A 144,179-nucleotide genomic window follows, 5' to 3' on the forward strand; every position below is an offset into this window, starting at 1 on the left:
GGCTGCCTTGTCCACCTAGCGAAGGCTGAGGGTTCGTACGAGGCGGCCCCACAGTAATAGTTGGGGAAAGAGGTCGTTTTGTCGTACTCGCGTGCCTTCACTGGAATTGGGAGCGGTAAAGTACAATGAGCGAGAAAACCGGTCTGCGACGGAGAGTTTTTGGTTGGAAAACAACCTTGCAGTAAAGCCGCCTTGCAGATTTTTGCAAATGGTCCATTGAAAATGACCCCTTCAAATTTTTAATATGCTTCACCTCATTGCATTCTCGTATTGCGGTAAAGCTGCCTTTTAAGCGAACTTTGTCAAGAGACAGTCAACGTCCGATTAGAAGTGGTCCCTAGGTTTTCAGTATGCTTCACCTCAACACACCCCGGTGTTGCGGCAAAGCTGCCTTTCAAAATCTGCTACGGTCTAACTTTGTCAAGAGAGAGTCAACGTCCGATTGGAAGTGGTCCTTAGATTTTCAATATGCTTCACCTCATCACACCCCGGTACTGCGGCAAAGCTGTGTTCCAAGCTCCCTTACGGTCGAATTTTGCCGACACAATGTCCGATTGAAAGTGGTCCCTAGATTTTCAATATGCTTCACCTCATTACACCTCCGTATTGCGGCAAAGCTGCCTTTCAAGCTCCGCTACGGTCGCAAATGTATTAACTACAAGAAAACGCTGGTTCCAACATGAAGATGAAAGATGTGGCAGAGTTTAATGCTATTTTGGGCCTGAAATTTGGGCAGGAAGTCCAAAAAATCGGACGCCGAAGCTTTTTAGCACCCAAAATTTCAGATGTTCTTATATATCGACGTCTACGAGGCAGATCTGGAACTCCGGACTTGTCTGCCACATCAGTTGGGCTTCCACAGAAGTTGAAAGAGGAGGAGAGTCTGAGGAAATGGCATCTTTGCCTATCACGTGTAAAGTGTTGTCGGCAACACTTTGGTTGCACCAAATCATGTACATAAATCGAATTCGGCCTCTACATTGCCTCATTCTTGATAAGACAACTATGAAACACCACCTCATCAGTGCTTCATCAACCTAGCAAAAAGAAACACTTTCATGTTGCTCTCTTATAAGAATATGCTTAGGAATCCTCTCTAACATTTTTTTTCTGCAATTTCGCTTCGAAGTATTCGAAAAATATTCTAGAAATATTTGAGAAATATTCGAAAAATATTCGATTCGATTCGTACTCACACTTCAATATTCGAGTTCGCTTCGGACCCAAAATTTTGCTATTCGCACAGCTCTAATCTATTTCTTTCTCTCTCCATATATTTCTATTTCTTGCTCCTTCTATCTTTCTTTCTCTCCCACCCCCCTCCCTCTCTATCTCGCTTCCTCTTTCTGTCTATATATTTCTCTCTCTTTCTTTCTCTTTTTCTTCCCTTTTCTTCTAGCTCTCTATTTCTCTTTCTTTCTATGCTATGATTTACTCTCTCCCCTCCTCATTTCCCTATTCCTCACCCTTGGTATACTATACTATGCAAGGCTATGTCGTGCTCTGCCAGCATGCCTGGATAGCCGAGTGGTTACGATGCTCGCCTTCGGATTGTGGGTACGCGGGTTCGAATCCAACCCCGTCAAGCAATTTTATTTCATCAAGAATTTCTCTCTTTCTATCTTTTTCTTTCTCTCTCTCTATCTGTACTCGTTCTCTCACTCATCATATATACCACGCATACCACGTCGGACAAATCGGCGCACATGTTCTGGAAGCGAAACAGACGATCACGAAGTGGATGATCATGGCGCATGCCGGTTCATGATGATGTGATGATAATTTCTGTTCACCTGTCATGGACCAATGCTCAGCTTAAACAGCTCTGCTGTTAACAACTTCACTTTTCCATGGCCCCTCTGCCCCTTACTTACATGAACAATTTTGAACACATAAAAAGGTATGTTGGAGTTGGCCATCTAAACAATAGCCAACGGTAATAAGAAATCATTGAGCAAGGAATATCGCTGAAGCCAACGTTTCAACAAGAGGGACTCGGCTTCATTAGGGTAGCGACTCCCTCATTTAGCGCCATGTTTGTGTACTCCTTGCTAACTCTCCCCCAACGTTAACGGTGGATAAGGAGAAGAGCAAGCTTTGGCGCAAAGAAAGGAAAATGGGGGCCATTGAGGATAGACAGGTTGGCATATCACAAATGGCAGACTGGTGTTATAGTACAGCGCCAATCCATCATTTGTCATGCCAACCTCTTATGGTGCTTGACTGTGCAATCAAGCACCACAACTCCTACATCACTTGCACATACCATCAGGTTTAAAAGATCCCTTTGACTTGAGATATACACTGTAAAGATGGGAAGTGAGCACATTTATAACTTCACAGCTGAAGATTCGGCTTATCTTTGTTGTAGGGACGGTGGGTGGGCACCCGCCCTGACGGGAACAGAGGTTGTGTGAAAGGGACACAGAAAACAAACAAGAGAAATTCTTGAAGCAGTAGAAATTGAAAAATGAAAGCCAAATAATGCATCAGTTGCCCCTTAGTATCATTCTTTGAAAAAGTGCACTGGCACTTTGGACTTTTGATCACATTTCGAGTGGAACCTTAAGAGAAAATGTCATCTTTGCCTTTGTTTTGGGTCATTTGTTGATACGACACTTTTTTTAGCGCACATGCGTTTGTCAGGCACCACTACATAAGGTGGGTCTTTGAACAATAATGCTACAGTTTCAGCAGTCCAGTGCTTGTGTGCTTCTTTCTTCATGTTTGTGTAACCCATCTTCTGTTTACGTGTACTGCTTTATCAATATCATGGCTCACCGACAAGCCCATGAGTATGTATTGATAAAATGTTCATACTCTTAAAAAATTTGGACCAGACATAATGGTTAATGAAAAGGGACAACAGGCGGTAAAAATTGATTAGGAGCTTGGCCATAGTCTAGTCATTCCACAGCTTTGAGGCAATATTGTACCACAATTTTTTTTTCACCGCCATCCACAACATTATTTTCTGCATAAATCGTTTGATACAGCATGAATGTGCATCTCTGATAGCCAAAACTTTTTCAATTCACGTAAAGTTTGAATAAGAGAACATTACAGAACGGAGTGCAGGTTTCTCTGGTCAAGGAGTGGTGCTTCTTGGGCTAGTTGGAGTAGCTGTTGGACGCACTAAGATCTAGCTAATGGATGCACATTAGCTGGCTAAGAGCTAGCTAATGTTTACGGTGCTAATAAACTGTTAGCCGATGCTAGGTGCCACCACAACACACTTTCCAACAGTTTGCCATTCCGTATTAGTTGTATGCATGCAAATACAGTACATTCCATTGCATGTGCGTCATTTTGTCATTCACACTTTGTCATGCATATTGAGGAATCCCCCCTAAAGAAATCACTGCAATGATACCTTCTAATTTATGTCATACATGGCATGCAATTAATCCGACATCGTGTCATTTATTTCATAACATGACAATTATTTTGTTTGTCAAGCATGTATGCACATTCTGGTATACTTACACAGCACTAGCCAACATTTGGCCAACATCGATCATGTCATAAATAACGCCAATCGCATGCTTGGGTATCTTCGCGGGAACTTTTCTCATTCATCCAGTTCAATAAAATTACTCCTTTATAAAACACTGGTTCGCTCGAAATTAGAGTACTCTGCATCAGTCTGGAGCCCTGGCATTGATTCACTCATTTCAGACTTGGAAGCTGAAAGCTATCTCCGAACAAGTAGCGTAACCGCCATGAAATTAAGTTTGTCCCTCCCTCCTCTCTCTCATCGCAGGTCTGTAGCTTCATTATGTCTTTTTCATAAAATTTACTACAACAACTATCTGAAAAACAAATTACTCACAGGGCCCTCGTACATATCAGCTCACAATGATCACCGCAATAAAGTTGGGATTCCATCTTGTCACACTAAATGTTTTCATGACTCATTCGTACCCAGAACTTGGGTCAGTTGGAATGCCCTTCCCCATGACATTGCTGGCATAGCAGATATTAATATGTTTCGTCAAACAATTGCTATCTTGTGAATATATTTATGCTTGTTACTCTTTGTATAATTTTTTTTTCTCTCATTATCAAAATTGTTCTCGTGTATTCGCACTGCTATTTTTCCTTTCTTTTTTTTTTGTCTCGTGAGTTTTTGCCAGCCACTTAGTATTTTTACTTTTTTGTTCCTTTATGATTTGCTGTTTATTATATTCTTTATGTATCCCCACTCCCCTCTGTAATGCCTTTGGGCCCTGAGGGTACAATAAACAAATAAATAAGTAAATAAATAAATAAATAAACAAATAAATAAATAAATAGCGTTGGTTCTATGCGAGTAAATGCGGTACACGTCAGAACATGTACGTCATTTATGTTATGTTGTGCATATTGAGATATCCCAGCTAAAGAAATATGTGCAATGGCATGCAATTTATGCCATTCATGTCCCCCATGACATGAATGGCAAGCCATTAATGAATGTCATACTGTGCAGCACCCCCGAAATGAAACGTGACAATTTAGGGCTAAGTAAACTTTCATCTCCATCTTCAGTTCTTGTCATATTGGTGTAATTTAGACTCAAACACTTACATCAGAGCCAACACTCCTTAGCAGCCACATTCATAGCGACATGATCAGTGCTGGTCAGTATCGAAGATACATGTACCTTAGATACTCGTTGGGTATCTTGTATCTGTATCGTGATACATTTTGCAAGACGTGTATCAGTATCTGTATTTCCAATACATTCAATAATATATATTGTGTATCTTAAGATACAAGATACTGCATCGCAACACCCCCATGAGAAACAATAAAAGTTGGCTGAACTCGGCTTCTCATGCTGACACTGCTGCCAATAAGCTACCTAAATAAAACTAGATGCAGTAACATTCTCTGATCTTTCCGCCAGAGCCTTCTAGCGAGTGGGCCAGGCAACGATGTCTCCACGTCCCTATTGGTGGAGTACAGTCACATGGTGGCGTTCACGCTGCCTCGACAAAATCAAGCGCGCGAAAGTCTATGCCCTGCTGACCTTTTGTTTTCCAGATTTTTTTTTCCTTTTTTTAGTTTTGTCAGTGGTGTGACACTTGCTGTGCTGTGTACTCCAATGCATGCGGTGTCTTTCACTCAAATTTTGATGTCGCTGTAGAGTCGTTATAGAGTTTCTCTTGCGTGGTGCTTCGTTACAATGTCTGAAAAATCAAATAATGGGATTGCTCTGTGTCTCGTGGCTTTCACACATCGGCGATCTCGGGGATCTCGTGGATGTAATTTTGACTTACATATTCGATGAGATTGACTTATGCGAAAAAAAGAGTCTAACAACTATCGCACCCGATGCTAGATGTAATAAAAAAATCATTTACCTAGCAGAAAATATCTTTTTCTTCCCGCTATCTTTATTCGAATAGTTTTTAAAATCATTAGTGCTTCTTTAGCTGTCCTTGTTTTGAATGACACACCTTACTTAGAAGATGGCTTAGGTCTCTCAATTCTTTACAGCAATATGTCTTTTGTAACGCGCTGCCGAAATAAGCTCTTGGCTTCATTCTTACTTTTAACTCTGCGCCATTTCTGCTGCTGTTTGATTATTTACATTCTACTGGAGTTTACTTCTATGTCAAGGCGATCTTGAGGACAGATATATAACAACGCGGGGGTGCCTGGGGTACACAGTAACAAAAATTCTGCTTACTACTTCGTAGAATAGCGAAATTGAGTTTCAGTTATAAGAACCGAAATCATTCTAAACCATCTTGAAGATTTTAGGAAGAAGATTCAGGGAGCATTGTCATACCAAACGCACCGTTTTTCTCATGAGCTTCCCAGCGAGCTGTGTTATGATATTTTCCACAGTCATTGAGTTTTCTATTGTCTAGCCTTGGTAGGTAAGCTGATAACTTATGCCTTATTGTCATAGCTATTAGGTGTGCCACCTGTATCGTGCCTCTGTTCTTATTCAATGTGATTGTTTGGTAACTGCCTTTCTACTTTACTTAGATGTGTATTTGTTTTCTTTTTTTAGATCTCCCTTTTTTTTGCTGTTATAATCATGATGTGATGGGAGCTGTAAGTGGCAATAGTGTGAAAAGTGGTGGTGTCCTGTGATGCTTTGTGCAACTATATACAATGCGTCTGAAACGTTTCTAGGGAGCATATGTTACGTCGTAGAAGAATAAATGTTAAAAGATTGCACGTTAGTGAGCATGTCACTAACAGTCCATGCTGCTGTACACCTGTCCGGTGATCCAGTATAGCGGATACGGTAATGCGTTTACGGACAAGGTACAACACACCAGTATTTGCGCCATCATGTGGAGGCTTGTTATTGAAGAGCTTGTAATTAGATGGCAACCCCCTAGCTGGTCCGCAAGCAGAGCAGCGACTCCCATCAATTACGAAAGCGACAAGCAAAAACCAATGACTGCGCAGTGTATAAACAGCTGTCACCTTAAGCACCTAAAACAACCCCAGTAAGTTGTTTCGGAATGAAACTAATTTACTGTGAGCAAGAAATACAATGCTTTCGAGATACCAACAGACATTTCGTTCAAATGAAAGAAAGTTGGTCGCATTTAAGAAATTTTCAATGTAAACATTTTTGCGCATAGACATTTGATGCAACAATATAGAAGGTGATCTGAATTAAGCTTTATGGTTTTCTTAAAATTCACCCCGGGGAGGCACGTGAAGGCCACCTTTCCACATAAGTTACGTATCTGGGGGGACACAAAGTGGGATGATAATTATCGCTGACAGCCACCCCATTAACAAACATTGCTCAATGAACTTTTTAGTGACTGAAGTAAGTGGGCATGTTTGTAATGAAAAGTTAGAGCCAGTCGTGTTTTTACTCAGTTCCACTTGGCAGAATTCTTCTAGCCCATCCATGCTCCTAGATATCCGGCCGCGAAGTTTAATTTCAGTTTGCTTGATTGGCACAAAGCAATTCCCCAAAGTATCGTGGAAGTTTCGTGCAGCGTTTAGGCAAGATGACGGTTACCCTTTTATTACCAGCTGGCGATATCAAAGAATGACTGCGCGCCACATCACAGAGAAACTTTCCGCTGACACTCGTCTTGCATGCGTAATCATTCGAACCGCAATTAAACTTCTAGCTGGATATCTCGGAGCACGGACATGCTAGAAGAATTTTTTTCAAGTTCATCTGTGCAGAAGAGCAACTGCCTCTAAATTTTCCATACAAACATGCATGCTCATTGCAGCCAATAAAAATGCCATCATTGCATCTAAACTTGGCGGCTGACAGCGATAATTCCCATCTCACTTTGTGTCCCCCTAACCACACAACTTATTTGCAGAGGTGGCATTGTAAGAAAATCACCAAGGTTAAATTTGATTGCCCGGTATAAATCTATAATAGCAAATTTGCGAATGTATCAAAGTATCTTAAGATACAATTGCAAAGTATCGTATTGGATACAATTATTACTGCAGTATCTTGTATCGTACTGCAATACAATTTCAAAGTATCTGTGCCCAGCCCTGGACATGATGTGGTTTTCTCGAGCAGTTGCATGTACAAGTGATTGGCTTAAAAGTTTTGATGTCGTGTTTCAATCCATAAGCACTGTACATTACATCTCATGTCATACATGTCATGACAGAAGATTCATTGGCGCATATTTGTTGTGCGGGCATCACATTCTGGTACTATATGTTACTGAAAGGACTAAGACAGCTTTACAACTACGCATCATGTCATTTGTGTCATTCATGTTACGATATAGATTACATGCGTGCCATGAACATTTATGTTGTGACCTGTCCTTTATGTTTGTTGTTACATAAAAGCACCACATCATGCATATTGTGGTATAAAGCAAGGTAATGAAACGACCACCAGGGCATCATGTCATCTTGTCATGTATAACCATGTACATGACATGCGTGTCATGACCAATCATTCATGTCCTCCGTACGCTAGTCTCATGTCATCGCAATTTTGGCGCCTATATAACAAGTTAACAAAACGACCATGAGGGCATGAAGACCTTGCCATATACGTCATGACCTTCCAGTGGCGTAAATCATGTGGGGGTCAGGGGGGTCCTGACCCCCCTTGTGTTCAGGCTGGGGGCGACACACCTTGCAAGTGTCCCGCCTTGACATTTAGATTTCGAGCATCATATTTGACTTGTTTGACTATTGAATCTTGCACACTCTCCGAAAAAACCTATGAAATTTGAAGTCCTCCCAAGGAGCAGAAACGAAGCACAACAGTTATTTCCATTTCAAACTTCTTTCTGCTTCAAAAGGCACTGTAGAGCACAAGGTTTCTGAAGTGCTACAGGTTACTTCTGACGTGCTGCAAATGTTTATTACATTTGGCTTTAATAAGAATGCCTGACCATCTACCATTATTGATTCTGTAGACAGTTTCTTAGAAGGCATTGATGTACGAGTCCGATTGCTGGACTATGGTGATGTTGACAGTAAAAAATCCCCGGGAAACATAAATATGCTTTACAAGCAACCTGTCGTGGGAGGCTATCAGGTATACACGACAGGGAACAGATCTCGAGCTGAAGCTAAGGAAAAGCTGTACCTTTGCGCGTATCAACAAGTGTGCTAGCATCTTCACTTGATCATTTAACCAGAGTGGTACATTAACTAGAAATATGCTGGAGCCCACCTAACAGCCACACAGAAACTAACTTCACCAATGTAGCTTTCTACTATTGGCTGCTCACTGCTGTTAGTTTAAGCTACCTGACCTGGTGCTGAGGCCCATGCTCGCTTTTTATTTTTATTTTCATATAATTAAAATTAAACCTATATTTGTAAAAACAAGATGGCCCCTTTGGCAAGATGTGTGTCCCCCCTTGTGATAATGCTGCACTTATGCCACTGTGACCTGCCATTCATGTTATACATACACTCAAGTCATGCCATGCCAGTTTTGGTATATACCAAGCTAACGAGGTGACTGTGGGAGCACCAAGACATGGGCGGTTAGATAGATATAATGTACTGAATGCGAATGACAGATGCTCTGCAGTTACAAAAGAGGAGGACGACGATCGGTGGCTGTGGTTGTTGCTCCCGCTCGCCAGAAACCAGACCTGCCTGCCTTGTAAAGAGCCTTCCGTGAAGCGTCTAAACCCTGCTTGAAGCACAACACCCCCATTTTATTAAATAGATAAACACAGTCAAGTTGCCTTTGGTTTGCCAAGAAAAAAATGCCTAAAGAGCGCTCACAAACATAAGGCCATTATCCACTATATTTCTCAGTGTTCCGTGAGGCACAGACGTCACACTGAATATGCTATCAGCCAAAATGGTTTTTGTGCCAAGCGTAATGAGTAACTGAAATGCATATTACGCATCTAGCTCTAATACACGTCTTGAAAAAAAAAATTTATATTTTATGATGGGCAGCAGCAGTGCTGCGCTGCGCACTGCTACCACAGTGTCGCGTTCGAAAACATAGTTATCACTCGTGAATTTCAGACAGAAAGCTAGGGGCAGAGGGCTGAGGCAATAGAAGTTGAGATTGCACACTTGTGCACTTTGTGTAGACATTTGTGCAGATGTTTTGAATAGACAAACCGCAACGGAGGCCATCATCACTGGTCTTCATGGTGCATAGAAACCAATCTATTCAGCTTTTCTTTCACTCTGTTATGGCACGCATTAATTCCTCCAGTCCTTCACTTCTCCCAATGAAGCTGTCCGCTTTGGTCTAATAAAACTTTTGTTCTCTCTCTAAAAATAATACACTGCCACTCGCACAACTGGCCAGTGGTCGGTCAATCTTGTCTCACCCTACACAACCCTCCTTCCCCAGTTTTGGTCTAAGTCCTGGGCATTCCTTTTTATGGAAAGTGTGCTACGGGGAATAATTAATCTGGTACTTCGGAAAATGTTGGGAGAAAAGAAAACTTACGGAGATGTAAGGAATGACATACAACATATCCTAATAAAAAATCATCAACACTTAGTAAACACTGCAACATTAATTCTAAAAAAAACTTATAGCTAATGTAAAGCCTATTGTATTTACTAGCATAATACTACCTCTAGCTAATGCTGGCTGTGTGATCTTAGTTTTTTTTTTATCCGCAATTTTCACAAATTTCAATTTTTGCAAAAAGATGTAGTGAGCGCTATATGAAAGCGTTAACATCTCCTCAGCAACATCCAAGTTTAAAAAAATGTTATAAGATAATGTTTACTACGCCTCACTCCATCCACTACTTGCTTCGTATACTACAATTTTTCAAATGTCTTCACGGACTAGTGGGCACAGTCTGCTAAACATAAGCTTGTGCTCACACACACAGTGCAAATGTGCACTTCATGGTGCTTTGTGCATGTACGTGTGTTCATATTAGAAGTTCACCAAGGGCAAAATTCGTCATTATTGGTTTTTCCTTCCCTTCTGTGGGTGACAAGCCCAAGCATTGAGGCAAGTGCTCACCACCACTTTTCTTAATTTTCGCAGAAAGTTTAAATTCATTTAGTTTGCACTGTCCAATAACACAGCTGACATGTTCTCCTGCTCAGTTCATCCAGGAGAAAAGAGAAAAAGGTGTGTTTCAGCCATACCTCACCCTCACAGAAGCAAACTGCTGTATAAATTGGAATGGCAACAATGTCTGTCGGCAACTAAATGTACAGGCAAACCAAGCATGCAAGGATGCCAGGATGTCTTATGGAATGACATGCATGAAAAGACACATCATTGTTGAGAAATTTTAGCGATGACACAGCAGCACTGCCCTAAATCCTGCGTTAGGGTTGCTCAAGTGCAAACATGTGCAGTTACCAGCGAACTTTTTCATAAATCAAGCTGTCACAGGTTTTCTTTATTAAAGCGAGACTAAAGAAAAAAAGAATTGCCGTATTATGAAATCGCCTTACTTAAATATACACGAGAAAAAGAAAAAAATAGAAAAAAAGATCAAAGAGTAAGTTGTGGATAAACCACGAAAAAAAAAAAAAAACATGCAAGTGGAAACACGATAATGGAGTTCTCGCAACATCTCTCTGCAACATTGTGGATATGAAGGCCCTGGATCCATTTATTTTTAATGGGCGAAGATCAACCAGGGCTTAAAAAATCCTCAATGCAGACATATATAGGAACTATATAGAACTTAATTTAAAACAGCCATAGAGTAAAAGTGGCAAAACTGCAGAACTTTTTTTATCATGCCGTATGTCCAAATGTGAAAAAAAATTACACCCGTGTCATCACACTTATGAACTGACACAAAAGTTGTTGCATAAAAAAATTACGAAACTTTAACTTTCCTTATCTAACATTCAATCAAAGAGTACTGCAAAGTGAACATATGTTGTCAGGCTAAATTGATTTGAAGCTTCTATTTAGTCTTAAATTTTTCATGGTGTACCTTTCAAAACATAATATTAGTGTCACACAATCACTTTTGATCGCGGTAGCGCCTGATCCGAATCGAATATTATTCTCGCGATTGGCTCCTTTACTCAAGCTGCTGAAGGGAGCCAATCAGTGTTGAGAAATTTGTTCCTGATCAGGCTCAATCGCAATCAGCAGTGCACCATGCGACAGTGGTATAACTAAGGAACTATATAAAAATATATACACATACCTACTTGCATTTGATTAACTACATAAGTAGACTGAGTAACGAACGCATGTACAACCATCACTGCTAATGTATCAACAGTTTGGTGGCTCGTTTTCATACTGTTGATTACTAACACACAATTACTACTGAGTACAAAGTGTGGCATGTTTACAGTACGTATAAATTCGTGCATGTAAAATATCCCTGATGAGCCATTTTCACAGATTTCTTGCACAGGCCTAGTGATTTGAATAATTTGAGAAAGCACACTAAAAACATAGCGGTCGTTCGGTAATTTCTGCGTCTATTTGAATCAACTAGAATTTTTAATTCTATGGCTTCAAACTGGCACATATAGACTGAATTAGTGCTGGTAATGATGGAGCACCGATTTGCAAGTTGGTTTACAGTTGTCTAAAGCAAAGCACGACCGGGACAAGACACGACATGAACAGCACATGAACAAGGCAGCACTTGTGATGTGGATTTATGTTCGTGTCTAGTATTGTCTTAGTCGTGCTGCACTTCTAAAAAACTGATTGAGCACTAATGCTATGATAAAATGCTTGCATGTTTAGAGATGCACATGCCTAACAAGCAGTGCATTTTAAAATTAATAAAAATCCTGCAACATCATTTACGACATCTAAAAGGGGGAAGGGAAGGGCGAACGGCATGCAGCTTGGTGCCCTGAGCGCAACATTTTAAAAGAGACACAGCCGTGATGTGGAGGCTTAGCGGCTAGAGTTGTGCTGCTAAGTGGCAAGTGCAAAAGCTATGCAAAATGCAATTGTATTTAGGTACACGTTAAAGAAGCCCATTTTGTGAGAATTACTCTGGAGTCCCCACCACTACGGAACGTCTAACAATCTTATAGTGGTTTCGGCATGTAAATACTATCACATTTCTTTTTTACAATACGCATATGTGCACCTACAACGACTTTCTAAGCAGCACAATTTGAAGGGAATTCACTACTACAGTTTATATATTACAGCGACTTCTTCAGCAGTCCCACCAATGGCAACTTTCCAAACAAAAGACTTGCACAAACAGAATTAATCTTTTGTAAAACATTACGAAACATTTAAAATCACAGGAGCGAAAATTCTTAACTTTACAAAAACCTTGGAAGACTTGGCAGGTATGGTTGCATCTCGGCACTTGGCAGTCAGCGCTAAGAAGTGGCAGTGCATTATTAACTTATCAAGATCACTCTTCCATTGCTGATGAAGTTTCACTGCTGAAATGCAAGCAAAGGCACAATTGACTTGCACACAAACAGCCATGTTTTGTCGCTCAATTTGCAAAGGTTTGCGTAAGATCACCAGTGCTGGGAAGTATTTGTATCGGTCAGACAACGTCCTCATGAGAATGCCACGGCCTTGCAGTTCCCACGGCTCTTTTCCCACCAAGGAATGAAGAGGTCAGAATCTGTATACACGACTGCTTGCAGAATACATGCTACAATGTTATCAGATAGGTGTAAGACTGTTAACACTAGGAGCAACATTCTGTGACACCAGTATTAACCAGCGTTTAGGCGAGGGCCGAAATGCGAGAGCTAGTGTGCTTATAAATGCACACTGAAGAACTTAAGATGGTCAAAATTAATTCATAGAACCTTCAGCGATGTGCCTCATTATCATTATAGTACGCGGCTTTGACACACAAAAACCTCAGAATTTATGCTTTTCTTTTTCAGAAGCTTAATGAGCATGCTAAGCTAACACTGCAGCAACTTGTACTCGACTTTACTGGCATAAAGAGATGATTATCCCTTTACGATTTTCCTTCAATGAGAACACTCAAGCAAAACAAATATTATTCAACCATGTTGCAGTTGCACAAAGTATGATGACGTTGCTTCATTTGTGTAGAGTAGTCTCTCATGCAACAGTGTTTAGGTGCCTGCCACCAATGAGGGTGATGTGTGTGACAATGAACCAGTCGCTGCAGGGATGACCGATATCAGTTGCCCCTTATGCAAGACCTACTGTATACAACGAGTGCGATGGTGACAGTTTCTGTAACACGGCAGCTGCGTCGCAGAAACATACTAAGTTTGTTCAATTTACCCACTCTGGCTCGGGAAGTGCTGCACGTCATTAGGTCCAGTGACGTGACATGGCAACATGAACGTGTTGCCATTGGTTTTACACAGCGCAGGCTTCGTGCAAAAGAAGCTTGCAGCAGACCGTGCACTTGCAAGAGACGCAGTGCGTGTTTGTTTCGACGTGACTACAGAACTGTCACTGAGAGAGAATGAATGAGCTTATAAAGCACAGTGCAAGATCAATTGTACTTGTAAAGCAGTTCCAACTGCTTCCAATTCCAATTTTACCATGCAAGCGAGTAAGTCTACAGCAGTCACACAGCAGGTGCCTGCATACAGCAGTACAGGTTAAAAAGTTTTATTGTATAGTGAAAGTATTTTACAATTGAATTTTTGAAAAGAAAAAGGAAAGCTTGGTTCCAAGCAGGGATATTTACAGGTGCAGACTATTGTCCATGTGCAAAAACAAAAGGTAGGTCTTTATGTACAAAAGTTAAAATACAGTTGGATGCCTTCTGGCCGCACAATTCTGCACAAAAAATTATATAGACTACTCAGCTTTTATCAACGCACAGGGCAGAGCACAATTTTCAGTTTTCTCAGGATTGTTGAGTGCTACCCGCACGCAGACACGACTAGAACATGCCTGTTCACACAAGACAGCCGCATGACTTTTTTGTGTGTGTGTATTTGAAAGCCGTGCCCTCCTTCCACAGCCACACCGAAATGCCCCTAAAGAGCGCTAGCGCTGAATCTTTTGCTCTAACAACTGGCCATGAACGGGAAATGAACTGGTCGACAGCCAAATGCTACAGCAGGGCCCATTCTACCGACGTCGGGATTGGAGGTGTCGAGGAAGGCCAAATAAGTTACAAGCACAGCATCTCATAAATTAGCTTTAGAAAAATCTCAGTAAAATATATGTCGACGATGAAACATGACTGCACTCTCGCTCTCTCAGACACAAACACTATGTACACTTTGCAGCCAGCCCGCAGCAAAAATAACGAACTTTTCATTTCACAATTCTCTTACACGCGAAAGAATGATGTATAAGGCTACGATCAACCAAACAACAAATAAACATCTCAAAAACAACCCACAAAAACAACAATGCTTGATGAAGGGAGGGAAGGAAAAGAAAAAGAGGACACAATGAAGTTGGCATCTGTTCTGGTGCAATAAGCCCGCCTAACAGAAGAAAAAAAAGGAACAAAAGGATGGCTAGGGTTGATGACGTAATGAGTGCACTATCTGTTGCAATGCAGACAAGTCCAACAGAACATGCACACACACAGGCAGGCCTTGAATGGCACTGAAGTTTCGGCGCTGCATGTTCCCCAAATCCAATGCCCATTGCACACGAGTACAGTTATCACAGGCAGAGACGCAAAGCAACTCTTGAGCTTCTCAACGGGCCAGACCCCCCTCCAGTGGTATGGGGGCCACACACTTTCTTCCACCTCACACCAGAGATTCCGCCGCGGATCATCTCGTCCTGACCTTTTTCGTGGCCGATCGTGTTTTGCCACCACTCGACGATGAACTCCGCGTCAAGCGCTTCCTGGGTGACGAGTCCTCGCAGCATGGGCAGCTGCGCTTGACCGACGCCTCCCGCGAGCGCGTGCGACACTGGCTGGTGCACGGTTTCTCATCCCCTTCTTCCAAGCGGGGCTCCGCGAGCTTCTCGTTGGCCAGGACGGCGGCGGCGCCCGTCCCGTCCGACTCCTCGCTCATGTCGCCCGCCTCCTCCTCGTCTTCTATGTTAGGAGAACCGTCCGCAAAGCTGAGCAGGCCTTCCTGGTCCTGAATGGACATCACGTTACGGGGAGCAACGAAGAAGTCCAGACTGTCCGTCCCGTACTCGCCAAGAGACTCAACCGCTTTGATGTCCTCCAGCAACGCTGCCTGGTCAGCCGCGTTCCAGGGCTCTTGCGAACCCTGGCCCTCTTCGTCGTCCTTGATGTCGTCGGTCATCCCCATGTGCTGCACCGTAGGCTGTATGTCGTCAATGTCGTCCTGAGCGTCACCACCGTGGTTGGCTCCCGCCTCCTTTCCGAGCAGGCTCTCCAGGCCAGCTCCGGCTTCCAGCGCTTCGTTAACCTCGTCGTCGTCGCAGTCCATTGACCCCGCCACTGGGCCGCCGTCCCTGTTCACTAGCGGCCCCCTCGTCGACGTCCAGGCGGACATCTTCGCCACTTCCAGGGACTCCAGAATGTCCGCCGGATCGAGGTTCTTGGAGAGCTCTGGCGAATCATGGCTTTTGACCTGCTTGGAAACAAGACTTCTGGGAGCCTGTTGCTTCGCACTTCCCGTGACCACGTCCGAAAGAGACAGCTCGTGTGGATTGTCCTCTTTTCTCGAGAAGTAGTCTCGCGGAGTCTGAGGAATGACGTTAAAAGATGCATTGTCGCAAATGAGTGATGAGATGCCAGGATCCGACGGTTCGTCCTTGATGCCGTACAAAGCACTCTCCTCCGAATCTGAGGGAAGGCCAGGACTCTCGAAGGACAGCCTCTGGTCTTCGTCGATGGACTGAGCACAGAACACCTTCTCCGGACTTGAGTTTTCATCGTCCTCGGCTACATCAAACAGCGTGCGCTTTGGGGGCTGGGGCGAATGCTTTGGCGTTTTATAGGGCTGGGGCGTTGGCGTGTTTCTCGACGGCTGCTTTGTCACCGCGACTCGCTGCTGCGGAGAGGGGGTGTCCCTCGAGCCGTGTGACGGCACGTGCAGCGACTTAAACACCATCTTGTGCACGTTCTTTTGATGCCGGCGCAGGTTGTACGCGGAGAAGAACCCACGGTTGCACCGGTCGCACGTGAACTTCGAAGGCGACTGGAGTCCATTCTCCTGGCAAGGGCCACCAGAAGTGGCCATCTTGGCCTTCATGGCCAGCTTTTTGGAAAGGCTGGAGCCACCTTCAAAGATACTCTCGCCAACCGAGGACGGTGTCATGGTGTCCCTGGCGTCACCGTCCGAGTTCAACTGTTCGAGCAGCAGTGATGACTGACTAGACCACTGGTATGGATCACAATCTGGCTCGGAGGCGACAGAGTCTGAAACGTACAGGATGCTGTTTAACTCGTCTTCGTGCTGTAGACGGCGCAGCAGAGCTTTCTCTTCATACAGGTCTTGCACGTCACAATCTGATGAGTCATCACTAGAGTAGTCCAACTCATATTCTTGGCATTCTCTAATAGTTGCCTGTGGAAATAAAAAGGAAATGAAATGTAAGCATACCAAGAGGTCACAAATGTAGCACATGTAATGGAACACAGATGCACACGCATATTATATATATATATATATATATATATATATATATATATATATATATAAAATGTAGAACCTGCTTACAGGTCAAAAAGCACAACCACAGTTTATGTCAAGACAGGCATTTCTGAGCAGACTGTATATGCAGCGTGGATAGCTCTGCACAGTGTCCAGTTTATCCGAGCACCAGCGATTGTTTTAAAATGTGTAGCCCTGCACATATGAACACGTGACGACCACCAGCCATGCCGGCTGCCAGTTTGCACAGAAGAAAGCTTTTCAGGGACAAGATTGCATTATAAATCCCTAAATTATATTACTACAGTTCTGGCAGTGCTTTTACTTCATTACAGTGACCTACACAATACAAGTGGCATACATGACAGCCACCAGTTTCGTGATTTGTTGCATCTTCATGAATGACAAAAAATGAGCAAAGTGTTCAGACTGTTGACCAAGCATTCCAATGATCATATGATTGAGCGTTAATGCAGATAGCCAGCATGAAAATGAAGCACATTTGTATGAATCTCCAAAGAAACAAATATGGATAAAGAATTTTTTTCCTTCACACGAATATGCAGAAAAACGTGTACTGAAGAGGCTCAGCATTACAGCTCTCGAGTTCATTCACAATGCAAGGAGACAAATTCCAGCAAGACACACAATTCAAATTTTAGATGAGCACACAAACGTTATGCCCATAAGTTTCAGCAGTTCACATTTGAGAGAACACAAGAACAGGACAGAGATGCAGCATGCTGTTCTGCCTATGTTGCTAACTGCTTGTATGATTGCCCTGATGGGGAAGTTTGAAAATTTGTGTGCAATGTTCATGAAAAGAAGCTACCAAGAAATATAGAGAAAATCTTTCAAATGGTGCTTGTGAAACAACAGCTCATACCATCACCGAGTACTGCATTGTGCACGAGCGCAATTTTCAATTGAAGGTTTGAGCTGAGTACTAAGGAGACAACTTTATGAAACAATACACCAAAGCTTTGCAGCAAAAATTTTGGAGAATGGAATGCTGGGTGAGTCAGTACAAAGCACTCATGTCATCACCTCTCCTTTGGTGTTCTCCGTTTTTGCGCACACTTTTTCCCCGAATGGTTTCACAACATGCACATGTCCTGAACAGAAATTGAATTCAATCTATTTTAGAAAAAAAAAAAAAGAAGCTAACCACTGGGAAAGAGAAATGCCTGGCAAACAAATGGTTAACTCGGAGGAAGTTGCTTTTGCTTACCTCAGTGTCTACTTTAATCTTTTCTTCATCAGCAACCAAGAGGCTGCAGCGAAGAGCATCGCAGATGGCTGTGAGAGACTTTGACATAGACTGGGAAAGGGGCTGCTGCTTAGGCTGCGCTGCCAAGCGGGCCTTCTGGGCTATGGCAGCTTTCTTGCGACGATAATAAGCCTTGACGGACTCCTCGTCCTCTTTTGGCCTCTCATTCCGGCCCGTCGGCATCAGCTCGGCACTGTTCACGGGGACGTAGGTGGCACCACTGGGACTCGGATCCACCAGGTCTTCTGGAAACGGCAAGTGTATTCCAGTGCGCTGGTTCACGACACTCGTGGCCACAGCAGTTGCAGCTTTGGCCACGGGAACGACTGCCGACTGGCTCTTGCTCACAGCGACGGAAACTGCTGGATTCTGAATGTCTTCCTCAGCCAGGGCGACTGGCACGCTTGCTTGGGTCGTCGCAACGCAAGGAGTCGCCGATGCTGCGTTCTGAGTGGAGGCCAGGACCGTCTGAGCTGTTGATGCCACCTGCGGTGTCTGTGCAATGGAGATGACGACGCTTTGTTGTTGTTGGAGGGCCGAAGCTGCCGCCTCCGTGGGTTTGCAGGCGTTCGGCGCAGGCTTCTGAAGCAATCTCGCGAGAGGCACCGTCACTTGTCGAGTGACAACCTTCTGCGTCACAGGCACGGTGATTTGGCCAGCCACGGAACTAGGAGTGACGACGGCCATGGGCACGCCCATCTGCATGGTTGGCATGGTGAGATGGGTGACACCGGACAGATTGGTGATGGGGAGTGTCTTGCAGACGGACTGTGCCAGTACGCGGGTGGCACCGGTGACAGATACCGTGGCCTGAGGACTGGTGTACACGATGGGCACCTGCTGCTGTGAGGACACAGGGGCCAGCAACTTGGCCTTTGTGACCTTCACAGGAGGCATGTTGCAGGCCTTCCGGTACTCCATGGCGCCCGGCTTGCTGCGTATCGGCATCCAAGTTTTCTTGATCGCCATCGCACTTGGTGCTCCCCCCGCCGAGGACACCGCTGCCGCCACACTTGTTGCCGCAGCTGACACAATCACCGTGCCTGTGCCGTCGACGACCGAAACCGCCCCTGCGTTTGCATCCGACACCACTGCAGTGCCGTTTGACTGTAGCTGCTGCAGCTGGGCTTGCTGGATTTGCTGCTGCCTCACTTGCTGCTGCAACTGTTGCTGCTGGGCTTGTATTGACTGCTGAATCTGCACCTGCTGCTGTACTTGTTGCACCTGCTGCTGAACTTGCTGCTGAACTTGCTGCTGTACCTGCTGCTGGACTTGTTGCTGCACTTGTTGCTGAACCTGCTGTGCCAAGTTTGCTGCATCGGTGACAATCTTTGCTTGGCCGGGGTGGTTCTTGAGTATGATGACTGGCATACCTCCAGCTGACAGTGTGGAACCCTGCTGAAGCAGGCTGTTGACAGGAATCATGATCTTGCCTGCTATAACACGGCCCCCAACCAACCCGCCCTGAAGAGGGAGAGTAAGGGCTGTGATGTTCGTAAGCCCTGCCTGTCCTCCGAGCTGGTCTGCCGAGAGCACAGTGGTACCACCGGCAGCGTTCATCTGTGCTATGGCACCAGGAACAGTGTTGAGCCTTACCAGCTGCTGTAATTGATGCACAGCTTGCATGTTCTGAGCACTGACCATCGTCGGCACAATCTTGGCCGAAACCACGCTAGGTGCCCCACTGCTCGCAACAGTTCCGGCTACCGTCGTAGAGAGCGTCGTGGAGCCACTTGTAGAGGCAGCCAGTAGACCGGGCAGAGCATTGATGGCGATCTTCTGGTTCCCAACGTTCAGCACCTTCTCTTGGCCGGACAGCATGGCAGCGTTCAAGATCTTCATCGGCAGCATGCACACACCCGGCGTGTCTGCCTTCATGCCTGCCTGCCCTACCTGCTGCTGAAGTGCTCGTGAGTAGACGGGCAGCCTGAGGACTGTGGCTTGCCCCTGCTTGAGTTGGCTGAGCACTTGGCTTGCGTCGGTAGAAACATTTGTGATCAGAGAAGCACCTGACGAGGCTATGTTAAGTGGCTGATTTGCTTGCAGCGAGCAGTTGCTGCCGGACTGCTGTGCCGGGGTCGTTGTGGTGGACGTTATGACCTGTTGTGACATGTGTGGTGCACCAATCACTTGAGGCACCACCTGTGTCTGGGACGGCCTGGTGGCTTCTGCTATTGCATTAGGAACGGATGTTCCCAGCGAAGGTTCTGACACCGGCCGCGGCGACTCTTGAACTTGTGGCGAGGTCTCCTGCTGCAACGACATCATGTGGCTGGGCAGAGGAGATGGAGCAGAAGTTATGGTGCGCGACATTGTGGGCAACTGCAGCTGGATTGTAGTTTCTGCGGCCTGCTTCGGTAGGTCAACAGCACTGCTTGATATCATGGCCGCAGGCATTACAGCGCTCTGACTTGCAGACGTGGAGACCGGCACGGCGGATTGAGTGCCGCCCGCTGTCTTCACCAAGTAAGGAACATTAGAAGCTGCTGCTGCTTTAGAAGCCTTTGCATAGTCCTTCAATGGACGAACCATAGTCGGCAATGGCCTCGAAGGGAGCATAAGAGAGTTCTTAGCAAGATTGGCACCTGCAGGCGCAGAGGACATCACGGGGGGTGCTTTTGCCACAACCGTAGTCAAAGCTCTGGAAACCAGCACCGGTAGTGCTTTACTGACTGTTGCTGGCTGTGCCTTCGTAATAATTGCATGTGGTTGTGCTTTCGTGACCGGCACTGGTGAAACCTTTGCGGACGCCATAGCATGGGTCTTGGCCAGCAGTGTTGCAGCCCCTTTCAATGTTGGAACTGCCACAGGGACAACTTTAGGTGCAGATAATGTCGTCGGTGTCTTGGAGACTGCTGTAGCTGCCATTTTAGATGCGGTTACAGCTGCTGCCTTTGAGGCAGCCATTGGCGTTAGGGCTTTGGGGATCGATACTGACTTGGCTGGTGTGGCAGGCATCATTGACGCACCCTTTACAGATCGCATCGACACCTTTACAGGGACGGTCTTCTTGCTAGAAAACTTTGGCCTCTTTATCTGGTACCGCAAGAACTGCTTCAGGGGCGTGGTCTGAAGTCGGGCTTCAAATTCAGAGGCCACCCTCTGATACGCTGGGCCCTGTGGCAGATTTAGCTTTGACGGCGACGCCTTGGGTGCTGTGGCTCCGTCTGTCCACAAATAAGCCCTCTTAGACTCGTCGTCTAGCGAAATGTTGGGCAGGGACATGACGGGCACAATTCGGAGACCGCTCTTCTTGTTCACCAGGTGATTCGGTGCACTTCCCGACAGTTTGTCGAAGCGCTCCAGCACAACGCGTAGGGTCTGCAGGCACCCACCGCCAGTCGGAGCAGGCGCGACTAGTCCTTCTTTCTTCTTGTGGGACCCTTTCTTCTGACTTTTCTTCTTAACCTTGGGCATCCCAACCTGTAGCGAATCGTGTGCCTTTTCTTCTTGCAGGGGCGGCGCCAAAACTGTCGGATCGAGGTCCATGGGCTCTAAGCCAATTGTTTCCAGTCCAGTCGCGTCAAGCTCAGTAGAATCGAGCCCTGCGTCCTCCAAGCCGGTTGCGTCGAGCCCCGTCGGACAAAGCTCCATTGGGCCGAGCTCGGCGGAGTCTAGCTCCGTCGTGCCGAGCCTTGTCAGACCGAGCTCCGCCGTGCCGAGACCGGCCATGTCCAGCCCCGCCGACTCGGCGAGTCCTGTCAGACCAAACTCCGCTGTGGCATTCTCCGCTACGCCGACTTCCTTCTTATGCTTTTTCGAGCTTTTTTTCTTTTTTTTTCGAGACGACTTGCACTTGGCGTTTGCCCTCCGTTTGTCCCTGCGCTTGACCGGCATCCCCGTGCTGTCGAGGACTTTCTTGATGTGCAGCTGGGCTCTCCGTCTCGCCTCTTCGTCACTCTCATCTTCTTCCGAGGCCGAGTCAGTCTCGCTGTCGGCGCTGCCGCAGTACTCTTGAGGCGGCGTCCTGCTATGCCCGCCGGTTCTCCAGTTCCTCAGTGCTGCTCTTCGGCTCTCGAAACACTCCAGGTACCAGTGCCAGTCGGAACAGAGGTTAACGCTTCTCGGACGCACGCACTCCAAAACAGTCACAAAGTCCTTGAGAAGCCTGTAAGGAACTCCATCAAGCTGCTGGTTGAGAATCGGGTGCCAGAAGTCCATTTCGTATTCGGGTCTTCCGTCCGCCAGGGCGGGACTGGTCTTCTGCTCCACTGGCTGATCGTTGCAGCGACCACCGCAACGACAGGCCTGGCCGTCCCCAACGTCCTCGATCGCGTGGCGACCTGGACCTCGTTCTTGAGGCGAACTGGTCTGGACGCCGCCGCCATTGTTACCGTTGTTGACCGACTTGACCTTCACTTGTTCGGTGAGTCTCTCGAGCTGTGCCAGCCGCTCCTCCGTGGGATCCAGGGCGAAGGCACTGAGGACGCACTCGCGCGACACTTCGGGCAAATCGGGGAACAGGGTGGCCAGCTTAAGCAGAACACCTGCCATGTGCACCTCCATCTCTCGAACGTTGGCCCAGTTCTCCCAGTGCATGGCGCTCTGAAGGGAGTTGATGTCTGTTGTCAGCCCGCGCACAAAAAGGTCCAAGTAGACTGGGATCAGCCGTCTTCCATACTACGTGTGCAGAGAAAAACAAGAAATACCGCAGTCAAATAACCGTGACAACTTTAACATCAACTAAGGCACACAGCCTGCAAATCAAATCGACTGACTTGTCTCAGATGTAGCAGGGCAATGAAATATACACATACACAGAAAATTGGGAGTACACTATAACCTCATTATAACAAAGTTACATCTGACACGAAAATGACTTCGTTATATCCGAAAATTTGTTATAAACGCGCATTCATAACACTGCATCTATGACAACACTATTTTTCATTTCCTTTGTTATAACCGATAATTCGTTATATCCGTGTGCGTTATATCGAGGTTTAAGTGTATGTAAGGAACCCAATAAAGCGTATCTTTATCATAATCACTATAATTACTGCTACTGTTACTACTACTACAGTTTGCAAAGAAAGCACAATCCTTTAACAGGGGTTAAAGGGACGCTAAAGGCAAATATTAAGTCGATGTTAATTGTTGAAATAATGGTCCAGAAACCTCGCAGTGCTACTTTTGTGCCAAGGAAGTGCTTATTTTGAAATAAAATCATGTTTTAGTGGTCCGCATTGCGTTAGCGCACTTCATCACCCGCCTGAAAGCAGTGTTTCTCACGTCACTGCTGCCATGCCCAACGTTGCCCGCCTTTACTGCGCGGCGGCGTGTACTGGCGGCGTGCACCATTCGGGCATCCGGCAACATCACATGCACGCGGCATTGCATCGAACTTTCTGTCAGAGCGACTTTCACGAACACGCAAAACACACGCGGCAGTACGCGATACCAAAACTACCACTGAGACGCAACCGTGGGAGCGAAGCAGGGTGCCGGGCGAAGCGCAGTTCGGCGAAAACGGAACCTTTGAACCACGTGCGCCATTCCCCATGGCAACGCCAAAGAGGCTCTTTTTTCCATGAATCAAACAGAAACGAACAAGCAGCATTTTATTACGTCTCTTGTTGAACGGAAGGTTCTTTTTTTTTTTATTGCAGCTAGTTTGATTACGAGTGATTAATTGAAGTCGAACTCTCTCACGTCATTGGGATCATTTTCAAAATGTGCCGCTCATCGTGCGATACATTTAGCTTAATTTCTCGGTAAGTAGGGCACTGCCATTTTAGACGTTGTCATACATTGAGGTTTTACTCTGACATAAATTATTTGCCTTTAGTGTCCCTTTAATGTCACAATCTACAACAAAGAATTTGCTTTCAATTCCACTCGAAGTTTTGCTACCATCCGTTTCTGTATATTGGCTGACCCGTTCTGCACACGATCAATGTGGAGAGCTGCTGCTGTTTTGCCTTTTACAAAAATAAACAGTAGAGCAAGCGAGGTGTTTCAGCCGTGGTAATTGAGTCATTGGCTACTTATTGCAACAGAAAAGACAAGATAGTGTTTTGGTGCCAGTATTCTTTTTAGAGGATAAGGGGGAGACCCTGCTTTAGACGCATATTTCTTTATTTTTAGTGACTTTTTATAAAACTTTCACAGCTTAAGCATATTTATGTTCTGATTTCAAATATACAATTATTTTTCTGGTACTCATGCATTTCTTAAAATATCCATCATTTCACATGCCTTATTAGGAGAACGGTTTCTTTCTGAACTGTGAGAGTTAACACAGCTATTCAGCCCATCACAATAATCCGGAATAAATGCAGTAAAACAAGTATGCATATTCTAAGCCAACTTGAACACAAGTTACAGTAGGTGGAACTCCGGTATATGTTGAACATACCGCAACTTTTGTTCAAATGAATAACATCCATTCTTGTCTCACTGTATACAGCTCTCATTCTAGATCATTGCGATATGTTGACTTGCTTTGCAAATCTCGTAGTTTTGAAAAAAAAAAAGAAAAAGCGGGAAGTTTGCACTAAGTTGCGCAAAGCTTGGCAGGACGAAGCTGGCTGATCCTCAGCTCGTCGTGCGGCAGCACAGGAATCACCATGACAGCTGTGGTAGGACCCATAAGAGTTTCCTAAAATTAACTAGAGGGGACTTTGGCGCTGCGATCGTTCAGCTACCATGGGAATGACGGGTAGTACACAAATTTGCCTAGTCTTCGTACTTGCGGGCTTGGAACGCACTTGTGGCTTTGTTTATTGCCGTGTTTTGGTTTTCTTTCGGATAAAAGAATGGACCGTTGTGAACTTCGTGACCAGGTTTGATTTGGTGAGCCTAAAAAAGTTAAAGTGGTGAAGTGGGACTGCTGACTTTTGCTGAACTTTGTTTTGCGACAAGGCGGGTGCAGGCGACGCGCAGCCAAACGGAGCCGAAAGAACGAAGTCTAGACAAATTTGTGTACTACCCATCATTCCCATGCTGGCTGAAGCGTCATGCGTTGCAGCTCCCATAGACACCGGTGCCAGAGTTCCCTCTAGTAAGTATTGTAGAAAACTCTATGGTAGGACCCAGCATGCTTGGCTGAAGAAGCAGCAGCCAAGAGACTGCGACGAGCGGATCCGGAATACATGGAAAGCTTGCCACTCTGAATGTGTTGAAATCTCTGGCCCTGACCCTGGTAAGAAACTGTGGCGGTTGCTATGCAAGAACTCGGCGGCAGCATGGCTATTTTTAGCACAGGTGGCACACAGTTGTGGCGGTTCCTATGGCAACAGCACAACAGGGGTTTGTTGTTAATGGACTTCTTACTGGCAGCTTTTAACAGCGAAGCTGTTAAAAATCTTGCTCCGAACAATAGACACATATTTGTTATTTTAAAAACCACATATCATGTTAGAAATATAACAGCATAGAGCATAGACCGCTTATAACGTAAGTCGCCGGAGTCGCGAATATCCGCACTATAACCAAAACAACATTTTTGAAAGGTTGCACGTGTACAAAACATGACCAACAGGCAGGAGCACGATTCCGACTATCGCGGCATGCGACTGGGGCGTAAGTTTGCATCTGCTTACATTTGAATATGTTGAACTGTTAGCGTCCGCGGACCTGCGGTGCCGACATAACGAACGCGGAAAAAATGCGCCGTCACGGGAAGTTGCCGCGGTAACACACTGCGCGTCCGCGATGTCGAAAACGGTGGCGACCACAAACCACCACTCGAGTGTTTCACACGCACGCCCGCGTTTTCGTAAAAGATGTAAGTCACCCCTTCTAAATGCAACAATTGCAAAATGTTTCATTGACTCGGCACCAAACCGCAACTTCTGTAGTCCGCGGCCGCCGACATGGCAGCTAGCGCTCGTTAGGCCTAGCGTGCGCGTTGCAACTTGGCATGCCACCGCGAGAAGCTTGCCCTAGGCAACACGGAGATCGGGAGTAGAAGAGATCGCACTCGCGAGCTAAACCGAGGGCATCACGCGTGAAACGAAGTTTCGGTTCGCGATCGGGAGAACAGCCGCGGCAACTATCCTGAAAAAGTCTTTTAAGCTCGTCCTGAAAAAGTCTTTCAAGCTTGTAAGTCCGCCTGTTGGTGGCAAAGGCGAAAGCTCAATCGCGTCTCAAAGCATTGTTACTTGCGGGAGAATCGAGGTTGCACGCGCGATATAGACGAAGCAACGACGAAGCGCGCATGTCAAGCGGCCGAAGGGGGCAAAGGCTTCTCCGTCGGCCGCGCAACCGCTCCCCCTCCTCACACCACGCACCTGCGCCGGGCTGCTGTCCCCCACAGCCATCCCTTTTTTTTTTTCTCCCCCCCGTTCCTTGTTCGTTCGTTCCGCGTCCCCTCCTCCTTTGTAATGCCGTCGTCGCGCTAAGAAGCACGCTCGCACCCTCGCATCTCTGGGAATGTTCCGGCAGCCGCATTATAACCGGTCTTTCATCTCGGGGGTCTGCACAATAAGCGGTATGCGTATACATGGAGTTCTATGGGAGAGTAAACGGGAGTCAGAAAAAACCGCATTATAGCCGGTACTGCACTGTAAGCGGTTACGTTATAAGTGGTCTGAGCTGTATCTGGAATCGGCACACAGAAATACATCAGCCGTGAAAGTTTCATGAAAATCTGCTCAGAAACAAAAAGCATGTTTCCAAAGCAAGGTCTCCCCTTAAAGAAGAGGTAAAGGGCAAGACCCACTCACATGTTCCCACAGGACATCACAGAAGAGGTAGAACTGCGCGCTGTTTGCCGCATGCGGCAGCAGCAGGCGCAGCGCAGCACGTGCCACCTGTGGCACCGCATGGCCCTGTATCCTCTGTAGCTGGCACCATAGCACCATGAGCTCGCGAGTGCAGCAGAACGGCGACGCCTGCAGCAGGTCCCGAACCAGGAACACGTGTGCGAGGGCTTCAGCCACGTCTGCACGCTCGGGGTCGTTGGCCCTTTGCGTCAGGCCCCTCACCAGCTGGACCCCTTCGTGGCAAGAGAACCTCGAAGTCTGCCGAGGATAAAAACAAGGAGTGGGTAAGACTGCAGAGAAGAAGGGAAGACAGAGAACGCACCTACAGAAAAGCAATCACATGGTCACAGCCATAGAGTTTCTCACAATAATACCTAGAGGAAAATCTGGCGCCACCCTCATGTGAGTTTCCTAAAGGGCGCTGTGCCGCGATGGGAATGATGCTGTATGTGCCTGCGAGGCTTGCATTGGTAGGCGCTGAGCGAGGCTTGGCCTAAAACGTAGATACGGCTGCGCAAATAAAGAGTTTCTAAAAAAAGAAGCTTCACAAACGGATCCCATACAACCATTTTACACTTCAAAACAAAATTTCACTCACCTGCAGGGTACAATCAAACCTCGTTACAACGAACACCACATTAACAAACATTTCAAATTAACGAACTTTTAACAAATCCCGTGCCGACTGCTTATAGTTTCAATGTAAATATATTTCACTACTATGAACTTCAGAATAACGAACAATTCAGAATAACGATCGTTATTTAATTCCCGTGTAATCATAACAACACCTCAGTACTACGAACTTATATCCCGAAATGCGAGGATTGTTAGATTTCAGTGTATCGGTCATGGCAGTCGGAGCTGTAAGGTAGTAGACGACGCAGCGCGAAGAGCGGACGCCCTCCCGCAAAAACCTGAGATGGCACGGGAGGAGAAAGACGCGGGCGGAGAATTTTTTTTTTTTCCTCTGTTGCGGAAGCGACAACGCATCAGGTTTTGTAAAGGCCCAACCGCATGCATTGCACGCGACTTTCGAGCGAAGGCGACTGCGACAAACGGGCTCCGTCACGCTGACGCGACGGAAGCACCCACATGTTCGTGACCAAGTGTCACGGTTGCTCAATTGAAAACTATTGCGTGCATGCAGGCAAATTACGAAAAAGAATTACAGAGTAGATGAATGACAACATGACAAATTTATTATTGTCTTGTTTGAGATAAGGATGCCATAAAAGCGTTTCGTGACTTTCTTTTTTCGCAATCTTACGTTTAACCACGACAGTACTATCTGCTGCGATCCCATGGGGCGCCCGGAAGCGTACGCTGCCTACGCTACATCGCACTTTGCAAACTGCGTTATTTTTATTTTATTTATTTCACAATACTGCAGGCCCTTCACGGGCCCATGCAGGAGTGGGTTGAACGTAAATACAGTTCACAAAAGTTGGAAAAAATGAGACCATATATACAGATCAAAGAGTACGAGCACATACAAAATGAACAAGGAATACGAACATTATGCAGTAAATAAGGTGTTCATATAAACAGTAAAACTGCAGTATAATAACTGTGCACGCTAAAGGGATACTATACGAAATACTAATGATACCAATCATTTTTACCACTTGAATTCTAAATTCTGAATGCTGCTAATGAATTCATCGACAGATGAGCAGTTTACAACATCAGCAGGCAGTGTATTCCAATGGGAAATGGTGTATGGAAATAAAGAATATTTATAAGTGTTATTACGACAGGGTTGTTGACGTATTGTTTTATTATGATTCGTCCTAGTTATATGCCTGAATGGCGCACGAATGTATGTCGCTTGGGGTATTCGATAAGAGCCCTTATAAAGGAGGTATAAAAATTTCAGTCTAGAAACCATTCTGCGTTGTACAAGTGGTTGGATGTTAGCCCTGACACGCAAGTTCGTAATGGACGTTTATCGCGAATACTGTGAATATATAAACCGCAATGCTAGGTTCTGTATGCGTTCCAATTTATCGGTTAAATATTTCTGGTGCGGGGCCCATACTATGTCCGCATACTCTAAAGCTGGCCTAATAAGAGTTTTATATGCATTTAATTTAACGATGGGAGGTGTGTTTTTTAGTTTCCTTCTCAAAAAGTGCAGCTTGCGTAGAGCCTTTTGATACACGTTATTTATATGACATTACCAGTTTAATTTCGTCGTAAAAGTGACCTCGAGATATTTGATGTCATCACACTTCTTCAGCGGGACGTTATTGATTGTGTACTGAAACAAAAGAGGGTTTTTTTTATGCGTGAAGGAAATACTAGCTGTTTTAGGCGCATTTAGTTTATCCCCCATCTGTTGCATCAGTTTTGTATTGAAGCTAAGGAATTGTTTAATTCTATTTGATCGTCCCTGCTATTTATTTTTGTGTACACTACGCAACCATCAGCGAATAATCGCATCTGTACAGGTGGATAAACGCATGATTGAATATCATTGATGTAGATCAGAAATAGTAGGGGCGCAAGCACTGAACCCTGCGGTACACCAGAGTAAACATCAAGGTAATCAGACACACAATTATTCAGAGCTGTGCACTGCATTCTGTTTTCCAAGTAGCTCTTTATCCATGAAACTGCTTTTTCGTGTATTCCAATGGCATTTAATTTAGTAACTAGGTCAAGATGGGGGACGACATCAAATGCTTTTGAGAAATCTAAAAAAAATAGCATAAATTTGGCTTCTATCATTTATTGCGTCAGCTATATCATGGCTTATCTCAGATAGCTGTTGTTGAGGTTAGTCCACGAGGCACATCTCGACAACGTTTCCTCTTGCTGTCGTAGAACGTTTAAGAAAAGCCGCAGCGCCTCACATCGTTGCTTCGCAGGGAGAAGGGCTACCTCACACGACGACGATGTTGACATTGCAGCAAGCTACCACCAATGCAGCAAGCTACCACCGAAACATCAAAACGAACTGTCGATCAAAATTAACGACAAAATACGGCCGCTGCCTCGCTCTCCGCGTGAGATGGGGCGTGAGTACACGCCGATTAAAAGCATCACGAGCAAATTGCAACCGAAGCGAAGGTCAGAGATGCTGCCATGTTGCCGGATATCGTTACGCTCACTTTCGGGCGACAAGCGATTTTTTCTGGCTTTCCAGAAACCTGCGACGCGACAAGCGACGGCGATGGATGGCCCTCCGCAACAGCAAATCCTGTCGGCCGTCGCTCAAAACTCGTGTGCATGCAGTTGGGCCTTAAAGGATTGCAGCGATGACATGGACGACGATGTCACGGTAGCACCCGAAGGTCGCGATGAGTCTGTGTCGGCCACAGATGCGTTGGACTACTTGAGGAAGCTCCGCATATTTATAGAAAAAAGCGGAACAGCGACTGAAGCGGCGCATAAAAATGCGGACGGTCTAGAATCGTTCGTGACGCAGAGTTTGTGCTGCACCCGTCAAAAAACGATCACGGACTATTTCAAATAAACGTGACTTGTCTGACGTTCACGTGTGCATTGTTGTGAGAAACGAGTTCAAGGACGTACCGTTGCAAAGGTAGGACGTTTGCGTTACTGAAAATCTATTGTTATGGTAAATTTTTGGGCTTTCACTATAACGACCTTTCAGAATAACGAACATTTTTCCGCGGTCCCCTGAAGTTTGTTATACAGTAGAACCCCGCTGATACGTTTTTGAAGGGACCGTAGGAAATAAACGTAAGAGACGGGAAACGTAAGAGCCGAAAAACAGGAAAAACGGCAAAATATTCAGTGGTACAGAATTTTATTTCAATTCTTACGAGCAGCACAAAAATTGGCGCGCTCAGCCGCAATCTAGCTCGATGGATAGAAACGCGGAGCTTAGGACGGCCTCATCCACAGAAATGTAATCAACGTATGTGATTTTTTTAACACCAACAGCTGTAGGCATGAAAGAACTAAGCACACGCAATCACGACCGGCGCGACGAGTCCGACCGCGAACCGCACGCACGACCATGCGAGCTCCAACCAGCTCGAACTCCTCCCGTTCTCCGACAAATAACGATGATGATGAGTCTACGCCAACGCGATGGCAGAAGTGAATGCCAATCTCGAAGGCCTTGCTTTCGCAAGCAATTACGTCATAGACGCCATGTTTGTGCAATACAAATCTCAGAGGCTATGCTTTTGTTAATAGTAAATGCCAATCTCGAAGGCCTTGCTTTCGCGAGCAGTTACGTCATAGACGCCATCTTTGCAATTTGAATCTCGAAGGCCATGCTTTTGTTTGCATCAATTGAAAGATTCTGTTGCTTGCGCCTCTCATGCGGCTAATATTACGGTCAAACGAGGCCAAGCTGCGTGAAAAAGCACCATGGCCGCTCTCTTTGGTAGTCACTCGGTCGACTCCGAGCGCACTTCGCGACGTATCATACGGGAACGGTCCGACAGTTACGACGTAAGAGCGGGGTTCCCAATACATTGTATCCTATGGGAGCTATGCCGGGACCGGCGGAAAACGACGTAACAGCCGGGAAAACGCAGCAGTGAGGAACGTAACAGCGGGGTTCTACTGTACCGAGATTTCACTGTATAAGCAAACGGTAAAAGGAAGAAACAGACGACAAACTGTCGACAAACCTTGTCGTCCGTCTTCCAAGTTTAGCGGCCGTTTGCTACATTTTATGTTTCATAAAACTGCGTATCGAAGCACAAAATCTCAATGTTAAACAAAACTTGATTCTGTGCAATGGTAAAAAACAATAGCTCATTCCGGGCTCCTTCACTGCAAAGCTAACGCAAAGAACGGTTCTAGCCAGATGCGTCTCTGACGTGTCCGGTCTCTTCATGAACGATGCCAATCCAAATCCGACATATACCAGCATTCAAATGCATACAACAGCATCGCAGCGACAGGCTTCCCTCTAGGTAATAATAGGAAACTCTATGATCATAGTTGCAGTGTAACACGGATAAGCACGGGTCAACTTTAAAGTAGGGGTGTGCGAATATTCGAAATTTCGAATATTTGTCGAATAGTGCTTGCTATTCGACTCGATTTGCACTGGAATTTTACTGTTCGAACTATTCGAACTTCCCAAAAACAAATACAGTCAACGTCCGATTGAAAGTGAGCCCTTCAAATTTTCAATATGCTTCATCTCATTACACTCGTATTGCGGCAAAGCTGCCTTTCATGCTCCGTTACGGTCGAACTTTGCCAAGAGAGAGTCAACGTCCGATTGGAAGTAATCCCTAGAACATCAATATGCTTCACCTCATCACACCCCGGTATTGCTTCAAAGCTGCTTGTCAAGCTCCGTTACAGTCGAACTGCCAAGAGACAGTTAACGTCCGGTGATCCCTAGATTTTCAATATGCTTCACCTCATCACACCCCGGTATTGCGGCAAAGCTGCCTTTCAACCTCCGTTACGGTCGAACTTTGCCAAGACACAGTCAACGTCCGATTGGAAGTGGTCCCTAGATTTTCAATATGCTTCACCTCATCACACCCCGGTATTGCTTCAAAGCTGCCTTTCAAGCTCCGTTACAGTCGAACTTTGTCAAGACACAGTCACCGTCCGATTAGAAGTGGTCCCTAGATTTTCAATATGCTTCACCTCATCACACCCTCGTATTGCGGCAAAGCTGCCTTTTAAGCTCCGCTACGGCCGCAAATGTATTAACTCAAGAAAACGCTGGTTCCAACATGGAGATGAAAGATGTGGTAGAGTTGGGGGCTCAATTAATGCATTTCTGGGCCTGAAATTTGGGCAGGAAGTCAGAAAAATCGGACGCCGAAATTTCAGCATCCAAAATTTCAGATGTTCTTATATATCAATGTCTACGAGGCAGATTTGGAACTCCGGACTTGAAGGGAGCACACCCTTGACCACCACATCAGTTGGGCTTCCACAGAAGTTGAAAGAGGAGAGGCTGAGGAAATGGCATCTTTGCCTATCACGTGTAAAGGGTTGTCGGCAACACTTCGGTTGCACCAAATCATGTACATAAATAGAATTCGGCCTCTACATTGCCTCATTCTTCATAGACAACTATGAAACACCACCTCGCCAGTGCTTCAACTTGGCGAAAAGAAACGCTTTCATGTTGCTTTCTCATAAGAATATGCTTAGGAATCCTCTCTAACCTTTTTTTTCTGCAATTTCGCTTCGAAGTATTCAAAAAACATTCTAGAAATATTCGAGAAATATTCGAAAAATATTTGATTCGATTCGCACTCACACCTCAATATTCGAATTCGCTTCGCACCCAAAATTTTGCACAGCTCTACTTTAAAGGGACACTAAAGTGAAACAATGAATCAGTTTAGATCAATAAATTGTACTTTGAGTACTCTAATGTCATTAATTTCACTATCATAAGTTTATTAATGGAGTAGAAAATCAAGATCAAAGTTGCATTTTTAAATTTTGTGCCGAAATCGCCACACTTGACGTCACGGATTTCAGTGTATTTTTCGTATTTTGGCGACATTGGCTCAACGAAATTTCTTGAAACTTGGTATGTTATGGCTGCCCTCAGAGGACAATGTACTTCATTTCTACCGATTAGGAGCTACGCAGGACCGAATAGATCCCGTTAAAATCTACGACATCACAACGTTTGGGTGCATGAATGTCAAAGTGGCGCAGTCACCCGCATTTTCTTTTTGCCCGTTAGCTCGCTTACCAAGCGTGGCGATTGTGGTATTGTAAAAGAGTAATTTACTAAGACGAGAAAAATCGCTTTTCCTCTTTAGTGTCCCTTTAAGGGGGTCGCGAATTATGCCAAGATTGCTTCAGCGGCATATGCAACTCAGTCCTAACTAAATATAGCGCGAGTGACGTTTCCTAAGTGTACTTTACTGAAAGCAATATGAGCAAAATAGTGAGCTACAGCTGCAGTGTAACCCTCACCTCGGTGCAAAGCTCCTGGATTCTCCGCTGCCGGTAGAGGACACAGAGCAGGTGTTCGAGAAAGGCCTGCCCACCAACGCCCACCCGCACCACTTCCAGGCCCGTCTGGCGCCGTTCTTCGTTGCGCTCCTCTTGCTCCTGCCGTGCAAGGACGGACAGCTGTTCTCGGCAGATCCTCTCCACCACGGCATCCTGCCGCCAGAACCGCAGGCACTCCAGATGGCGCAGCAGCTCATCGGCGTCACACGATTTCAGGCCTGACAAATAGAGACGAGGGTAAAGCCGACTGTAGGGTCTGTCGTTAGCGCATAGCATATAAAACGAAAACGTCTTGACATTAACCCTGTGCAGTTCACTTTTGAGCCTCTCCCGACAGTGCAACACGGCCGCAGCAGTACAAGTTAGGTCACTGCTCGAAAAGTTCTTTTGTGGTTGATGCACGTCCGTTTCCTCATTGCATTATGCGCCATCTCTAAATGAGTAAGTAAACTTCTTTTGCTTGAACTTTGATTTCTTCAGCTTTGGACCGGAACGGATGGAAGGAGGGTAAAGGTTTAGGAACACAACGGGTTAATGAGTGAATAAGAATGAGACAGCTTAGCTTGTGTCGTTTTGATTGTAATCAACGCAAGGGGGAAAACTACAAAGAAATGTAGTGTCAACGTGTAAGCTAGACAGGTGGGCTGTGTCTGCCCGGTTTCTTTACGGAAACCTTGTCGGTAAAAGTAGATTAACATGTGCTCTAAAGGGAACCAAAGAATTAATGCAAGTTAGAGAAACTTTTACTGAGCCAACACGGCCGAAGTTTGCATAAATACTTTGAAATACAACAACCAGGCAAGATACGTGGTTCTCTTGTGTCCACATCCGCATGCCTTAGTGTTATTCCATGATCAATCCCTACCATGTAGTTCAACCTTCTGTCGTTCTAAGCAGGGACAGTGCACCAGGATATTTTACAGCGAGGAAGGGGGGGGGGGGAGGTGGGCACCCATGACAAGCAAGTTCTTTGGGGGTGCAGGGAGGTGGAAAACTTGTGCACTGTATTTTGGCAACGTTTGCTCTTGGGAGGGAAAAAGGGGGCCGGGCGAAATTTTTCGGGAAAGAAGGCCTAACATCCGCCTTTGCAACCCTCTAGTGCCGCCCCTGGTCCTAAGACAATAGGAGAACAGAAATTTAGAACAAAAATGCGGGCATATCAGCACAGACCCTTGCATTTCCCTTCGATGACCCCCCCACCCCCCTCTTTTGTCACCGAGAGCGGCAGTTGGCCCACGCTGGTGGAACACCCACCTTCGGGCAGCGGCAGCGAGGGGGTGTACTCCAGGAGCCTCCGCATGAGCGGGTCACCAAATCGGCTGTGGGCTGTCCTCTCCAGGAACTCACACACCGCCAGAAACGGTGCCGAGGTCGCCGAAAGCTGCACCTTGCACTTGGTGATGGCGAGGAGCAGCTCGGTTCTCAAGATCGCTGGCGTCTTGAGGAAGAGAGGCCCGTTTAAATAACGCAGCGTCTCCCTGCAAAAAGAGCCGATGTTGTTTTGGCCTCCCGTGTGCGTCTAACGAGCAGCATGAAGGCAGAAAAGTACACAAAAATTCGGGAGCCCTTCCCCTACCAGGAAAATGGGGGAAAGCAAAGCTGGTGCGTGCGTGCCTGACCTACTACTTATTACACTGCGCAATGCTCCCTTCTAACTATTTCCTTCCTCCATGCCAGAAATTGGACTTTCATACGTGCCTAGCAGCGCTACACTTCAGTTGCTAGAGGCAACAGCAACACTAATGAGTTCATATCCCGGCAACAACGAAACGTGGCAATGTGAAATGACAAGTCACTTCGATAAAAGATCAGATTGCCATATCAGAAATGGTTGATCACCAACAAGCCCATGATCGAGAGAGCATCAATTATTGGGAAAAGGCACATACAAATACGCATGGGACCAGCGCACCTTCAAATAATTGTTGGGGTTTTACGCCTCCAAACCATGATATGACTATAAGGATGCCATAGTGGAGGGCTCCGGAAACTTTGACCATCTGGTGTTCTATTAATGTGCACTTAAATCTAAGTACACAGGCCTCCACCATTTTGCCTTCTCCGAAATGTGGCCGCAGCGGCCAGGATTCGATCCCACGACCTTCGGGTCAGCAATCAAGTACCATAACCACTAGACCACCGCGGCAGGTATCGGCGCTTCTTCGAGGGCTGCATTTCTGTATGCTCGCCGGCACGGGGAAATCAGTGGCCGTCGCCACTGATTTCTGCAACTCATAACCAGCTTCACTTAAAAAAGTACAATATGTTGCCAGTTCTTGAAATTCTAGTGATTTACTTCCCCAAACAACTACACTATAACCTCATTATAGCACAGTCACATCTAACACGAAAATGACTTCGTTATATCCGAAAATTCGTTATAAACGTGCATTCATAGCACTGTATCTATGACAAGACTATTTTTCATTTCCTTATAACCGTTAATTCGTTATATCGAGGTTTGAGTGTATGTGATTAGAAGGCACACCACAGTGGGGGGGACACTGCAGATTAATTGGCCACCCGAGGTTCGTTAATGCGCACCTAAATATAAGTAGTACATGGGCTGTTTTCTTCATTTTGACCCCATCGAAATGCGGCCACTGTGGCCAGAAATGAAACCCACATCCTTGAGTTGAGCAGTGCCACACCACAGCCTCTAATTCGGCAAATGAGTGAATACAGTAGGCAAGAACAGGCCGGTCGGCTTCACACGATTTCCACTTTACGTTCCTTAGTGCTAATGCGTAAAAAAAGAATGTAAGCACTACATATGAGCAAGTACCTCTATAAAGGCTATTGCAGCAATATTATAGCAGTCAACTGGCCCCAAGTTAAAAATATGGAGGGCATTTTCCCTCATTTACCGAAATATATAAATGAGCCATAGCTGAATGAGGTATAGTCCACAACAAATCATGGTTCATTACAACAGACTCAAATTGCAGCAGCGTTTGCCTCTTTCTCTGTCCATACGCACTCCTTATACTTGCATTAATTCACACATCACTCATTCGATGTCAGATTAATTAAATTAATTTTAAGTGCATGGTTTAATCCTTTGAGGGTCATAGACGTACATGCACATTATCCGCTAACAGCCACAAGATGGTCAAAGATGAGCGTGCACATCACTGCCTGTATGTTTAAAACGCGTGCCTTTTCGATCATTCTCGCAGTGCTGCCACACTGCGAGAATACGTGGAATTTTTTTCTAGCGCTGATGTCTCTCAGTTTTTTTTTTATGCCTTACTACTTCGGTGTGCCAGCTAGTTTCGGTTTCGTCCTTCGGCCGGTTCCTGCTTATTGCGCCCGCAAAACTGATGGCTTTCTGGTTTAGAATCTTTAAAAAGGTGACCAATTTGTTACTCTCTTGTTTATTGCTTCCCAGTACATGATTATGCCTGTTTCCGTGAAGGCACTGATTGACACAAACGATGCCACTGTGGTTGCGTTTCCCGTTTCGGGGACTCACAAAAACCGCTTCTGTCTGGTTCGTGGTAGCACGAATGATTATTATAGGTTCTGGACTTGTTTTCGCTTTCCGGACGCACTAACAACTACATACGTATCTTCAGTGCGCTCACCTGCGCAGTTTGCTTGCGCTATGGAAGTGCGCGCCAGTTTCTCTGCCGCAAGGGAGTCTAGCAGTGATTCTTCCGAAGTGTCACTCGACTGCTGAATCAGAATCTGATTCAGTAAATGTCAGCCCGTCATACAAGAGTTACTTATGAGTTAAGACTCAGATGTTCATGAGCGAGTGACATCTCAAAAGCGTGCGCGGCGAGACGATACTGCCTGGTTCAAAAGTGGCTTTTCTCGCTCTGTGTTTCCACTTGACACCACTTCGTGCACTTATTTTTGTACGTCTGTGAACTACACAGATGTTTATTGCAAGGCATAATTTTTTAACAGTGGTATAGGTTTTTTTTTTTTTTAATTTATCTTGCTGTTACTCATGAACAAACCATGTGCATGTAACAACACAAACAATTTTTTTGTCACTTTATGGTCACCCTACAATTTTTTTCTGAAATAGATTCATCTGAAGAATTTAAATCGGCAATAAAAAAATCGACACTGGCAGGTGGCATTTGCCAAAAAAAAAAAAAAATCTACACCGAAAGGGTTAGTGTCCCAAAGACGCACGGCGTGTTATGAGGGATGCCACAAGCAAAGGCCTCCAGATCATAGTTGACAACCTGGAGTCCCCTACTGTGCATATTTACGTTACGCCCTATCAAGATGCTGCTAAAATGCATGACTTTGTGCTTAGCAGCACAACACCACAGGCTCATTCACGCTTGCGTGACCATTTGCGACTGGCAACCAAAACGCAACTCACGACAACTGATTCTCACACCTGCTAGTGCGACTTATACTTGTTGCCACAATGAATTCGTGTCTACCTGTACTCACAAAATAAGCAGACCTGTCCTGTTCCTGCGCACCTGACTGGTTCAGAGGTTCATGACTGCAGTTGTGTGAGTGAAAAATTGAGCAGGGAGTGCCTGAGCCAAAGCAGTCTCTTTTCAACCAAAGCAGCCATTTGTGACAATATGCGACCAGTTGCTTTGCGACTAGGTAGGTCATGCAACCAGTGCTAGCTGCAAGTGCGAACAAATCTTCACAATGACCCAACAGTTTGTCCTCAACCGGAATGGACAGACCACCCGAAATATTCAGACTCGCAATCAAAACAACACAATTCAGGAGTCACTCACACTGACAAGACCCGAGCGGCATCCTGGAAAGGTAGAACCTGGTGCCATGCCCTCAGCGACACCCAGCAGGATGCTAACGATAGCGCTCGTCGGTCGGGGTCGGTCACCGTGAGTCCGTCTCGGTCCTCGACATCCCTCAGGAACTGTTGAAGAGCGTCGCATTGTGGTCCGCCTACTGGTTGCTCCCACTGCCTCTGCGTTGAACAAGAGGTCGAAAGGGCCAAATGAGTGAAATCGCGATGAACAAGAGTAGGAGCGTAGGCTTGTTGGCAGAGCATGACCGAGGTACTAGATGTAGTGCTTGTTCTTTTGTCCGTATACCTTTTTAGCATTACAACCAACATCTCAGTCAGGCACGCTACAAGCTACATTGCGGCCACGGTGCGACAGACACAGACAAAAGGCAAAGAAATGGATGCAACAAGTCCCTAAGGAGAACGATTTATAGTTCCTTGATCTGAGGCTGTCTTATACGGAGGACCATGTTTGTCGGGGCTACCACCCGGGATCGACTAAGCCTCTCCTTGATTTTAGTTAGTGTCACTCTGAACTCATGAAACACCGTATCGCAATTTATGCATCAGAGCTGTGTTGCATCCGTTTCTTTGCCTTTTCTCTGCCACACTGTAGCCACAGCAAAGCTTGACCAACTTGTTCACCTGCATGTACTGTGCAATGTCAGTGCACTTAAACAACACCATATCAGGTTGAAATTTCCGAAGACCTCCAATAAGGCATGCCTCATAATCATATCATGGTTTTGGCACTTAACGCCCCAGATATTATTATTACTACCCCTAATACATTAGAGTTGTATTTCGTTAACTGTGATACAACAGCCTGTGTCAAGTTTGTATATAATTTTTTGTAATGCTAGCAGCAAGAACGCAATTGCACCACCTTCACCTGCATCTGACACGTTCGGGCTGAACATGTTTCATGCTTCCTCGTCAATATTGGCTACGAATGACAAAAACATGCAAAATAACGTAATGCATCATTTGTAATGTAAATCTAATGTAAAGGACCACAGCTTTCAGACTTGGAAATGCCAACCACTACCTGGCATATGTAGTGTTAAATTAGCATCAAAATTAATGATCTGCAGCACACAAACAATCCTGTTGCCACAGCTTCTCTGACACACAAGCTATCAGCCTCCACAGCGAGATGCAATGTTCAACACATGACAATGCTCTGTAGTGTGACTGCTGCGAACTCATTTTACCAAATGTGCTCGTGGCATGCTTTTAGAGGGACCCTGAAACAGTTTTGACAATACTGTATAACGGCACTGAGCCGGGGTTCTTAGGACTTGCTTTAACGGCATTGAGCCGTTAAAGCAAGCCCTAAGAATCATTTGAAGACCGATTTAAGCTCTCTGCGTCAACTGTGTAATTTATTACAAGCCTTTAAACATGTGAATCGCTACAGATCGCAGCAGCTCAGCCAAACTAGTTTTCAACTTCTCGCGCCTTTAACACGTAGAATTGTTCCAATACACGTAGCACCAGTGACTGATCTTATTGGACATGCACAGTCTACATCACGAAACCTCCTGTGGCCAGCGAGCGTCGTCTGCCTGTGTTACTACGTGCTTTGTGTTGATGTGAGCTGAGTGACGTATCTCTAGGTTTCTTTCCTTGAACACAATCAATTGCCCTAGCTGTGTTGTGTACCACATATCTAGCAATTGGTGACTTGTAAAGCTGCAACATCGTGTAATGTTTGTGAGGCACCTGGCAAGTGGAATCGCTTCAGCTCGTCGCTGCAATGAGCGCTGCGCTCTCGCTATCCGGTCAATGCCACAATCCATGTGTCTGCAGCTATGACTTCACCCCTGAAGACACAATTACATTGCCAGAGTTTACACTTATCGTTCTCAAATTCTTTTTGTTTGTCCTCATGCCTTTGCAGGTTGAAGGGAGAATAAAATAAGATCGGCTGGTAGTGTGGCGGCAGCTGTTAGAGCAGATATCAACCACTCCGCGTGCTTCGTCTCTGCTGCCAGACTGTGTGCTGCAGGGCGCACTTGGCCATGGCCTCCGAGAACCTCAAGCCGTCGAGTGCGCTCATGAGAGTGCTGGATTGCCAGCGTGTCTCATGAGTTGAGGAGGCAAGGCAGTGGTGAGAAGGAGGGTATAGATATAATTGTCCGAAGCGGCCTTGGTATACGGTGCGTCACTTAATTTGTGGTGCGAATGATTTGATGATGCTCTCGCTTAAACGCTGATAAAACGACAAACAACCGTTTCAGGGTCCCTTTAGGCCATGTTCAGAAACTTCAGCCGCTTTGTGTGTTGAACTGGCACCTGACACACTAAATTTCATGTTGGCATCACCATCACCAAGTAGTGGGTGGATTTTTCCACCAGGTTCTGCAGGTTAACACTACTAGGCTGCTATCCTTAAACGTTATATTAATCTGAATTGCAAGTGACATATAATGAAATATTTAAAGCTGGCAGAATTTAATAAGTCATTACTTAAGTCTCTATGAGAAATTCCTCAATAATGAAGTAAACATCCCTGTGGCTGCTGCTAAAGCAGAGGTCCCAAGTGAAAGAAGAGAAAGTTTGAGAATTGGGGACCCAAGACGCTGGGTCCCCAAGCTGCGTTGGACAGGCTACACTTGTGTTCTGAGGAGCAGCCGACTTTGAGAACAGGGTCAAACGCAAGCTGCGCTGGGTCAAACGCACGGAACGGCACGCGTGGCGAAATTAAAATGATGCTAGACGCGGCCACACTGCGTCGTGGCCCGCGCTCTTCGTCTGAGTCGTCTTGCTCGCGACCCAAGACGCCTTGGGGACCCATGCTAGTTTTCTACTTTTGGGTCTTGGGACAACGCGAACGCAAGAGCCCACGAGTGGCTTGGGTTCTGCGCATGCGCCCGGCGGCTCGCAACCTTCTTGGGTCCCCAATTCTCAGACTCTTTAGTAACTGGTTCTGTCAATTCCAGGCTCAGCTTTTGGAAGTGGTACTAGTATTCTTTTTCTCAGAATTTTTCAAATGTCGCCTTCTTCCTACGTGAAAAAAGAAGCTCCACACAAAGAGCTTCCAAAAAGGCCGACCAATCATACAAAACCCTCCATAAGTGCATCCGCACTTACGGAGGTGCAGAAGTTCAAAGGCACCAATAGTTATGGTGACCCCCTTATCATAGTCCACTACTGCACTCTAAGATAATGCACCACTGCACTCCTTTCTGTTATCACCTCTACTTTGGAAGCATGATAGGTATTTAAACACATAGTAATAAGCAGTTTTCGAATAGCGTACGCTAAGTTAGTGTTTGCGTTAGCGGCCCGCTATTTCCGTCACTTAATGGGAGCCCGCAAGCGGTTAGCGTACGACGCATGCGCAGTTGCGCGAAAAGCCAACGCAAAGCTTTGTGTACGCTATTCGAAAACTGCCTAATGACTCTGCAATGAAATGGAAACAAAACCGAAGTTCACAGAAACATGCAGGTTTTATGTGATGAGAAACCATTAGACAAGCGGAGTGTCACAAGGAGCCCAAACTGTCGCCTGCATCCAGACTATATTGTAAGCATTACACAGGGCAATTGTTACAACTAAGTAATCTCCATGAGGATGTATTTATTTTGAATGTCCCAAAACACTGAATATTGAATAGCGTTTAAAAGCTAGTTTCTCAATCTTCAAGAAGTCTGTGAACTTCAGAGCAAACAGCATGAAACTACTATAAAATACTCTCACAAAAGATGCAATCCCTGAGGGGTGCACAGTCACATGTTTTTCTTTTCCGTAAAAATGAGAACGTTAATTTTTAATGCTGGCTTGTTGACACAAAGTAGTGAAGCATCCAAGAATTGAGGCCAAGTAGGTATGAAACTCAAGATATAAATAGTACCATCCTTGAACTAAGAAAATTCCAAATGCTTATACATAGCATAGACAGTAGTGCTGAGAACAGATCTGTAAACTCTCGAAGTTCAAAATGAACTTCAACATTGAGCAGGCATGTAAATACAAACATGGCAGCCGGTTGAAAAAAAAGAACAATGCAGTCTGGTTCACTTTCAGATTGTGCACAGATGTTGTTCCTGGGCTCACATCAAGTATGACACGGCTTTTTTTCATCACAATAGGCCACAGTTGGCGACGACCGAAGAATAAAAAAAAAATAGGTTCAACTTGTAGGTTAAGTTTATGGTTAGGTTCATGGGGTTTAACGTCCCAAAGAGGCTCAGGCTATGAGAGGCGCCATAGCGAAGGGCTCCGGATAATTTCAACCACGTGGGGTTCTTTGACATGCATTGACATCGCACTGTACACATGCTTTTAGCATTTCACCTCCAATGAAATGTGACCGCCGCAATGGAGATCAAACACGCATCTTTCGCATCAGCAGCTGAGCGACTCCATGACCAATGTGCCACCACGGTGGCTTAGGTTCCACCTGTAGTCAGCAGCAACAACCCAAGACTACAGGGACATGGATAACACTGTCCAACTCAGAGAATTTGTATAAATGCACCAGCCCATTTCTACAACATCAAGCGCTTTTGAGCGTTTAAAGCGATTAAATTTATCACACTGATCTATCTCTGCATTGTTGGCCTTAAAATGAAATTTGACACCCCGAAACTTTTATTGAAGGTCCTGATATGAATGTTTAAAAAAATGTTTTAGCTAGAAACAACAAACGTTTAGCAGGTTCAGTGCTATTTAGTGGGTGCTGACTGTACTAATCTCTTACGTTGCCGACCATGTACACTCGTCACTTGTACGAAGCATACAAGCTTGTTAGGACGTGTTTCCAATATGAAGTGCAGCATCAAACTGAAAACAGAACACTGTCAATGTACTTAGCTTTTGCATAGCTTCTTATAATCCATGCTGAACATCTCGCATGCTCAGCAAATTTTCATGCCATGCACTTCTACGCTGGTGCAACACACAAAGACCTGGAACCCGTTATCGCATGCTCCTTTTCATACAAGTCAGTTGGGTATCCTGAGTTATGATATCACCTAAATCCAGCCAAGTAAAAACAGAAACGAAGTGCACCGTAGCTTTGTGGGTGACGGTTGTACTAAACTTATAGGGTGCCAACAGCGTAGTGTCGTCATTTGTACGAGGCATGGATGCTTGCAAGCAGGTCGCCAATACGAAATGCATCAGATTGCTCAAAACAGACCAGGGGCGTAGCCACGTTAGGGCACACCCGGGCCCGTGCCCCCCCCGAAAATTTTTTTTGCCATAGCATACAGAGCAGAAAATGACACTCGACCACATCTGCCTGCTCGTCCCCACTACAGATCAAGGAGGTGCCCCCCCCCGGAAAAAATTTCTGCCTACGCCCCTGAAACAGACCACTGCCTAAGCACCTAGTTCGAGCATGGCTTCTGAATCTACGCTCAGCAAATTTTGATGCTGTGCACTTCTACTTCAGTGCGACCTGGGACCCATTATTACATGTTTCCTTTCATAGTCAGTGGTGTATCTAGAGTTACAAGACCACATAAATCCAGCCAAGTAAAAGCAATAAGAAACAAACACGTCTTTTGGTATCCCCTTACTGTGTCACAGCAGAGCATAACTTACATGCTATCAAAAAAGGGTGCTAGTGTGTATTTCTCAAACCTTGATGGGCATAGAGTACCAAAGATCACAGAACACACAATATGGCTGTATGTACATGTACCTGCATTGTACGTGACAAAATTAGCGAATTTATTTTTTAAAAGGAAAAAGAAATACGAGTGAAGCCTAGTTGTGGAGGATATTCAAAGGCTTGACGATCGCTCGAAGGACAGGCATTCAATTAGAAAAATGGCAAACGCCATAACTGTTCGAACATCATAACAAACTGCCGTGCAATACGAGTAATACTAGTCCACCAACAAGGTGACGTCGAAGTTTGATGACGAAAACCTGACTTCTTTTTTATTCGCAAATGAATCGATAATCGTTTCCCGCCGAATAACAAAACGTAACACAGCACGGGTGCACTCTGCAACTGCGGGGGTGAACACGCGATACAACAATAAAGAAAGAACCAGGTATGCCCGCAATGTGGCGAAAAGGAAATTATGAACTGAGCGCGATCGATAACTTTATATGATCCTGCAAATGTGTTTGGCGCGACTCTCGCAGCATTCACGCGATCATCGACGAGCAGTCCGCAGTTATCGAAATTCGTTAGCAGCAGAAAAATATGTCGGCCCGCATCTTCGCGTTCGCGACCTTTTCAGAAGCCATCGCTTGCTTACCCAGCGCGCGCCGCCAGGCAGACATTTCAGAGACGATAAAAAAAACAAAAAAACCGAACCGAAAAGACAAGACGAAGCTTGCATTGACATTACTGTGCCTTATTTACCGAGGTAACGAAATGTTCGATCATCACCAACGTTCGAATGCTTCCCCACGCACCGTCCATTAAAATTTCTGCATGATGGCGATCGCGAAAAACGGAAAGAAAAATACCGCGCGATTGCGCTGCAGCGACGCTAACAAATTACGGAACGAGTGGTTCGAGAATGTGGCGTCGAAAACTGCAAAATCCGATCCACAGATTCAGTGCTACGGTCAATAATTTATGGTATGAGGTCATAAAACAGGATTTTGCCGCGCCGACTCGGGGCATAGACGCTCGCCATGAGGTAAACAGAAGAGAAAAACACGCAGGATAAAAAGTAAAATAGAAGTTGCCAGCGAAGTAATTAAAGCGCGACGTTATTTGGAAGTACGAGGAAGAAATAGACGTTCGTCTTACTAGCTACCAAGCGCTTATCTTTAAGTACGCGGTACTTGTTTAGGCGCCTTACGACATTAGCAACATAGCTACCTGGAATACAATTGTGCTACGAGTGAGGACACCATTTTATAAAAATCGCGCTCTAGGCCGAATCGCGCATTTCGTGTGTGCCATGGGGTAGCATTTCGGCGGCGGGTGTACGCGACGAAGAAAGCGCGGCTTCCAAAATCAAAAACTAAATGAAAACCTCGCTGTCAAGGAACATGTCGGCTCGACAGTCGGGCAAAATCGTCACGCCCAGCTATAAGTCGCCGTTTGAAACAAGTTTGGGCAACATTGCCGGGTCGCAATCAAGGCATCGTCGGCACAGAGAGTGGCTGCTCATGTTTCAAACAATCGGATACAGCGCGGACGAAAGCTCGCGATATGACGCAGGCGATGCGACCGGCCCAGTCGAAGCCGCGTCCAAAACCCCCCCACAACAGCGCCTGCTGATGATTAAGCCTACTGTTTCAATAACAAATAAATAACTATTTAAACTACACGGAACCATCAAAACTTGCGGCGCGCACCGATGCCCTGCCAGGTTCACTATGCACCGCAGCCACGTGAGCCAAAAAAGTAAACATACCTCCGGCAGGAGCTCCTTTGCATCCATCGAGAACACTTCGCATCGCTCCTGTCTTTCCCTCGTCGGAGCGGCAGACTCCGCCGCCATATTGAGATCCAGGCTTGTCACGAAGCGTCTATCATCTCATTGGCCAGCCGGCAAGATGAAGGGTTCCCATTGGACCCAGATTGTACGATGGCGCATTCTCATTGGATCAAAAAAAAGTATCATATCCGGAATGCATAGTATTCAGCGGAGAAAAAACGGCGAGGTGACCTACGAGACACTCACAGAATACTTCCAAATTACCTCGCTAGACGATTCCGCGTATAGCAGAGCGAGCTGCCTGCGCGCACTACGCATCCTCGGGCTTCCGTGGCAACGGGGGAGCACCACCGAGCAGCCGCTGGCTGTCACGAAACAATTTAAAACATATTGTTCTAAACGCGACCCCATCCCACGTTCTGCACCTCTGAAGTTCACAGCACCACGGCTGCCACGGCCCCCTAACGGTCAAAGATACGATGATGACTGCTCGGGATGACGGAACACAAACAAGAAATGGAAATGTCTTCCTCCAGCTTTCTCGGCGAGATGGGCGCTCTGACGCTAAACCTAGCCAACTAAAACTGCGATTATGTCGTCAGAGACCTCTGGGTGCTTACCGCGACCGTGGGAAAAAACGAGCTCGATTCCTTTGCGGAGCTGTAGTGCGCGAGACGCTCGGCGCACGTATCCAAATATTTTGTCGTTTGACTGAAAATTTCGAATGTTTTTAGTTTCCTCTAATGTGCCATTCGTGAGGGGATAGACGATAAGTGTCGGGGGGTTTGTGTTTTGCCGTGTGGCTGCGCTGTGCGGTGGAGGTTGTGGGGAGGGGGGCGGGGTGCGCGCGCGCGAACTTTTAAAACGGGGTTACTGGGGGAAGCGGGAGAGAAGCGCGCACAGAGCGAGCGCTCCCGAGCATCCCAGCTGAAGAGACCGGCTGTGCAGCATCCCTCGGAGGGGATCCGATCCTCCCATTTGCGCGACCACAGCACCGGAGAGGAGCGGCGGCGCAAAGGGGGGGTTTCCGGAGGGGGGGAGCGGGCGGGCGGCCCGCTGCCGCGACGATCGTGCGCCGGCGGCTCTGACGCGTCCAGCCACCGCTGGGAGGCGATAAGCGCGGAGTGCGCGCGCGCGCTCAACGGACGTATGTGTTGTAGTAGCAGAGCTGGCAGAGCTAGTAGCGTTGCTAGCGTAGCCCGGCGCCGATGCGCCGGCCACTCTTGTCACGGGTCTCCCTGCAAGAGCGGCGGTGCCGGTAGTAGCGGTTCCGCGCTCGCCCCAAACGTGACGGCCTCCCTCCGTAGGGGTCGGTGCGCCCCCGAGCTACGCACGCCAGGGCTGGCGAGCGCAACAGATCGCCGCCAAGCTTGGCTCCCTACCGGCGCGCTGGCGCCCACGTGTTTGGGTGTCGCGTGCCCAGCTCAGCTGGCTGGCGTGTCTCGCCCCCTCTTCCCCTTCGCCTCCTCACACCGAACACGACGCACGCTTGTCCGTTTTGTCGCGCTGCTTGGCGCGCGCCGTTTTGACGCCGGAGGCTGCTACCCCACTCCTCCTCTTTCAGCGACACCTTCCTTCCTCGTTGGCAGCGCTTCCTTGTTGTACGGCGACCTCGCCGTCTTTCGCAGCCAGCTTGCGCCGCGGTCGGCCACCCGCACCTATGGCCCGACTTTCCTGGTTGGGAAGAAGCATGCACACGTCGATGTGGGTGCACGGCTCAACGACAACATGCGTTACCTCCTGTAGCTTATATGTACGAGTCTTGTAACGGCGAACACTGGTCCATAACATAATTAATCATGTCACCAACAAACCTGCCAGCACATCCTTATCCCCTTTACCGTTTTGATAATTTGGCAATTTTTCTCACTAAAATGCTTAGTTTTTAAAAAGCCGACATTGAACATTTCCCTTCCAAGAGGCAAGTTCTTGCTGTTACAAAAAAACCGAAGCACATACTAAGTCAAATTAGCATATTGAATTTTATAGCTAATAGTTCGTGGGAAAAGGCCATCTACCTGCTAGTAATTGACAATAAAGAACAAAAGATGAACAGTGCTCGCAAATTTTCAGCATTCAGAGAATGGTTTCATCATTCCAACGACAAGATCTTTTGCTGCAGTGACGGTCTGACAACGCATGCGGCGAAAGTTGTCCAAAAAATATGAAAGAGCAGCTAGAAAAAAAGAAAAAAAATTACTAAGTCAAAGCTGCCATTTTAAGCATGACACAAAGTAATCCGCAAATGAGCATATCTCTTTCAGAATGCTCATGGGGAGGTATCTCGAGTGGACGAGCTACACTCGTCCAAATCAGTTTTTAGACAGTTTGACAAGGAAGAGCCATGCTCGTCCAAACGGTGATGGTGTTAACAGTAGTGCTTAGAGCAAATGAAAAGGAACCCTACTTACGGCATTCCATCTCGGAGGTGATGAGCAATGCTTCCATTGGGTGAATGCTCTAGGAATGCAAAGTGTTTCAAGCATAACCAGGTGTTGACTTAACCTAACCGCCTACGTAGCAACACACTATACTCGGCATGATGCAAGGATTTCAAACTTGAAATCTAGTGTGTTTAGACAAGAATAAACAATAGCTAAACGTTACATTGGTCAGGGTGTTTGCATTAGCAACATGTTGCACTGTGACATTAGTTCATGCACAAGTAGGGGTATGCCTGAAAGCAATCGAACATGAACACTCCCCTAGTTCAGTTACTTTCTAACGATCACTCCACAAAACTGACCCTTTAGCACATTAGCTGCCATGTTCCTACATTAAACTTACAAAATTAGGTTTTCTTTTTATTCCTAAAAATTATTGCACATCATGTTCAGATCAACATATAAATTTATTTCACGTTCAGCTTGTCTCGTATATTCACCCGAAATATTAATAAAGTGCATCTACCAGGTCTGAAAGACAACACCCTCCCTCAGCACAAGCAAAAAGCTATCATATGCTCAGTGCAATTCACCGAGTATATGATAGCGAAAAGACCTGAAAGCTTCAATGAATACGTTTCAAGCGCTGGAACATTTTTAAATGCACTACAGCAACGAACTCAACTTACATATCGATGGCTACCAAAGCAACAGCTGTGACCAAGTCAAGTACAGCTAAATCTTAAGTACGGCATCAGTACAAACATCTAGGATAAGCAGACAGCTGGGGCTGGGCAGTTAAAAGATTTATCACCATGAAGGAGTTTAGTTAATCAACGCCAAGCCCTCACCAATCTGTCTCGAACAAGCATGGCTCATCTATATTTACTCATTTTCCACGCTGGTGTGCTGAAGACACTACACCACAGCTTTGCAAGCGCAAGTACCAAAACTTTATTTTTAACGTGTCCCAGTTTCACAAAGAGCAAGTAGGTCACACCTCGACATAATATCCTTTGACTTAATATACCACCTAGAACGTCGTATTAGAGTCTTTGCAGAGAGGTTAAGAAATTTTGGTTAAGGTTCAGAGAAGTGCTGTTTTTGAATTTGCCAGTGCCAGATCAGGGGTCAGCAAATTCTTACAGAAAAATGAAACTTAAGAGATCCCTCTTATAATTTTAAAGCTAGCTTTTCTAGGAGGCAAACTATGGTCACAATGGGGACGTATCCATAGTTGGATACAGCTTAAGAAGTCCGGAGAGATGACTGAAGCACGGCAGCCGATCCTCTCCGCAACTAAAGAAATAGTCCCGCGCATGCACTCTGCAACCTTCTCTGAAGGCGAAGTCACTGGCCGTCCTGCTCACGTCAAATCTGGAGTGTGCACCCAATGGTGCAGGCTTGTGTGCATCCATGCCACAGACTTCTGAAGTTGTATCCAACTACAGTCATGCTTGCACGAACGTTTGTGCAAGCGCAGTTCGCTGGTGTTGTTGTTAAGGTGCCATAAATTGACTTGCAAATCCCAGAGGCACCACGGGTATATGCATATGCAAGTGAGATATGTTAAATCCAAGTTCTTAAAGCTCATAGAGTTGTTTCCCTGTAGTTTTAAGAATACCATTTAGCAATCTTGTCCAAGGCTACCTTGTACTCTTTCGTGATGAAAAAAATGCAGACAAGGCTCTCCTGATGAAAAAGTACACAAGAGACAAACCCACAGCATGTGCATCTAGAAATAACCTAACCTAACCAGACTTCATGAGAACGATGACCAGTACTGCCATTAGTGGAGCAACCTTGTAACACAGAAAAATGCACTTCTAAATTAGGAGAAAAGGACCCATTATCGCAACCAAAGACATAAATGCATCCATTACTTCTGAACACCTCGTATACGAAGGTGAACACTCGCTATATAAGTAGAGTACTTACAAACTGAAACGCGAAAATTTAGGGATAAGTAATGCATGCACTTTAGTTTCCAGCATCTGCAGTTCATGTCATAACGGCATATAATCTTGAAATACTTGCATCACAGCCAACATTACCTTTAGCCACCAGATTTGCGGCAACACAACGCAGCAATCACAAGCAATTGCTCATTGCAGTCGTTATGCTTTTTTTTAAAAAGAATGACGTCGCATTTCAATATGCGAGTACTGTACTGCATATACGAGCATTGTGAGTACTTCTTGATGTCTTAGTTGAAATCAAGAAGAAATGGACATGGGCAGGGCATGTAGCGCATAGGTAAGATAAGCACTGTTCATTAAGAGTAACTGACTGGATTCCAAGAGAGGGCAAATGTGTGAGGGGGAGACAGAAAGTTAAGTGGGCAGATGAGATTAAGAAGTTTGCGTGCATAACATGGCAGCAGCAAGCACAGGGCCGGGTTGATTGGCGGAACATGGGAGAGGCCTTTCCCTGCAGTGGGCGTAGTCAGGCTGATGACGATGGTGATGTACCGCATAGCAAATCACTCTTATTCTGTCACCCTTGCCAGACAATTTCAATTTCTACGTTACAAACTCCATGCAAAGCAGCAAAGGTACATTTCTTCTCAGCCAATCAGAAAAGAGAACCAGAAAAATGGCTCCCCTGTTGAAAAGCTATCATTTCATTCTGTGTGGCACTGACAGAGTGGTAGCTTCAGAAATGAGTGGTGTACGACAGAGAAGACCTCCTCTTCACTTTCCTGCAACACATGACAGGCGCTCGTTACCAACAGGCTTTTGAAAAACAAGCCCTGGCCTTCTCTGCATTGCACGAAGTTGGTGAGATGGAGTACTGAAGTAGGAAATACAAGTAATCGTGCAGGCAACGGAATGCTTCAAGTCGTGCCAAGAACAGTTAAGGCTCGCGTACACGCACTTTTTGTCCTAATCATTGCCCGTGGAGACTTTATAACGTGCGTCATATGCAGCACCGCGACAAACTTCTGTTTGCGGAGCCCATGTTGGGGCAGTTGAGCACACTCCTCAGGCGTACTGAACGAACCTGTCGGTAACGAATGATTTCCTCGGCGACGTCAAACTTGTTAATGAGAAGCAGTTGATCCAATGTGAATGGGAAGATTACTCCGACCACAGTGACCAGATTGGAAAGATTCACAGACTATTCACAGCACCTTGATGTAGAAGGAAAAAGAAAACGCAATAAAGGAACCCTCGGCACACTCGTAACAACAGGTGCTAACATAATTATTTCTTAGACCAAATGCTCAATGACATGCTAAGAGCAGCATGCATAACTTTAACCACTACACATTATAGGCATGCAAAATGAGGATAAGATGCGCTGCATGGTTGTAAGATGTTACGGGCAACACCAGGCGTCATCTGCAAATAGTGAGGAACGTGGTGGCAGGAACAATGTTAGCTGCATTACAAGTGCACACCATATTGCCTGAATCAACAGCATACTGCGTGCGAGAAAACCTATCTGCTATCATTCTATATGGTAACTATTGCACTGAAAAACATTTAATTGTTCTTGTGGTTTCCCTTTTAAGACATAACAGCAAGAGAATTCAGGCACATGCCACCACAGAGTCCTCGAGGTGACGCTAAATACAAGCAGGCACAGTAGTGCAAATGCAACCATTCTGCAAGCAGGACGTGCAAAGCAAACGCATACTCAATGTTCCTGCACACATTCCAAGTGGAAAGATAGCAATCAACTTCGCAAACAATCTAAGGCACTTGTTATAAAACCGTTCTGCTTGTAGTGAGAGAGCGAAAAAGCAGATTTAACTGCAAAATTTAACCACTTTTATTGTAAACATTTTGGTCTCGATTTAAATTAATGCAGTCAAAGATTCCCATTACTTTGATCTAGTGAAACTTACCCGCCATCCCGTCTTGTATAAAGGTAACCGGACTTGAGGATGCCACCAATGACACAACAACAACAAATGGCTACAACAGCAGTCACACAAAAGTACTGTAAACTTGTGTTTATTCTTAAAACACGCTATGTACAGCAACTATGTACAAGCTCGGCATTAAAAAGCATCAAGACAGCATTGCACATGACGTACGTGCGACCACTCCCTGAACTCCCCGCAATGCCTGTATCGCTTCAACCACTACCAAAATATGTACAGATGATGAAGCGTGAGCTGTCCAAAGGCTCTGCAACCTGGTGTATTTTTGCGCATACAGGCCACACGCCAGGAGATTTCGAAATGTAGGTATGACGCTAGCAACTGTGAAAGAGCTTTGCCTTCGAGTGCAGCTTCATGGCGAAACATAACACGCAATTGTGAAGCATCACTGGAAAGCCACATTCGAATTTCTGGATAGCCCTACTGCGCTTACAGAGAAAACAGTCGCCAAATCAACAGATGAACGTGAAAAATCTTTCTGGAGCTTTGCTTTGTTCGAATAAAGATTGCTCGGTTGTTGCTACAGAAAGTTGTAAGTAGTTGTATGCAGACAGTTGCGGAGCTTATTCACAGATTTTTCCCACCCGATTACTGAGGGTTTTAGCTGGAGGTTAACTACCACAAAGAATTTTATTATTCTCATGATGCAATTAAATATCCGGTCGATTACGCACTTGGAAGCACATACAAACATGTAGAAAAAGACTGTACTATATATAAACTTAGAGAAAACAAATCCAACATGTGCAGGGATGCCTTTGGGCCCTTTGCACTTCTTTGGCCTGATATCCAAAAACCGACCGGCAATAGGGAATGACAGAACAGATCTTCAAAAACCACGTGACTTCTTTTCAGCAACAAAAAAAACAGATTCACGATATTTTTTTTTTTGCAACACCTTGAAGGCTAGCAGCACAAGAACGAAAGGTTTCACATATGCACACACAAAAGGACAAGAGGAAATGTAAAAACTTGCATAAATATCAAAACACTGTAACGTAAGAAAGACACTGACACTTACACATACACTATCGTTGACCGCAACAGCAAAAAAATTGGCTGGTTTTGTCTAAATGTGAAACCTTGAAAGCAACAGCAATAATTAGTAGAGTGCTCAAGCTCCTCACAGAAGGTTCAACCAATACGTGGAGGTGACAAAAAACACGTGACAACAGCTGCTTTGCAGCACAAAAAGCGGCATGACAAATACGCATTTCGCGTCACAATGCTGGCGCGACGAAAAACGCTGCTGCCGGCGTTACGGGTGTCGCACTTCACTGGTGCATGAGAAGGCCAGATTGATGGAAAACCATGGACATTTCTTGGTCCTTAACAAAACAACTGGGCCTGATTCATGCAGCTGTCATTTCAATGCTCCATCATGGTGCCCGAGCCCATCATGACACTAGTCCACATCATGAAACAACATTTTCTTGCCAATTTCTCATCAAATAACGGCAAGTCGTTGCTCTAAATTTCATCAGCATGTCACTTTTAAAGAAAAGCCTGCGACAAAATGCCATATCTTGACAAACGCCGACGTCACGACAGTAGTATGATGGAGCATTTGATGGTCGCTTGAATCCTATTTTAGAAACATTGAGCTAGGATGTTTTAATATCCCTACCGCTTAAAAACGATGGCTAAACCGGCCCAGGTAGTACGAAAACCATGGTTTAAGCTGTGCGCACCCGTACTGCTTAGACCACGTTTTAAGTGGTACGGATGTGCACAGCTATTCAGTGAGAACATTATTGTGTACATGCACATTGGTGATGCTAGGCGTGAAAATCGGATCGGTGCCTTGGCTTTGGCAGAGCCATTAAAGCAGAGTACAACAATGTCTGCTGACACACAACATTGCATATGTTGGTAGTCAAACATAACTCTGCAGAGCTGTGTCGCACATACGTTGTCGATGCCAACATGACAGCACAATGGTGTGCACGGAACCTCCAGTGTCTGTATAACAACACAAAGCCATCCAGACAGCCGTATGTTATTGTACCTTTTCATGCAATTTCAGACCTTCCTCAATGACTAAACAAGCTGGTGTTCTGCCCTTATTCTTGCTGCTCATCAGCGGAACAGTGAAAATTCCCAGCCCAAAAAGAGAAGACGAAGACGGCAAGCAGACACGAAAGCGTTTTGCTGCCAACATCTTTTTTTTTCTGAACTGAAGATTTTCGTTATTACGGATTACCAACTAGCCCAAAGATATTAAAAACTGTGATCAGCCCCAAACAAGGTGTAAGAAAGAGAGAGAGAGTGAAGATTACAAAAAGCAGCTACGTCCTTGCTCAGTTCAAGAATTGTACTTGAAACACCAAATAAAAAAGTTTGTAAATGGAAGCCATTCTTGGTGAAGCCACTGCTTTCATTTTTTTGTGCCTATTTTTTCTTCATTTCCCGTGAAACATTCTAAACAATGAAATGACCCTATAACAGAGCTGCACTGAGCAGGAAAAACGATAGCATTTCCTACAGTTACTAACAGCAGAAAAAAAGGTGGCACTGCCATACTGTTGTAAGTGTGGGAATGCTGGGAAATAGGGTTATTAAGAGTTGGCCCATTATGCCAACTCTTAATAACCCTCACGCCAATTGTTGGTGGTACCGTTGCGGGAGTGCTAAATTTGGAAAAAGAATGAGAATGCCGTCATACATTGCGTGCTGCTTTCAGATTAATGTTTCCAATTCTCCATCCACCAGTCGTAAGTGGGGCATACGAAACTGCAAGATGCATAACAGGAGAATGAAGACTTATTGTGGAATACCTTAATTTCACGACAATTTCATTTGCACAGCCACGGCCGTTGTTTGGACTAAGCCTTGTTTGAAACAAGTCAAGCTTTGCCGTCTCTTTGTTCCCAACACTGCCGTAGTGCCCTTTAAAGAACTCAAGATCTTTCTGTGGTAGTTACGTAACAAATACTACAAGGAAAAACATGTTAATTAACAAGACGATTTTTGTGAGTCACGCTGCACTGTAAAGCAGTCAGTGGCTCTAGAATACATAAGAGTACGAATGTAACCAGTCTCTCCGCCACATGCCATCTAAGGCGCTTTGCATTCAAATACATAGACTGTGTCTACATTTTGTCCCAGGCAACGTGGGTAGCGCCACCTGTGTTAATTAAAACGTGGCGCGTGCAAAGCTGACGCGTCGCCTCTATCACGGCGCTCGAAAGCGTGCGACGCGACACCACCTGAGCTCTCGCGAGACACTTTGAACTGGTCACGCTTCTCATTTTGAACGGGCCTCTCGTGACGAAAAGTCTAAAAGCTTGACGAAACGGCGACATTTTAGAGAAATATATATATGGTATGCATATATCTATATATGTGAATATATATGCGTGCATTATGTATACATATATATATGAATATAATATCGTATATCTATGTAAATACTCTATGAACTGCGTAATGTGCCTTATGAAATGCATGTGCTTTACACCATGAAGCCCTGAGGCAATGCACCGCGAAAGTAAAACGTAGATTAGAAGAGGCGGGCAGGCGAAGGAGGGGGTGAGAGGTGATCGTGTCCGACAGTGGAGGCATGACGAGAAAGTGAGATAATGGCTGAAACGAGCAATATGTACACGTGAAATCGGTTTTGGAAAAAAAAAAAAGGAAAGAAGCGCGAAGCTGCTCACACTTGCTGTAGGTGACACAGGCGAGAAATATGTACGCACACACACACATACGAAGCTTGTCTCCTTCTCAGTAGATCATCTTGTGGATCTTGAGAATCTTGCCCAGGCGCTGCTTTGCAGTGGCGAAACCTTTTTTCGGCTTTTTCACTGGTGTTCAAAAAGGACAGGAGGATTCCAGGAGGCGGGGGATGGCGTTGAAAAGAAGTAAAACACAAAAGCCACGAGTTATAAGAGGCACGCAGCATAATACAACCTGGATATGACTTCTGACACTGTCAAATGAAGTATCTAACAAAGAAAAACAAAGAAAAACGAGCCCTTAAAAGTCATCTCCTTTCCTTTACTGTCAAATGATGTAGGTTCGTCAGTTAATGAGTTTCAACTAGACCAAGTTATGTGCTTTAAACTAGACATAGCATATGTGCTCAAGCCAAATGTTCATGTTGTTATAAAAAGTACTTTTTGGCATAATTTTTTTTACGACTTCCGATAACACAGACTTCCAGGCAAAACAATCAGAGTTTCAATTATCGGTCAGCGACTTCATAGCTGCGGCTATGGGCAGTTTAAATGATGCCTTGATCAGCAGTAAATTGGCATGTACACTCAGCCACAGACACGAATTTTGCTGCACACCTGGATGATCTCTTCAATGAATAAGGAATTTTTAAAAATGGCAAACTCACGCCTAAAAGCATCTGGAGGCAGGGAGGGCTTTTTGCTGGCCGCCGAGGATGTGGACGGTCCCGGTTCAAACTCCTCGATGTCCTTTTCCTTGACCTTGGACGGCGCTTGCGACTTTTTGCGATGGTAGGATCGCTTGGGAGGCTGCAGTGCACAGCGCGTGAACGAGTGTGTATTGAAAGAGTGCTAACAAGTGGCCATAGATGTACAGCCATGAACAATGCTAGAGGAAACGTGAAATCAATTTTTTAAGGAACGATTACTCATGATCTCATCATTCAAATTTCATGTGGTAATCTGATGAGCTGAACATTGATCTTTAGTGAACACTCTATATGGAGGAAAACGAGTGCCCAGCCACTACAGCTTCAATAGTGAAAGTTTTTGGTGTTCCTGTCAAATATTGCAAAAAAAGCATATTAGTGCCGCATATTAATGAAACACTAATGAGAACTACTACTTCACTTTATTTTACACTTTGCAGGCATGAAACACCACAGGAATGCACAGTCACATATTGTGCTGCTCCCATTTCTAAGGAATGCTCCACGATGAAGGAATTTTAAAAAATAAGTCATATTATTTGATGCAGAAATAACTCGTACATTATATACAGTCGAACACGGACATATCGAACCCACATATATAAAATTTTCGGCTATATCGAACTCGTAAATTATCCCCTTGAAAATCCTCTATAAAGGTATAGAAATTCGCACGTTTATATTGAATGGTATTTTTACCCGCCATCGGATACAGTCGATCCCGGATATATCGAATTATTGGCTATATTGAACAGTTGAGAAATCCCCTTGAATTTCCCATGCAAAAGTATGGGGCTGGTGTGCACGTATATCGAACTGCCGCACAGTGAAATATCCGCTATATCGAACGCTGCCCCGCGCCGAAGCCCAGAAAATGCATTTTTCCTAACAGATATTCTTCATTTTTCGGCCGAATTCTTATAAGTTCCAGTCCCTCGTTGCGCGCAGGTGACGAAATTGCGTTACTCTAGTTCGTTGCGCAGCGCTTGTCAGTTCACCGGTATATTTTACGCCCGATCCGCAGATTTTAATGCTTTCCTGCCCACGGGAAAGTAGAACAGGCAGTCTGCCTGGTTCTTGAAGAGGCACTCTATGCATGGGCACCGAGCTGAAGGTTGACCTGCTTGGTGCCATTCAAATTATGACGGGTGCCTGGCAAGACATGAAGACGGACATTGTGGCCAACTGCTTCCGGAAGGCAGGCTTCGTGACGGCGGAACTTGCGGAAACCACTGAAGACTGCAACGACGAGCGCATAGACAACACGTTTCGCGAGTTGTCGTCCCTCTTCACGGCTGCCGTAGAAGCGGACTGCAATGTTTAGGCTGTTGCGAGCCTCGCTGACGAGGACATTGTAGCTGCAGTCGCAGGGACCCTGGATGCCCAGGCCGACAGCTCAAGTGGCGACGAAGATCGTCCGGACGAGGCGGCGGCTGCACGCGCGTACTCCGCCGAAGTGGCGGCAGCATTCGGCTTGATTCGCCGTTGTTGCGGCGACATGGAGGGAACCGGGCTGTCGCACCTTGTGACGTAGTGTCAGGGGTTTGGGCCCAGGACCGCTAGCCAAGGAACAATCGAGCCACGAGTGCACACACACACACACACAAATATATTTACAGAAAGGAAGCAACTATTAATGAAGTATTCGTGAAAATAGGCTGTCACATGCAGTCCTATACTAAATGTGTCTCTAAATGAGAAGTCTCTCGCCGTATTTAGCTTGTGGCTTGTTGGACGCCGATCGCTCGGGGCAACGCGCCGCCTCGCTCGTTGACGTCCTCAGCGGTAGTTGGCCCACGCCATGTCACGGCCTTCCGCCGCAGCAGCAGCAGCAGCAGGAGGGTAGCGGTCGCTTCGAAGCTCCGCAACAAAGCCGCAGCTCTCAGCCGCCGCGTTCGTTCCAGCAGCACACCGGGGTCATGCCAGCCACCCGGAACAGTAGCAGTACTAGCGGCCCACAGCAAACTGGAACTAACAGCCACACGGGACGGCAGCCAGAACAGCGGAACCTCGCCTGGTCCCTGGGCCAATCACCCAGCCGGAGTCCAGGACAGTACAGCGCCTGGAGGACGTCGCCTAGTTCTCCGGACCGGACGTCCAGCCGAGAACCGTCTGCCCTTGCACGCTGCCTGCTTCGAACGCGGTCACGCACTTTTTTCCGATCCCGCGCGCTCTTCATTGTCGTCTTCCCTGGTGTCGCTCTTCTGCCCATATTATTACACACCTGGACAGCCTTGATAAGATCGAGCCAGTGTCTTCAACTTCATTTCGAAGACGAAGAAGCAGGCCAAGATAAGCGATATTTTTTTCACGTAAATAAAACATTCTGTTGCATTGTGTGTGCGGAATTAGTTGTCATTCTTGAATGCGCCGATTGTAGGTGATCGTCCGCCACTGGTAAGGTCTCGGGACCTGTATTTCTTGATATAGAATTTTTCATACATCGAACTAATTCGCGATCCCCTTCGAGTTCGATATATCCGTGTTCGACTGTAATGGTCAAAATCTGGAGAAAGCCAGTCATTCATAAAACGCAAAGCAATCAATGTATGCGTGACAACGTAAAGACACGACTGTACAGAGAGCCATCATACATCGAAATTTATCGACCGTGAAACAGGCAGAGTGTTGTGGCAGCACAATTCGAACAGTGTTCGCAGTAATTGCTAAAAATATAGTGGTTCACATAATGGAAGCAAAAAAATAAGATCAAACTACAGTAGACTCTCAGTAAATGGAAATCTGTTAAACGGAACTGCTGCTTAAACGGAACAACTGCATCTAATATAATTGGTTTCATACTTTGATTCTGCACTCCCGTTCATCTCTCAGTAAACGGAACTCCTCTTAAATGGAACACATTTTCTTTGTCCCTTCAGGTTCCGTTTAATGAGAGTCTACTGTAATACATTTTGTGATATGACTTGTAGTTTCCTCCAAACATTTACGTTGTATCGTACGACAGTGTTCATGCAACGAAAGCACTTTTGTGTCAGTACGGCAGCAAGAAATGAATGAGAAAAAAAAATAAACACAAATCGAAGACTTACAGGCTTATTGGCAAGCTTGGACGCTGTGTCCTCGATGGTGCGCTTGACAGACTTCTTTTGCGTTCCCTCTCTCGTGGGACGTGGGGGTTTGGGGCAGTTTGGAGCAAGTTTGGCTGCAAGTGAAACCCGGAAAATAAGCGTAATGTCTTCGTTGTTATCGACTCAGTACAATTGTTATTTCCATTCCTACCTTTCACTCCGGCTGCTAAGCTATAAATTATAGTCTGAAATCTTAATTTACCGTATTTACTAGTGTAATTTGCACCTGTGTAAATGCAGGCTCGGAGAGAACGGCGTGGTAATGACATTGCATGCACAATTGTGGGCTGCACACTGAAAAATTTAGCTAGAAACGCCTTACTGGGGATTTATAATATGCACAAAAGCCTCATTAATACGATTCACCTTAATAAGTACTAAAAGTCAAAACGTAGTCGCGACAAATTCTTGTGAAATTCTCTCCAGAGTCTGACCGCTATGCATATTGTGATCACTTTTTCGTCTTGTTAAATGTGGCCCTCATCTCACGATGTGATCGATGCCGCAATGCACCGTAAAATATTTGCCACCTTTTCGGAAAGTAGGGAGACCAGCAGGCCAATGGTTCAGGCTTCGGTGTGAGTGTGGCGATGCCTACACGGATAAGCACTGGAAACGCACGGAGGCACAATGGTGTGTGCGGAGGAACATGCCACTACCACTTATTGCGAACAACCCCATCGCTGTAAGCACCTTGAACTATCTGCTCGGCAGCGTGTGCAAACATAGCACACACGGTGCAGTGCTGCCCAAAGTGCACAGCATTTTCATTAGGCGACAACCCGAACGAGCACCGCACTGTCATTCGCTTTAATGGCAATGCTTCAGGTGCGAGTTGTTTATCGAAACGAAAGCAGCATGTCTTCTTCACAGTACTGGCCCAACAAGATATGTACAGCACCCATGTACAGTTCTCGCAGTTTTAAACGAGAAAATTTAGGGATAAGTAATGCTCGTACTTGAGTTTCCAGCATCTACAGTTCGTGTCATATCGGCTTAATTTCGGCTCCAACACTTACATCAGAGCCAACTTTACCTTTAGCGGCCAGATTCCTAGCAACATGATGCAGTTATTATGAGCAATTGCTTATAGCTGTTGTTATACTAAAAAAATTATGTCACATTTCCATCTGTGAGTACTGTACAGTGAGGAGCAAGGCGGGCACGAAGGGACCTCACTACGCAGACACTCCCATGGCAAAAATATGCATACAAATGCATATTTGTATGCATTTGTATGCAACGTCACTGAGGACAGCTAAAGGCAAGGTTTAGGGAGATGGGAAAGTCTGCGGGCATACAGTGGCTGGCAAAAAACTGGGGTAACAACCATCATTGCCTTATTTCACGTTGCCTTGCACTGGACACGAAATAGATTGATGATACAGTCGACGTCCGATTTCCCGGACGCCCGAAATTCCGGACATGCCTGGTTTCCCGGACTCATCTGTGGCACCGTCAAGTTCCCCGTAGAGTCAATGTATTACAAAGTCCGAAATTCCGGACGCTTATAGCCTTCGCCATCCGATTTCCCGGACTTTTTACTGTTAACCGCCGACCCAAAGTCACCACCGACGCCGCCATTTTGGTTGTTTTCATTTTCATATCCTTGAACCCGCGCATCAGCAGCAACGCCGCACCGCGCCGCGGCTGCCGTAACCTCGAAACCGCACGTGTCAATCCGTTGCCAGCCGTAGCTTAGCCAAGCCAAACCTCACTGTGTTCGTTCACGTGTTTTGTCAGCTGTGCCAGCTCTGCGGTCGTGTCTGCGGTTGATCGTTTGCTTTTGCGCGCTACCTTCAGTGATCACGTTTCCCGACCTTCAGCATCCACCGAGTTCCTAGCTGTTTCGTGCTGCGCTTTTCGTCGAGCGGATTCGCCGTTTACAGCAATGGCACCGACTGCTCCTTCGTCTTCGTCCGCGCCTTCGAAGCGCACAAAGCCACCTCGTAGGTGACGATGACGAACTGCCATCCGCGGACGTTGCCTTCGACGATCTGCGCGCTGGCGGCGTGTTGATTCCAGCCGAGATAACCCTTGAGGGCTTCGCCGACGCTGACAAAGACCTCGAGCTATGTGCGGAGTTGACCGATGACGAAATCATTCATCAAGTTACGGAGGATTCCGATGACTCCGACACCGAGAACGAAGAGCCAGCTCCTACACAGCCAACGAACACGGAGTTGACGCGAGCACTGATGACACTGTCATTGGTGTACAGCGGCAACATGATGTTGACTGAAATTGAGGCAGACGTAATCGCGGGCAAGCGGACCGTGCAAAAGAAAATAAGCGACTTCTTTGCGCCCAAGTGCTGACCTATGAGGTAGTGCCGGCCACGTCGTATTTTTTTTATAAACGGCTCTTTTCAGAGCCACCTAAACAATGATTTGGCTGAATTGCTATGGGAATCTTGTACTCCGGCTGTGACCCTCTCCGTCAGCGAAAAATACCTACCAAAAATGTGCGTTTTCACGTGCATTCGTTTTTCCGGACTGCCCGATTTTCCGGACGTTTTCGCGGTCCCTTGAGGGTCCGGGAAATCGGACGTCGACTGTACTTAGTAATTCTACGATGACAAATCTCTCACCTTTTGTTATACAGTCGAACCCACTTAGAACGATTCCACGTATAACGATCTATCGGTTATAACGACCATATTTGGATGCACTTACGATTTTCCATTGAAGGTGCGTTCACATATAGCGAACATTTTTCAAAGCCTCCTACTTTTACAACGAACACTTCAGACACAGTCGTGGTAAAAATATGGCGCATACGAAGCGAAAAAAAGTTAAAACAGGCCTTCTAAAGCGTGAGAGCGGCGTGCGCTCGCGCGTGCCCCGCTCCATATCCCTGATCGGCAAGCACCACATGCAGATTTCGGACGCTGCGAGCGAGGTCGCTCACTTTCCAGCCTTTTCTTCAGTGGCAGAATGGCAGAGAGGAAAAAAAAAAGAGGCAGCATGAAGCCTTGAGGTCAGCTTTCGCACGGTAACCTTCCCTGACGCCATTCTCTGCAGCTACGACCGCCTACGATGAACCAAACAATGCCTTGGAATGCAAGAAGGCATAAATGCAAGAAGTGATAACCGTGATAACTTTCATCGCATAAAGGTTCACTGCGTCCCTGAACTCATCGACGCCACAATGCGGCGCCAAAGGTCGTCTGTCTTCGTTAACGGCAGAGACCGATCGATCGGTGAAAACGATTTCCGCGCAACTGGAGCGATGCCTTTGCGGATAAGCATCAGAAAAGAGCGAAGGCGAGGTGGCAGCCGTCGATGAACGTGCAGTTATGACTTATAGCCGACAACCTTATATCACAGTCATCTGTAGATATCTGCTCGGCTGCGCGTGTGGCGTACGCTGTACACTGTGCGGATTGACAGCGGTACGAGCGCGCCATGCTGCCACTCGCAAGTTCGCCGCTGCTGCATCGTGCGAGACCGCCGTAAAGTGCGCGTCGCTTTGTAGAAACGAGTAGCTCGCTGTTGTTGAGCGGCGCGGGCACCAAGAAAAGCCCATGTACTGACAGCGAGCTTATACTGTGTGTTTGACTAGGTGAGAACTCAAGTGCGCTCAAGAACTCAATTACGTCTCCGCGAGAGCATCACGGAGACGCAGAGCGCGCGTTGCTTGCAAAATGCTTGTTTTCGCTGCGTTGAACGAACAGGCTACTCACTGCACCCGTGCACGGTCCGGAGTGAAGCAGGCACGAAGAACGTACAAACGCGCAAATACAGCATACAGCAAGCGGCCCGGCAGTGACTCCACTCCGTGAGCCGAGTAGGGGACTCGCTGCACGCAACTAGCCAGAGATGATTGGCTCCACGTGGCAGTACCGCGCTTCGGTGAAACGGTGTCAGTTCATAGCAAAGGCGGGTAATTCACTCGTGAGCACGTAGCGGGCGTTGCTTCACGACGCGAAAACGCTTAGCTTGTCACCGGAGGGGTCGGGTGCACTTTAATAAAAGTGCACATAAAGAAAAAGAAAACGGCTTGGCCGCTAAGCACACGTTTTTAAAGGCGAGTCCATATACAACGAACTACTGATATAGCGACCACTTTTCGCGACACTTTCGAGTTCATTATAAGCGGGTTCGACTGTATACTAGTACAGTTAAGAGAACAACGGTCTTGCGGACTTCTTAAAAAGTGCGCAATTCCAACCTTTAGGATTCCAGGCCTCGTCTCGCTTGGATCGCCCTCGAGGTTTGAACACACGAAGCTCGTCATCCGACGCTTCCAGTCCAGGGTACACTGGAACACAGTGAGGATGCCAATATGAGAAAATTATCATGAGGTAAATGTCCGTTTGCAATATGCATTATAGAAGATTATCTATAAGTGCGTGAAACTTACATAATTCAATGCCAAGGTTCTGGAGATCAAATTTAAAGCAAGTGGAAGTGTCAAAATAAATTATAGTGTATTTTACAGCAATTAATTGTAATTACAAAGTCAATAAATATCTAATTATTGTCGTGATATATTTCTTCATAAACCGACCTTAATAACACACTCAGATTACACGTGATAGTTATCTGTGGGCAGTGAGCCTTCCTAAAAAGGTAAAGATATATTTTGAAACTCCTCCCAAAACACCCCACATCCAACGTATCGTTAAAAACAATACCGCCTTCACCGAAGCGATCGTGTGTAGCAAAATATTTCAACCAGAAGTGATATCAATGAACTTTAGACAACAAGAACACTTAATTTACCATAACATCAGTGTTTGCGGTACCTTCCTTGGCGATCGTGCACAGAAATGGCAAAAGTAAGTCGCGCCTCTAAATGAGGGTGCCATGATGCATGGGGTTACACTCAACTGCTGTTGACACGTCATAAGCCGCACACCCTAGCACAGGGTCTCAAACCTGCCTCGGCTAGCGGGCTGCAGGCACATGAAACTTGGTCTCCCACAAGGGCCAGGACAGTGAGGAAGGTTAGAGTGGGAGTTAGGGAGGGAGGAGCTTGAACAAAATGTCAGCTAATGTTGCCATTTGAAAGAAGCCGTATCCCATGTCTCGTATATGGGTCATTCCTGAAGGGGACTGGAAGTCAGATTTCAAGAAATATATTGATACTGATCTCTAGAATTACTGAAATCTGGACGCCAATTCCGTAATATAGAGTTTTTGCACCACGGTTATGTTTTAATACATGGTGACTGCATGACGCGCCTCAAGAAAAAAAGTCCTGGTGGCCAGTCACGTCTGTGTAGCGCCTAAACATACTTATTAGAAAAACTTTAAAAAACATGGGACGAAGACAGTCATGTGTGTGCCAGGCCGCTAAAAAGAGGTCCGTGGGCTGCATGCGGCCCGCGTGTTTGAGACTCCTGCCCTAGCGTGTCAGCAGCAGGACTGGCAAGCCACTCACCATAGTCGTCGTCCGCGTGGCACTCCTTGAGCAGAGATTCTTCGAGATCTTCTTCCTCGCCGGACCGCATCCGGGAGGCGGCAGAGCTGAAGGGCGTGGGCCGCTTGTGTGTGGGCGTCGGACCGATCCTTCCACGCGCCCCGGTCAACCCCAGCGCCAGACCCGTGCTTAACGGACCTCCCTCGAGAAGCTCCTGCGCGGTGGGGCCCATGGGTCCGCCCCCGTCGCAAGGCCCGAACGTGAACGCGCTCTTTGACATGGACAGCATGCCCTGGATAGCGTCTCTTGTCGACGGCGATGCTCGACCACCCCTGCACGCAAGAACAATGAGCAAATTCTCACTTTTTGACTAAGCTCTACTTTAGGAGCATGTTTCAGTCTTGGCCACAGAAAAACTCTCAGAGTCCCTTATGCATCCGTCTATGAAAGGAAGTGAAAGCTATCTTCCTTTTCGTTTAAAGGTGGAGAAAGCCACCTTCTTTTTCCCCCCTCTTACATACAGGCTAGGATTGATCATTCTGATAATGTTGGTGCTGTGTCATGTCTAAGCAAAACATGCAGCAATTGATTTATCCCCAGAACTTATGTGGACTGGAACTGCCTTCCCGGATGCGTAGCCATCGTCACCGATCATCACCTGTTTCATTCAGCACTAGCTACCATCGTATAACTAAGCAAACCAACTTACCTGTTCTTTTTGTACATAACCTTTATATTTTAGCTAACACTGCATGAGTAATGAAAATCACGTTTCTACTCCGCTCCATAATGCCTCTGGCCTGGACGGTTTTACAAAAAAAAAAAAAAAGGGATGAAGTAGCTGTACTAATCCTAACCTCCCTTGCGAAAGCTCTCTGCACCTCCCATGTTTTGCATTGCCTCCATGATTGGAGGCATTGCAAGGCATTTCATTGCAGGCAGTGCAAAACCGGGTGAGGTGCTTCCGCCCCTCACGTGGTTTTGCACCACCCACGTGACGACATCGGGTGATGATCTTTTGCATCACTCGTGTGGACGGCAGTGGCCAATTTTCGGTGTTTGATGAGGCATTTAAGGCGGTTGCCTTAAAGGGGTACTGACACCTTTTTTCGAAGGCGAGCTTACTCTGCCATTCAAATATTCTGTATGCAGAGACGGCTCTGAGCAAGGGTGAAGCTCAGCAAATGCTGATAAGATATTTTATTTTGATATTAGTCATTTTTTCCATGGTGCACCTACCAACATCGACACTAGCTTGACGTCAGGCTACAGTACTAATTCTGGTGACTTCACGCAGCAGTCTGGCAAGGCGTCGTGACGTCGGGTACCAAGACTTCCAAGATGGCCGCTTGTGCGTCATCAACGGAGCCACGGTGTGGAGCGGCCGTGGAAACGTCACTATATATTGTGCGAGCACGTGACGAGAAGCTCGTACCGCGTTGTGACGTCAGGGTACAGTATACGAACCGGAACTAACTTTTAAAAATATATTGTAATTACTTTTTTAGGGTGTACTCGTGCTTAGCACTACCTTTTCTAGGCTCTTGAGAGCCTGGCCTTTCATTTGACGCGAGAAAACGACAACTGAACATTTTCGTGTCAGTACCCCTTTAATAACCTGTCAAGCTATACTTGTATGTACTGCTCTTCTATTTGAAATCAACGATGTCTCACCACGCAACACATTCGAAGACCAACAGTCCACACTGAACAAGTTTCATTCATGCTCTCAGGGTTGCGCATGCGAGTGGAAGTCAGCTTGCATGCTCTCTCAAGGTCACTTCATAATCTAATAGCCCCAGCCTGACTGCCTTGTTGCCTATGTATGGTGACCCAATTTTTTTTTTCTTTATTTCACTAAGAACAAACATTTCTGCCATCCCAGCCACCTTGCTGTGTAACGAGGCTTAACTATGAAGTACACTTGGACATATGGCGATAAAATTTTTCCTAGTTAAAAGCAGCCTGTTAAGGAACTTTACTGGCAGTCTAAATGGCACTGATCATTCGCTTACTAACAAAACACCGAAGGCATCACGCAATCAAATATCCATATGAACAGTGCTCTTTCTAATTTGAACCTGTAAACCAAAGGACTCCGAAGTTCGAAAAAGTACTGTATTTACTCGATTGTAACGCGAGGGGCGACTTTCCAGGAAGAAAAAAAGAATCAAACTAAAATAAAAGAATTGTGTGCATCATTGGACTTTTTAGACGACCTGAATTTCGGTATTCGATTGTAACATGAGCGTTGACTTCAGATAGTAAAACTATGGGAAAAAAAAAATGCCCCCACCTCCCCAAAGGGAATCGTGAGGAAATGCGAATGCATTTCTTGCGCCAAGAGTACACGGCGTAGTAATCGCTTCACTCCATTTATATATATGTGCAAGCGAGCGGATGGGAGAGTGGGGCGCAGGGAGGAGAGAGAGCGAACGGCGAGAGAAGGAGCGGCGAAGCACTGCACCTACCTTCTCTCCACACACGCGGGAGCTCCGCCGAGCTCCCGCGATGCGAGCGCCCTCACACGCCAGAGCGCGCTCCTCCTCTCCACTACTCTGCCCGCACCACCTGCTCCGGTTGCTAGGGGTGAGGATAAGCGTGCGCGCCCGCAGCTGTTGCTATGGGAGAGGGAGTGAGAGCGGAGAGATAACACCTGCCGGCGCGCGGACACCGACAGACACCTGACATGCCCCGACTAAGAAATGCATTCGCATTTAAAATATGCGTTACATTCGAGTAAGTATGGTAGGCGGCGCAACATTGAACAGGGAAATGGGGGGATGTCTAAACGAGAAAAATTCTAGTCGAGTGCCTGGGGTCTTCAAACATGCCAAAGGAGTCTGCGCTATTAGCTGTCACAACAATAAATAAATAAATAAAAAACTGAAGCCCTTGCCCTATCAGGGAAATGGAGGCAAGCGAAGCTTGGCGGGTGCGTACCTGATATATGACTTTTCTTTCTTTCTTTCTATCACACTGGGCAATGCTGCCTCCAAACTTTTTCCTTCCTCCTTGCCGGGAATCCAACCATCATCCACGTGCTTAGAAGCGCGACATTTCAGTTGCTACAGGCAACAATGACGGTCATGCGTTTATATCCTGGCAACAATGAAATGTGGCAACGTGAAATCACAAGTCCCCTCGATAACCTCGATAAAAGATCAGATTGCCATATCATAAATGGCTGATCACTGAGAAGTCCACGATCGACAGAGCATCGATTATTGGAAAACAGCGAATGTAAATACGCATGGGACCTGTGCACATTTGAGGGCCACATTCTTTGGGCTTGCAGATGCTGGGCGTTTTGCGGTCACACCTACAACGCCAACGACACTTGTCAGGCAACACAGGCTTCGCTTGAATAAAAAAAAAAAATACGGATGAAGTGGCAGAGGTAACACAGTTAGTGCAAGAAAGCACTGACCCCAACTCTTCTTCAAGGCTGACTCGCGTGCTGTCCGTGTCCAGGGCAATGCTGGACGCCAGCAGAAGGTCGTCGATGGTTCCGTTCTTCGGCACGTCGGCAGTGTCCTCCCCGCTGGCAGACTTGGCAACCACGGCTGCACCGCCAGCCTTGTTGTTCACCACGGGCTTCTTCTCAACCTTGGACTTGCCGTTGACTGCACGGAGCGAGGTGAAGTGTATCAGAGGAGAGCTCTGGGAACACATCTTTCGCCAGTGAACTGATCGGTCCCGGTCTACCCATCAAAGAAAAGCATTTCAATGTCAGTGGAGTAACATCAGGCTGGAGTCAAACATGAACATAACGAAACAATTGTGCAGTGCTGTTTACACCTAATTACTTAAAATTGTGACGTTCAGTACTGACTTGAGTGAGTGCTCTCAGTATTTGCTCAACTCACGACTGGAAAAACCGAGTACAAACCGTCAGAGAACGACTGTCAAACTCATGCGAGAGCCTTCCAATAGGTCTATTGAGACATGCTGCAAAGACACTTATTCGTTAGCTACACTGATGTGCTATTGTCCTTGTCATAGCTGTGACGCATGTACAGTGCTCATAGATTGAAATGTAAAATTAAAGCTTTTAGTATGACGACTGGTATATGCACAGTTGCTCGAGATAACCACGTCGTGTTGCTACAGATCTGGCCGTTAAAGGTAACGTAGGCTCTGATGCAAGTACATGAATTGAAATTATGCCTACATGACACGAACTGAGGACAGTGGAAACAAGAGTATGTGCATCACCTAGCCCTAAATTGTCATGTTTCAATCCATTAGCACGCTCTTTATGCAGTCAACATGCAACAATACAAGAGACACACTGATGCATTCATTTTCCCTATAAACACGATTTATGATATGCCATAGCCAGTGTCCCACATGCTGCAAAGTGCGTTTCCTTTTAATACTACATTTGCTAGCAGGTGTTCCGGCACTGAGCACTGTGTTTGACACAGGGCTGGGCAGAGATACTCAGAAAAGTATTCCGGAATACAGATATCGAAATACATGAACTGGAAGCCTAAAATACAGATACTGCGATACATTTGCCTTTAACGTAACGGGATATTTCGGAGATACTTTTGCAATAAGACGAAAAAAGTATTCCGGAATACAGTTACAGCGATACAGATACTGGAATACTTTTTTTATTTGAAGGATGCTCATACTACGCAAAGACACTTATTAGTGCAGCATAATGCTGTAACTAAAGTTACAGCGCATCGGAACGTTCAGTTCATTTATTTATTTATTACAGTACCCTCAGCGCCATTAATAAGACATTGCAGGGGAGGGGGGCGGACAAAGTACATAATTAGTAATAATGACATAATTACAAGTATCAATTGCAATAAAAATACACTATTTCACAGCAAGAGTAACAAGGATTGGACACCGAAATCGACATACTTGGCGAACAAACTATGCTATGCTAGACTTGAAGCAAATCACTCGAATAAATAATGAACACCAGTGAATTGAGAAAAAGCGCACATTTATTTTGAAGATCTGCTTTGCTGAGAAGGTTGCTGTGTAGGCTTCTCAAATAGGCTGTCTTCTAACAGCGTCGGTTCAGCCTCAGCACTAGACTCACGAAAGAAAAAAAGTCTGCCTACCGCTGAAGGCGAGCACAAATTCGTGTTATAGTGAATAAATATCGCCTTCATAGCCGGATTGCCCTGCAGCATGGCGATATCTCTTCTCTGGTCATCTAGATACCGAAACGCTTCCGCCCTCACTTGGGTTAATTGTTCTGACTGTTCAGAATCCAAAGTCTGTCCCCATCTTCGGAATCCTAAGCCGTCTGACCCTGTCGGCTTCAATGAAGCTGTCACCACCACCGCTACCAGCACCCATTTCAGAAAGCCGCAACAGGCGAAGTCGGCTCCGGCGGGGAGTGGGGGGGGGAGGGGAGCCTGTTACCACAAAGACCGTTTCACGCATGTAATCAATTAGGAACGCACCCTGACATTGGAGAGGTGGCTGAAAGCGCGTCAAAGATAGCCATCTTCTAGTCACTTCCGCCGCGACAACGGGAACTGCTTTTGGAAGTGCCGCCGCTTTGAGAACTGAACGCACGCGAAGCATTGCAAAGCCTGTTCCATACCTGCCAAGTTTGGAGAAACGGAATCCGGAAGATCTACTCAACGGGGGGGGGGGGGAGTGGGGTACTGCGATAGCAATTATATGGACACTGTCAGCGAGATTTTGCGGTCGCCGCTGATCTGTACAGAGCCCAAACCGACCGATAACATCGCTTACGCATCGTCTGTTTCACGTGCGAGTAAATGCGCGCTAGCGCTAGGGACGAACGCGGTTGAAGCAGAGATGAAACGACCCGGCCGTCACCGTCGCGCGAAAGGCACATGCGATAACATCGCTCCGCGTGCGAGGCCTGTCGTCGCTTGCTTACCAGTTATTTCGTCCGGCAAGGGACCATAAGGGGCGCCGTTGAGACGGGGACGGTCGCGAGCGCTGGCGAACACGCTATCTCGACAGACATCGGTAACGGCTACCCTTTAAGTGCTGGGCTCTCCACTTAAAGCAGTAGTGACACAAAATTTTGAAGGCGAGACAACTTCTGGGATAGATTTTTGTGTACACAAACGCATCATCTACGAAATATTAACGGCTGATATAACCTATAACACATTTAGGATCAATTTCTAAATGCGTGTAGCGCATCTGTACGCGAAACGTCCCACCTCGCGTCACCGTGACGCACGGGGCGCGCAATGCACTGGACGCGCGGGGCAAAACTGGATTTCCGGGAGATTTTCCTATGACCCGTACAACCGGGAGAGACGTTCAAAATCCGGGAGTCTCCCGGGTAATCCGGGAGACTTGGCAGGTATGCTGTTCCAAGGCGGTATCCACGTGGGGGGTCACGAAGTAATGGCTTGCCACCCGAAAAAATTAGGCGTGCTGCACTGACCTTGAGAGACAGCGACTTTCGTCGGCAGAGGCCGACAACACTGCCCCTGCGATTCTGCCGTCTGCGGCGTCGCGCGCTTTACCACATGGACCATTCTGTACTTGAGGGGAAACCATCGCCGCCCTATCTGTCGGCGACCGGCGGCGCGCCTTTGCTTGTCTTGGCATAAAAAAGAAAAAAAATCGCCATTCCCCCATCGGAAACACGCCTCAACTCATTTCCGACACAAAAAAAACAATGTAACGAGATACCCGTGTCCTGCATAATATCACGATACAGGCGATACATCGTAAATGTATTTCACTACTGAGATACAAATACATTTTTCAAATGTATCTCGATACAGAAATACAGATACTGAAAAGTATCTCTGAAATACTATCGCGATACTCTTGTATCGCAATACTGCCCAGCCCTGGTTTGACAGAGGAACACAATGCATGCTGCATAAGAAATGCCAGTTCTCTGTTCTTTTTCGCAACACAAAGCCGGTCGCACATGGCCAGGACATAGGTGTGGCTCTCAAGTCCGTATAACCATTATTGCAAAAAGAGTCAGTAAACGGATCACACGAACATCACACGCACTAGCATACGTGGATCGATAAATTCACCTTCTCGTTTTGCCTTCTCGTGTTGAGTTTCATTTCGGCATCGTATTAATGCCACAGCATCAAAGTGAAGACAAGATGGTCCTGTGCATTCGCTTTGACTCTTCCCAATTTTTATGATTTCACGATTTTCCGGATCGTTCTGCGCTGAATGCCGACAAGAGAGCATTCAGAGTGCAGAAAACATTTCGCTTACTTTCGTTTCTGAAAGTTCGGAATAGTGGTTGTGCCGGTGAGGCTGAACAGTGCCATCACGATTTGTCCGCGCATAAAGAAAGCCAATCATCCCCGCAGAGGTTTCTACTGTCCCATTTCACGTCCAAAAATTGAAGTGTACACAATTTTGATAGAGTGCAAGTCTGTTCCTTACACTGAGAAGAAGCCTGACAAAGATATGCAATTGCAAAAGGTCTCACCCGATGTCTCTCCCTAAGACATTTGCCCATCTGCGGTGTGTTTCCTCAAGCCGTTCCCACGGGGTCCCCAGTAAAACTCTCTCGAGAACTAGAGGGGACCCACGAGGCGCACAACTGAGAAACACCGGAAAAAAAGAATGAACTAACATGAAAGCCGAAGCTTGAGAGAACCTTGCTTGCTGTCCGGGGACTCCATGACGGGGGAAGACGTGGTGCCGGCCGCGGCTGCCGCCGCCGCCGCCGCGAAGTTGCCCATGGAGGCGTTGTTGCTGAACGTGGAGATGGGTGGCAGGGCAGGCGTGGCGGGAACAGCCACTGCCCGCTGATATGAGCGACGTGGTTGTGGCGGCGGATTCTCGTCCACCACCAGGCCGTCGTCGTCCGAGTCGTTGAAGTCGTACACTGACTCCTTGTGCAGCGGCGTCACGGGTGGCGGCGCCGGGGCCGGTTTTTCCTGTTTCACACTGGGAGGGGGAAAGGGGGTGCGACAATTCAAAACAAGGCTATAGCTGACCTAGAAGACAGAAAAGTGCGGACGTTTCATTCACGTTGGGCACCAGTTTCTCCAGAAATGTCGAAATCTGGGCAAAGATACAGGGCATATGGTACTCATGGATTGAAATGCGAAAATTTAGGGCTAAGTAATGCTCATACATACTTTCGTTTCTAGCGTCTACTGTTCGTTATATTGGTGTAATTCTGACTCTTAAATAAAGCCAACACTCAAATAAAAACCAACATTACCCTTAGCGGCCAGATTTGCAGCAACACGACACGATTATCCCGAGAAATTGCTCATAGTAGATTTAATACAAAAATAATGTCGCGTTTTAATCCGCGAGTACTGCACATGATGGTAGTGCTATATGTGGCCAAATTTTATCCACAAGTTGAAAAATTAGAGAGTGAATATTGCAATTATACATTTGAAAAGCTAATTTCTGAGGTATTACTTGCCAAAAATGTGATGTGGTTACAAGGCATGCAATAACACCGTAGGACAAAACTGATAACTGATAAGTTTTACCATCCGAGGTTCTTCAACATGCACCTAAATCAAAATACACAGGCGCCGCAGCAGACACAATTACAGAATACAAAAAAGGAAAAAAAAAAAACTGTAAACCTGTGGCAGGTGGCAGAACAACCCTTGTACCCATAATCACATGCGCGCCGCATGTCACTACATTTGTGAGAGCAATGCGCATGCAGCGGCGATGCCCCCCAGCAAAGAAGGGTTGGCGCGGTTGCTCTGCACTCTTCAATACTTGTACCAACACAGCGAGGAGCGAAAATATGTGCTTCTAGATAGATTCAAGAGATGGCGCAACTAGTAGAATCACGCAAAATATGCCAGTTTTGCACTTTGGTGCAAATTTTTGAACGCATAACCGAGAACGTACCAGTACGTCAGTGACACTGCAGGGGGAAATGCAAGAACGTACCAGTACGTCAGTGACAGCAAAAGGGTTCAAGAACCCCAGCTGGTCGAAACTGTCAGGAGCCCTCCACTACCGTGATTCTCACAGCCTGAGTCACTTTAGGACGTTAAACACCATAAACCAACCACCTGTTTCTGCATTATGCCCCCATTACCATGGCCGGGAATCAAACCCACACACCGTGCTTAGTAGTGCAACACTATGACTGCCAAACGACCATGGCAAGCAATTATGATCAGAAAAATTTCAACACAAGAAATTATTGCATCGCAAGGTAGACAGCCACTTTCTGTTTCTTTATGGTGGGAGGGCAGACCTGTGCCTGAAGGTCTGGAACAGGGGGACGCATTACTCTGACGTGTGGCGCACTGGAGGTGCAAGTGCTACCACCTTTGCTGGGCGAGGCCCGCTGGAACCGTGCCAGCTTGCTTGGTTTTCCCAAGTCTCGAGTGAGCAGCGAGTACGAAAGCCTCAACGACCGTCTGCTCCTCATTCCACACATGTCAGTAATCAAGTTTTGCCATTGCAAGTGCCATGGTAGACAATTCTAAAATTATCTCTTAACATTAGCTGAATTCTCCATGTGAAGGCCCATCACAATGATATCCAATGGCTAGCTCTCCTCCTTAAAGTATTATTTGCAAGTGCAAGCACTAAATGCTTTCTCGGCGTACACACTGTTGTGTATAGTCTCATCAAGCTTAAACCAGGTCATGGAATAGGGCCCATATTCTGAGCTGGAGATATTACCCTAATATAGGTTTCAGTGCATTCTGATTGGCTGTTTGAGGAAAGGGAGGCTATATATCTCTTCATTCATGGGACACACGAGACTCCACATCACACAAAGTGATGCTGTCGCCAAAACTTATAATCTTGAAACACAGCCCTTAATTTATTTATTTATTTATGAATACTGTCAACCCTCATAGAGGGTCATAACAGAGAGGACAATACAACAACATACATAAAAAATGTACAAGGTACATAAAGATGCTTAATATTTGGCACTTCACAATGAAAACAGGTATTTCCTTAAATTACAATTAAAAAAAATAATAACAATTCAAAATTATCTGACATTTTTCAAATTATTTACAATGAGCATGAGGTCGCTTACATCATTTGGCACTGAACAATAATCACATTGAACAATCTCGTAAATGCGCCTCTACAGCATTTTCGAAGTCGGTGACATTGTTTAAAACAACAATAGCGTTTGGTAGTTTATTCCACATTTCTACGACATCTGGGAAGAAAGAATATCGAAACGTGTCAGTATTTCTTTGGTATGGTTTTATGACGCAATCGTGGTTAGTTCGGGGGTTTCTTTTGCCTGGGGCATGTAAATATTTGAGCTTATCAATCTTAAGTTGATCATGAATTATTTGGAAAAATACCTTCAGCCTATATTTTTTTCTCCGTAGTTCAAGAGAATCTAAGTTGCATCTCTGTAACATCAGCGTGACCGATTCCTTCCTTCGGTACGTTGAAGAAATAAAACGTGCCGCCAGTCTCTGTATTCTTTCCAGCTTCTTCTTAAGGGTCACTTGATGGGGACTCCAAACAACGGCTGAATATTCTAGTATCGTCCTAATGAAGGTGGTGTATGCAATATGTTTTACGTCACGCGATGCATGTTCTAGTTTTTTCCTCAATATGTATAACTTTTTATAGGCTGTCGTGCAGACGTTATCTATATGTTCATTCCATGACAGTTTCCGCGTAATTGTTACCCCGAGATACTTGAACTGGTGCGCATTCACCAGCAAGTGTCCACCAATGCTGTACGAAAAGGAATGGATAGTTTTCCTTTTGCTAATGTGTGTATATGTAGATTTAGAATAATTTATTGACATTTTCCATTTCCTACACCAATTATCTAAATTTTTCAAACAATTCTGAACTTTGAGTTGATCGTCTAGCTTAATCACAGGTTAATCACACCAAGCATAAGAAAAAAAGTGGCAGAAAGCGTTCTCACTTCTTATCACTGTCATTTTGCTTCGTGACGCTATCTGTAGCTTGCTCCATCTTACAGTTTTTTTGCGAACATCTTTAACCCTTTCACTGCCAATATTGAGATAACTCAGGCAACAACACACACACAAGCCCTGCCAATCCCGAGTATATTCGTATTGCCCTTTAAATCACTCCCTGCCGCTTGCAAGACAGATCTTGTAAAAAAAAAATGCAGGCGTGTTTCACTGTTTATGGAGAGAACAAATAAGCAAATACAACTTGTACTGAAATTTTTGACAAAAGAGGTAACGCATGCTAGAACATGAGCATCGGCTCAAGTCTCTGTGCCAGCGTCTCAGCAGTGCAGCCACGGTGAGTCAGCGTGCCACGTGTGCGCTATTTGACAGAAGAAATTCAGGAGCTCTTGACTAACTTGGACTCTGCATAAAATGTCTCAGTGACTCAGAATTAATGGGTAATTATTTATTTTGCTCATTAATTCATTACTTCTAATGAGTGCTACCTTTATTTTGATGAGATAATCCCCTATAAAATGTTTACATGTCCAAAACAGCATCCTACTGCATTGGTAACAGAAAATTTCTGCATAATGTGCAAAGAAAAAACAGGCATGGAGTGTGCAGCAGTGCCAAAAAAAAAAAAACCAGCAGTGAAAAGGTTAATTAGCGTCGTACTCATGCTTTCATATTTTTTTCCCTCACGTTACTGAAATTAAAATACACATTGTTCCAATTTTTCAGATTCTACCTTTGTGCCTTCTTCGTGGCTGTCGTTGCCCTGGCCTTGAGGCCGCCGGTGCCCTTGCCCTTTGCCTTGCCTTTGGCCTTGACGGGCAGCTTCACCTTGATATTGATGCCCTGCTGAGCGGGCCCACCGCTGCCCCGCACAGGCGTCATGTTTTCCTGCACACCGGCAACGGCGGCGGCAGCAGCCGCCTTGGCTCCCTTCGCGGCTCCCTGCTTGCCCTTCTTGGTCTCTTTCTCAGCCTTGACCTTGCCGCTCATCTTCTTCTGCACATGACGAAAAAGTTGGAAAGAAAGAACAACAGTTTTACTACACGGCCTCTCAAAGTGAAAGCCTCGAGTGATGATCGGGCAGGCACAAAACAGTATTTCTAAGGTGGAGACGAACATCCCTAAAGTGATGCCCGATGGTTGCCACTTGAAATTTATTTCAGGGGACCCAAACACACACACACACATTGGCCAGGGGGTGTGTGAGGTTCAACCACCCTTTATGTTATGTATGTTCATGTGTGTGTACCGGTGTATGTGTGCTTGTATATGTACACATGCACAAATGAAAAATGTTGGTGGGTGGGGAAGAGGTTTGAACCACCCCCCCACAGGCTATGCCAGTGTAGTGGAGAATCGAACCCTTTCTTCTCTCTTTTTACAGTTCAAGATGGCTAACTTCACCGTAAGCATTCCACCAGAAAGGTCTGTGAGCGATTGTTTTTAGACCGAAACTTGAAAATCTTGGCGAGGACCGGCTTGAAGGCAAGCTATTTCACAGGACCACAGGCGATAGCGTGAAACTTAAAAGGGGTGGTGACATCAAATTTGTGGCTTGCACGTTCTTTGTTGAAAACATTTTTTATTGCTCCAGGAAGCATGATACATGCTCCAAGATTCATGTATTCTTGCTAAATAATTTGACATTGCCTTATTTATGTGAACGACTATCGGTGTCAGTTTCTGGGCCCGAGTTGGACAGTGACTTCACTGTGTAGGAAACTTAAGCACGTGGGCCCACAAAGCTGTGACGCACACAGTGCTGCATCGTTTGCTCTCACACACGCACGCGAGCGACCGTCCAGATGCCTTTAACACTCGCTAAAATTCTCTAATAGAAAATGTTAGCATATACGGTATTCCGGTATACTCAGAGATGTTTGTGAAGTACCGGGTTACCGGATGATGGTATTGGCATCTTGCCACGCTTTGTGCAATCACAATTATCGGTGTATTTCTTTGTTTTCACTGAGTGACCATGGTGAAAAAAATGTTTAAAAAGGCAACACGTTCGGAACCACGTTGCTGGCAAGAATTTACACCAGCAGAGAACTAGAACACATTAGCTTTCCGCAACAACAATTCTGCGCTTGCCTGGTTCATCTTAGCACTGCCGGGTGGTGCCACCTATCCCATCTCTCATGTTTACGGCTACGGTAACCCGGTATGCTAAAGTAAAGATGTGTGCAAACAAACTAAAATTCCCTCATGTTGCCTTCGCATGTTTGCGTGACAATGCGAAACACTCTCTTGGCTTGTACTGTGCAGTGGAGCTGTGGGTCACCACTCACTGCATATCATTCTAATCTGGTCCGACATCACTAAAACTTTGGTTACGCTTCCTACACAGTGATGCCGGTGTCAGTCGTGCTAGCGATGGATCTCGATTGCGAGAATGAGCATTTAGGCACAGTTTGGAAGTGAATTAAAATATATTATAAATGACTGCTCTGTCCAACAATCCGTGCTGAGTGTCCTTGCATACAGTGGAAGCCTACAGCAGGCTTTTTGAAGCCTTAAAATTTGGTGTCTCCACCCCTTTAACCCTCTGTGGTCCGTTGTCGGCCCCTGTCCGACAATGCAACACGGCCGCAGCGGTCCGTGGTCGGGCACTGCTGGACAAGTTCTTTCACGGTTGATTCATGCAGCGTTTTCTCACTACATTATGCGCCATTTGTAAAAGAGTAAGTAAACTTCTTTTACTTGAGCTTTGAGTCTTCTGCTTTCGAACCAGAACAGACGGAAGGTGGGAAAGGGTTTCGGATCGCAAAGGGTGATCACGTGGTGGCAACCATAGACAATACTGACACTTTTTTCATGAGCAATGGTGTAGTTTCCGTAGACGTCCTTCCTAAACATTTTACGCTATTTCACTTACCTCTGCTGCTCTGACTTCCTTGGCCATATCTTTCAGAAGCTTGGGTACATTGATTCCACTTGGAATTACGTCCAATTTGCAGTTGGGCTGCAAGAAAGAGAAAGAAATTGAGGCACAAATAGTTTAATCCCTACAATGTTACATCAAGAAAGCTGCAGGGAGTTGATTCCATCGACAGCATCTTTACTTACAGCGCGAATGAATTTAACACGGCTGCAGAACAGTGTAACACGAGTGCTTAAGTTACGTCCCTCTTCTTCCTGTGTCCCTATTAATTCGTTCGAGCTATTAAAAAAATGCAGTTGAATGGACTTGCCCACTTAGCTACCGTACTTCAATTGGTTCCAAAGGCCACCAGTGAGTTATGGGAAAAAAGAACAAAAGTTAGTCTACACCCGAAGTTTAGGCGAGCTTCCGACAGAGCACACCACTCACCTCTTGAGTCCAGTTCTTGAGTGCGGTCATCAAGGCCTTTGCTCCAACAATCAGAAAGCTGGGAGGCTTGAACTCAGACGCTGTTGCACCTGAAAAATTTTTTGGTAATTTCGCATGCCTTGCCAAATGTGCCTATATAGCTGAAAATGCTGCATGCGGTGTTGTGTTGAATTGGGCTAATTGGCACACACTACTGAGCTTGAAAGAAAAACAGCTCTAAGAAGAAGATGAAGACAGAAGACCAACAAAAAACATGGTGTAGACTCAAGACCAAATTTTGTAGCGTTTTCAAGTCAATATATACTGCGGTACAATCAGTACAAACGAATGGGGTCACAAGACATTACACAGACTTTTGCAAGAGGATCAACGAAGAATGAGGTAGATCACATTGGAAAAAGAACCCGTGCAACAGTACAATGTCGAGGAAAGGTGAGGTACAAAATTCCTCTTAATTGCAGGCATCGCTACATCGGTGAAACCGGTCGATGTCTTGACGACAGACTTTGCGAGCATGCGTAACCATGCATATTAGCTCAAAGGCTATCAGTCATCTAGCTGAACAGTGCAAGAATTGTAGTTGCGATCACGAATTGCTTACGCTTACGAATTGCACTGTTTTATGCAAATACTGAAACGTTCCATGAGGAATTCCAGTAAGTCTGTACAATTTCCATATAATTTTATGGGGTATATGCGGACTCAATAACAATTCCATAAAATTTCCACAACAATCTTATGGACAATATATGGAACTACTGGAATGCATACGGAACGTTTCAAGAGGAACTCCACGCCATTTCCTGCATCGTACTGTTTAACCACAGAAGACACAAAGCGAGCGACAAAAAGTAAATGCAAGATGACGAGGTTGCTCACTTCTCAGCTGTTCGATGACGTATGATGCAGCGAACCAGTGGGTCGTCTCGAACGAGGGGAACTTGTACTTGTTCGGGGCGTCAATTCTCTTCTCTAACTCATACACTCTGGCAGATAGAGAAGAAGGAAAAGAAAGGGAGACTATTGTGAGTTTCACACAGTTACAAAAAAAAAATTGCATTTTTTTTTTTCTGTGCAAGCTCCAAGAATTCACAAAACATACATAGAACACACTGTATAAAGCATATGCAAAGCAGGCCAATTTCATTGACTGATTTCATTCAACCATTTATCACTGCTAGTTTCTTCTTGCACAACAAGATACCCAACAAAGTCAAGATATTTCAGCAGCACCAAATGGGACTTGGAAGTGCCAGTTTTGCACCATTTCTACCCTTAAAAAGTCCCGCCATCAATTCTTATTTTAAACAACTCTAAAATCACTGCCCGAGCACTCCGTACAGATGGTTAACCAGCACAGCTGAAACATGCGGCCTCGGTATTTGTCACTCGGTTAATCCCGACGTTTCGTTAATGTCTTTTTGAATTACAGTCAATGTCCAATTTTTCGGACTCCCTAGGGAACGTGAAATCGTCCGAAGGTTACATGAAGGCTACGCGTCTGTAGAGATCTCATACACAGAGGCAGCATGAGCGACGGCGCGGTGCGTTTGGGTTATCGCCTATAAACGCGTGCAGTACGCATACAACTGCGCTAGGCCACATGCACTACCAAACGGTTAGCTGAAGATTCTTATCATAAGGGTTGTCAGCAATTAAGCCATACTGGCGCGTTTGCTGCCATCACACCTCCGTCCATTTCTGCTGCTTATCCGTAAAGACATCGCTGCACTGCGCCGTGACAGTGTTCCATTCCCATTTTTTATGAGTCACCCTACCATACTTTGACATTGCGGCAAAGCTTCCTTTCTGACTCTGCTACAGCAGCAAACGATTGACTTGCGAAAGCACTGGTTCGAACCTACGTTATGACAGATGCAGCAGATTCAATTAATGCTGTTTCAGACCTGCAGTTTGGGCAGGAGGTCCGAAAAATCGGATGCCGAAGAGTTCTGGTGGCCAAAATTTCGGACGTTCTTATACATTGTCGTCTTATACGTTCTTATACATTGTCAGGACTTGTGATGTTGCCGCAAGAGCGTCCGAATTTTCAAGCATGTCAGAAAAATCGGCACTTGACTGTATTGGTTACGTATGTCCAGAAATCCTAATTGGATATTTGCCACCCTGTGTTCCCTTCTTCATTTTTAGTGCGCCATGGTGGTCTAGTGGTTACGGCGCTCGACTGCTGACCCGAAGGTCGCAGGATCGAATCCTGGCTGCGGCGGCTGCATTTTCAATGGAGGCGAAAATGCTTGAGGCCCGTGCACGTTAAAGAACCCCTGGTGGTCGAAATTTCCAGAGCCCTCCACTACGGTGTCCCTCATAATCATATTGTGGTTTTGGGACGTTAAACCCCAAATATTCATTTTTAGTGGACCAGCGATGAATAGTGGGATATCCCCAATTTCTGTGGCACATACACATTTTGCCTGCAGACAACTTCTTCACCTCCAGCGGACCGGTGGTGAGTAGCGAGACTTGCCCAATTTCTGTCGCACATGTGCACTAGGAGTTTTTGTGTACATTGGAAAGACCCTATGTGCCGCAATCTACGTGATCACCCTGTATGTACTAGAACTCTGCCCTTTCTTTATATGCCAAATATCGTATATGTACATAATGCTTCCCATTATTTTTCTCTTTTCTCATTCTTTTATTCTTTCTAGCTTTCCTTGTTTTTGTGTTTCTTCAATATTAAAATCCTGTTGATGAGATAGTCGGCTCTAACGTAGCCTAACCTCCCACATTTTTATTCGTATATAATACACATACAGTTGCAGCCCTTTATAAGAGACATGCACCACGAGGCAGTTCTTGTCCCTTATATGAGGTCACTTATAAGAAGGGTACCACATTCTCATTTTCTGGTCAAACCCTATTTCGGTGTAGGCACCCTGGTGTCTCTTATACCCAACAGTCTGTTACATCAGCACCTCTTATAGAGGGTTCAACTGTACATAAAAAAAAAAAAAAAGGACGGGCAAACATTAATTTCGCTTAGCCCTGTACAGCATCACTGTAAAAAATGACCAGAAGACAGCGGGGTACGCACTGTAGCTGGAGGCCGATGTTGAAGCTGTGCAGAAAGTTTCCTCCAAAGACCATGGAGTCGACCGAGGTGTAGACCGCATGTATCCACCCTGTCGGAATGAACAGCGTCTGCCCGGCAGTGAGTGTGAGCCGATAGCAGGCGTCTGCCTGGTCCCCAAAGAAGGTCTCGCTCTGGTTGGCTGAGGCCATCCAGTGCTCGTAGAGACTAAGGTTGGTTTGTGTTGGCCGTATCAGGTAGAATAGCTTCTCCCCCTGCACAAAAATGGTTAAGGCAAAACTGCCTGTAGCTGCTGCCTAAGTATACATGAGAGTATTATAGGATATAGACTGAATAATTACAATTGCAATAACCAGCTTCGGCCCCACAACTGCAACATCTGCTCTGAGTCTCTAACACGAAATATAATGAATACACCAGAGCCATAATTACTTTACTACCAATTATGACATGCTTATAGAAGTCTGCTCGCACAAATGGTGTGTTACCAGAATGTGTGCCCTTTTTATCTCTGTGTACTGCTTTCATGAATTACTGAATATCTTCACAATGACACCCAGCATGTCATGCACACGACAAAGATGATTTCGTTTTAGTGCACTCAACAGCAGCAAGGCCAACGACCCTTAACGACGTAATCAACACCAGCAGCAATCTATGCCCATTACGAGACAGTGGAGTATCCCAGCAATCTCCAGTAACCTTGCGCTGTGTCAGCCTATTCAATCCTATGACTGCAAATCCCTGACCTCGTTATTCCATCTAATCTTCTGCAGCTGATGGCTGCGTTTCTATTCCCTAGGCATCTTGTTTATCCGCGATCCCCCGGCACTCTTGTAAGCTGCTGAAAATGAAATGAATGCGACTAAACAGTGGTGTCAACTCACTCGGAGAACGTGATACCACACAGAGGAGCCGCCAAAGTCGATGTGAAAGTCGGTGAAGCTGTTCTCGGTGCTCATGAGACAGTACTTCATGACGGCAGGACGCTGGTACACACCGATGTTGGGCACGTGTGATGGCCAGCAGTTCTCCACCCAACTGATGCGTTGGACCAACGACGGCGGCTTCACAAAGTCAGACAGCCTGCGAACCCGGTAAATGTTTCGCACTTGACATCTCAAACCAGTCACGGCAACCAGAACATGCATTACAAGAACCGCATTCACCCACGCTTCCTTCTTTATTCAAATTAAGAATGAGTTAGACATCTTAAAATGAGCCCTAATTACCTCAATACAACTTTTTAAGTGTTGCTTACTGCAGAGTTCATACGAGAAAATACGTCTCTTGTTTGCAATAGTATGTGTGCCGTGGCAAATGATTACAAGCTGTCAGCCCGAGCGTTTGGTCTTTTTTGTTCATTTTAAACGCACTCCTCTTCTACAGTTCCTTTGCTTTTTGCACACTTCTTCAGAGAGGCATGCTTGCTGCCTCTCTGAAGGTGTTTTTGCATAGATAACAATGTAGCCGGTATTTCACATTGCATTGCTTCACTGTAAGCATGAACACGCATGGGAGGAAGAACAGCGATTCTGTAATCGGTTGATGACGCCATGCTCTTGTTTGAACAGTATTTTCATTAACATCAATCATAATGGCACAGTCCGATCCCGGTTAAGGCCTATAAGTACTTGGGCAGCACCACAGGAGCTCTACAACAAATACACAAATAACAACCACAAACACTACACAGGAGGGAACGGTTTCTGACCTTGTGTCCGAGAACTCAAGGCTGATGACATTGAACACCTTGGAGCGATCGTAGCTGTTGAAGTAGTCGACCCACTCCGACATGGTCATCTTGAGATCCTCCTGCTTCCGGACGTCGATGACGTCCAGCATGAAATCTGGCCCTGCGACAGTTCATGAAGTGAGTACACTGACACTGCCCAATTATGAAACCTTTTCACTACTACACTCAAACCTCATTATAACAAAGTGACATCTGCCACAAAAATAACTTTGTTATATCCGAAAATTCGTTATAAATGCCTATTTGTAGCACTGTACCCATGACAAGACTATTCTTCATTTACTTCGTTATAACCGATAATTCGTTATATCCGTGTTTGTTATACCGAGGTTTGAGTGTAGAACCTTCGTAAACGAGGAGCAGAACTCATCAAAAGAATCGCTCAATTGTGTGCAGTAAGGATAATAGAGTTTCCTACAATATTTACTAGAAAAACTGTGGCGCTGCAATCGCTCAGCCACCATGGGAATGATGGCTAATACATGGATTTACCTAGTCCTCGTGCTTGTGGCTTTGAACGTACTAGCTCATTGTTGTGCTCTGGCTTTTGTTTCAAATAACAGAGTGACTCTTTCTGAACCTTTCAAATAACAGAGTGACTCTTTCTGAACCTTTCAAATAACAGAGTGACTCTTTCTGAAGGGCCAATGTGGTGAAGTGGAACGGCTGAACCTTTGCAGAACTTCGTCTTGCGACAAAGCGGCTGCAGGCCACATGGAGCCACACAGAGCTGAAAGGATGAAGCTTAGAGAAATCCATGTACTACCCATCCTTCCCACGCTGGCTGTAGCGCCATGCGTTGTAGCTCCCATAGACAACAGTGCCAGATTTCCCTCCAGTGTACTATTATTAAGCTCTATGGTAAGAACTCCACAACATGTGCTTGCAGACGTGGTGGCAAGGCTGCCATAAAGAACAAAGCACCTTATGTAGAAGGATTTCCCAAATACACAGCACTAGTGGTAAAAACTACTGATACTTTTATGCACACTCCCTTGTTTTTTCATGGCAGACTCGCCACCTCTGCTGCAAACACATGTAGCAAAATTCTCACTACAGTGAGTTAGAACTGGTGGTGACAGCTACTGCTCTGTCGCTGGGTGTGGTACACCCTGAAGCAGAATAGTCACCAGTGACAGATAAACAGGCCCCTCTAAAAGACCACAGTTGAGTTCTTACTTCCTCCATTCCCTGTCTCACTTATTCTTTTCCGTCTGCCAGTTTCTTCTTTTTACCAACCGTTATGGCTTCTTAGGCACCAGTTGTCTGATGTGTTATGGATGTAATCTGACTGCTATCTGGTAAGCTACTGCTGTTTTTAAAAGAACACTTGCACTAATTTTGACGACCAAGCGGCACAGTCAGTCAAAGTATCAATCTTGAGAAGAAAAGGTGCTAGGCGTAAAGAAACCAGTCAAGCTGTCAATTTTCTGTATCCGAACTCTTCTGCGTGTGTTCCATTTCACTGTCAACAAAAGGACCCGATGACATCATTTACAGGGAGGTGAGGTACTGTGAGGCCAACATACACTGACGACACGTGACATCACTAGCATGGTCAGGAAGTCCTGATAACAGCTACCGTTGTTTAAAAACCTAACCATACGATTTAAGAAGAACAAAGGCAATGTTGCGCTCACGTAACACCTCGCTCTGACCCATGGCCTTACTTTTCCACTTGCAACAGAGGACTTTACGGGTCATACGTAACTTTAATTATACCACCTCTGGTCTGTCATGCGTATTCCACGTACTACACATTTATGGCCTTAAGCATCTCTCTCTGTCAACTCCTAGAAACAGTCCACTCCCTACCGGTCTATGTTTAACGAACTTACACTTGATACTCGGTTAGGGCATAGCTAAGCTAAGGAAGTCCAGTGGATACAAGGTGAATTCACTTGGAAACTATCGTCGTCATTATACTCCGCTATAGAAAGTGCGTGAAAGAGGTCGAGGAATACATTGTTATAAAAAGAAATCTGTTCTTAAGCAATGAGGAATTCACTAACCGATGAAATCCATGACATCACTGACAGTGAGGTCCTCTGGTGGCATAACAAGCCCAAGGCCATCCTTCTTGGTGACCAAGACTGGGTTGGTAAACCCACTGTGCAGCAGGTATTGCAGGTTGAACTGGTCGCCATTCAGCCGAGTCACTATGCTCTCCGCACTGGAAGAGTTCGCATCAACAGGTTGTATAACATCCAGAACTAACAAGGTTAACACTTTCTTAACCAATAGCAGTAATCATTGCAAGAAGTATGTACTGCTGTGAGCAAATGTAATCTCCCAAATTTTTGCACCTTAAGGGGTAGAGACACGAATGTCTTCAGTTGTCGTTTTTTTACGTCAAATGAAAGGTCAAGCCCTCAAGAGCCTAGAAAAGGTAGCGCTAAGCGCGAGTACGCCCTGAAAAAGTAATTACAGAATGTTTTTAAAAGCTAGTTTCGGTTCCTACTGTACCCTGACGTCACAATACGGTATGAGCTTCTCGTCAAGTGCTCGCACAATATATAGTGACGTTTCCACGGCCACTCCGCACTGTGGTGATGCATAAGCGGACATTTTGGAAGTCTTGATGACGCACAAGCGGCCCATCTTGGAAGTTTTGGTGCCTAACGTCATCACAACTAGCCATACTGCTGCGTGAAGTCACCAGAATTTGTACTGTAGCCTGACGTCAAGCTAGTGTCGATGTCAATAGGTGCGCCACGGAAAAATTGACTTTAATATCAAATTAAAATATCTTATCAGCATTTGCTGAGCTTCACACTTGCTCAGAGCCGTCTCTGCATACAGGAGATTTGTACGGCAGAGTAAACTTGCCTTCGAAAAAAGGTCAGTACCCCTTTAATTGGGAATCACTTGACTGAACTATAAGTCAGCGTACCTGTATATTCAGACAACATTCTTCTTCTTCACTTTAAATAATGAAAACTTTGAACAACAAGCGTTCACTGCCATTAATACTCATCCAAGTAAAAAACTTGGAGAACGCCTGAGCTTCGCTTTCAAGAGTAGAACGCAATGGCGTAATTTAGGCCCCGTTTGCCTTGCCTTCTCATTCATAAGCCAGGCTTAGATTCTCAGAGGACACCTCAACCATGTCACAAGGAAAGGAATGCCGGTGCGCGTAACATTGGCCATTTTAAATTCTCTTAGAATACATCCTACTGCAAGTGTAGTTGCGAAGTGCCCACTACGCCGTAATTCATCATTTTGTAAATTAGCAAAGTACCCACTACACGTCTGTAAGGCCAAACATGCACTTACGCAGCTGAACACTTTGTTGATGCTGTTGCTCATGATTAATTATGCCTGAGCACTTTTTCATGTGTGGGCCTTTGAACCAACCATTCGTCGCACAATTCACATGGTCTAACGCCTGGTGCGATTCTATGCTTCTGCCACACAATATTACATGAGTTAACACGACTTTTCGCACTACATAATGCCTGCATAGGGCTTTTTTCCAAAACAGTTTCAAGCACTGGCGCAGCTCTGTGGTAGAACACCTGACTGTCACACAGAATGCCCGAGCTCAAATCAAACTAGGACCCATTATTTTTATTATCTACATAAACTGCGATTTTCCACTAGCAACCAACGATGCCAACACTGGAGTTTTTACATGGGCTCTTTAACGTTATCGCATTAAAGTGGTCATCACAGCCGTTAATTGGGCATGCAGCATTGCACTCAGCGTCCAAAATGTTATAGCTCCTTTCCTGCAGCAAGCGATCATTGCTTTTTGACATTTTATAACAAATCGCTGTCAGGGGCTCACACCTATGATTTCGAGTCAGCCATGCATGTGCAACTAGTATCACTTCAGGTTTGCCCTAGTGCAAAGCTTGTGAAGAAGCAATGGATAGGAGAAAATTATATTGCAGGTGTGTACTCCCAACAAAACTAGTCTCTTAACATTTTTTTTTCCCTTCAAGCTGTCTGCAAGTAGCCCCGAAGAAAGATGTATGCCATGGTTGCACAGAAAGGTACAGCAGTAATGGTAGTTCTATTCCTACACTAGAGCAGCACACCTCCAGTATTGCCAACAACTGCTCAGGATCCCTTAGAAACTGTTCAAATACCCATAGGAGTATACATTAGGTGCTAGGGACAGCTATTCTACGGTGATTACTGCCAGAACACTTGAACAGGTATTGCTTTGCTTTCTTTGCTTTAGTCCCATCACTCTTGCGGATTCAAATATACACCAAAGGTAACACCAAATGCATTAAAGGGCCTAACACAATGTCACAGGGGAGCTAATAGTCAACTGCTTGTGCGACAAGACAAACACAGGGTGGTCACTTACCTCTCAAAATGCCTCGACTTCAGTTCTTTTATGAACACATAGGTACCTGTCTGTACAGGCTGGAATTAAAGGATGAGCGTGTTATTGAAACACCGAAGAAGTTATCAAACAAGGCAACAAACACCGCAATAAGTGATGCCTGAATGCAAATGCGTTACCTTGTCGCTAGCATCGGGGTCTGAGTAGTCGTGCCGATGCCAGTTAGTTCTTTGCTTCCCTGAAAATATCGCAAGGCCATGGAAGTGTCGCTAATAGCCTCATACAAAATATACAAAATAGTGGGGCAATCAACTCTTGAAAGCAATATCTAAATAGAGCAGAAAGCACCACTTTGGGCTATTTCATGCACATTTCCTTATTATATCAGGTGCAACGAAGTAAGGCTGATTGAAACAAACCAATTGTTGATAGCCGATTGATTTTCTCAATTTTTTGCACTTGTAATGTATTACACTTTACTAACAAATACTTCCTTCACCTTCGCTGAAAGAAGTGAAATGTGATAACTGTGGATCCAATGCTCACAAGATGAAATACTAAAGGTTTGTTAACAGTACCAGAAACTGTAATCATCAAGGATTCTGCACCCTTACAACGACTCTGTGCGAACTAATGCGTCATTTACTGGTTATAGTACGGCAAAAAAAAAGAAAAAAAATATAGTTCGGCGTAGCTTTACATTGGAAGCCACGTGAATACTTTGAGGTTAAGCTAACATTTTGAACGCGGCGGTACAATGCTACATTACAAACAGCCTTTTTTTTTTTTCATACATATAATTCGGTGAAGCTCAAAACGCGGGTTTGAGTCGCTGCTTTGAGAAAAGTTCACACGAGCGCAGTTACACAAGTGCACAATTGGTTTCACTTTGCGAAACAATCTCGAGGCACATCTAATTAGAGCGCGTAATACGCGTAAAATAGGCAAAACAAAAGTCAGCCGCGGCCTTACAGCGTGTATAAGAACAAGCATCACTCACAGATTGACGGTCCGAAGGTCAACTGGCACTGAGGGCAGTGGTACTTGATGATGTCGCATGCGTCAGTGCTCCTTGACATCTATGCAACTGAAAACGAAGACAAAACGCCGATTCGTTTCAAAAAAGGTTTTCCTCTCTGCTGCCACAAGCAAGCGTCCCAGTTTGACAGCTTTCCACAAGCGCCAGCACGCTCTCAGGGAACGTGGTCGATATGTCAAGTACAACTGCGTCGAGAGATATTTTACCATCTTTATTTCTCGTCAACAGTCGGGCTCGAAAAGAAATTCGCGGCTTTCAACGCAGTCAGCGTGTGCACTCTCACTATAAAGGAAAACTCCAGAGACAGCTGTAACTGCAATCGACGGCGCGTGTAGCGTTGCCCGTTCAAAAAAAAAAAAAAAAATTGTTGCGTTCGGGAGACGGAGGCTAACCAGCTGATGGGGAGACAGCATGCGACGCGCTACGCGACAGCATAAACGAAAGCGACCGCGATCCACGGTGGGGTAGGTTGCAAAACCCTCCACCATCCCTACGACGACTGCTCTGAGGGCGGGCAACTCGGAGGGCAAGCTGTTAGCAACGTATCGACTAATGTCATCCAGGCGAGATAGGAAACCAAAACGAGCCCGCCGCTACGCGCTCTTGGCACAGGCGCGTCCGCGGACGAAATTATGGGCGCCAAGGAGCGATAAACGAGTGCAGCGATCGGGCCAAGCCTACTCACTTTCCGTGAAACCAGTCCTTGCAAACATCGCACTGTATCATAAATAAATTCGGGTCGTACGGCTGGCCACAAACACAATACACATCTACGGACGCCATTTTAGGTCCAACGGCAACCCAAAACAACACACATGGTTGGAAACCGCCATTTACGTAACATTAAGCGAAATCGGATCACACATTGACAAAAATATAAACAAACGCAGCGGGCGTAGGGCCGATTCTGCGGCCGTTTTATTGTCCTCGCGCGCGACGCCTTTGCTGGCGTTTTTTTATCGTCAGCCCCCTGTTGTAAACTCGAACTGCCCCTACTGCGGCGTCATATTTCATACGTTCGCGAACCGGCCATCAGAATGCGCCACATATGCGGTTGCGCTGAGAAACAGCGCGAAATTTAAACGGGTCAGAAAGCGGCAACAGTGAGACGCTTTTTTTTTTACAGAGTTTGGTCCTCGTAAATTCGTAACCGTAGAGTTTCCTCTATGTCCGTTATGTACAGATAAAAACCACGAAGCCGCTTTTGCTTCCAAGCAACACTACGCTACGACATAGCCATCGCGATAAGTGACAACGGATTACCGTCCCTTGCGCGTTTCTGAGGATCTTGCAATCTCAGAAGTCGGCGGCATTTGAAAGAGCGAAACAAGGACAAAACAGAATAACAAAATGCGACTACCTTCGGGATGCGCTACGCCGACGGCATTTGAAACTTCTTCCTCGATGTGGAATCCAGCGTTTCTAGCACTCAGATATGGCGATGATGATCTGCTCGCGAAGTCGTCTAGGAAACGGCTCTGTATACGTTTCTGGCCAGATGCCCAGCAAGAAGAAGATGATAAAGAAGAAAAGATGCTCGCCAAGAACAATTGATTCATTAGCTACGAGGCAAACTGTGAGCTTACAGAGGTGAAGTTCGCGGCGTCCTCGAAACGACGTACGCACCGATTCTTCCTCGTACGAAGCGCACGAGCCGCCACATGAAGTGTATTCCTTGTCTCCAAGAAAGGAAAAAAAAAAGAAAAAAAAATTGGAAACACCGGTTACGTAAGATGTCCTGTTTACACCGCTTGTTTATCGTTATCGTGAATACGGGCGAGATTTTTTCCCCTGTCTGCTCGTAGACGATGACGATCGCTACTGAATTCGATTAGGAGCTTCGCTTTCTACACTTGATTTGGTTTAAAAATAAAAAGAAGCAGTGCATTCTGATTCTATAGTCTAAATCTCGCTGATTTTGTAAGAAACTCCTGCAAACGTACAATATCTTGTCGCCGTGCCAAGGATCGAGGCCCCTAAGAAGTACTTATTATTACTGTGATGATGATATTAAGCCATGGCACATACCCATATACTTAATCAAGAGACGTAGGCAAGAAGTACGATGACTGAATATACTTTTAAAGCTCAATAAATTAAAATAAGAAGAAGGTGAAATATAAGGAGTGCAGCAGAACACAGGATCTTGCAAGATATCTGTTTTAATTAACAAAAAAAGACAAATTACTTTAAAGGAATCGCCCAGAGGCATACAGAATAAGAGAACAATAGCGTTCGCATGTTAACCGGAGGCAGTCACAGATGAAGTTTTCTGTATAGTATTACATATATACTACTCGGCGGGTGCCACAGTATATATACACTTCATTCTCTCAAAGGATAACAGTGCAGGAACGTTCGAGAACAGGCCAAGTTAGTGGCGATTTATCATTAATGACGTGTCATTGTCCAACAAAGCTATCAAACTGTGTTCTTATTTCATTACAGTACACTTTTAAAGTCGGCAAATGTGTCACTTTATGAGTTCTTGTTACTTTAATTTTAAAAGAACACCCGACTCTCAGCCAACCGATCTGGGCATGTTAGAGTCGTGTATGGCTTTAACCAACCATGATATATATCATGATTGGTTCACACACTCCGGTTCATGTGTCAGAGTCATATCATATATGATGATTGATTAGAAATCCAAATAACCGAAGTTCATGGGAAGGTGGCGGAGTCTTGAAATGATGAAGTGTTATTTGTTCAACGACGGCTTATCATGGTCGGTCCATACATCATGTTTCACGGATCAGATTCATATATCATGGTTGGTTACAGTTATACATTATTTTGAACAGCCATTACCTGTGACTGTAATCAGGCATGATTTATTGGTCAGCAATCGGGTGTGTATTGCTCATAAAATTACCCAAACTACTGCTGAGGGTGACGGGGGTCGACACTTACATGGTAATGTAAGGAAGCGACAACATAACTTTATTTTGATTGGAAAGAAAGAAAATTGCGGACACTGTGATAATTAAAAATATTTGGCAGTCGGATCGCTATAATATTGTTGCTAAAGGAAGTTTAGCAGATGCTAAATTTTCTTTTTGTCGTTCGTCAGTAATATACCTTCAATTTCAGTTTTTTTTTTTACTTCATACTCTGATACTTTCGCAGAAAAAAGAAGGCATGACCACATTTTATTATATTTGGAAGTTTTATTTTAGTTATGACACATATATTCATAGGCGTGCGAACGGGGGAGGGGGCATGCCTCCCCCCCCCCCCCCCGCCTTAGTGATCTAAGAAGAGGGGAGCGCAAAGTCTTCCCCATACATCGACTTAATAGGGAGGGGGGGGGGGGGCGAAGAACCTTCGCAACCCCTCCCCCCCCCCCTCCGTAAGAGAAACGCTGCGCACGCCTACGCATATATTTATAACATAAACGGAAAAAAGACACCGCACAATGTTTACGTCGAAAAAGTTGGCTGATTACTAATCGAGGGGCAACCACCACACGGGAAAAACAACACATGAGAAAGATGACAGCAGCTACCACGACCACAAAGATTTGTGGGCCTCCTCGAATTTGCCTATTGCGAAAAGCAAACAAGAGGGCAACAGGCACGCTTTGTGTTCTATTTCATTTATTCCTTTTAAACGATAGTCACGAAATCTCTAGCTGGAGTCAACAGTTTTTTTTTCCCCCGAAACCGTTAATTGAAAAGTTGCAGATCTTCGAATTTTGTTAGTGCGTGTGTTCATTGTCCTCTTCTCTGTGAAGCGTGCACAGAACTGAAATGAACTGAACTTTATTTGGTCCTGAGAAGAGCGAGTCAGGGCTCGTCCGCGGGCCGCGTCCACGACGGGACCGGGAGGTTAAACTCGACGGCCAGGTCGTGGGCTCTCTGGACAGCCCGAAGTTGGTCGTCCTCTTGGGGACTGATGAGGAGAATGGTCCATTCTTCTTCAGTGGCTGGATACCCTGCAGCCGCGCGCAGCATGGGGCATTGCCACAGCATATGTTGTAAATTACATCTCGGGAGCCCACATCGAAGGCAACCCGGCTTTATTTCACTTATGAATCGTGAATAAATGATAGGGGAAGGGTAAGCACCTGCTTGTAACAATCGTAAAGTGAGAGTTTGCAATCGTAAAGTGAGAGATGAGGGTGAGGTAGATAATATACTATAAATATCATGCTGCGTTTTCTTTACGAGCGCGTCTTCTTTCAAGCGCCTTTCACCGTATTCTTAATTGTCATTTATCGGCTTTAGCATAAATATATTCAAGCTGAGACTGTCCAGAAAGAGAGAGAGAGTGAAATAGTTTTTTAGAGGGAGGCTGAGAGGTCCGCCGGGGACTGCCCAGACAATTATTATTATTATTATTATTATTATTATTATTATTATTATTATTATTATTATTATTATTATTATTATTATTATTATTATTATTATTATTATTGATAATGATGGCTAGCTATTAATTAGGAGTGTTTATCTAGCAAGTTAAATGAATATACTACATTTTTATAGCACGAAATGTCAGAAAAGTAATAATAATTAGCTTTAAAGCTGGTCATCCAGACATCCGGATACACTTGTTAGAAATAATGCAAAGAGGAAGAAACGCGAAGAAAAACAAAAAATAATAATAAGTATGTTTTCTAACCTGTGGCCCGAACATCACAAGGTCATATTGTATGGTTATTTGCGTGAGAAAATTAATCACTCCTGCATACGGCCGCGCAAGTTGCCGCGTGCCCACGCTGCTCAGTGTGCCTATCATTTTTATTTTCGAAAATGTTTCGTCTTGAAGTGTTAAGCTTACGCATGATGTCTTAAATTTGTGTGACATTACATATGTCGTATGTCGTGCATTCCGCCTACACAAAACACGAATTGTTTGAAAAACACGAACTTGACTTGAAATTTTTACATTACGTGCCGTACATTCCACTTACGAAGATTCCAATTTTTCAGCGTGACATTATGTCGTATCGCGCATTCCTCCTACGCAGATTTTCCACTTGACGTGTTTTATACATTACGTGTCGTATGCACCTTGCTTGCGCTGTCGCGTATACTGAAGTCATAACTCTGGCAGAACCCTTCCTTTCTCTATATTACCAGTTTTGCAGGAACGGGTCCGGGCAGGAAAAATGGCGGAAGTCAAAATGAAGCGAGCATCTGCGTCCGGGTAACGCATTCCTGAGCACATTCTTGAGCACCATACTCTTCTCGAATAGAGAAGCCAAGAATGCGTAATACGTGAGCATACGCTGCTTCGAATCTTGACTCCTTGAAGGCGCAAACGCATTTCTCGGCTACCACGCGCTAAGCCATACGTATGTAAATATACTTACATACTTCAGGGTGCAGTTCGTTCGAGCCAGTGGCGAGCACGTGTAAAGCGGCGAATACATCCAAAAGACGTCATATTTCAACGCGAAATGTTCATCTTTTAGGGTCTAAACAAGTGACTGCCACGAAATCGAAACTATAGGGTTATCGCTGGCTTCGATCTCTTTGTTTCCAATATTAACGTTGCCGTTGTTTTTTCTTTTTTGGTTTTCTTTGAAAATTAAGTAGTCCCGCGTATGCAATCCCAGCAGAAAGAGATACCATTGTTGCTTACCAACTTATCGAAGTAACAAAAAATTAACAAATAAAAAATAAAGTAAGGTGATAAGCATATTAAATGGAGTACAGCCTGGTACAGTCAAGTTGTTTGTAAGTCCACAGAGTGCCGAGGCCCGAACCGCAAAAAAAAAATTAAACAGAAATTTAGAAACGAAATGCATCACCGCAGTGGACGTTACTAACAAGAAAACGTATCCGAGACAACATCTACTGTTTCACGCAAGTTCCTTTTCTTTTCCTTATATTTTTTGCCTGCCCCTTCAATCAAGTAAACTCTACCAAACCTCCAGCTTGTCCCAATGAGTAATTAGGCAAACAAGACCGCGCTCAGAAATGACAGCTGTCAATGCACAAAGAAAAAAAAAAGATCCGGCAGGGTTCGTCGATACGATGCTACAGGAGCAAGAACCGTTAACGAAAGTATCTGTAGCCCCTCAAAAAAGCGAGAAGAAAGTAACGGGTGAATGTCACGTGGATTTCCGACCCTCAGCCATCGATCAAACGCGCGTCGCGGCAGCATGTACGCCCGAAAGGGAGACGCGACAGCTCCCATCACACTCCGGGCGCAATAGTCGGGAGCTGCACTCGGAGGTCCTTACAACCAGTCTACACGAGAAGCCTTGTCCGCTCCGTTGCGGACAAAAGGAGGATGGGTATAAATGCGCAAAACGAAGAAAAAAGTGAAAAAAACAACAACTTCATTCGGCCATCCCTCTGCTCCAAAGCGGCGCCAGTCGGCCTTGAAGGAAGAGGGGGAAGACACCATTGAGATGCGTAGAGAAGAAAGGAGCGTAAGCCCAAAGAAGGCTCGCGCTTTCTGGTGACGTCACCACGCCGGCGAGGAGAAAGAGAGCTTTGGGAGAGGGAGAAAGAGAGGGGGAGAGCGAACCGGCGCTCCTCCTCGCTCTGGGCTGCCCGGCGCAAGCTTGAAGCCGCCGGTAACGCGCTCTTGGACGAAGAAGAAAAGAAATAACGTTTATTTTTCCGGGACCCGGCCGATTTGACGACGACGACATACACGAACCAAAATGTGCCTGCCTCCTTGATCGACAGTAGCTACGTGAGTTGGTACGTTTGTGTGTGCGTGCGAGGCGCTGCGCGCACTCTCGCTGGCCTAGCGAGCAGAACGGACCTTTGCGGCTGGATACGCCGACGAAATCGGCCACTCGCGCTAGCAGACGACGCACGAAGAAGAAGAGCAGACGACGCGCTAACAAGTGTTGCTCATCGTCAATGTCGGCGGCACAGCCTACATCCAAGCGTTTCGGATCCAGGATGCCTCTGCTGTCGCCCAGACTGTTCCGCAAAGCGGACAGCAAGGTACGAGTGACGTACTTATCTCTTATCGTAATTATCTCGACATTATATAGCGCGTGAGAAAGAGTCTCTCCTCTTCCGGTGGCTATACCACGACCGGTAATCGCGAAAGAAAAACCATTGTCTCCGCGAAGGAACCACTCTAATTTTCGCCAGCTGAGAAAACGTGCGAGCATTGTTTCTTTTTTCCTTTTGTCTTCGCTGCTTAATTTTCGTTCTCGAATGGCCTTGGAGGCAATTTGAGGTCGATCTCGCGTAGCGGTTGTCCGTGTTCCGCATACGGGGCACTCTGACGTCACGAAGTAATTGCACGCGCGAGACTCTTTAAATGCAAATTTGTAGAGGGGAAAAACGGCGGGCGTCTGGGTTCGCGCTGCCTAAATAAACGTCATTCCGTGAATGCACGTCGCACACTTTGCATGCTTGCGTTCCTCTCATACCTCATGCGTGCTCATTGTAAAAACAAACGAGCGTGGTTTTTACTAGAATTACTCAATGACTCGAACTTGCGCATAATTGCTACCAGCGCCAGCTACTCATATCTTATATTTGCGTGCAGCACAGAAACATTTCAGATTGAATTCAAATACTGTTTTCCGCTGGCAATGAGCAAACGACTGTCTTCTGTAACTTTAATTGCAGCCAAGCGTTGGATACTGTTATTTCATTTCCTTATTTACTTCTTTCAATAACTGGCTGCAGCAAAGCAGTATGTCAAAATGGCTGTGATTGAATGCGTGCGCACCAACACACTGCGTTACGAAATTGTTGTTGTTTAGCATAATTGCCCCCTTGCCCGGTGAGATTGAGCACATTTTCATGATAAAAACGACGCCACCACTGTTACGAATCCCCTTTTAACACCCTGTAATTTTACTAGAGTATATATGTCGGCGAATGAACGACATTTATAGAAATGTGAAGAAGACGGGTTATAAGAAGCAGTAAAATGAAATGTCGTTTTGTGCTAGTAAAACCTAAACCTCGACCTCTTAATAGCAAGCAAGTTGGAAGAGCACAGAACAGCATATATTTGGAAAAATATGTGTTATCACTTAGAGCAACTGACGTCAGAAGCATTTGCTATAGCTGGAAGAAACGGTACTCTAAAACCTGAAGCGAAATGCATCGCATGAAATTCCTGTTGGTATGTGTTCGTACTTTGAACAATATATGGCACAAAACCGTAAGATGTTAGCTCTGCCAAGGCCATCTGTAGAACATGTTTCTTCACTTCACATGGACAACTCAACGCCGCTTCTTTAGGCGCACGTTCAAGAACGTCAGGTGGCAAATAATCCAGATTCTAACGAACCATACGCACGGCGAGCCTCATAATCATGTCGTGGTTTCGAAACGTAAAAAAAAAAACTAGAATTTTACACATTTTTTCTTACACTGTAGATTCAGCTATATATTGTGCTGTTGAACCACTCGTTCACCAGTTGCGTCGGCTCGTTTAGAGCCTCTCCACTTCCAACGAAGTATTGCTTATAAATAACTCCGTGTCATGTCCCGATAAATTGAGTTTCAATGAGAGTTCACTAAAGAAATAACTTTAAGCCTTCCTTTAGGGTCTCAGCAGTGGTGCGCAAGTTATTTTTTTTTTCTTGCAATCTCTTTCCTCTTTCCTTTAAACACAAAGTTATCGACCTTCGAAACTCGAAGAACACTTTTCGATTCCCAAGTTTTTTTTTTTCCTCCATCGAACTCGTCTGGAAGCACGCCAAGGACGGCAACATAAATTCTGTCGTGTACTAAAGCGTGGAGTTGATTGTTGCTCCAGGCATACGTATACTCAAAACAAGGGAGAAAATAAAACGTTTTGTTGTCGTCAACCAAACGTGACTTGCAATTATAGCTGTTCCCGCACTTCTATAGCTGTCGATTACACCACCTCGTGATGTCATTTGCTATACCAGGCTGTTTTTAGGTCGTCTTGAGATCGACAGTGCTTCAACTCCCCCTTTTGCTCAGAGATGCTCGGGGAAAGGGGCGTCTCCCAACCCACAAGGTCTGCTTGTATGTATACGTATGTGTACTTACACCCAACAGCAAACGTTTACGGGACGTTGACTCCACAACAAATGCCAATTTCTGCTATATTAGTGCGTATATTGCTTCTAATCAAGCTGCAACCTAGAAGTAGGTTGCAATGCCACCTGCAGGGTGGAACATTTATTCGGAGGTTTTGTTCCCAGACAAAGTGAGAATAGAGCTTTCTCGGACATTTTGCGTCCCGCATACTTTTGCTGTTGGGTGTATGTATGTATGTATGTATGTATGTATGTATGTATGTATGTATGTATGTATGTATGTATGTATGTATGTATGTATGTATGTATGTATGTATGTATGTATGTATGTATGTATGTATGTATGTATGTATGTATGTATGTATGTATGTATGTATGTATGTATGTATGTATGTATGAGAAGCATAGGTCGGCAAACTCACTCATGAATCGAGACCCAGATCGAGCCGTGAGTCTGAGTCTGAGTGAGTCCGGATTAGTAATATTTTTGTGAGTTTGAGTCCGCGTGAGTTCGGTTAAGACAAATTTTAGTGAGTCTGAGTCCGAGTGTGTCTGGTTGAGGCAAATTTTGGTGAGTCGGAGTCCGAGTGAGCCCTAAGCACAAAATATATTTCTTGAGTTAGTCTGAGTGAGCACCACATTTTTTGCCGACCTATGGTGATAACCACTCAACTTCAGCATTAGTATTAGCCTTATGACGACTCACGTTGATGCTCCCCTGCACTCACAGGTACTTCAACGCACTAGCGTTCATACGTCAGCACGATATTCATTGATCAGGCGTGTCTTGTCCCCCCACCCCCCACTCCGCCTCCCGCAAAATGACTCAAAGGAAGTTATTGATAAAAATGTCTCGTCTTAATCATATCTCTTTCCAAAAAAAAAAAAAGGTCCTTATTGAATTGAAAACTCCGATAACTCATATTTGAAGGTACGATATCAAAGGCTGCTAAGTAGAGCACCGATTATGCGAGGTATTCGTGTTAAAGAGCATTGACACTATGGTAGAAAAAGCTAATTATAGGCTAACAGACTCATGAGTCCGAGTGAATTATATTTTGGTAAGTCTGAGCCCAAATGAGTCCGCTTGAGAAAAATTGTAGTGAGTCTGAGTCCGAGTGAGCCCTAAGGGCAAGATAAGTTTTGTGAGTGAGTCTGAGTGAGCTCAACATTTTTTTGCCGACCTATGATGAGAAGCGATATATGTGCACGTATCGCTGATCACCATCGAAAGGGAGCCCCTCTTTTTATATTTTAATGGGAGGGCTCGGGGCCTCCCCTATCATAATAAGAACTTGTTGTTGGGCGAGTTGGGGAGCACATAACATCCAGACTTTTGCGCTAAGACGAACACATGCGAGAAGACTGGACCGTCTTCTCCGTCCTGTCTTCTCTCATGTGTTCGTCTTAGCGCAAAAAAATCAAGATGTTATCTCCCCTATATATAATTTCTGTCATCGTTGATAATATGTGTGCTGTGGAGACGCAGGACGTAGTATTGCGGCCATTGGGAGCCTGTTGGTTCTGCATCAGTGTCGACTTGCAGCACAAACGACACGGACGAGAAAGAACGAGAGACGCGACAGCTCCCACCACACTCCGCGCTCAATGACTCGGGAGCGCGGAGGGTCAATCAGCGCTGGTCTGCCGTGTAGTGTCATGTTCTGTGTGCGTGTTATTTGAGCTGTAAATTGTCGCTCTCTATTACGCGGCAATGGACGCAAGCTCGGCTGCTATCACGGCCGATGCATATAGCGCAAAAAAAAGCAAATATGCTCACGCGATAAGGTGTCACCGTGTAAGACAGACCTTGCCATAGCGTCCGCAAACTCATTCTCTTCCACACAACACTGGCCACAGTGTTCATCTTTCCTCCGATTGAACGTCATACGCGTAATTATACTTACATCATCGCCCACTAGATGCGCTAGCGATTCCAGGGCGTCATACATCTGTAATGCCGTGGGAAAACCCCGCCGCTTCCCTTGTCTTGCCCCTTGATCGTCTGAGTGTTGGTCCGATCGAGGCGTTGGTTGGAAACAGTGACGTAGCCAGAGGGTGGCACCCCCCCCTCCCGTTTTTTTTCCATGGCATACAGAAACCAAAAAAACGCTCGGCCACATCTCCCTGCCCGGCTCCTACTTCAGATCAAGGAGGTGCCCCCCCCCCCCCTGCCTAAGCCCCTGGTTGGAAACGCCACTATTTGAACGTTTGAACACAAACTATTTGAACTATTTGAACGTTCCCAAACTTGAGCGAAGATCTCAAGGCAGTCTGGAATGAACTAAGATCGCGAGCTGAGCATAAGGTCACGGGTTCGTTTGCCTGCCGTCGTGGTCACAGTCATAAGGAGCTGGTGCGTGATAACGATCGTGTATGCTGCGTTTTGGGTGTTTACAAATAGGCAGCTCAGTCATTGGAATGACATTAAATTAAGATTCATAACTGACAAGGAGTATAGCGCAACACGACAGGGACTAAGAAGCAGACACATACACAGCGCTGTGTTACCTGTGTATGTGTCTCCGCAGAACACATATTATCAACGATGACAGAAATGATAGGGGAGATAACACCTTGTTTTTTGCGCTAATTGTGAATCTTAACCAACTAACCCGGCAACGTGCCCTAGCAAATTAAATTAAGACAACGCTGCGGTTGTAACGGCGAATAGTCAAACTTGGCCAACGCTATCCATCATTCGGTCAACGCCAGCCGAAATTAATCATTTACTCAACACAGTATGCGGGTATACATGGTTGTTGAGTTCGGTCAGAAATCGCCGTTATTACCCCTACACCCTGTTACTGAAAGTCGGCGGAAGAGCCACAAGAAGACATTCTTTAAAAAAATACAGAAAGCGGTCAAAATTAGTGGCTTAACACAACCCTAACAAGATCCCTCATAACTACCTTCGCAACGTTGGTGTGTTAAATTAACGGACGACACATGTAGTGGAGGAGTGAATCGATTTAGTCAGATAAATTGTTCTTGCATAAATCCGTTCTCCTGAATTTCGCCATCATAAAATATTTATTAGAACTGAAAATGAAGGTCAAAGTTTCATGTTTTAATTTTGCGCCGAAACTTCAGCACGTGAAAGTCAGTGTGACGTCATCACGAATTTGAATGTCTTTCTGCGCATTTTGGTCACATTGGTTCAATGAAGTTTTCTTAAACTTGCTATGGTGAGACTTTGGGTCCCTCAAAACACAATGTAAACAATTTTTTTTACCATAAACGACAACGCAGGCCCTAGCTGACGCTGTCAAAATCTATGACGTCACGGCAAGCTGGTGCGAGAACTCCACGGCGGCGTCACCACTTGTATTTTTTTTCTTTTTGCGCGTTTTTTTTTTTCGCTTACCGAGTGTCTACTCTCGGTAAAAGTGGCGTTTTAGGTATTGTGCAATGGTAATTCACTGATACAAGAAAAATCGCTTTTCTGTTTAGTGTCCTTCTGAGCGGCACAAATTAGGAATTTAAAAAAAAAGGCACAACTTTGCTCAGTAGAAGATTTTCCCTGTCAGGGGTGATCGTTCGCTTCGCCTGCCTATACTTCCAAGAAACAGTCAGCCTACTACGTCATTTAACCCTCGTTGTCTATAACCTTCAGGTATACCCTTTCAGATGATGACCAGTAGCCGGTATGTATAGTCTCCAGGAAACCGCGCGTTAACGATTTGATCGGACCATTATAGGCGCAAGCATTGCGTGTGATAGGCCGCGGGAATCACTCGGCTTAGCCCCGCAAGCTGTTTCGAAATATCTATAGAAAATGTTGTTTTAATACGAGCACAAGCAGCAGCATCTGTAGCTCACGACTTCCTATGTTTCCTCGTTCTCTCTCGCTCTCTCGCTTCGTTCATTGTTTCCTTCTTTCCCTCTTTGTCCGCCTCCGCACGAACGCGCGTCCAACACGGAAAAGATACATAGGAAAAAAAAAGTTAAGACAGCGTGCGGGAGTTAATAAGGAAGAACCGGGCTTAGCACGTATGCGTTCGCCGGATACGTTTCTCTTTCTTGTTCACAGCAATTTCTTTTTTTCATTTGTACAGTTAAACCTAGGCATAACGAACCCAATGTAGCGAAATTCTCGATACAAAGAAGTATTCCACTCTTCACAATTTCGTGTCCATAGAACACCATGTATTTTGAACCTTGATATAACGAAGCGCGTCATACGTGATTTCAATATAACGTAGTTTCACTGCTGCCTCAGAAGAAGACCGACGCGATAAATTGAAACCCAGTCATCGAATTTAGATTGTACTTAGACAGTGTTGCTCGTATAACAGCGAATAGCGAACAATGTAGCCACCGCGATCCAACGTTGGCAACAGCAGTCGACATTTGTCTAACGTTGTGGCCAACGTTAGAAGATCGATCAGCCGTGCCCGCCCTGGTGGTACAGTGGTAACGGTGCTCGACTGCTGACCAGAAAGTCGCGGGTTCGATCCCGGCCACGGCGGTCGCATTTCGATGTTGGCGGGTTACTAGATGCCCGTGTACTGTGCCATGTCAGTGCACGTTAAAGAACGCCAGATGATCGAAATTTCCGGAGTCCTCCACTACGGCGTGTCACATGATCATATCATAATGAGCACTAACAGACAATAATGCCAAGGAAAGTATAGGGGATGTTATTAGTAGTAAATGTAAGGTAAATATGAAGAAAGAAAAGTGGACGAAAAGATAACTTGCCGCGGGCAGGGACCGAACCTGCGACCTTCGAATAACGCGTCCGATGCTCGATCTACCAACTGAGCTACCGCGGCGGCCATCCCCCCGTCCACTTTGTAGGGTATACATGTACATTTAAACGTGGGAGCGTCAGTCAGCGCCGCCAGTAGCCATGACGGCGAGTGTGGAACACTTTTTCCGGCCTGCTTGGCGTCCCGTAGCACGTGAACTTATTACGAGCTGGCATCTGACCAATAATCCCTCGCATACTACCTGAAAGCATTAAGTCTGTCAGAACGAGACCCTCACTATGAATGAAGGAAAGAAGTGTTATGATCATATCATGATTTTGGCACGCAAGAACCCAATTATTGTTATTGTTATCGGTTGCCCATGTTTATAGCCGGCAGTGGCCAACAGAAGCCGTCACTTAATTAGCCAACATTAGTGAGATAATTCGTCACGTTCGACATTTACCGATGGTTATCTGACACAAACCAGCATTGGCGACCATTGAACCATAACCGACATTTGACATTGGGCCATTTATACAATATTACGCAGTGTAGTATGCTGGTAGTATGCGCGTAGATACGGCGGTGCAAATGTGTCAGAAGCAGCCATCTGCACTCCCTCTGAAAATGTGCGGTGAAAGAGACTCTAGAAGCTAGACATCGTCTTTAAAAAAACAATAAATGAGGAGAACACAAAGAAACAAGCGAATGTGGAAACGAACAGACAAAAAAAAAAAAAAAGAAACACACGACGATTTCGTTCAAGACTTCCTCGTGACGTGTCATGTGCCTACGTGACGCGTGGACGCGCGCGCGTGTTCTTTGGGTATTACAGGCCACAATGCGCCGCACACAATGTCACAGAAGGCTGCTCATGGATAATACGTATTCCTCTCTCTCTCTCTCACCTACACGAAATTTCTCTCTCATCGTCTACGCTCGTCATCCTTTCTTACATTCTTTCTCGCTCTCTTTATTGCCTTGTTTGACGGATGTTTACGGTCGGAGACGCATTCTCTCTCTCTCTCTCTCTCATACGATGAACGCGCAATAATAAAGCCACTATGAAAGACGGCCGATAGATGTGGTGGACGCAGGCGGAAAGAAATGGCTGGACAGAGAGAGGGGGGGGGGGGGAAGGGGGACCGAAGGACGGTGGGCGTGGTGTTATGATCTCATCTTCTCAGCCTTCGTAAGCATCGAAATGTCTATCTCGTTACCTTTGCATTTCACTTTCTTTCTTTCTTTCTTTCTTTCTTTCTTTCTTTCTTTCTTTCTTTCTTTCTTTCTTTCTTTCTTTCTTTCTTTCTTTCTTTCTTTCTTTCTTTCTTTCTTTCTTTCTTTCTTTCTTTCTTAAACTTTCTTAGATGTGTCGCTGCTTTGTCATTATTGATGGCGTGCTAGACGTCCTTGAGTACTCAAACTGAAAAAAAAGAAGAATTTAGACAAGCCAGCTCGTAAGCGCTAGCTGTGCCTAAGCAGGCGTCGGGATCATAGAGCGGACGAGAAAAAAAGAAAGAAAATGGTTAGTCATAATATCATTATGCAAGATGGTCGCGATGTTGATACGGGGTGTTTAACGAGGAGAGGGCCCGAGCATGACCTCGGAAAGGCGAGAATGTGGCAATCTGTCATCAGTGACAGGGAGGAATAAGAATACATTGCATATAATAATAACCTTCTTTAGTTTGTATAACTGTTTCGTCTTTTATTGTCTATATTAACAGTTATTGATCGATATTTTCATGTTGCTCGAGTCATCGCTCCTGCGAGGGCCCTTTTCAGGCTTGCTGTATTCTTCTAATTAAATAAATAAACAGGTAACAAAGTGATGAGGTCTGCAAAGAGGACGAAAAATGATTATTACGGTGATGTGCGTTTAATGACCCAAGAAGCCTAATGATACCACAGAATACCAAGTGCGCGACAATCTGTCTTGAGTGACAGGCCGAGAAGGTTAACGTCAGATGTAAAGTGGTGGCGAAGAGGTCTAAAATCATACAGTTATCAGGCGACGATGATAATAAAGAACAGGAAGTGGCGCGTTTGTAGCTGATGTGGGATATTTAATTACGAGAGGCCAATTACGCACCACGAAACGCCCGTACGTCTGGGCGTTCCATGGCCGCAATTGGCCTTTTGTAATTGAACATCCCAAATCAGTAACTAATACACCACTACGAATACGTGTGCCAACAAACAGCGGCGTAACAAAATTTCACCTTTTTTTTTTTTCGAGAGCATGACACCCTTACTCTCTTTTGCCTGGCTGTGCCACTGATAAAATGTCCCTGAATATATGTCTTGGAAATCGCGCTGAACTTACATTGACTGACGTGAACACACAACAACGCGGAACGTAGAAGTGTTGTTACGTGCTCACCTCCGTCCTTGGTAAGTGCGATTTTTCGAGACATGTATAACCAACTGGCCTCTATTGCAGCGCTTCCTAAATAGAGAGAGAGAAAAAAAAAAGACACACAGGCAGAACATTTGCCAGCCCAGACCTGCGAAGTAAACATTGCGAACACTTTTGCCAACCAACCAGAACTGGATTCAGAGGAGAAATTTAGGGAGAGGTAGGAATCAAGAAAAGTCTGGAAGCTTAACTATAGACGTTGTACGGTTTGCTACCCTACACGTCGGGAGGAAGGAAACGAGGGATAGAGACAAGCATGGCGCCGCGTAGCTTTAGTCAGGGACAGTTGGCTCAATCGCCGTCAAGTATCGCAGAAGGGCTCGTATGCATTTCAGGGCTGGTGAGCAGTGATACGAGTCCAGACATCCAAGATCTTCCTTTCTGTAAATGACCACTATATGCTTGTCACGTGCTTAGAAGATTCATGCGTATACCTTACAGACAATGGTGATGTTCATCTATATATATCGAGACGTGCTACGTGAATGAATCTGATAACAACTGTACAGTCTCGACAGCAGTGGTGAACAGATGATGCTCAGATGACGCTTTGAGAGGAAAGAGTGGCGCCACGTGAAATGGCCATCGAGTGGCTCACTGTCACGAAAACAGCGCGCACATGCAGCGCCGTAGTCGTATTCTTTGTCTTTCCTCTGAGGTAACACGTGTGAGCCTTGCCTTTCGGTTTGCCGGCAGTAACAATAGCAAGTCAAAAAAAAAATTGAGAACATATAAACTATATGTTCTTTAGTTATGTCGAGTTCGTTCTGTAATTATAGTGTTCGGTTGTTTTTTTTTTTTTCTATTTAATTTATTCAGACAAACATTGCCAAGGTTGAAGAGACTAGACGCAGATTATCTCTGCCTAACTTTGTTACATGCCATATAACGCAATATTAATGTGTATCGCTGCATATGTTATTATAACATTTTTTTTCTTGTTCTCATTTCTGTCTATTACTGTACCCCTCCCGTTTATTTTCTAATTATTGTACATGTTTTAATATTTTATTGCATTACCCCCTCTTACTCAATGACTCTAGGGGCCTGTAAGGTACTTTGAAATAAATAAATAACTAAATAAACACAAACACACACACACACACACACACACACACACACACACACACACACACACACACACACACACACACACACACACACACACACACACACACACACACACACACACACACACACACACACACACCGCTTTACTTGAACTTTTTCCTGAACAAAACGGCGAATACGATTCTACATGTCACCCATCTTTCGAGCAAAGCGCAAGTGTTCGTAAGAGGCTTGACTGCGTACTCGCCGGCCACACGGTTGATCGGTTTATTTGTATGGTTTTACTCCCCAAAGGGACTCATGGCTATGAGAAACGCCGTAGCGGAGGGCTCCAGATAATTTCGACCACCCGAGGTTCTTCAACATCGCTCAGTACACGAGCCTCCATATAGGCTCCATCGCCTATTTCGGCTCTATTTCGCCTCCATCGAAATGTGGCCGGCCGCGGCCGGGATCGAAGCCGCGCCATTTCAGATCAGCAGCCGAGCACCGTGTACGCCTTTTCAATAAAAGCTCGCTGTGTGCCGCCATAATCCCTTCCGGGCTGGGGTAAATATGCGTGAGCCCCTAAAAATGCACTGCCGAGGCAGTGTACGTCAGCGCACGTCAGCCTTTGTACCAGAAAGGAGGTGCTCCCCTCTCCGCTGCGGCACCGGGCCAACACGTGTAGCACTCTCATCTTCCCCGCTGCACGAGCCTTCACGCCATGCACTTCATGCGGTATTCAAAGAATAGCGCTCGCTGTGCCGCTACGCTATAACGATAACTCAGACCATTACTTAAGCGCACCTTTAAGTCACTTACGAGCGTTCACTGAGATGCGGCCAGAGGTTTCAGCGTCCTTCAACTCGTTTTAGTGCATTCGTTGTCGTGCTATGTGTTCGCATGTTTGTATGCGCTTCAACTCGTTGTGTGTTCGTTGTGCTATGTGTTCGTAATCCTGCACGCGCGGCGCTTCGTGTGTATCCAATAACGCAAAACGTCCCCCGGGTAGAGTTGCATAAGGATTTGCTTAGACTATGTGTACGCACTCGCAATTATTTAATAATATCGCGCGAGCGTTGACCCGAGGAGGACATGGCAGAGCCTAATATGTGTCGAGAAGTAACGAGATGTGCTACACAATGCGAACAGAGCACACTCAAGTGACAGCGCCGTCGGTCAGACGCTGTTTAATTAAGATATTTATTGGAATACATCACAGAATGCAATACAATACACCAGAATATCACATAATCACATTAGAAAACATCACAGTGTTTCTGAAGAAGCATTGAGTGAATTGGGTATAGAGCAATAATAAAAAAAAAGCACAGGAAATGTCAAAAAAGTCAAACACATGCCAGAAGCGATATGAAGCATAACAAAATTCGTTGCTGGGCTAGTTGGTTCATGATCTTACGTTCTTGTAAATCAATATGCATTACAAGAATTGAAATATTTATACAATATTAAAATGTGTTTTCAGTTGTTCACGAAAATGGTTGCGAAAGTATCCTTAACCATTACTTTTTAAATCCATTCTGCGATATGTGTCCCAAGGTACACGTATGATACAAACGCGCAGGAGTTGCAGCAAAACGTTTTTTGGCGTAATGAATGAATGAATGAATGAATGAATGAATGAATGAATGAATGAATGAATGAATGAATGAATGAATGAATGAACACACTCACAAAAAAATATCAGCAACAAGCCACGCTCGTGCCAGTCTACTCATGTTTACCAGTGGCAAGAGTGTTCAATGATCAAGCAACATTTTTTTGGCAAACTTTTGTTATTTTTTTTTATAATCTAATACGGCCTTCAGTGGATTCATATAGCGGAGCCCGAAGGCTGTGCTGCCACAATGAAACAGTCTAAGACAAAGAGAGAGAGAGAGAGAAGAGAAGAGAGAGAGGTTCATGGTAAAAGGGCAAGTCATGCAAGATAACCGACTACAAGAACCCTTTTCCTGCGAGGAAAGAAAGCAAGAACAGAACAGAGCGAGAGTGTAAACATATCGCCATACACATGACGAAATTTGGAGACATTGTTGCGACGTTTCGACATCGCAACATGACAAAGAGAGCGGCGCGCCGAGTGATGCGCTTACGACATGTGTTATTAACCTCCAACAAACGAAGCGAGCTCGATCGAACGGCTCGCGCTGTTTTTTTTCCCGCATTGCACATAACCACGAAGACCCAGCGCGGACAAATGATTGACCGGCTTAGTACGTAATAAACAATTATGCCTTTCTCATCTTGCCTCTGCAAATGTCGACGGTCGCGGTACTCCAAGGCTGTATGCACAGCCGAGAAAACGAAGACAACAACGGAACCATCATACACGTGGAAATATAAGGAGAGGGGGGGGGATGCTCGACTACACGACGGCAAGGTCACGAAATCCACGGGGGAGGGGGAGGGGGGGGTCCTCCTTCTTCTTCGGGTGTTTTGCCAGTGCGTGCGGCGCGAAATCATTTTTTTTTCCTGCAGTCGTCCGCTACAGGAGCATGAACGCGTGTCGCGTATGAAAATTGTTTCTCTTGGAAGACACGACGCGGTTCCCTCTCTCTCTCTCTCTTTCTCACTCTCTTCGCAGCGTCATGATCTCGCAGAGTTGTTTTTGCTCATTTGTTGTTGTTTTTTTCTTTTTCTTCGGTTTAGAAGCGACGCACGCGTGTGACCTCAGTAAGTATACGCGGCCGCCAGACCCGAAATGCGAATGTGTATGCGTGTCTGCTGGACCGTATTGTTTTGGAACGGAGTGGGCAGTTTATAAGGCTGGACTCGGAGACGCGCGACACGGCCCTCCTCTCGCAAACTTTTATGACAGGCAGTCGTTTGGTCGTAATCTATGCGTTAAAGAAGAGAGTGAGGGCAAGCTAAGACATCCTCCTCCTCCTCCTCCTACTACTACTACTACTAGTACTGCTACTAGTACTACTGCTATTACTACTACTAACATAAATATCCAACAAAGTTGATGGGAAAGCGACCGCCGCTGTAGCTCAATTGGTAGAGCATCGAACGCGTTATCCGAAGGTTGTAGGTTCGGTCCCTACCTGCGGCAAGTTGATTCTTCATGCAGTTTCACTTCCTTTCCATTTATGCCATAATTACAACACTGCTGTTCAAACCTGCAAATAACGTCCCCTACACGTTCCCTGGCTTCATTATCAATTGGTTTCATAAGGTTGGGTTTAACAAAGAAACCAGCCCTCGATCAAACCCCTCTCTTTCATTCACTACTACTAACAATAATAGTAACAATTAATTATGCCTATTATAGTAATAATGCAAGGTTCCGGTAACTCCGCCTCGGTGGTACAGTGGTTACGGTGCTCGGGTGCTGACCTGAAGGTCGCGTGTTTAATCCCGACCGCGGTGTTCGCATTTCGATGGAGTTCGAAATGTTAGATGTTCCTGTACTGTGCGATGTCGGTGCACATTGAAGAACACCAGATGGCCGAATTGCCGGAGCTCTCCACTACGGTCGTCCCTGCTAATCATATCGTGGTTTTGGCACGTAAAAATCCAGATGTTATTATTAAAAGTACCTGCAACAAAGAAAAACAGAGTACCGTGTCCGATAATTCAAGTTCAAGTCAAGTTCGCAACTACAAGCTTTGGAGATCTCGCAAGCAAAAAAGAAAAGAAAAGCAGTCATGGAGCGATTGCCAGTGCTTGCCTAATATTCCATTATTTGCATAATTGCTCATATTTACTCCTGAGATGGTTCGTGAAGCGTCTGGAGTGTCATATCCGAGAATAATAATGAAGAAGCCTTTTTACAGTGAAATGGCCAGTCACACCAGCGCATTAATTTGCCCTGCCTGGTTTGTGTTATATGGTTGGTATGTCTTCTTGTTTGTCATATTCTGTATCCAAGGGGGTTTAATACAACCTCCTTGGCTGTATCATTCAATATGGACAACAAACTAAAGCAAGACTGAAATTTGGGCGAGTCGGTGATGCATTATGGCAAAAACAGCACGCAAACGAACGGGACGAAGACGGGTAACACAATACAAGCGCAACGCACAAAGGGCAGCACAACAAGCTAACAAAGTTATAGAAAGAACGCAGAGGTCATTCGAAGAATGCGTGACAGATGGCGCCACAATCTCTCGTCTCCACAGCAATCTTGAAGGCTTCATTATTAACGCGCTACTGAATCCTAATTAATTAGACTTAGACGCCTTCAGGCGCACCTCGCGCGTGAGGCAACTGCACTTCGCTATTGCACTTTTAGATGTATAAGGAGGTTTTTTTTTTCTACATTTTTTTTCCTCGCAGCGTACCTTTCGTTATGCACAACAGATTATTCAGTGCACACAAAAAAAAAGAAAGAAGAAGAGGAACGCTTCCTTCTTTTGATATTGAAAATATTGGAAGATAGGTATACACTCATCAAAAAAGAACTCATCATCATGTGTATGCATTCTAATGATGATTGAGCATATACAAATGCTGCTGTTTTCTAGACTTCGGATCAATGAGGCGACGTTAGATTAAAGTTGAAACACACACACGTACACACACTCACTCTTTCGCGTAAACAAACACACACGCGTGCTTGAAAACACGGCCTATATTCCACGCGAAAGTGACTCTTCTTGTAAATAAAAATAAAGCGTCAGTTTGTGCATTATTCAGAGGACTTGATAAATAATACACATATTTAATTATCGACATTTCGTCAATTGCACACTGCATTGTGCGAGTTACTATGCATCTTGTGGTCGCGAATGAGGACGCGAATGGCGACATTATGGTCATGACGATTTTTACATCAATACATGTATAAATTTTAAAATTTTGGTTCAACAGGAGCAAAAAGATAAGCGCAGCTTTAAGTTAGATTACGTGCACCTATAACGTGGCGACTGAAGCGGATGTGCTTGCTCTGACAATCTCGGACGAGGCTTTTCCGATAACTGTGTTTGTAAGACTCTTTGTTACCGAGGCAGGCAGGCCAATGTTACTATAGACAGGAACCACTTGACGCGATGTCGTGTCGGATACTGTTTCTCGTTATAGACACAACTCACGCATTCGATTTCTATGGTTATCTTAACGACGAAAAAAAAAATTGATGCTAAGATATAAGCTTCTGTAGCGATAAGCGGGCAATAGGAAAAGCGTGCTCGGTCACACGCGAACTTTGTTGCGCGGAACTAAAGATTGTTCTTATCTGCAACAAACGCAAGCGAGCATTACGCTGGATTAGACACACTCAGAGAGCGATACACCTGGACATGCGTTGCATATCCTGTTTCGGTCATTTATAACTTATTGGTCGGGCACGTCTGGCCAGTGCGCTCTTATCACCTCTTGCACTACTGCTAGAGAATTTATACAGGTCCTTGGATTGACTTGTTAAAAGCCTTAGATGCCTCATTATACGCGAAGAGTCACTGTCGGTGTCAACATGAACGAAGCAAAAAGTAACCCGGTCAATTATGACGTCATCTAGAAGGCTATCATGACGTCGCACAACATGACGTCACATTGAGCAGAACTTTTTGGCCTAGCTTGGTATTGCTTACTGTATGACATTTCGCCGCCGGAAAGACAATATACATCGCTCTTGTCAGCGTCACACAGCAGACACAGCGCTTTTGGCCGGCCCTGCCGTCGTGTTCGTCTCTTTCGTGTGTATGTTGTCTTTACTAGCGGCGAAATGCCATACAGCAATAACGTCACATTATGGCGTCATTACCGGACGTCGTCACTTGGTCACAGGTTGGCCGATCCCAGAGGCAGTACAGCGCAATTGGATGTGCAGAAAGCTTCAAGGGGAGAGGGTTAATAACAACAATTGTCGGGGTTTTACGTCCCAACACCACGATATGATTACGAGAGACGCCGTAGTGGAGGGCTCCGAAAATTTCGACCATCTTAGTTTCTTTGACGTGCACCTAAATCTAAGCACACGGGACTCTAGCATTTCGCCTCCATCTAAATGCGACCGCCGCGACTGGGATTCGATACCGCGACCTTCGGGTCAGCAGTCAAGCAGCATAACTACTAGAACAGCGCGGAGGGTAAGGGGAGAGGTGCGGTGGAGAATCAATACAATCGAGTGAGAATAAAAAGAAGAAGAAGCAGATGGCTCTCGCTTTCGAGTAATCTTAGGCGAATGCGTTAGAGGCCGTGTGACGTTTTACCTGACTGTTATGTCTGAACGACCCGAAGATTCGTATAAGCCACGATGTATGATATAAGACCTGGGGTGAAGGTAAGGAGGAGGTGGGGGCTCCGTATTGAGTGAGCGTCCCAGTACAACGGAGCTAGAAGCCTCAATGAAGATGTGCCGTTCACACTGCGCCCTAATCGAAACCTGGAATGGAGAATGCAAAACCTACGGCGTGGTGTCGTCAGCATAATTTCGTTGATTTCTGAATCATTTCTGCATCGTACGTAATTTACGAGAAACGCATGTCATCATTACGAAGCATAAAAGAAAGAAAGCTCACCGGAATGGCATATAAAAGGGGGCGAGAGGTTTGGTGATCTTAATTATGCATGGTTTTCTGCCTACACGTGTCGCATTGGTTTGACGACTGGCCCATACCGTGACTTCTGTGCTGCATTACAAGCAATGGAACACATTTTGCTAGATTACCACGCAGGCATACAGAGAAGAAAGAACTTGTCTCCGAAGTAGAATATGCTCAACCTCCAAAGCACCGCTAGATCTCGGGAAAATACTTGGACCTATGCCTTCTCCTTCTCAGAAACGTCAAATTTTAAAATTTCTGTCCAGGTTCCTCGAGAACATTAATTTATTTGATAAACGGTAAAGTGGCTTACATCACAGCCATTACGTTCTCACATGCGTATACACGATCATAATATTTTATTATTTTTTTCCTTTTCTTTTCCTGCCCTCCTGATACTAGCGCCTTTTTGTCCTCAATCTTCTTCCCCTACACAGACTAGCATGCAGGTGCCTTTATATACGCGGGCAGAATTCTCTGTTCTTCATTCAAGAGCTTTCTCTCTCTCTTCTCTACTCTGCCCACGGGCCACTTGCCACGTGTGACATTTAGGTGTGAATGCCAAGTGTGAACGCTTTGCCAACGAGCCGTTTGTCTGCGTATAGTCGACTGACAATGGGGCCCTATTGCGATACACCGAGGGGCAGGATCATAGGCGTGAAAAGTGCGAAAAAAAAAATCGGAAACGACCTTCACTTCACTTATTGGGGTATTTTCTCTTTAAAGATATATGTGATAACAAGCTCCTTTAAGAATACAGTAGGAGAGTTGGAGGGCCTTACCGAGTCTTTCGAACGGAGAATGACATACATCGATTAAAAAAAAAAGTTGACGTTATCAGAGCGGCGGCGGGTCTTGATAATTTATGCACATCTATTAAGCTATACCGTTAACGTAATGCTGTGACGCAAACACAAGGGCCGTACATCAATGTCAGTGAGCTTAAGGTCGCGTCGTTTTACGTCAGTGTCGTGGTCGATCATATATATGTGCAGCATATTAACTAAGAGTAACTTGTGCGACGACAACATGAGCAGGTCCTTAGTACGCAGGGGAGCTCATATACTTTTTTTTTTCTGTGCAGATGTTCGTGTATATTAGAACGACAGAAAGTTGAACTATAGTTGGTAGGGATTCATCGCGAAAGAAAATAAGGCATCCATCTTACTTTCCTAGTGTGACTCCGCACTTTCTTCCACGATGGGTGCACATGTGTATGCTTGCATCTGCGTGCACGTACGTTGTGTATATGTGCACCGGAACTTACGTCATCACGTGATTTGGCACGGCCTCTTGAAGTTCAAGTCGTTACTGCTGTTGCTATTAGAGTCTAAAGGACACCTACGATGCAATTCTTTTGGAATTCGCTTACTGGGTCTCGCTTTAATTATATACGACAAATGTGGCTTCACTGCACGTATGCACGCGTGCAGCGTACCGAACACTCCGTGTATATGTGAATTTGATAGCATTTCCCGTCGTATACAAAACTGCTGCTTACAACGACAAAAATTTGAGATCGTTGGTAAGTGTTCATAGTGAAAGAGGTTGGGCATGCTGGCACGGACACAGGAGAACAGAACGAGGCAACATTATGCATATGTTATGCGTATGATATATACTGTGGTATTGATCGAGAGAGTTGTATCGTTTCCTATGTCGGCTTTCTTATTCTCTAATAGTATATATGACGTTCAAGTGAGACAAATGAAGTGGAAAGCAAACAGAGAAATAAAAAGAAGTACTTAAAGTGAATACTTTGCAAGAAATCCTCATGCATGCTGCTAGCGGCGCTGACTAACGCTCCTAGGTCTAAGTGCACATATATACCCCATAAAGTGAACGGGAGGATGACCGCCGCCGTATCTCAGGGGTAGAGCATCGGACGCGTTAAGGCCGAGACAGACGGTACGATTTTCCATCCGATGCGACGGCCGACGCGGCGGTGCGGAAGCCGGAATGGTGACCTTTCATCGCATCGGACGGCCACCATTCCGGCTCCCGCACCGCCGCGTCGGACGTCGCATCGCAGGGAAAAGCGTACCATCTGTCTCGCCCTTTATTCGAAGGTCGCAGGTTCGGTCCCTGCCGGCGGCAAGTTACCTTTTCGTGCACTTTACTTTCTTCATATTTTACGCCATAATTACTACAAATAACATCTCCTATACTTTCCTTGGCTTTCTTGTCTGTTAAATGTTGTGTCTAGAAAAGAAAAACTAGCCCTTAAAGTTCCCCTTCTTTCGATCATTCATGCTTTGTTACATTTAGCTACATGTGTGTGTGGGGGGATGAGGGAAATGCGGGAAGCTTAACAAGGCCGAGCATAGTTGACTACCCTGCATTAGGAAAGGGAAACGGGACTGAAAGACGACGAGGAGGGGGAGAGAGAACGTACTTCGTTCTAACACACACACACACACACACACACACACACACACACACACACACACACACACACACACACACACACACACACACACACACACACACACACACAAACACACACACACAAAGACGCGTTCAGCATCCGGTGCGTCAGAAGCGTTGGCGTATAAGTTGGTGTCGTCTCAAAAAACGAAGCAACCCATTGCTATAGCATTGTATATCACAGACGCACGAGACCATGCGTGGTTCCAGCATTCGCGTACATATACGGAACAAAACGCGCGTGTAGTCTTTTATTTAGTTTTTTTTCTTGCAAAGCAAGGACGTGACCACCATAACCGAGACGAACACCGAGCATCCGTTGACGCATCTCTCGACCCGCATGTATGACGCAACAAGAGACAGTGCGCGAGCGAAGACGTCGAATTAATTTTGGATATTGGCGGCCGGTCATAAAGACGTCGCCCGAACGGCGGTTCGTAGACGTGCCTTACATTTGATGACGTCGTTCGAAAGAACAGCGAATGCAAGGAAGAGAAATTACGGCGGGAGATAGACGTTCGCTGAGACGTTCGCCAGTAAGCCATATTAGTTGTAGATGTATACAGCCCGAAAAAAAAAAAATAAAGAAAAAAAGAAAGGAAGAGGCCAACATTTGGGCATGCGTGGGGCTGTTAGCTTAATAAGCCGCTTCGGACGAATGGCGCTCTATGCTTATAATGCCTTCCTACGAGAATTGCTAGCGAGAGCTGCGCATCGCTTGAAGCTTGGGCTATATATGGTCAAGTTGGCCTACACTCTTAAAAAAAGGTAGTAAAAAAGGTATTAACTGCATTGTGTACTACTCCCTTGACACGTTTACTACCTTTCGCTAACAGTTTCTGCCTTAGAGGCAGAAACTGTTAGCGAAAGTAGTAGAGGTTACTACTTGCGTACGTGAGAAGCTAGTAAACGTTACTACCTCTATCGGCTGCAGTATGTTATGCTGTAATTGTGACAGTGTTATGAAAAATTTAGCCAAACTATAACTTTCTTAATTATGTTGGAATAACAGTTTTATGTTACGTCATGGCACACGTATATGCAAGTAGTTAGGTATAAAAATCCGGGCTCGAAACATCAAATGTAAGTCTGAGCTTATGGTTAGCTCACCTGTACAACGTGGGCTATCCCAAAGTAGGGTTATATATCCTTAGGGCTGCTGTTAATAGCTTGTGTCACGTAGAAGCCTTAATATTCTGTGCGTGCTGATCGCTCCTCGGTTGGACATACAGACCCTATGACATGCGACGGCATACCGCTCTCCCAAGTCCATATAATACTTCAAATCATTCATCTTTTGTTTTAATATTAACATTAATATCTGGGGTTTAACGTCCCAAAACCACGATATGATTATGAGAGACGCCGTAGTGGAGGGCTCCGGAAATTTCGACCTCCTGGGGTTCTTTAACGTGCACCTAAATCTAAGCTACTTAAGCCTGCTTTTTTTTTTCTTTTGGATGTCGTCGCATATGATGCCGGTCTTCCACAGTGCAGGAAGGAGCAATAACAGGCGTTTTTTTATTTGCGTCACTGGCGTAATTCTACATATGCCTACGTGCTTCTGCGGGAACGACAGCAGAAACGGGTTTTCTTCGCGGGCGCATTGTTGCCGACTGCGACATTTATCTTTTTTTGTCTTTCTTTTGTCGTTTCGTTTTGTCTCCCGCATGCAGGAAAAGTTGCACGCAACTTCTTTGACGTTCGCGCGTCGCAGTACATGACTTCCTCGTTCAATGCCGGTGATGTCGGCGAAGGACGACTTCTGAATACCGTGTACTTGTGTGCAGTTTTGTTTCTCAGTTTTTGTTTGGTGCGCTCAGAAAGTAAGAAAACTAACTAACTAACTAACTAACTAACTAACTAACTAACTAACTAACTAACTAACTAACTAACTAACTAACTAACTAACTAACTAACTAACTAACTAAACTAACTAACTAACTAACTAACTAACTAACTAACTAACTAACTAACTAACTAACCAACTAACTAACTAACAACTAACTAACTAACTAACTAACTAAATCGTAGAACGCTGGACATGGCGCCACAAAAGTGAGTCGTCTATTCATTAAATTACCGAAGCTATATACAGAATTTAGACGCTGCTTGTTTCGTCGCTCAGCTTACCACAGAAAAGCGCTCGCTGAACTTTTTTGTGAAACGCAGAATCACCTCGAAGTAATTCATGTTGAATATGCGTAGCCTGTCCCCCCCCCCCCCCCGCCCCACTCCGACCTTACCAATCTTTACACTTTGCGTGTATATATAAAAGCACACATCCAAGCACTCACTGATGTATATACGCGAAGGTTGGATATATATATATATATATATATATATATATATATATATACACACAACTTTGTGGCGTTTGACACGAATTTATGGGCGCGTGTGTGGAGTGTACCGTAGCCTTAATATTGACACAATACCGACGAGCTTTTCGCTGAAGTTATCGACTCAGGAAAAGTTGGCCGCGGCACGGTGTCATGTTTTAGACGGAAAGAAATATGGCTTTATGGTCCGCGTTGTAACCTTTGTGTCGGGTTCACGTATACACACTTAATCTGGATGCGCATGAGTTCCACTTAGCAAGTTGAACGTGTCCGCAAAAGACGTTCCGCTTAATTACTTAGACTAAGTTGTGTGGAAAGAGTGTACTAGCGTGAACAGCCCTCTTCCTCGGGGAGTCTGTATGGTTCCAGTTCGATCATGTGAAGCAGCTCGATAATAATAATAATAATAATAATAATAATAATAATAATATAATAATAATAATAATAATAATAATAATAATAATAATAATAATAATAATAATAATAATAATAATAATAATAATAACAACAACAACAACAACAACAACAATAATAATAATAATAATAATAATAATAATAATAATAATAATAATAATAATAATAATAATAATAATAATAATAATAATACGGTCTTTACGTCCGAAAACTACGGTATTTCGGCCGCCTGGGGTACTTCAACGTGCACCGACATCTGACACACTGTCTAGTATTGTGCCTCCATCAAAATGAGACCGCCGCTGTCGGGATCCGATACCGCGACCTTCGATCAGCATTCGAGTACCGTAACAACTAGATCACCCTGGCGGGTGTGTAGTAACTTCTGCCTATAGACGTCCGTGATTGCCTCTGCGAGAAAACGAAACAAATTAACTGCCACGTTAGACTTCATTCTTTTCGCAAAATGAAATTCAAGTGGGATATGTCCTTACAAATGAGAATAGCAGAGTCCCTTATTAGCCGTCGAATGCGTCAGTAATGTAATGTGTTTCTCTTTTATTGTAATTTGTTAATGCGCGTGTATTTCGTTTATTTTTGCTAGATGTTGGCCCCCGTTTAAGGAATTTTCATCTCTTCCTTCTCTCTATCTATCTATCTTTAATACTCCCCCATCCCTTCCCCCAGTGTAGGGTAGCATACCGGTCCTTCTAGACTGGTTAACATCCCTGCATTTCCTTTCTCTCCTTCTCCTTCCTTCCTTCATCTCTTCCCGCTTATATAGACAATTACACAAAACTCAGACGGTGAGATACAGAGACATGCAAGAGCCGGAAAATCCACGAGATTCGTTAGCACTCACGCTTCAGATAAGGCACGTGTACCGAAGAACCCTCGCCACTCTATGTACACATCGTTTCCGCGAGCATACCATGGAGCAAACATCCCAGATTTCAAAGCTCGTTTGCTCAAGTAGCTACAATCCATTTCCCCCCACTTCCGGTCCGGTGCTTCCGGCGACGAAGTATTTACTTCAGCACCCCGCGATGGTACTCTCTAAAGCGGACTGACGACGTCCGAAATTTAAGCCGCGGTAAAGCGAAAATCGTGACGACGCTGCAGGTTGTCAGCTTTGTTCGACGTGTTTGATCGTCGAACGCTTTAGCGGTTGTGGACGGCGAAGTGTGATCTCGTGGCCATACTGTATATGCTTACAGAAGCGGTTATAGAACACTTACTGTATTTCTTCGCAATTGTACTTTGCCTCACGCAGGACCTTCGATCGAAATACAATCGAATGTCACACATGGTTATTATTATATTCGGTTACAACCTATATCAATCCCCTCTTAGCAACACACGGCTGATGGTGCGGTTTCCGTAAAGAACGAACGTGGTTTGGGACTTGTTCAGTTGCAGGAGCTCTTGCTAGCGATCCATACGTTTTGGCAACGATACACAAGCATCAAACTCCCACGTTGAAACTTCTGCACATTCAACATTTCTTTCCTTATATTGTACTATACTGTCAGTAAAACGTCTTCGGCCCACTTAAGGTGGCTTCTCCGCACACGTTGCGGAGAAACCAACTTCGACGAACATCCTTGGTGTTTGCCGGTGCTGGCTTCTCCGCAATGTCGTTGGTTGTGTGGAGAAGCCACCTTCAGTGGTGAGATAACGTCGCTGCGAAGAAGCCCGCTTTCAGCATATTTGTCCAAGCTGATTTCTTCGCAGTGTGACTCTTTGTGAGCGGAAGCCATTTGATTATTATTATTATTATTATTATTATTATTATTATTATTATTATTATTATTATTATTATTATTATTATTATTATTATTATAATATTATTATTATTATTATTAGTAGTAGTAGTAGTAGTAGTAGTAGTAGTAGTAGTAGTAGTAGTAGTAGTAGTAGTAGTAGTAGTATTGTTTTGTTGTTGTATGCCCTCCTCTTGCCGAGCCCTGTAGGCGGCTAGAGGAGACGTCTTGGCACGCCGTATTTAATCGTATATACCAACACTGGTTGGCACTGGGTGTCGGCTAGTGATGGACAGTGTTAACTAGTACTTTTTTTTTTTTAATTTTACATATGAAAAACACGGGAACGTAGGCTACGTTAGAATCGACCATCGCATCAACGAGATATTGATATTAGAAAAAACACAAAACAAAAAAGCATGAAACAATAAAAGAATGAGAAATAAACGGTCGATCAGGCCGCTAGGAGGAGGAATTGTGCAGATCTTGGTGTAGTTCTAAATCCTGCGCTTAACGCAGCTCCACTGTCGTGAAACCAAAGGGAGTGCGTAGCACGGGCAACCCAGCGATTCCCTCGTCAATCGCGCGCTTGCCGAAGCGGTGGCGCCCTCTCTCGCGCGGCGCGGATATCAGCCGGCTGTTTCAGAAGCGTCTATCGTGATTTTAGCTGAATTATTGCGATTAATTGTTAGTTATTTCTGTAGTTTATATCAGCTTAGACCTTATTAGTTTATTTTGCACTAGTAGTGAGCATTGCTAGCCTTGTTTTAGGCCTGTATTGACCCCAGCGTGACCATGCGACATGATCCTGTAGATGGACGAGAAGACGACAAGACAAGACAAGACAAAACAAGACAAGTCGCGCAAGGCTTGAAACAGCGAAGCTAGAAGATTCTGAAGTCTAATCGGGTGCTTCTAGGTCGTTGCTAGGCTTCAGCTACGTGGTGCTAGGTTGTTTCTAGGTTGCTTCCAGGTTGTTTCTAGGCTTTAGCTAGGCGTTGCTAGGTTGTTTACAGGTTGATTCTCAGCGCAGAGAGGTTCGAGTTAAACCACAGACAGTCACAGACACGACACGGATGTCCAAACTCCAGAGACAGAAACGCGCTGAAACGAAGCGTTCTACGGGCACGTCGTCGTTCGCGTAGGCCTTCAATCGCTTCGGGTTCTTCTCGCAGCCGCCGTTGCCTTTCCCGTTCGCTAGTATTCTCTCGTTGTGCGTACCGCTGAAACGCTCCGTACAGATGCTTCAGCGAAGCTTAAACGTGCGGCCATGTTGTTTATCACTGGGTTAATCGCGGCGGTTTCTTAAAGCTTTTCTGAATTACTAGATACGCCTGTCTAGAAATGTTAATTGGTGCTTGCCGTCCGTCTGTTGCCTTCATTTTTAGCGGACGAGCGGAGAGTAGTGGGATTTGCCCAATTTCTGTGGCACGTACCCGTTCATGATGATGATAGCTTCTTGTACGCATCAACGTTTTTAGGGCCGGAATAACCAGAAGCACTATGTATGTACGCATACGATCTCTGGCGTATAAGAATACCTTTATGAGCAGGATGGTAACACAGATTAACCCGGATAGAGTCCTTACAAGTAGTTTTCATGCACAAACATAAAAAATGACTACGAACATGGGGGTCGGCAGGGTGTGTGCAAAAGGGGCACTTGCCTCCCCCCCCCCACCCCTCCGCGACATGGCTTCGCACCACCCAAGGCAAAATCCCGCCGGCGCTCATTGCTACGAGATATGGCAAATGTTGGCTGATGATGATTAATCATGGTCAAATTGTGGTTAAAGCTGGCTAGTTTTTGCTAACGGCGGTTAAAATTGGCTTGTGTCGAGTGCTGCTGGATAAATACGGCTAAACGGTTGCTGTTTTTTGGCTTGTATTGGTCAAATGCTTAGCGACGTTGGCTAGTTTTGGCTGCTACTGCTGGCTACTGTACGTTAGTTATGGATAATGCCGAGCTCTCTCGACTAATGCCGGACGAACGTGACAGCATGACTGCTGATGTTTTCACAGCATTGGTTAAATAGTGGCACAATGTCGACTACTGTTGGCTAGATAATTAGAGAAATGTTGGTTAATGTAGGGCGTATGCTGTTATAACCGCGAAATTGTCATAAAAATCCACATGGTCCCTCACGCATTCGCCTAAGACGACCCAGAGGCGAAAGCCATCTTCTTTTGCTTCTCAGTCGATGCATTGATCCTCCCCCGCCCTCCTCCGAAAGCTTTCTGCACCTAACGTGGTTTTGCATAGCCTCCGGGATCGGAGGCATTGCAGGCTTTCTGCACTTAACCTGGTTTCGCACTGCCTCCGAGGTCGGCCCACCTTTAACCAAACGACGATGTCATCACGTGAAGTCACGTTATTTGACGCGTGATGACGTCACAAATTGTGGCGGTCTGTGACGTCATGATGACGTCATATGTTGACGTAATCACGTATTGATCTATTGTTTTTTTTTGCGTCACAATTGTGTTGACGACGACGGTCAACTTTCACGCTTGATGAGGAATTCCAAGATCATGAACCAACAAGCCCAACTGACAGCCATTCTGAATTCCAAGGCTTTCGTCTTAATAAATAGCTGTCCAATGAAGATGTCGCATATATATGAACAACCCGAGTTGGTTCTGCGGGGCACGTTTCTTTTATTTAGTTGCTCGCACAATGTCCATACTTTGACACCTGGCAACAAAAACGCCGTTGCAGGACCAAGCATGCATGAATAACAGTGGCCCCCAGAAAACGTGTTATAAAGAAGACAAAGTGTGCAGCGAGCCAGCGTAAAAGGGTTTTTTTTCGCACTCGGCGTGTACTTAGTCAACCCACCATTGTGCGGGCATCTGCCAAGTGCGAAGCGCTTCTCACAATGCGATTTCCCTGTGATGGCCCCCGACAACGACCTTGTCCATTTCTCGTCGCCATGGTGGTTGCGCACGTCTAGCAAAATGCTTCTTGAGCATCCAGACTTAGTGTGACATGAGTCACACCTTTTGTAATGTCGTTGCGCACGCACGCACGCACGCACACACACACACACACACACACATACACACACACACACACAAACGAAATATCACGTGACTTCCTGCTAAAGGAGACGCGTACAAAGAGTCGTCTGAGTTGATCTAGAAGTTGGAAGGGGGAAAAAGGCGGAGACTTTTCCTTTCTGATGAGACGTGAATAGTCATGCACGGCAAGATTAGATTTGTGTTTTGAAAGAAAGAGAGGCACACACGCACACACAAAAAAGTACTAAGAACAACCATGACGCGCTTCACCAGATGCAAATGCAGCAAGGCCCGCGCCACTGCAAAGTCGTTGCTGTCGTTGCGTGGCCGACATTCAGGCTAAAAGGTATCTTAGTTAACAACAAGAATAGATTTGAGTTTCGAAAGAAAGTAAGACAAAAAAAAAAGTTAGAACAACCATGACGCCTCTCCGGATGCAAATGTGGTAACGCGGGCACCGCAGCAAATACGTGCTGACCTCGCGTTGCCGACATTCTGGCTAAAAGTGGAAAGTTTAGTTAGCATGCGGAGCGCAGACAAGTGCTAACAAAGAGGTTGATAAGGTGCGTGTTTTGTGTTGCTTGTAAAGAGAAGCAAGTTAAATCAAGAAGTATAACCTCGAAACAAAGCCTCTGAATAGTGTACGCGTTCTGGAACTTTCGCATAGCGTACAAAGAGTTTAACTGAGATTGCGCATCGCAGACTACGCTTTGAATGCCCCTCCCCCTTTTTTAAATGCGTATCGCATTTCCTTAGCTACCTCCTCGCCACAGTGGTAGACCAAAGGACCGCAGCCAATGGGACCGCAACCTCGCGCGCCTGCGATGTGCAGAGACACAAAGCTTTGAAGTGTTTCTTGACATGCACCAGCCTGTCTAACCAAGTGAACGATGATCGCTACACTGCATGTGTGTTCATGCATATACTGTGAACTTCTCTTTTAACCGTCTTTCAGCATATCATGTCACGCTAGTTCAGATATCGGCTTCGTTGATTCGTTGACGCAATGCTCCGAGTACGGATTATAGGCGGCAAAATACGCTACTTGCGCATCGCCGGCGCCCCTACCTTTCTTTGTTATTTTCTCTGTTCGTTTCCTTTGGAAAACAGGCAAATTGTCATCATTACCAAACGCGTGCCGACCGATCAAGCTCACGTAGAATGGACGGGAAAACATCAGCAGAGACGAAAGGAAATTGCGCACGGGGGAGGGTATTGCATGTTTCCTGCTGTTACGTCAGCAAAGTCGCTGCGCTGTCGTGCATCAAGTCATGAAATCTGCCCTGTGGTAGGCTCTGCCGTCGCCAAGCCTGAGTTGTCGGAGAGCGCGCGTTGATGACGATACCGTCCGCCATGGTGGGTTGAGAAACGCCACGTGTCATACGTATGCAGCTCACAGTTCTGCATTATGCATGAACTCCATGATCGTACATGACTTGGCGAACAGACCCCCGGCGGCACGCGATTCACACACACGCTGGCATAGCTTGTCTATATACGGGCGCGATCTCGCTATGGCGTAATTTCCGAAAGGAAGTTGAGGAGAGATTCACGAAAGTCCTATTTCACAGCAAAGCTGTCTAATTCTACTCTGTGCCGTCGTCGCCCTCGTAGTAGTAGTAGTGGTAGTGACAGTAGTAGTAGTGGCAGTGGCAGTAGTAGTAGTAGTGGCAGCAGTACTAGTAGTAATAGTAGTAGTAGTAGTGACAGTAGCAATATTAGTAGTAGTAGTAGTGGCGGCAGTAGTAGTAGTAGTAGTAGTAGTAGTAGTAGTAGTAGTACTAGTAGTAGTAGTAGTGGCAGTAGTACTAGTAGTAGTAGTAGTAGTGACAGTAGCAATATTAGTAGTAGTAGTAGTGGCAGTAGTAGTAGTAGTAGTAGTAATAATAATAGGAGTAGTGGTAGTAGTAGTAGTAGTGGTGGCGGTGGTGGTGGCAGTAGTAGTAACAGTAGTAGTAGTAGTAGTAGGCGTGACCAGAAGGGGAGTGAATGAAGAAATAAATAAAACGAAATGATGATGATGACGCTCGAAATGATTATGACGACGATGATGACCTTCGGTACAAAATACCGGGAAGACAATTAGCACTTTCGTTAATTACGTTATTTAACTACTTGAGTTAATTCTAATAAAAAACCAAGGCAAGGCACCTAGGCCCGTAAAAAGGTAATCTACATGACAGGGAGCGCAAACACGGCATGATTTCGCCTGTGCCGGCGGCAAATCACGCGACGCGAGGTGTTCGCTGAAACACCATTGCCCGAGTCCGCAAGCCACGTGATCTCGCTCTGCCCAATCAAGTGTAAGCGAGCGTAGTTCAAATCTGGCGGCGTATTTACCACACCACGTGACCTGGCTATCCAATCACACACATTCGCGCGCTGACAGCTTCACTGTCCAGCGGTGTTCACGGCTTGTGTAACTTGAAATAATAACTATCAGAGATGGGTGTAGACAGAAAAAAGATGGGACGAGCGTCTGGTGCTGTGACAGAGTGGCAATCTCGTTCCAGACATAAATTTGTATCATTACGAGGCAGCAAAGGTGCTATTGGAACTCGGCGGTTGCATCATCATTTCCCCTGAAATGAACAAGACTAAGTGCTCTATTTTAGTTTCAATTTTACGGCTCCAATCTAAGTATCTAGCATGACAGATACATTGAAGAGAAACTTGCGCTCAAAGGAAGCTTATATTCGAAATAAACTGATGTTCAAGAGAAACTGATTCAACAAAAAAGTTATGCTCAAAAGAATGTTTTTTGAACACAAACTTACGTTCAATAGAATATTATGCTCAACAAAAGCTTACGTTTAACAGAAACTTATGTTGAACGCTGAGTAATATTGAATAATTTATTTTGCAGAGAACCTTATCTTCCAATAAACTTACGCTCAAGAGAAACTGATGTTCAAGATAAATTCATATTCAGCACAAAGCTATGTTAATGTTCTCTCCAGTGCTTCGCTTCCAAGACTAAATAAGATTAAGAAACTCCCGTTTCTTTGTCTTCGTTTCAAGCCAGCCATAAGACACTGTCGTTGCTGTTGTTTTTATTGTAACAGCGTGACTAATTGACTCGTCTGCGTAACGCATCGGCCTTGAGACAATGCAAAAAGGAAAAAAAAAGCGAAGAAAAGAACATAAGGAGAACAACGCAGGCATATAACAAGAGAAATGACACTGGCATGGGAGGGTGACGGAAAAGACAGCTATTAGTGACGAACGAGCCGCTATAAGTTTGCTGCACGCGTGGGACAAGTGCGGTGACGTCAGTACCTCGCGGTCATCACGTGACGCGAAACGCGCACTCGCGTCGAATGACGGTGACACGCAAGTCCCTTGTTTGCTAAGGAAGTGAGCGCGCGTGTATGCACCCACGGGAGCGTATGCGAATGCGTTGTCGGGGCCATTCGCTTATGGTATAAGACAACGCGGCATGCACTCTCTCGCGCGTCTCACGCAGTGACGTTGATTGGCTGGCAGTGCGGAGAGCTTGTCGGTCGAGAGATCGAAGGTTCGATGACTCGTGGATGCGAAGTCGCGTTGCGCAGTCCTCAATGGACACGCTCGAAGGAAGCGAGGACGTAAGAAGAAACGAAAGACAGCTACGCTCGCGCTTGTGTCTTTGTTTCGTTCCTTATTATCTCATCGTGCCTGTTGCGTTTCGCCTCATTGAAATGTGGACAACAAATGAGCCTACATTGCCAACCTCGTGAAAGAAACACGATATCGGTATTTCTATGGCAGGGGCGCAGCCTGAAATCTTTTGGTAGGGGGTGGGGGTCCGGCCATACTTTATGTATATTGGTGCGTGTGTTTGCATGTGTGTATATATACGTATGCAAAATTGAAAAATTACGGGAGGTTTAACACCCCCCCCCCCCCACCTCTCCAATCTCACCCCTATGGGTTGGGGTTGGTGAGGGGGAGGGGGGGGGGAGCGTTTTACGGGCTTTCTTCTCCAATGTGTGCAAGATTCCTTCCTTAGTATTTTTTTTTTGATGCCAAGACCACACGGGGACTATAGTTAAATAACTGTACAGCTATGCATGTGGATATGCACAGGTGGCTGTGTAGGGTAATAATGAATAGGTGACTATGCATAGGTGACTGTAAAGGTGCTTATGCAGGTGACTATGCATAGGTGACTGTAGATGTGACTATGCAGGTGTTTTCGTGGCCCTCAGACATCACACCACTAGTACGGAGTTGTCCTAACTTTTTTCATTTATGTATGAAAAAAAAAAAAGAAATGGTAAGGTAGCTCTAAGAAAAAAAGGACTAAAGGGGGTAGGGAGGTTAGTCCTTTTGGGGATCAACTGATTTGCCACAACCAATAGTCCTTTTGGGGATGAACTGCAAGGGGATAAACAGTTAGTCTTTGAAGGATTAACTGCAAAGGACTAACGGTTGCTCCTGTAAGGAGTAACAGTTGATTTTCGGATATAGTCCCTGAAGGAGCAAATGTTACTCCTGTAAGGACTAACAGTTGGTTTTTGGAAATGGTCCCTGAAGGAGCAAATGTTACTCCTTGAAGGAGTATTGGTTGATCCTCAGAAATGATCCTTGGGAGAGCAAATTACGCTTCGCAATTGTAAAAAATGGTGGCGAAGTTCCTGCGCTCTTAGGAACGGACATTTCATGGAAACATGCCACTTAAATAGTGCTTTAGAAGTGGTACCCAACTTACATGTATTAACTGCTATTAATGCATTCAGTGAGCGCTTGCAAGCAATAATGCTGATCATTCGAATTTACTTTGCCGTACTTGAGAGAAATTGTGTATACCGGCTTCAAGACTTGCCCTAGCGAGAATATTTAGTTGCGTGCCCCGATCTTTCAATCCTTTAAAACACTTTGAATCCTATGAACAAGGTAAAAACTTGGCGAGAAGTGGCAAACCACGACACGGGAACACAGGTCACATGAATGACACCAAACACACACACATGCACAGTGATTCAGGTTACCAACGGTTTTGATTTCTTGATTGTGTAAGTTGCAGATAACCTACGGTGTTCTATAAAGTATTCAAGGAAGAGAAACACGATTCTATTAACATCAATCTTTATTTTTACGAAAACACCAAAAAGGAACGAATGCCATCATTTAGTTGGTGTAGGGCCTGTTCCCGAATTACTAGGGCGAGTCCTACCTGGAAGAAATACAAAAAAAAATTTTTTGTTACAAAATAAAGTAGGTAGAAGAGAACGACTTAATCACGTAAGCCCCAATAATTGCGCAGTCGCATGCTCAAAAACATGCGACGCACAATGCTTTTTTAGTCTTCATATTATTTATAATACAATGTACCAAGGCAATGAAAATAATAAACTTACCTTTCAAAATTAGCAGAGGGACGTTGTTTGCAGAGCAAGTAAATCCAGAAATTGTTGATCACACCTCGATGTGACGGCGTCCATCTCTGAAGCTTCGCAGAAAAGAAGCTGCGATGGAGTCTTGCACGTAAGCTGAGGTGTCCATTTTTCCGCAGGCAAGTTACGATGTTGGATCCAATGAACAGCCGGTACACAGAAACAAACGTGCATGCGCGTCCACAATTGCAGCACATGCAGCGAGGTATGTTCTTCACAGCTGCGTTCATAGTCTGCGTAAATAGCGGCACTCGCTGACCCCGAAACAAGAGCAAGATAGATCACAAGTGACAAACAAGACCCGCACTCGACACTCCGGCGAGCGATACTGAAGAAGAAAGAATGCGGCGCGGAAGGATACCCAACATAAGCGCTGAAACGTCCGTCAGATTTACACGATTGTCACCGCCAGTGAATATTGGGAAGCTTATTGGTGAACTAAGTTTCAAGTCCTCATAATTTATGACACAATATTAACACACTACAAATTAAATTAAACTTTTCTCGCGTTATTTTCTTGATCGCAGCAGTAAGCGGGCCGACGCGCCGATGCCTTCCTGTCATCTGTGCAGTGGACATTTTGAACATGCGTTCGCCGAATTCCTTACCCCTCAGGTCGTCGCCGCCTGCAACCCGCACCGCGACAGAGTATAAAAGGAGGGCTTCGGAACAATAGGGCGCACCTGGCCGAGAGCTAAGCTCATGACCTTTGAAAGAGGCATTCGTGGGTCTACGATCACTGCTTCGCGTTCGTTCGATGCTGAGCCTTGCTGCAAACAAAGGCCACAGAAAAAACGTCTTCCCTTCAACCTCTACCCGTAGGAGTAAATGCAACCGTTCGTCCCCCCATTAGTCTTTTCCGAGGTATGTCTAGTCCTCCGAATTTGCACACGACACGCACTTCGCGGCAGTTGGGACTAACGACACGATTTGAGGACTAAAGCTGACTTTACTCCCCCTTCAGCCGGTTTTTTTCTTAGAGTGTACGTTAGAGCCGACTACCCCATCAACATGATAGACGTATTGAAGAGACAAAAGAAAAAAAAAACTAGAAATGAATAAAAGAATAAAAACAGAGAGAAATAACCAGAAACATTATGCACATATGCGATATATGGCGTAGAAAGAATGAGCAGAGGCAGAGTACAGCCCATACAGGGTGGTCACGTACATTACCACGTATAGAGTACGTACAGACACTTTTCTGTGCACTTACATATAACATGACTATGATATATGTTCATGAATAACAACATTCAAATGCAAATATAAGCCCCATAAAGTGGCCGGGAAGATGACCGCCGCCGTAGCTCGGTGGTAGAGCATCGGAGGCGTTATTCGAAGGACGCATGCTCGTTCCGTGCCGGCGGCAAGTTATCTTTTCGCCCACTTTACTCTCTTCACATTTACATCATAATTACTACAAATAACATCCCCTATACTTTCCTTGGCTTTCTTGTCTGTTAGTTCTAATTAATGTTGTGTCTAGCAAAGAAAAAGGAGCCCTTAAAATTCCCCTCCTTTCGTACAACACTAAGAAATGGACAACAACAGCAACAACAACAACAACAACATACTACCTTTCATGGTCAGCAGCCCTGAGCATTTACTTAATTTTTTTAAACAGAAAAACGCGGCCCTATGCTATGTCGTCGCAGACGCTTTCTTCTGCAAAAAGTACTACGGAGCCGTGTAGTCGCATAGTTAGGTCTTGCCTGATATTAACAGCGACCTAATACACGATTAGTATGCTTCCTCGTACGTCTTGCTTCGCGCTGATTCACTCGTGAGAAGCGACGGCATGCGTCAATGCAAATATAAAATGAGCTACTGCTTAACGGAGATGTAGTTGAAGGAAATCCTGCTAGGCGAAAGTCGCAGTGTACAGCCTCGTTGTACAGCTCATTCGTTAAGCCAGTACGTGGGTTGTTGGCAGTCGAAAAAAGAAAACTAACGTGCTGACAGGATGGACCGCACCTGCGGTCTATTAAAGAAACGCTTTATTAATTGGTCGATTTCGTAACATTACCAGAGGGTGATAAACATCAGAAAGCTATTGAATGCATTACCGTGTTCATACTCCGGTCCAGCGATCGTTTAAGCGTGTGGTGAGAACAGCTCCCCGTTGTAAAACGAAACTTCCGTTGACATATTTCACACCCATCGAAATGCGGCGGCTGTGGTATACGAGGGGCGTTGATAAAGTTCGTATTATTGGCATGAAGAGAGAGAGAGAAAAATAAACGAAATTTGACCGGAAGTTTAATATTTCTTCGCATAATCTCCTCTCAAAGTCGCACACTTGTGCCGACGACGCATGAGCAGCCACGGGCCATTGCAGTGGAACTCTTCATTTTGAGAGTTCAGGAAGAGCTCGACATGAGCGACGACTTCTTCGTCGTCTCGAAGCTGTTTCCCGCGCAGTGTGCTCCTCATATGAGGGAAGATGAAGTCACTTGGTACGAGTTCAGGTGAATATGACGGGTGAGGCAACATTTCGTAGCCTATGGGGGCTGCATGCGTCATCGTCACCCGTGCGGGACTTTCATGATGGGTGCTGCCATTTTTGTTTTGGCGCCCTAGCGGTGTTGCGCGGTATTATAGGGAACAACTGTTTTACATTACGCTAAAGATACACAGACGTACACTCATTTTGGTGCCTATCGTGTACGCTTTCTATAGATATATCGCACTGATAATACGAACGTATGAACTTCCCTCGTAGAATTCACGAAGGTACAGTTCAGTATTCACAAGAAAACAATACAATACGCCAGAGTTATACGGCTGCGTACACTGAACTCAAAGCGAGTTGCGGAAGGGGTCCTTCTGTCAGACAATGCTATAAATCTGTGTAACAAAATGAGACAGGTGGTTACATACATGGTAAATGTCATACAATAGATATACAGAAAAACTAAGTCCTTGTTGATGGTGTGCTGGGATGTCATTGAGAGAGAGAGGCCGTTTCGTCACGCCACCGTAATCTTCGTCCGTTGAGGATTTCATACTGACTTCGCGTGCAAGCGGTTATGTAACCAATAGACCTCTAGCTGCAGTAGCCTCTCGTTCCAAAAGAATGTGACCTTCGCTCGAACAGCAGAGTAAATCCTTTTTTTTTTTGCGTCATTGCGTGCAATCGGCAACCGCTGTCCCGTTGTTCAAGTCGACCCTCTTTCGTCTATATATGCAGACCTTAGTGATTGTCAAGGTTATGCAACTGTAATTAAGCGCCATTACGCACCATTTAGAGTCTTTCGTGTATATCGGAACCTCCGAAGCGATTTCTAATACGGTGCCTCTCGACAGACAGATCAAAGTTATAGCGTGAACTAGGAGTATTCTAAATAGTTCAGGCCTTGCAGGCGTTTGTGCGGGCCTGTCGCGCTTTAAGTAACTCTCCGTAGCGCTTCACTTGCCAACGTATGGCTTCGAGCTAGTTGGTACTCCATAGTTCAGCACCTTCAAGCGTAATACTCTTGTACGAAGGACAAAATAGACACGAACAGGCGATAGACACGGCAGACAAGCTAGCGCCTGTCCTTGTCTATTTCGTCCTTCGTACGAAAGTATTGCGCTTAACCATGCTGAAGCTTCACTTGCGGTGAGTATCTTGTGTGTGTACACATGTATGTGTGGGTGTTTGTGCGTGTGTGTGCATGTGTGTGGGCGCGTGTGCGTGTGTGTGTGTCTGTGTGGCGAAAGAATAGAACAAACATGGTTGATCCCTCCGTTATATGAATCTGTATAACAAAAGTGAAACTTGTCTTTACAAAGATAGCTCAACGTTCAATGTACTACATTGATAAAAGTGTTTACACAATGTCTGTTGGTGTTTGGCGGCTACAGCGCCATTTTCTGTGGACGCACCTACGTGCATAATATGTCACTTAATTGACGGGGCCATCTGAAAGAACGTATTTCCCATATCTCATATATGATGGATCATTTCTTAAGGCGATTTGGCGTCAGGATTCGAGCACCATAATGATACTGACCTCGAGTAAGACTCAAATATGGACGCTGATTCTGAAACATACAGATTTCGTTCCACGGTTGTGTTTCAACACACGGTGACCGCATGGGGCACCCCACAAAAAAAAAAAAAGAATACTTGAGACCAGTCCCGTTCCTGTAGCTTACCCGAACAAAGCGTTATTAGTCGCAATGGGCGAGTAAATAATGCGAGTGTCATCTAGCAAAGTCGCAAACATTTTATCCCTTGTGAAGCCGCGGGCCGCGTGTTTGAGACCCCTGAGCTACGCCGTCTAGGCCCATTTCAAGCTCTGCTTGTTTTTGCGTTAACTGGTGCGAAAAAGGCTCGCATCAAGCATGGAAGGAAGATGAGAAAGAAATAGTAATAGTTTACTTCTGCCAACTGGCCTAACTACAAAGCTTACGTAGTTTTTTTTTTTTTTTTTTGAAAAGCCTGCCCTTAGGCCCAGTAATACGCGGTATCAAAAATACACATGCAAACTTGCTTCATGTATGAAGTCCAACAGTACTTTCACGTATTCGGGAAACAGGCAGGGCAACACTATATACGTTACATTGTACGCTGTGCTTATCTCCGCGCGCCCCCATTAATACGCACCCCTGCCTTTGACGCTTTCGAAAGCAGGAATACTTTTTAACAAACCGATCTGTGTTACGAAATGCCAGACACGCATATACATTCCAGACCAGTCCGATTGCTCCTGCTCACTTGTTTTTCTTCTTTTTTATTGTCTTATTTTTGCTCTCCCGATTCGCGCCATCTGCTCAAGTAGAAACGATACCGATTATAAAATGCGGGGATGCTTTAAATTTCAAGACGGCTGCTTGGAACATTTCCACATTAAGCAACTCGAAACAAGTCTCTCCTTGCTTCACTTCACAGAAACGCAAGCGCTCTGTAAATGGCGTCAAACAAAGAATCATCATATGTACCGGTCGATTTCAGATTGAAGGTATTTCATTTTTCATTTCCCAGCCAACAAAGGTCACCTTCGCTTTTAGGCAAGTCCATATAAGTCCACACTTAGTTCACATTTAGGTAACGTCCACATAGTCCGCACTATAGCGCCACGGTTCCTCCTAGAGATTCTTGCAGAAACACTGGGACGGGCCCCTAAACAACCTCTGGAAATGCATAGAACGAGCGCATTGTTCTCTCCCGGCGTTTCCCGTCTTTACGGCACAATTCGTGACGCCAGCAGTCTGTTCGCGTGACGCCATGAGGAAATAAGCTCTCGATTGGTCCATATACGAGGGATATCAGCTGTGAATTGTCTCCCGCCCTGCTTAGCCATACAGTCGCATGCCCGTTCTCTCTTGTCTCGCATGACTATCATGCGCGACCAACTGATTTCACTTCGTTTTGTGCGTTTTCGACTGCGCAAGCGTAGGGAATATACTATATAGTGTAGCCGAAAAGCGTGAAATCCTGATATAGGCTCGGCGCTTAGTGCTGGCATTGTCCACGTGTTCTTGAAGATGGGCTAATAATGAATAGTGAGGAGGAGATAGCGACTGTAAGAAGGGTATTGAAGGCGAGAAAGAAAACACTCTCTCGTCTTTCGACTACGAGGGGTTTAGGGGTCATTAAAGAGAAACCGTTTACGTGCGCACGCCGTTAGCCTTTCGTGCAATAGCGCCTGAAGCGTTCAACTATAATGACGACACGCCGTGAGGAGTCGGGGCGCGTGCTTCATGCAAAACCTAGCGGTGATTTCCACAATCCGGCCTCCAGGTCTCCCCGCTTACGCCTCTCAGCGGGCCAGCCCGATTAATGATTCATCATGACTGCCGTTATAGCTTCCGACGAAAGGAGATTGCGAGCTACACATAGAGAAGGCACTTTTGTGAGGGCGTCCCGCTTTGGGACTTTTCGGCTCGCTTTTGGTATAAGAAGAACGGGTTGAGCCGCGGAATGACTTAGGAGGAAGTTGGTTAAGTCTGTTGGTTGAGAGTGAGGGCAAGTTGCGGGAAGCTATAGCTATGCAGGGTCTTGTATGCGGTATTATTTAGCGGCAGCCGGCGGATTACGAGACAAGAAGACAGGGAGGAAAGAGGGACGTGGGGGGAATGTTGGACATCGCGTCACGTGACACAGAGATACAGGAAACTCGGGAGAGAGTGAGAAAGAGACCGAGGCACTCGATGAAGAACTACGCGTCCTCCGCAGCCGAGTGGGCCTCTTGCTGCTGTCTTGGGCAAGCGTCACTCCACCACCTCGTCGTCTCACTCTTCGCGCGCTTTCACATTTTCTCTCGCTTTCGCGTTTGTTCTTACGTGCGCTCTCGCCTCCGCCATGATTAGCGGCGGTCAGCCTGCCTGCCTCGTGCGAGCATTCAACGCTCTCTCTCCCGCATTGTCTGCGAGGCGGCCTTAGGTGAAACTCGTGCAGTTAAACACGGTGGTTGCTGGCGGTGGTGACCTTGGGAAGACGCGTGCCGCGCCTTCGTACACCTGTTGCTACTGCATGCTGCTGGTGCGGAAACACACAAGAGAAGACGACGCCACTCGCTGGACGACTAGCAAGAGCGCGCACGCGGTGTCTTTTCTGTCTCCGGAGAAAAAGGGACCTTCCAGCCGTGAAAAGCCACGCTCACGGAGCTCGTTGAACCCAGTGGCTTTGTAACCGAACGCAGGAGCGTATGTGGTGAGCAATAACACGTCGTTGGTATTTGTTCGGACTGCGAGACTCTTCTTCCTGGTGTCCGAGTGCGCGCGCGAAAACGTACGCTCGCTTCCTCCGGGGCCGAGAGATTTATTTGTGACGGAAGTGATTCCGGTGCTTGTGTTGAAGTATAAGCTACGGATCTGTGAAGGGAAGCGCCTGTGTGAAAGCCTGTGGAACGGGACATCGACGGGACGCCTTTGTCGGATAATCAGTGAAGCTGTTCGAATTGAACTTTGAAGTTTTGGAGGAGCTGAACTGTCTTGAAGGGGGGCCCGAAATGTGTGTATCGGATCGGAGTTGTAGTGACGGGGAAGTGGACCACTATTTACGCAAGCGTTGGGAGTGTGAAGTGTGACATCCTGGAGCTCAAAGAATTTGACCGCGTGCTTAACCTGTCGTAATATCGACTGCCAACCGAAGCAAATATCTGAAGGCTTACATCTCAACAGTGCCCAGCGTGCAACGCGGACATCGGGGGAAAGCACTTCGGACCTTGTGGAAAGGCGGTTTCTGCAAGAAATAGTTCGTGTATAGGGTGCAAACGATTGCCTCAAATCAAGCGACACGCACTGGAGTGCACTCCTCGAGATTGACACATAAAAGTGTCGTGTGACCGTTTCTGAATGTGTACACAGTTTCTTCACTCCCTCGTGCTGCTCTCGCTATTTCCGGTGAACGCTTTGTCATCCCGATAAGCGTACGTGGTGATTGTGCCTCAATTTGATCAAACCTACGCCTCGTGCGAACGTCGACGTCGAGTTTAAATACCGTGGACAGATACCATTATCTCACCATGGGTCTACGAGATCCGAGTGAAATCGAAGGAACCCGTTGTGAGGAGTGAACCGGGCAACAAGGACCGATGTTACTGTAAGTGTAACGTTTCGTGCGATGGTCCTGGCAATCTTGGTAACTACTGTCATCGCTTCCAGTTTTCGACAAACTTACAACCGGACTCTTATCGATACTTCGACTCCTGGCTTTCAGAGTGCACGGCAATTTATGGAAACAGACAAGGAAGATATGGAAAGAAAGAGCCGTGCATGTTTGTGATACGTCAGACATAGGTTATCGTCGCGCAGTGACAAAGAAAAGGTAGTACACGCACTGAAAAGACAATGCGTTGTACCTTTGAAGAGGAATAGTTTCGAGACAAGCGATCCTCCAGAGCATGGCAGAGATGTGCGGCGAAGCAGTGTTGCGACTACAGCGAGATCCGGATGTGCTGAACGATATCGGAGATAAACGCGGTGCCGCTAACGTCCGCCTGGCGCGGCCAGCGACGAGCCGTAATGCAGCTCAGGGCAACGGTGCAGACTCACGCCGTGGTTAACGGTCCAGGCATTCACCGGTTCCAGAGGAGGCGCATCTCGTACCGCCGCATCGCTCTCATCCGCAGCTACTACAGCAAAGTGAGTCGCCGTGCAGTGTATACATATACCTCTTTGCTTCGTTTTCACAGTGCGAGTCGTCACTCGTCCCCACATTGCCTGCAGTGCTGCTTCGTTTACGATACACAGTGCATGTGAATTCGCATGACTTTTTCTTAAATTTGCGCGCAGCGGCGTAGCCAGAAATCTTTTTCGGGGTAGGGGTAGGGAGGGGGGGGGGTGTGTTCAACCAACCTTTGTGTGTCTTCGAGCGTGTGATTCGAATGCGTGGGTGTATATACCATATACCGTGTATAGGTATATGCCATATATACCGCCAAATGAGGATGTGCGCGTTTATTGCTTTCTTTTTCTTTTTATGAATAAGTCCTACGAGAACTCGCTACGATCCGTTTTCATTAGGTTACGTCCTTCCTGTCTCTCTATTTCGCGGGTAGTTTGATTTCCACTAGTTCTTCGTTTATATATACTCCTTCTTTAATAACTACGGTGTGGCCAATCCTCCTCGTGGCCGCGAGGCAGTTATTGAATCGAAAACAACGGCAGCAACAACTATCGATGGGATAGCGCTTGGCCCATAGTATACCACTTCGTCTTCCTCGCACCATTGAGACAGGTACACGTGCACTGACGCACTCAATTACACCCTTTTCTGTGATCTATCGATGATTTGAGTTCATCACTATCTGGTCACTGTCGCTGTCGGGATTACAGAGAGCTCTAGCTCAGTACAGTTATTGTATAAAATGGAATTTCCTGGTTGAAAGTGTTTCTTTCTTTTTATTTATCTTCTTTTGTTGTTGGCCTCGCGTATCTCTTTATGTTATTCTTGAACATGTGCGGTTTGTGTTGCTATTGAAGAATCCCGGCCGCGGGCGGCCGCATTTCCATATAATCGAAATGCTAGAAGTGCATGTACTTAGATTTAGGTGCACGTTAAAGAAACCCCAGGTGGTCGAAATTTCCGGAGCCTAGTTCCACTACGGCGTTCCTCATAATCATATCGTGGTCTTGAGACGTTAAACCCCAACAATTATTATTATACTATACAACGTTTGTACATGTTTTTTTCTTTCCTTTCCAAAACTGCTGTGGTTAAGTAGGGCTGCAGGATGTCTAAATAAATAAATAAATAAATAAATAAATAAATAAATAAATAAATAAATAAATAAAAAGTTTAAAATTGGCACTTTGGAAAAGCTTTTTTTTTTCAAAAATAACTCAGGATGGTAAGGGTTAGAGAGATATGCGAGCTTGAAGGAAATAACCAAGCTGCAACACAGACCATTAATTTACACGCTAGATCGAGAACCTCACGCACGGCAACGCTGTGTTTCGTTTCCACGCCTAGTTACCTCAAGAATTAGGCAAAAAATTTGGGGGACGCTTAAGCTTCGCCTTTAAGAGTTGAACGCGATAGCGATTTCCTGCCACTAGTGCGCACTTCGAACACTACGAGTGTTTAACAGAATGCGCGCAATAAGGTGTGTGCCTTATGTATTGGGAAGCATGCTTTAAACCAGGAGCAATTATGCGCGAGAACCTTTTTCGAAGCTGCGATGCACCCACTACGTGGTCTTAAGGGAATGCGCGCAGTAATGCGTGTGCCTTTTGTAATGGGTGGCTGCCTTTAAACCACCAAGTCGTTATGATATTGACGTGGTGTGACGCCCGATGGCAACGTACGCTTGTACCACGCAATATTACTGCCATATTACATCTCGTACTGTGACACCTGTACACAGGACGCGTAGTTTTGGGTAGCATGAAAGTTATTTTCAGTGCAGCTCCAAGCAGTGTCGTGGCTGTGTGGTAGAACACTTGCTTGCCACGCTGACGGCCTGGGTTCGATTCTCACTCGGACCCGACATTTTTATTATTTATTTTATTTGCAGCTTTTTCGATTTTTCGGTCACGGACAAGATGATTTTTCGCTCACAACCAACGGCCCCGACGCCGACGGCGGAATTTCTGCGATACGAGCTCTTTAACGCTATCGCGTTAATAAACTTGGTTTCTTGCAAGATTGCCGCTAGAAAGCTTTCTGAAGCTTCACACATTTGCGAGAACGGGTGGCCTTGCTAATTCATCCGATTCGAGAAGGGAAAAGAAAGATTAAAAAAAGCTAAATATAAAAATGATGAGATGGCTGCGCAATATACCCTGCTCATTCATCGCTGTTTTCTATTCCTTCTGGATTCATTGTACCATTGCTTTCGTCTTCTCGCCTCTTCCATTCTATACTCACTTTTCTTTTTTTTCTCTCTCTCTCTCTTTCTCTGAATGGGTGCCATTAATTCTCGATAATGCGCAAAAGACACAATGGCTTCGGCACGTGCTTTACAACTTCATTACGCATACAATGAGACGCACCGTATTTCACGCACCAAGTTTTTCTTTTGTCCTCTTTCACTTCTATTTATATCGTAGTCACAATACTTCAACATCAACAAACGAATAAAAAAAACAATCTACAAATAATGTCCCGTATGCTTTTCTTGGTTTTTATATCTGCTGGCGTCACATTTCTGTGTCTGACAAAAAAAATTTGACCGTGTATCTGCGTGCTTTGCTGCAAATGTCGTCGAAAGACGATAGTCTTCTGCCGGCCGTACTACATCAGTCCTCCTCCTCCTCTATGTTGAATCGCCGCATCTGGCTCATAGCGTGGCATTTTCAGCGCAGCCTGACGAACACTAGGACCTTTAGAATTATGTATCTAGGTATTTTTCTAGTAAAGGAACACACCATCTAATACTTACGTATTGATGTTTCGCCTCAGATATGCGTAATATTTGCTTTTTGATCGACAATGTTCACAAGTATGAACGCAGCTACCAGTTCAAGATGGCTGGGCGTTCAGCAAGTGCTTAAACTTTGCCCGGGTGGCTGAATCGTGTGACAGACAGACAGACAGACAGACAGACAGACAGACAGACAGACAGACAGACAGACAGACTAAAATTTCTGCGTTCAAGTATCCCAAGAAAGACTATCGTCTTTAAAAAGGAAGCGGACCCCTTCAATTCTTTCCTCTTTCTTGGTTAATTAAATGCCATGTTCGTGTCACGCATACACGCTCGATCGCAGCATCAACGAATTCACTAACTCAACAATTTTTAAGGCGAAGGCCTTATAGATGCCTCATCAAAACGCGAAAATTGATCGTCGACATCAACACGACCGATGAAAAACATCGCCATCACGTGATGACGTCACCACACGATGACGTCACGACGTCACATGATGCCGTCATCACAAGACATCGTCGCATAGTCAAACGTGGGCCGATCCAGGAGGCATTGAAAAAACAACGGGAGGTGCAGAAATTTTCCAATTCCTCCGATCCCAGAGGCAGTGCAAAACCACGTTCGGTGCAGAAAACATACGGGGAAAGGGAGGCGGTGGGGGTGGTTCAGTACAATCGAATGAGAACAAAAATAAGATGGCTTTGGCTTTCGAGTCGTCTTAGGCAAATTCATGAGGGACCACGTGACTTTTGTCCTTATTCCTACAGCCAATCAACTTTGCGTGTTCTTTAACAGGCTTTCGTGATTCTTTTTCTTTCTTCTTTCGGGCCGCGAAATGAAAGCAGCGGGGTACACAAGCGCCGAGACCTCCTTTAAAAACCTATACGACTGAATGACCTATTATTCGTAGGAAAATATATGCGATGACGCAGGAGCTGTCGGCGAAATCCGCGGGACCCAATATTCCGAGACAAAGGGGGGCGTATAGTAGACAACAAGCGGTCGGTCGAAGATAGAGCGATCCTTTTCACGAGAATGAAAACCATGTCATTGCCTAACGAAACGGCATATAGGCTTCTGCTTAGGGATATGCGTACCCCGCTGCACAGGCCCGACAAGAATAATAGTGCAGAATGGACACAGAAGTAAAATACGCAGAGAAAATAATATCCACGTGACGCTTTGGCTGACTCGTCCCCCCCCCCCCACTTTTATAACGAGGCCTTGGCATAGGACATGCTTACGACGTATATACGCATTTGTCATTCTTGCTTCAGCGTTAGGATCTATCTATCTATCTATCTATCTATCTATCTATCTATCTATCTATCTATCTATCTATCTATCTATCTATCTATCTATCTATCTATCTATCTATCTATCTATCTATCTATCTATCTATCTATCTATCTATCTATCTATCTATCTATCTATCTATCTATCTATCTATCTATCTATCTATCTATCTATCTATCTATCTATCTATCTATCATCATGATCGTGGTTTTGGCACGCAAAGCCTGAGATATTATTATTATTATTATTATTATTATTATTATTATTATTATTATTATTATTATTATTATTATTATTATTATTATTATTATTCACTCATTCACTGACATTACCTCACACTCTCCCTCTTTCAGCTATAGCGGGACGTGCGTCTATACATGAGGTCACAGCAGCGCTGCTTTACTGCGGTAGATTACGCGTGGAATCGGTGGGACCATTAAGGACATGTACCGAGAATGTTCCTGACACTGACGTAGCGTCTAGATTACCGAAGTGCAATGTTTCCTCCTTGAGTGCATATTTGATGGCTTTCTCGGCTCAGTCATCGTTTCTATGTTTTGTTTTGTTTTTTATGCATCGCTGCGTGCACTGCGCATGCGCTGTATTGCAAAGCTCACGTCAGGGCCAGGCCCACCGCTTTACCGCCGCTACTAATGTGATCTCTTTATCTATGTTTTTCTTTCTTTTCACCTTTTTTTACTTACGTCAGTAAGATACATTGTAGTTTGAGGTAACCATCACTGATGTATTTTATTAGCTTTTTTTTATTGCTACGATGTGAGGGAGATGTTGGGGCACAAATTAGGCGCCCGCTACTCCTTAGCTCTTGAATGGACCGAGCATACCCCATAACAAATAAACAGTAGGAAATGAAAAAAAAAATGAAACACAAACACACATGTGTCAGACAAATGCCATCATAACGTAAAAGCAAATGTCTGAAACGCAATTATTAATTTTTTTCTAATAATGTCTCTGGTCATCACGGGGATGAATCCACACATTTGGGCAACGTAACAGTCACCTAATCGCTAGGACATACGCTAATTAAGAACATAAATCCTTAATTGCCAGCAATGCTGCTCTTGACTTTTATGGACGTAACGAGCATACGCAGCACGGCCACGGGAGAGAAGTGCGCATGCCAGTACGTAATATCTATTCCAGGGATGCGCGCGTACGCCCGTAGCAAACGCTGCAGTAACGCAAGGCTTACTACGTTGCGTTCTCGCGAATGAACAAAAAAACGAAGCCCATGGCGGCTGCAGTGGCGTTCGACGCAGACAGCAATAGTGAACACAAGTCGTGTGTACTCCACATTGAAAGGCCATGTTTCCATGCCAGACAAGGTACAATCAAGCGGCACGTTCCGGCGTCCTGACAGTGGGAAGAAAGCCTGGCGTCTCCCAGAAATCCTCAAGCACCGTCTTCGACAGGTTGTGTGCGCGAACGCGCTATCTCTTTCGTCAGGCCTCTCGGCGAAAGCGTAAAAAAAAAGAACGTGAGCTTGCTCTTACTTTTATTCATGCCGCAACATAACGCACATTGAGCGTTGTGCGAGCTTTGATTCCTTGAAAGTACTGCTAGTAGATCAGAAAGTCAAGAATGCCTGCAATACGACCAGTTGCTGTAAGGTATACGCTAAGCCTCATTCACAGCCGCGCTAGATAGAACGCTGTGTTCGATCCAGTGCGGCCGTAGTCCATCAAACGCCATTCTTCCATAGTGTACCCAGCTTCAAAGCTGTGTGCACATAGTAATGTTTCAACGTTTGCGGCAAAGGTCAACGCGCGCAACCAATGCAGCCAGGGACGACGCCAAAAATGCACACAGCGAACGCCGCGGCTTCACATGTATGCCAGTGGCCATTACCCAGGCCATCGGGAGGTCCTGCGTGCAGATCACAGAGGCCACGTTACTCCTGGGACCTAGCATTCTTCTGACGTCCGGTGGCGCTGATAAGCATGCGAAAACACTCACATCTCGCGTACGACTAATCTATATGAGTGAAACGCATCAGGGTACGTTAAACTAAAACTGTTGTAGCACGCTTCGCTTGCAGCGTACGCAACGTATTGTGCGCAGCGTACGCAACTTCTGCGTACGCCCAACTAAAAGTGTCTAATAAAGCGTTTTAACGCTTGTAAAGCGCACGTCTGTAAGGCTATGGTTAGCCACGGGCCCAGAAGTTTCTTTATACTGAACTGTCTTCGATCTAATGCCATTAGTTCCGATTTAAGACGGCGTCTCAGTGTGTCATGATGTAGGCAGTCCAGAAGTAGGTGGCATACATGTTCTTCTGCAAATCCACATTCGCATTGATATTATTTCCAACGTTAAAAAGGCAAGTTAATTACTGCAAAGTCTCGCGCCTTCTCTTGTATGTATGTATGTATGTATGTATGTATGTATGTATGTATGTATGTATGTATGTATGTATGCGTGTGTATGTATGTATGTACGTACGTACGTACGTACGTACGTACGTATGTATGTATGTATGTATGTATGTATGTATGTATGTATGTATGTATGTATGTATGTATGTATGTATGTATGTATGTATGTATGTATGTATGTATGTATGTATGTATGTATTCCAAACATTTTCTTATTACACTTATACTAACTGTAAAAGGACATGGACTGACCCACGATGGTCCTGGCTGCTTTCTTCGCCACAGTGACAAAAACGAATGGGAACATAGTAAGATGAAACAAGCGAAGAAATCTCAAAGCGGGCTACAGAAGCCCATAACTTTCTACTTACATTTTACACTTGTCACTCTCGTTCAGCCTCCAACGAGTTCGTACACGACGCACGCTCGTGTTAACGCCCTTTCCGCGAAACCAGCGAAAGCATCTTTTTTTTCACCCTATTACATCTGTTCCTTCGCTAATGCAAACGTGTCAGGGTTGAAGCTCAAGTTACCGGTGCTTTTGAAAGCTGTAATGTACATACGCAGAGCAAAAACGAACCGAAAAATAAAAATAAAGGCAAAGCGGTGCTAAGCATAACTTTCCTCGGCAGTTTTGCAAGTGGAGACTTCTGTAAAAGGGGTGTAAAAATGGAAAGGCGTCGTCATATAGGACTGCAGAAAAAAGCGGGGGAAGGGTCAACGGCTGCCGGCCTTTCCTCGACAATAAGCTCATCGCTATGTCACCGAAGCCTCAAGAATACTTACCGCAAATAAATAAAAAAGCTGTTAAAAAGAAAAGAAAGCGATGGCAATAGAACGTCCTTTCTTCAATGAGGCCGCACTTATACCAGGCCAAGGACAAATCCTTCTTCGAGCGAGCGTCAGACTACGAAAACCCGCCGCCTGTCTCCCTTATTTGGACCCGAGACTTGTTCCCGACTCCATGAAAGGGAGACTCGCTCCTTACAAGCTTCACAGTACCATTTGTACAGTAGTTTATATATTTCTCAATGCCGCAGTTGCATATATAAAGGACTGGCGCCCAATACTCGTCATGACGATAGATGGGGCCCCTTTAAGACGGAGTTAAAGGCGTGTACATGGACGAGTCGGCGTGCTTGCGAACGAGAATAAACTTGCATCGCGAGGACGTAAAGATATGGATTGCTGACGACGACAGGCCTGTACGAAGTCTGCCGAGTTATACGGATCTTAGCCGTGGAGCGTACCCGTTGGCGTGCCCGAATGTAAACGAACTCGCACAACTTGAAGTTTGAAGTTGTCGGTAGTGCCATACGGTGTGTC

General features: G+C 45.4%; 2 protein-coding genes across 2 annotated transcripts; both read right to left on the reverse strand.

Moving 5' to 3' along the window:
- Positions 1–13,959: 13,959 nt before the first annotated feature.
- Positions 13,960–46,454, reverse strand: LOC119396366 (uncharacterized). The gene is made up of 7 exons (XM_037663559.2): positions 45,904–46,454; positions 38,550–38,743; positions 35,080–35,303; positions 33,787–34,043; positions 26,851–27,147; positions 18,143–22,801; positions 13,960–16,824 (listed from the first exon to the last, which is right to left on the reverse strand). The coding sequence occupies exons 1-7, from the start codon at positions 45,988–45,990 to the stop codon at positions 15,106–15,108; spliced, it is 7,437 nt and encodes a 2,478-aa protein (XP_037519487.1). The 5' UTR covers positions 45,991–46,454; the 3' UTR covers positions 13,960–15,105.
- Positions 46,455–55,918: 9,464 nt separating this feature from the next.
- Positions 55,919–90,245, reverse strand: LOC119396367 (histone lysine demethylase PHF8-like). The gene is given in 20 exon segments (XM_037663560.2): positions 55,919–56,009; positions 56,549–56,690; positions 59,641–59,753; positions 63,853–63,942; positions 65,068–65,378; positions 68,477–68,672; positions 72,629–72,945; positions 76,654–76,916; positions 78,799–78,885; positions 79,234–79,322; positions 80,113–80,219; positions 82,289–82,539; positions 83,173–83,371; positions 84,000–84,141; positions 86,054–86,214; positions 88,363–88,421; positions 88,521–88,579; positions 89,342–89,405; positions 89,407–89,428; positions 90,066–90,245. Coding segments are annotated over 20 exon segments (2,850 nt in total). The 5' UTR covers positions 90,164–90,245; the 3' UTR covers positions 55,919–55,929.
- Between the last annotated feature and the right edge of the window lie 53,934 nt (positions 90,246–144,179).

This window comes from Rhipicephalus sanguineus, chromosome 6, assembly GCF_013339695.2.
Source record: "Rhipicephalus sanguineus isolate Rsan-2018 chromosome 6, BIME_Rsan_1.4, whole genome shotgun sequence".
Lineage (NCBI taxonomy): Eukaryota > Metazoa > Arthropoda > Arachnida > Ixodida > Ixodidae > Rhipicephalus > Rhipicephalus sanguineus.

Coding starts and splice junctions, on each gene's coding strand:
- LOC119396366 (XM_037663559.2), bottom strand. CDS start 45,990: ATGGCGGCGGAGTCTGCCGCTCCGACGAGGGAAAGACAGGAGCGATGC. Junction 34,044..35,079: donor CTCGCTGCCGCTGCCCGAAG/GTGGGTGTTCCA, acceptor TCTATTTGTCAG/GCCTGAAATCGTGTGACGCC. Junction 16,825..18,142: donor AGATTAAAGTAGACACTGAG/GTAAGCAAAAGC, acceptor TTATTTCCACAG/GCAACTATTAGAGAATGCCA.